Source organism: Mixophyes fleayi, chromosome 3 (genome assembly GCF_038048845.1).
Source record: "Mixophyes fleayi isolate aMixFle1 chromosome 3, aMixFle1.hap1, whole genome shotgun sequence".
NCBI lineage: Eukaryota > Metazoa > Chordata > Amphibia > Anura > Limnodynastidae > Mixophyes > Mixophyes fleayi.
Genome location: NC_134404.1, coordinates 61,014,591 through 61,158,769, shown reverse-complemented (window position 1 = coordinate 61,158,769; position 144,179 = coordinate 61,014,591). Strand labels below are relative to the sequence as shown.

Below are 144,179 nucleotides of genomic sequence, written 5' to 3'. Positions count from 1 at the left end.
GCATTCATTTTAATCACCAGATTAGGCAATCTTGCCAATAATTAAACAGATCTGATACCCGTTCTGTGTTTGTGCCATAGTGGGGAACCTGCAACTACTTGAACGGCAAACTTGTTTATATATAAATATATATATATATATATATATATATATATATATATATATATTTATATAAGAGATGCTCCTGTGTTTTGGTTTTGGTTTTGGATCTATATTTTTTTTAAAGAAAAATAGCTAAAATATGCTAAAATCAAATAATTGTGCTCTTGTTTTGATCCTACATTATTATTAACCTCACTATCACTAATTTCAAGTCATTTGCAGTCAATTTTGACCACCTCACAGGTCACAATATTATTTTAATACACTTTCAAACAAAGATTGCAGCAGTTCTTGCCAGTGATAAGAAAAAGGCCATTGTCATGCCTGGGCATAAGACCAAAAATCCACCTCTTATGTGTGTAATTATTTTTACACAACTCCTAACAACAGTTGTCTAGCAATTTGTAGTGGTGGTAAACCCACACTCAGTAAAGGTAGGGACCTTAACAATCTAGGATCCTCATCCATGTTATGGCATTTGAAGCCAGTTCATGACAATCTGTTGGGAAATTCAGAAACTTATGTTAAAAAAATAACAGCAAGCAGTCCAGTATCATCTACTTCCCTTCTCTCATCTAGATCCCAGCAGCTGCAATCTACACTCCCAACACCTTCATCATTAATATCCTCACAAGTGATGGGAGGTAGTACTGCATCCAAGTTGCTAAGGCTAGATGACTCCTCCACTAACCATGACTCCTCTGAAGAATTATTGAGCATTAGTCCCACTGCTGCTGCTGCTGCTGTGGGTGGATCTTTAAACCAGAAGAAGACTACTAGTAGTTTAGAGGAAGAAAGTAAGAAAGCTGTCAACCAGTCGCAAAGCGGATCACAGACGCCATTGGGACTATGCTAGTATTAGATCTGCATACAATATCCGTTATTAATGCAGCTGGTGTTAGACAATTACATGAGGACTTGTGTCCCCATTACCAAATTCCATTACGACACCATTTTACTGGAAAAGCCATTCCTCACCTCTACCAGAAGGTTCGTAAAAATGTAATTATTGGGATACAAAATGCCATTCTACCCACTGTACACTTAGCCACAGATATGGGGACAAGCACAACTGGGCAAACTAAAGATTATATGACTGTGACAGCTCACTGGGTCAGTGATTCGCCTTCGCTAGCAGGTACAGCAGCAGCATGTACTCAAGTATGTCACATTTTTCTGAGGCAGGCTACTCTGTGTGTCATCTGCTTCACTAAAAGGGATTTTATTGCTTATATATTTATATTATTATTAGTGGCAATAGTGTTATCGAAGATAAGGTCACCTCTAAAAAAGAGATGGGTTTGCAAAGAGCATCTAAAGATTTGAAGGCTGTGGGAAAGTTGGATTGAGCATGGTAGGGAATTCCCTAAGTGGGGAGCAGCACGGGAGAAGTTTTGAAGGTGGGAGTGAGAGGTGGTTATCAGACATGAGACAAGGCGCAGGTCAGAGGTAATACCGCTGACAACATGTTTTAAAAACTAAGGGATGTCATTGCAATATGGCTTATCCTGCTTGGACTCTCCTGAGGATATGTGATTTCTGATAATGCCACCAGTATTGTTAGAGCATTACAGCGGGGGAAATTCCATCACATTTTTTTGTTTTGCTCACGCAATCAACTTGGTGGTACAGAACTTTTTAAAAATTGCAAATGACATGCAGGAGATGCTGTCTGTGTCCCGAAAATTTTTGGGTCATTTTTGGAATTGTGCAACAGCATGTAGGAGAATGCAGCAGCTGCAAGAAGCCTAAAATTTGAGGGGGAATGTACTTTAGTCCAGCGAAGTAGTCACCTGTGAAGAGAGTACAGACACGGTTAGCTTGAGTCAAGTGATTGCCTTAATTATACTTTTTGAGAGAGCAGCTAGAGAAATTGAAGGAGGAAATTAAACTTAAAAAATCCGCTAACTATATTGTAATTGTAGCTAAAGTACTTAATTTACTTTGCCAGGATAAAAGAGCTATCAACATCTTGTAATGACGTGACCTCCTTCAGTTTCTCTGGCAGCTGCTTCTAGGAAAAAACTTAGCTTTCCCAAGACACCTAGTCGTGATGCAGATGAGTCAGCACAACATTTTGACATTTAGTCTGCTCTAAAAGAATTGTCCAAAAATTGTGACAGCTCTGTCAGAAAATGAACTACGAATTACATGAGGAACGCCATTATTGGCAATTACATCAAAGTACACAGACTTCTGTTATGGTGGATTCCAGCGGGGATGAATTAGTATTGTTTCAGTAAGATGTACACAATGATGATGGTTAAAATGATGACAGTGTAAATTGCAGGTGCTGAAATCTAGCTGAGAGAAGGGAGCTAGCTGATGCTGGCATGCTTGGTAATATTTTGGGGAGAATGGCATGTTGGCAATTTTATGTTTTTCTACAGTAAACTTTCACCTTTTTTAGAGAGGTTTTTTTTTTAAAAGGTACAAGATTTTTATAAAAAATTTTGTTTCCCTGACTTAAAAACACTATGCACTTGAACATAGGCTTTAGCAAATGGGGTAGAGGGATTCGTTTCATTATGACTGAGACTGGAGAGTGACAACAACAATGTCACCCCTTCTGCCTTATAAAGAGGCAGTGACCAATAGCAGCCAAACAGTAATCAGCCCTAGAGGCTGTCATAACCAGGTTCAGGTGTGTGGCTGTAGGTTTAGTGCGTGCGCCCAGCTGTTGTCCATGCTGAGACGCGTCGCACTGAGACTGTAGCGTCGACCGTTGCCTAGGCAACGGCCGGGACAACCCCCGTAAGTGACTCCCGGTCGCCATAGCGATGGCCGGGGCGCGGGTGAGTGAGTCGCGGCGGCCGGGGACCGCCGCGGCTCGTAACATTAACACAGTAGAATTTGACTGCAGAATTACACCAACCATGAAAGCACTAGTATTTGTATTGTTCTGCAATGAGAATTAGCAATAGAGCTCTCCTGAATGTTACTGTAAGCTTTTTTGAACTCTGCTACGCCCTCCTCTTTCATTTCTATTTACTTGGCTGACCAACTGCTCGACACAGTGTGTTACCCCTTCTGTGTCTCTCTTTCAAATGGCGCTTGATCGCCGTGGAGGGCGCTATTTATTGATTAAAAACTCGTGAGATCCGAGATCCGACGATGTAATGATGACATTTTGCCTCGTTTTTGATTGCAAAAAAGCGCGAAAGACTCGCCACTTGGATCCTCTATGATCCGGTGTGTTCGGTTCCCAAGGAACCGAGCCTGAGCATCTCTAATATATATATATATATATATATATATATATATATATATATATATATATATATATATATATATAATATGTATTGGACATTATATGGTTAAAAGTTAGTTTTTAACAGCCACTAAGTCTGTGAATATCAGTCAGCTGGCTCTGCAGGTAGATAAATATTGTATGTATTTTCATTGCTGTGTCCATACATCCTATCTTTATTTGCTGCACTTGACAACTCTGTCACATTGATTCCTGAATATACTTTAAGCTCCCAGATCTCCCAGTAGCTGAGATGTGGAACACAGTGTGATGAATAGGGAAGGTCAAACATCGCAACATTGCTGGTACCTGTATTGTCATATTTTATGAGTTTAGAATGAACGTTGTGCAGCTTTGAAAAACACTAAAAATAGATTTTGCCGCCAGATATACTGTGCGTTGTAATATTGAGGCACCAGAATTGCTGTTGACAATAATGAGAATAGAATACATTACTGCCTGCTTTTTAGTTGTGATGAATTGAAAGATTTGGAGAGATTTGTGTAAACTTGCAGATTTATCATAATCATGGCCTGAGACATCTTTACTAGTGTTCCGAATAAATTGCAATAAACTACAAAATTAAAACATGTTATATAAGCATAGTGCTGGTAATAGTGAAATTCGGGAGACCCACATATTTTGTCCCCCCGATTGTGCTAGCACCAGCCTAGGTTAAGTTGTTTGGGTGGGGGCACGCTTTTTTTTTTCATGTATTGACATTTAAATGTCGACTTTAGAACCCTGTCCACATTTAACAGGTAGACATTTTAACTGTGTTGACCTTATAAACATGTACACATTATGACTGTTGATTTGATAACTGTGTAGACATTATGACTGTTAACATTATGGTCTCGACATTAGACTCTCGACTTTTCATATCCAAACCTTGCTATCTGTGGTGGATTGGCCATAAAACCTATCAGGACTTTTCCGTGAAGGCCGGTGGCTCAGGAGAATGCCCAATATCTTTTTTTTTTTTTTTTTTGGGGGGGGGGGGGGGGGTGAAACAGGGCACATTTTACATTACCCCGACACTGGGTACACAACCTTCTGGGTATAATGTTACAGACACTGGGAACACAGACACTGGTACAGACACTGGGAACACATTTACAGGTGCAGACACTCTGGGCACACATTTATAAATACAGACACTGGCCACACATAAACTGGTACAGACATTTGCACACATTTTCAGGCACATATACTGGGCACACATTTGCAGGTACAGTCACTTGGCGCGCATATACTGGTGCAGACACTGGGCACACATATACAGGTATAGACACTGAGCACATAAACTGGTACAGACATTTGGCACACAATTGCAGGTACAGATACTGGGCATACATTTGCAGGTACAGACACTGGGCGCGCATATACTTGTGCATACAGATGCAGACTCTGGGCACATATTTACTGGTACAGATACTGAGCACACATTCACTGGTACAGATATTTGTCACACAATTTATTGTACAGACACTGGGCATACATTTTCAATTAGACACTGGCCACGCACATACTTGTACAGACACTGTGGGCACACATTTACAGGAACAGACACTGGACACACATATAAAGGGATAGACACTCTGGGAACACATTTACAGGGACATACACACTAGGCACACATATTCAGCAACAGATACACTGAATACACATATACAGGCAGGGTCGCTAAGATGGGGGGGGGGGGGTTAATAATTATCCGGGCCTGGGCATGACGACTGTTTTTTTTGTTGTTTTTTTGTTTAAAAACATTTTTTTCTTTCCATTTCTTTTTTCTCCAGGGCGCATGGGGGTTTGGGTGGCTCCACCCCCTTCATTGATGCGGGAGCAGGATGGCACAGTGATGAAGGAGAGGGGGGAGCAGCATGGCACAGTGGTGAAGGATGGGGGGCAGGATGGCACTGTTTAATGAATGGGGGCCAGATGAAGGGGGGAAAGCAGCATGGAGGGCAAAGTGTAATCATAAGGGGGCACATCGTGCTGATGATGACGGGGCACAGTAATGTGTGTGATGGCACAGGAGGCTTGTAGTGCGAGATAGATAGTGGCTAAATAATAGGTGCAATTTTGTTTGTGGGGTGATGGTGGGGTAATTTAATAGTGGGGACTATTAATTTAAGATGGGGTGGTTTGGGGCTATTGAATGTGGGGGTGAGTTTGGGGAAAATGAGGTCTCTTTATTAAATGTGCCTATGAATTATTTAATGGCAGTGGTGGTTGCGGGTAATAGGTATATTTATGAAATGTAAACACTATTAATTTATTGCTGGGGCTGTTTGGAGGCAGGGAAATAGGTTTATTTATTACATTTTTTTATTAATGTTGGGGCTGGAGGAAGGCCTAATTATTAATTGTGGGTGCTATTGATTTAACGCCGGGGCTGTTTGGAATTTTCTAAATGTGACCATTTTTTTCTCCAAATAGGGCCCCCACCATTCCAAGATCCAGACAAGAAACCTGCTGCCACAGATGGTGAAAGTGGCAAGAACAAGTAGGAGAGAGCAGGACAGTCTGTGAAATGTTGTGATTCTAGTAGGACAATCCCAATTTTTGGTCAGTGTTCTACCCAATGTAAGTAGCAGGCCAAGACTGTGAACTCTTTATGTACACACTACATTCTTTATATACTACCCTATGGTGCTAGATGTCCTGAAAGTCAGGAGTGCTGGGACATATGTCACGCTGCGGCGAGCGGGCACTGCACCATTGTGCCAATGGTGTACACAACATTGCAGGTTTTTTCTGTAGGAGGGTGGCCTAGGGCTTTTCATCTGCAAGTCACGCCCCAATGATGTATAGCCACACCCTCAAATGTATGAACACACCCACTACCACTTTTGTGCCTGCTCAATTATAAGGGGGGCCCTATGAAGTTGCAGGACCGGGTCCCTGAATTCCTTTTGGCAGCCCTGTATAGACAGACAGACTCTTTGGGCACACATAACATTCTTTTGATGAGACTCCATGAGGTAATGAGGGGGTTAATGATTGTGAATGGAATTAATTCATAACGTGTGGAATTAGCATTTAACTGGATGAGGGAGTTAATGATTATAAAAGGGTTAATGATGAAGGGGCTGTTATTTTGAAGCTAATGAGTAAATGATTTTGAAGAGGGCTTAATTCATGATAAAGCGGGTGGTATTGTACTGCAGTCACAAAAATGCTATTTTTATTATATGGGGTCGCTTGGATGCTGCAGTGATAGTAATCCTCTCTGTATTTTATGGTATTCATAAGAATGTTCGCTGTATTGCATGGCAGACATAAGAATGCTCTCTGCATCGTATGGCGGACACTAGGATGCTCTCTGTATTGATGATAGTCACTAGGATGCACTTTGTATTGTATATGTATCATTAATACTGCCCAAAATATCATGCAGAACAGTATAAATCTTGCAATACATTTTGGATAGCGCATCTATGAGAGTATTTTCGTTTAATTCGAAAATATATTTTTTTTAATTGTTCCTAATAGTATGTTTACAAGTATTCACAGTTTTATTTAAAAGTAAGTGTTTTTTTTCTTTGATATTCCACCACTAAACCCAAGAAGAGGTACAGAGGGCATTGGGAGGAATAGAGGGCATTGGGAGGGTGGAACCTGTTTTTTTTGGGGTAAGGGCACACCACGCCATAAGGGTACATTTTTACCATTAGGGAGACTTTGACCCTGTAAAGACCCAACTACTATTAAATTAATGCTAACCATGGGAACTCTCTTCTGCTGGATTAAGCTGCTCCACTCACATAAACAATGTGTGTACTACACCCACTGGTGTGCTGACTCTGCATATTTGTGTTTGCTCTGCCTACCAGTACAATGCTTTGCCTACTCATGTGTTACTGTAAGAACAGCGGCTGTCAGCTCCCACCGGTGATGTGGGTGTCCGCGTCATTAGTGGGGGCTTGGACAATGACCAATGGGGGCATTGCCAAATGCACACAACCGCCGGTGACGGGAGATTAAGGTGGAAGTAAGAGTCTTTAAAAGACTCTGGCTTCCCGCCTTGGGAGGAGGCAGCCATGACTAGCTGGAACACAGGCAAGTGGTGGGTGGTCCAGGGTCCCTGGCAAGTGAAGGCGGGGCGTGGCAGGTGCCACGAGCCACAAGTAAATTAAGAACCCTTGTAAGAGGACAGTGATCCCAGCAAAAATAGCCTAGGAATTTGGGCATTGTCAGTGATGCAGGGCAACATTTAAGAGCCAAGAAGGCAAGTAAAGAGCTCCCACGTTAGAAAGAGCACCATAGAGAGGGGCCATGCCAGAGGGTGGATCCCTACCCTCAGGGATACCCCAGGAGTGGCACCAGTGCAGGTGAGAACATAAGGGGGTGCAGCCCTACAATAGAATGACCCCTGGATGAGAGTGGACAAGAGGGGGAGAGTCTCCTATTGCAAAGACCTTAAGAAAGGTAGAGCCTTTGGATGAGAAGCTGCTGGAACAGTGTACCAGAAAGGGAAAGAAATGGATGGATGAAAGCCAGAGACCCTGGCTAGGGGTGAGCGAGTGGCAGCGGCCACAGAAAAACATTTGTGTGACAACAGGGAGTGAAGAGAGCCCCTGGATATATTCCAGAGGAGTGTCATGCCCTGTGAGACTGAATTATGTGTCTCTAAACAGGATGGAGAGTGCTATGTGTAGCAGTATGGCTGGACTCTGCAGACAGTGGAGTATTGTGATTCTATGCATGACTACAAGCATGTGAAGCAGAAATCCCTGATGATTGGGATGTGTGACATCTGTAAAATATTCCGAATGTGTTCCCCCAAATAGTTCAACGCAGCTGCAGCAGAGGGATGAAGGGAGCTCCTTAGACAGTGGGATTTAGTCCATACAGTAGCAGTAGGAGCACCTTGGAAAGTACCCCCATACCTTGAGTGGGGGTTGCTGCGTGACAGCTAAAAGTTGGAAAAGAGGGTCCCTCAGGGAGGGATGGTGTGCACAAGCATAGTGCAAGAACTTCTGGACCATGCCTACTGTCTGACTGTGAAAATGATTGGCTCTACTGATGCTGTGTAATGACTGTCCCTACAACATCGGGTGCGTGACCTTTTAGAAATATTCTATTGATGCAAAGTGGGTGCTGGAGGAGTTGAAGTGGAGTTCTCAGTATATTGAGAAGGCCTATTTATTAAGAACCCCATAAGCAAATTTTCTAACACTGCATATCGCAGCAATTTAAAATCATTTATCAGGCAATTTATTAAGAAAATTTCACAGGGACAACCGAGTGATGTTCAGCTCCATAGTGATAATGTCAAGCCAGTCCTGGGACCTTCTATGCATGCTTGAGCTGATATGCAAGCTAGAACATGCAAACTGGAATTGGAAGCCTGACTTGGACTGGAGGTTAAAAGAGAAACTATAAAGTAATAGAATGTTTTATTTAAATAATAAATATTTTTTTCATGTGAGCAACCCATGTTAATGTCATCCTAAGATGGCCTCAGCAATCAGAGGACAGCAGCAGTAAATATTCTACCCGATGCTTCATTGGGGAAATATTGCAGGATGTCTGCTATAGCCTTTACCGTCTTGGGGCTGTGGTAAATAGAGAAAAGCACTAAATCCTTTTCACAGGATTTAGGGTTTATCTCCCTTTAATGAATAGAGCCTTTTACTTGTTCTGTCATTGTTATGAGGTCATTTTATTTAAACCTTGACTATATAACAATCTAGTACTCCAACCTTGAGGAAAGAGGAATCGGTAAGGGGGGAGGAGGTAGCTAAATAGATTAAATAGCTAGTATGGATTGTTGGGGAATGTCCTGATTGGAGCAATAATTGTTTTAATTTGTATATGGGGCAATTTGTCATTTTTTTTCCTGCAGCTGCAATGACAGAGCATTTGCTCCTGCAAATTGGGAAAACATCATTTCAGAGCCATACACAAACATTAAAGTATTTTAAAAAATATCACACTGTTTTTTTTATTTAATAATATTTGTTAAAGGTGAAATAAACTTTGTGTTTTGAAAAGAGGAAAAGGACATTTCAAAACACAGAAATACTTCCCTAACAGTTACAATAAATAAGTTAAAGGGTAGATAGCATATGATTGGCTAGCTATGGCTTTGGTCCAATCATGTGCCACCAACCCTTAAAGCCTGTTGCCCAATTGCTGCAATTAGTCGCTTGGATGTTTGAGAAAAATATTACATTGTGTTACTGAAATAATGTGTCCCTATTAAAAAAACGAAAACAAACATGAATAGGACAAGAAGATATATGTCTTCACAGTCCTTCAATCCCCACTGCCTTTTTGCCACACTTCAGCTCCTTTTCGGTTTTTACCTCTGGTTCCTACTCCTGTGTCCATCCTGTAGGAGTCTCACGGGGTTATGTCCTTGGCCCTCTGCTCTCTTCTTTGTATACCCCCTCCCTGGGTGAACTCACCAGTTACTTCAGCATCTCGTACCACATCTATACTGACAACATCCAACTCTACCTCACATCTCTTGATCCCTCCCCTTCCCTCCTCTCTCAGGTGTCCAGTTTCCTCTCCAACTGGATATCTTTATGTTTTCTCAATCTTAATTTGACTAAAACTAGAGATGTTCACTGACTCCCGTGTTCTGGCTTTGATTTTGGTTTTGGATCTGGATTAACTTCATGTTTTGGTTTTGGCAAAACCGCCATTGTATGTTTTGGTTTTGGTTCTGTATTTTTTTAGAAAAATAGCTAAAATATGCTAAAATCACATAATTTTTCTTGTCTTTTGTTCCTACATTATCATTAACCTCAATAACACAAATTTCAAGTCATTTGCAGACAATTTTGACACCTCACAGGTCACAATATTATTTTCATACACTTGAAAAAAAAAGACTGCAGCAGTTCTTTCCAATGATAAGAAGGCCATTGCCATGCCTGGGCATTAGACTAAAAAATCCACCTCTTATGTGTGGAATTATTTTTACACAAATTCTGACAACAGTTGTCTAGCCAATTGTAGCATTGTAAAGCCACAGTCAGTAGAGGTAGGGACCTTAACCATCTAGGATCCTCATCCATGTTATGCCATTTTAAGTGAGTTCATGGAAAGCTCTTGGGAAAATCAGAAACTTATGCTAAAAAAATAACAGCAAGCAGTCCAGCATCAGCTACCTCCCTTCTCTCATCTAGATCCCAGCATCTGCAATCTACACTCCCAACACCTTCATCATCATCAATATCCTTACAAATGATCAGAGTCAGTCCTGCATCCAAGTTGATAATGCGAGATGACTCCTCCCCTATCCAGGACTCCTCAGAAGAATCCTTGAGAGTTAGGCCCACTGCTGCTGGGGGTGGATCAATCATCAACCCAGAAGCAGACCAAGAAGAAGACTACTAGTAGTTTACATCAATTGACTGTTAAACAATCCTTAGCAAGTATGCTGTCACCCAGTCGCAAAGCGGATCACAGACGCCATGGCGACTATGCTAATATTAGATCTGCGTCCAATATCCACTATTAATGCAGCTGGTGTTAGACAATTACTTGAGGTCTTGTGTCCCCAGTACCAAATTCCATCATGACACCATTTTCCTAGAAAAACTATTCCTCACCTCTACCAGAAGGTTTGCAAATATGTAATTATTGAGCTACAAAATGCCATTCTACCCACTGTACACTTAACCACAGATATGTGGGCAAGCGGAACTGAGTAAACTAAAGATTATATGACTGTGACAGCCCACTGGGTTGATGATTCGCCTTCACCAGCAGGAACAGCAGCTGCATGTACCCAAGTACGTAACATTTTTCAGAGGCAGGCAACTCTATGTATCATCTGCTTCACTAAGAATCATATTAATATTATTATTATCGTAGATTTGTAAGACTCCACAGTGCCGTACAGTAGGGAAAACAAGGACATACATAAAACAAGACATACATAAAACAAGAACAGACAAGGCAGACAAAATGAATGAAGACATGAAAACAAAGGGTATGGAGGACCCTACTCATTAGAGAGCTTACATTCTAACGAAAAGAGGACCCAGCTGAAACAAGAAAATCGAGTGTGTCTCAGAGTGGAGATTGGGATAGTTGTGAGGGTGCATTAGTGTGAATAGTGTTATTGAGGATAAGGTCACCTCTAAAAAATAGATGGGTTTTCAAAGAGCATCTAAAGATTTGAAAGCTGTGGGAAAGTCTGATTGAGCATGGTAGGGAATTCCATAAGTGGGGAACAGCACGGGAGAAGTCTTGAAGGCGGGAGTGAGAGGTGGTTATCAGAGACGAAGCAAAGTGCAGGTCAGAAGTAATACTGATGATGATGATGATACTGCTGACAACCTCTTTGAAAAACTAAGGGATGTCATTGCAACATGGCTTATCCTGCTTGAACTCTCCTGAGGATATGTGATTTCTGATAATGCCACCAATATTGTTAGAGCATTACAGCTGTGGGAATTCCATTACATTCCCTGTTTTGCTCACACAAGCAACTTGGTGGTACAGAACTTTTTTAAAAATGACAATGACATGCAGGCGATGCTGTCTATGTCCCGAAATATTTAGGGTAATTTTCGGAATTCTGCAACAGCATGTAGGAGAATGCAGCGGCTGCAAGAAGAATATAATTTAGGGGGAATGTACTTTAGTCCAGCGCAGTGGAAATTTTTTTTCGTGTTGTGCAAGGGGCTGAAACCACTCAAAGTATTTACTTATGAAGAGAGTACAGAAACTGTTAGCTTGAGTAAAGTGATTCCCCTAATTAGACTTTTTGAAAAGCAGTAAGAGAAATTGAAGGAGGAAAAGGAACAAAGCAATCCTGCTAATTATGTTGGACTTGTAGATTAAGTACCTTCTTTGCTTCACCTGGATCCAAGAGTTATCAACATCTTGAAATCGGATCATTTCATTTTGGTAACTGTGCTTGATCCTAGGTTTAAGAGCTAAGACTTTTCTTTCTTTCCAACTGATCCAGATCTCAAGAGATGCAATGATCTCCTGGTCAGCAAGCTGACAGCTGAAGTGGTACATGACACAATCACTTCTCGCCCTTCAATTTCTCTGGAAATTGGTGCTAGGAAATAACTTAGCTTTCCCAAGACACCCAGTGGTGATGCAGATGACTCATACATTTAGATATTTGGTCTGGTCTAAAAGAATTGCCCAAAAATTGTGACAGCTCTGCCATAAAATGAACTACAAATTCCATGAGGAAGGCCATTACCGGCAATTACATCAAAGTACACAGACTTCTGTAATGGTTTATTCCACTGGGGATGAATTGGTATTGTTTGAGGATGATGTGCACACTGATGAGGGTGAATATGATGACAGTGTAGATTGCAGGTGCTGAGATGTAGCTGAGAGTAAGGAGCTAGCTGATGCTGGTATGCTTGGGAATTTTTTGGTTAGAATGGCATGTTGTCAATTTTATGTTTTTCTACAGTAAACTTTATTAGAGAGGTGTTTTTTTCTTTACCAAGGTACAAGCCTTTTTTTTACATTTTTGTTTCCCTGACTTAAAACCACCATGCACTTAAACATAGACTTTAGCACATGAGGTAGAGGGATTAGTATCATCATTAATGAGACTGGAGAGTGACAAGAACTCCTGTTTCTGTATGAGTTATGACACAGTAGTATGTCACTGGAGACTTTAGAACACTAACAGCCCTATTATTACAATTTATGTTTCAGCACTAAACCCTGCCACATCTCCTGTTTCTGAGTGGGCTATGATACAGCAAAATGTAACTGCAGATTTAGATCAAGACTGCCAGCCCTATTATTTCTATTTCAGCAGTGGAGCAATGGAGCTCTCCTCTTTGTATTTAACCTATATAACACTGTACAATTTGACTGTAAATTCAGAAGACCAAGCCTGCCAGCCCTAGTTTTTTTATTTCAGCAATGACAATTAGCAATGGAGCAACGGAGCTCCCCGCTTTGTGTGTTACCTATAACACTGTACATTATGGGAATGCAGATTTAGAAGACCAAGCCTGCCAGACCTATTAATTATTTCTATTTCAGCAAAGACAATTAGCAATGAAGCAATGGAGCTCTCTTGAATGTCTACCCCCTCCTATTTCTATTCTACCTATGACGCTGCCCAACTGCTCTACCGACTGCCAAGAACTGTGCTACCCCTTCTGTGTCCCTCTGTGAAATGGCGCTGGATTGCCGTGGAGGGCAGTACTTATAGAATCCAAATCTCGTGAGATTCGAGATCCGACAATGTAACGATGACGTTTTGCCTTGTTTTAAATTCCAAGGGCGCTCGAAAGTACAGAGCCGGCTCTGCTTGGTACTCCGATCTGCTAAGTTCGGGTGTGTTCAGTTCTTGGGGAACAGAGCCTGGGCATCTCTAGCTGAAACTGTCATTGTCTTCCCTCCATGAAGAGTCTCCTCTCATTCCAAACTCTGTATCACTGTTGACAAAGCGTTATCTCCTTTGTTCCCCTTCTCTGCTGCCTGATGTCATTCTTGACTCCTCCCTCTCATTCAATCTCTTACCCAATCCTGGTAATTCCAGCTCCGCAACATCAACTGTAACAGACCCTTTCTCTGACAGGATGCCACCAAACTATTATCCACCCACTGAACATTTCTCACCTCGACTACTGCAACCTTCTCCTTACTGGCCTCCATCGCTCCTCTTCGATCTATACTTATTGCTGCAGCCGGAATTATCTTCCTCTCTTGCCACTCTACATCTGCCCCCCCTACCCCTACAGAATCCTCTTCAAACTCCTTAACCTCACATACAAGATCCTCTCCAACTCCACTGAATGTTACAGCTGATTCACCATATGCTTCAATGGAACACATTAGATGCACATTCTTTTTTTTCATATAGATGTGCATTATAGTCTGTTATCTCTTATATTCCTCTACATATAAATTATTTTGTATAAAATGGTCAGAAATATAATGAAAATGTTATACTACATAGGAAGCAAATGTAGGATTTGACTGTTAATTAATAATCCAGTCTCTCAGCAAATTATGTTTTACTTTATTCTGGAAGTTTATTCTTTATTCATGTTCTGCATTATCATGAAAGGATATGCAACGTTGTATTTCCATGACACATGTTGCAGTATACACTACATGCCTCTAAGTACCACTGCTCCACAAACACTTGTTTTTGTGTGTCTCCATACAACACCTGCATACCTCCCTTCACAGGTGCTCAATGTTTCACACAAGATTTCACACTTTATGTTATACCTTCCAGTGAACCAAAATAGGATGAACAGTTTACCTTCATTGCTTTAAACCCCCAATGGTTTTTGCAGGTGCAAATTTCATGATATTTGTCACTTTTTTTTCTAGTTTACTAGCAAATTTGTTCATCCCAAGTGTAGAGGATAGATGATGAAAAGTGATAGAGAGAAAAAAAGAAAGGAAAGATTAGATTCTACTGCCACCCACTGTCCAATAAGTGCACATACATTGTTCCTCAGGGCTGGAAAGTTCTGTTTTACCAGTTCTGTTTTTTACATGTCGTCTATGCTTACCCTAACTTTTAAATCCCTTAAGTCTGGAATACACCAATATAGTGAAATATAAATTTTAGTTTGTATAAGGCTGATTCTCAAATTTCCCAGGGAATATATGAAGCAAACTGTTTAGCTATTCTGCTGCCGCACCTTATTTATATTTTTGTGTAAACATTGGGGAATTTGTTAAGCACTCTTAATTGGCTGGTAAGCAATTTGTCTAGCTTAGAGCTTATAATAGGCCAGCCTGCACCTTTAATTACTGTGAAACTTTCCCTTCCAAAAATAACTGCAATATCTGTGGATTCCAAAGACCATCAGTGAGCGTTGCTTTCCTCCTATTGGCTCATTATTACAGAACGAAAAGCACCCTAGAGTGAGAGTGAGAAATACTGGGTTATTAGCAGTATATTTTAGTATTGCTCTGTGGCTCATGAAATCAATAAAGTTTATGCAGCACCTGTTGAAATGAACCACAACAGGAAGAGATCGAGCCCATTAGTATAATGAGTTTGCCTTTTTATTTAACCCTTCTGCTGCTAATGGCGCACAAAGAAAAAGAGCAATAACAAAATTACACTTCTGATGGCAGTGACCACTAAGCTGTTAGTTACTGTATCTCAAGGTCATCCCTGAGATAATGATCTTTCAAACAATGACATGCTAAAAGAAAGGCACGTTGGATGAAAGAATTTTGTTTTATACAAAGCCTTGCATGAAACATATAGGAGAAACCCTAAGAACATTTGTTTCTCCAATGGTCTGCTGGCAATAATGCAAATATATTGTGACAGCAATTAAAGAATGAAATGATTATACCTAGATACATTAATGCTTTACTGCAAACAACCCATACTTGCCAACCTTATGTTGGCCGGGTCTGGGAGACCCCAAACAAGCATTACATCACTGGGGGCAGGGCCAAAATGATGCAAATTGCAAAGCCCCACCCCCTCCGCCCGTACATAACATGTATAATTTTATTTAAGTGGGCAGATGAGCCAGATACGGGAGAATCACCAACAGCTCTCCCAGCAGTCCGTGAGAGTGAGACTGACCTGAATTCCTGGAGTCTCCCGGACATTCCGGGAGAGTTGGCAAGTATGAAATAACCCTGATATGCAGTTAAAGTCAAATGCATGCACCACTCAAACATGCAGATTGTAGTACAACAATGGTTGGCTTGTTATAATTGTTTTTCGACTTTAGCACAATATATCCTACTAAGGGGTCTATTTACTAAGCTGCTATGAGCCAAAAATCCAGAAAGAAAGCTGTTTGGAGAATGGCCCTTGGTCTCTTGCCTTAACCTACTTAACACTGCAAATCCCAAGGAATTCAATGGGGACTGCGATGTGGCCCAATTTAAGAAGCTTTGCTTTTCACAGCCAGCTTTAAAAACATAGGATGATGTTAACATAATGGGGGGATAAGAAGTGCAATATTGGTTGCGTGATGGCAGAAAAACATAAAACATAATGTTATTTTTTTTTCTGCAATAACTGTGCAGGCGTCAGAAACAACTTGACCACCACTACCACACCAGTGACTCAGATCATCCTAAATACAAACTGCAAAACCTTCAAGATAAAAGACCAGATCAATTGTGACACTGAAGGATTCATCTACATGCTGAAGTGCCCATGTGGTCTCTAGTATGTAGGACATACGAAGCGAAAGTTGAAAGTTAGGATTGCAGAGCACATCTGAACCGTCAAGATAGGGTTGACTATGCATAGCATACCCAACCGTTTCTTAAAAATTATCAAAATATCCAAAGGGCTTACAGTTTGTGGCCATTTAACATGTTAGAAAAAGATTGGAGGAGAGGAGATTTTCTGAAAACAAATTCCACAACCGAAGCCAAATGGATTTGTGATTTAAAAACACTTTCCCCTTTAGGTCTCTGACCTTAAATGTTTTCTGGCACAATAAATATGATATATAACCCCGTCCCCTCATGGTTTGCATGCCTCTACAATAACCATTGTCGTTATATCTTATATTTTTCATATAAACTTACACATATAATTTAACCATCTATCCTTATACAGCAGACCACATACTATATTCCTTTATATATTTTGTATCATTTTTTACAAAAGAATAATCCCTAACCAGGTTTGTCCCAAAGCATTCTTTTATCAATTTGTTTGATTGAATACAGAGTACCATATTTTTTTACTTGAGGATGTTATATAAAGCCCTCTAATCAATGAATCCTTGACAATGGTCTGCTTTATCAGATGAAAGTTAAAATTTTAGTCTGCTAAGGCTTCCGTACCTTTCTCAACTTCCAAGTTCCATGTGCGGTTCAATAGCACTCCTAGTAACTGCAAAGACCCCACTCGGAGCTGGCAACCAACACTAGGAACACAGCAAGACACAATAGGGAGAGTTTTTAGGGTAAGATCACTCTCTGTAGCCATGCATGTTACAGTTTATAATCCCACCACAATGCTAATTATATCCCCAAAAGAGTTATAACCACTATCTGCCCGTCTTTTCCTTACATTCAAATTACTCTCATACATCAAACACACACACACACAAACACACACATATATATATATATATATATATATATATATATATATATATATATATATATATATATATATATATGTGCCATTTGAGAGTGACAAGAACACTGCTACCCATGTTTCTGTGTGAGCAATGTCACTGAGCAATGTCACTGTAGAATGTAGAGTGACAAGATCACTGCTACCCCTCCTGTTTCTGTATGAGCAATGGCACTGGAGAATGGAGAGTGACAAGAACACTGCTACCCCTCCTATTTCTGTATGAGCAATGGCACTGATCAATGTAATTTTAGAATGGAGAGCGACAGGAACACTGCTACCCATGTCTCTGTGTGAGCAATGGCGCTGGATCTCCTGGGGAGGGAGGTACTTATGGAGATCCGACAATGCAACTATAATGTTTTGCCTTGATTCAGATCCGAGGACACACAAAAGTACCGAGCCGGCTCGTGAGCCTACTCGGATCCCCTAAGTTTAGGTGGGTCTGGTTCTCAGAAAACTGAGCCCGAACAACATATATATCATTTTTTAGTTTTTTCCCCAGAAAAATCATTCCACAGCCATTATTGCACCTGCATATACTATTCCTAAGGGAGCTCTGACTATATTACCAATTGTTTCAAGATAACGTTAGCTTACCTTTGTAATAGAGCCCTATGGACTCCTATGACATTAGCTTACCTTTGTAATGGAGATCTATGGACGCTAGAAAAGTCTCTCTGCGTCCAGAGCCAGGGTCCATTTACAATGCCATGTGCAACCTTAGCTTTTTTTGTGGGCCTGACACCCCTAATAAATTTAGCCATATGCTGACCTAGGGCTGGTTGGTAATATTGCAGGGGGACCCCACACTGTGGGTTTACCTTCTATAATGCCTCCAGTCGAGACTGGCAGAGCTAGTTTGACTTTGGAGGGGGGAATTTTTTTATCAAATTATTCACTTTAATGCCAGTGCAAGATCTGTCTTGGATCAGGGAAAAACATGTGCAAAAGATACGCCTCTTAAGAGGCCTATCTATGTCTGCTTCAATCTCAATATACTAATTAAGGTTCACCTTTCCTCCCCCTTCCACCTGTCTAAACATAGAAAGGTGCAATGAGCAGATAAGTCTAATTCTGCATATAGACCTAGAAATGAACCATTTTACTGAGCATGCGCAGTACTGAAAATGCATTTTGCGACCTCAATGTTGGACTCTGGATGTAGAACTCTACATGAGCCCCATAGTAATCTTATCATGAAACAGTGCAGTGCACATTGAAATGTGTTTGACAAGCAGGTGCTTGTGCACATAAAAAGGACTGTAGGTCTAAAGGTTTTGCAGACCTTAATGTGCCATAAATCCAGACTCACAACAACATGAAGCAGCAGTACATCAAAGAATATGAGTGAGCAGAATGCAGAGAAGAGACGCTGACGTTAGTATCTTGCTATCACAACATTTTATCATGACTGTAATGCAGGCTCAGTTAGTAACTCTACACAGAGCTTCCACAGGTGCATTCAAACATGCAGAAGGACATCCTCTTACTAAAGATCTATTGTACATTGCAGTCAGTGTTGGTTAATTGTATTCCTTAATGCAGGGGTAGGTTCTAAACAACTGACATCCCTGTAGAACATGGCAATGAGCAGAAATCAGCAGCATGTTTAATCCTGGCAGTATTCAGCGTTAAGCAGGGAGCAATGATAAGGAACAGTGATTATAAACTGTCCTTCTGAAGTGAAAACGTAAATGTAAATACATGAACTGGTAATTAAAAATAATATCACTTAACTTGCGTTAGGAGCAATAAACCCAGGTTCTACAAATGCAATAGGGGCATGGGGGAATGCTTTACTGCCCCACCAACCTCTTTACCATGGCCCAGGGTAATTGTTCACAGTCTAGTGCTTGATGTATTTTCCCTGCCCACATCTGGAATGGTTGTTAACTTGGTTGACAGTAAGTGCCCCTTTCTTTGGGTGCCATTGTAATAATAAACCCCTTCATTGCTCAAAGATGATATATTTATACTTGCTGAATAACACATCAAAGGGGGCAGTTACCCATTATCATATGTCACACACCTCGTTGCTGTCTTTCCAAGTTGTCCCTGCAGTTCTCTGAGGCTCTGCTGGTTTCAAACCTCTCTGTAAGATGCTGTCCAGTCTGTCTCCACTCCAGAGATCCCTTCAGAATCAGAGTATTGGTGTGCTCATCTTGAATTCAGTTATATAAAATAATTCATGGGAGCTGCCATCTTGGATTTAGTCATCTGATCCAACTCAGCAACTCAGAGTGCTGCTTCTGCCCAGCTGACAGCAGTCTCCAATCAGGAATCAATAACAACTATAAAAAGACTTCCTGGAGCCTTTACCTGTTGCCAGTGCAATGTTGTATTCCAGACACCAATCTGGTTCCCAGCAGTTTGCAGTCTCACTATCTTGCTATAGTCTTGCTACTAACCCAGCTCTGACAGTGTAGTCTGCATTCTGGTACCTCCCAGCATTCCGGTTACAGCAATCTTCTTTCAGTATTCTAGTTACAGCATTCCATTTACCGTCCGGTCTAGCATTCCGGTTCGGTTCTGTCCAGCAATTCTGTTCCTGCTTGCTCCCCCCTGCTAGTGTAACCACCATCTGCACCTGTCCATTCACTACATGCAGAGGTACATTATCAGGCCACCCAGCTTTGTCTATGTAGTCACCAGTCCAGCACCAGAGACACAACCCAGTCTGGGTACAGACAGATCCTCAGGCGTGACACTGTATGCACCTAAGACAGGATGGGGACAAGGTAGAGTTCCTAGTGCTGGTTCTCGGGGATTTTGCATAATGTCACCACTCCAAACTTTTTGGATCACACTGCATCAGGGACATCAGGAGCACCAGGTTAGAGGCCCCAGATCTAAGATGAGCACTGTTATATATTTTCACACCTCGATATACTATGAGTGCAGTTACATTTTTCTTAAAAATCACTCCATCCCCCACTTAAATGGTATATATTGGGGTGGAATATATCACTTGTTGACAGGCTAAAGTAAGATAAGAGTGCTATCCCAGTAGTGCAAGAACTTTCATATAAAGTAATAGAGCTCACCATTTATTCCAGTTTCATCAGCAGTGTCCCAACAATTCTCACTGGGAGCTGCAGCTTAGTCAACAAAGGAAAACACATAGGGGCGTATTCAATTGTCGGCGGAAACGACGAAAATCACGCGGTCCACGCACTATTACCGTTATTATGGTAATAGTGTGGGGAAAAACGTTAATACAGTAATTTTCTCGCTGGATTTCAGCTCGCAGCTCCCTGAGCCGCGAGCTGAAATCCAGCTAAGTACTACCTTAATAACGGTAGTAGTTTTTACGCTGCGGGATTTTTGGACAATTGAATATGCCCCATAGAAACAGAGTGGTATAAATGTTCTGTAAAGAAAATCACACTTAAGTAGTAAGTGTGACAAACAGTATTTTCTGCAACACAGTGGTGATCCACTGTATGACAGAGCTATAAAAAATATGCTGGAGCTTGTGCTGCCATTTAGTTTACCTGCAAAGTAATCCATTTTCCTCCAAGTGACTATTTTTAGCAATCTATTAATAGGGAGGGGGTAAAAATAAGGACTATATGTATAGATAAAACAGACGTTCAATTGTATGCAAATTATTGCTGATGTTCAAAGTTTTTAATTCTGCTGCATAATTATTTTTCCTTCTCCTTTGATTTAAATGAAGAAAGTTCCTTTTGAACTGCAGGAATCTTTCTTTTTTCACATTAGACTCAACAGCGTCCCACAGCCTGGTTAGAATGGCTTTGAATTTGTAACTGTGATTAAAGTACTGTTATCACATATTTCCCTTCAAACACATTGCAAAAAACAGCAAGGATCTCAGCATTTGGTCCACTGCCACTAAACAGTCATCTAATTATAAGACACCTTACAGCTATAGCACATATATATATATATATATATATATATATATATATATATATATATATATATATACAGAAATCCCTGGCATTCTGGCTTTTATTTGCATGCATACAATTTAACTGGGTATGATCTGCCACCAGTTTAAACTGTATGTCCAATAGGTAGTATGTTGGAGTGTCTAAAGCTTACTAAATGGCCAATGCTTCCTCTTCCATAATGGTGTACTCGTGTTCATTGAGTATTTTACTCTAATAAATTATAGAGTGCTCCTCGCCATCTCTGTTTAGGGACAATACAGCACCTACCCCTGCATCTGAGGCATCCATCTGTACGACAAACTTTTCCAATGTTTTTGTCACAGTTGTCATAAGATTGTATAGGGTTACCATCTTTTGGGGTAGACCGCTGCACTTCAGACAGATCAGCACTAGTCAATTGTTTTAGTTTAACTAGCCACAGTTAGTTTTATTCACCATATGCAAACAAAAAAACATAAACAAAGGTTCCTAGCCTGTCTGGCTTGTTACTTATGCACAGGAATACCCTCTGTTAAGTGAAGGCCCCTGTGTCCCGGACACACAAAACATCAGCACTTACTGGTCACCAATTCCAGCTTTTGCCCAAAAGCATATGGCCTGCTCCCCAGATACTGAGAGAGTGACTGAGCTGCCTTTCAGCCTTTTACCAGCACCACGCAGATGCAAATCCTGATTGCCTGCAGAGTGTCTTGGTAATTTGAAAGACCAGGAATGTGCCTTATGAATGGAGCCCACTCTTCTCTCTGCATTCATACCCCAAGGAAGCTTTTCCCAAACATGCACAATCTCCTGGGGTTTTATAAGCATTTAAGAAAGACAGCCTGAGATATATATATATATATATATATATATATATATATATATATATATATATATATATATACCTGCAATTTCCCACTTTCCTTCTATACACAAAGTTGTCCATAACTGTAGAAACACTTTTTTAATACCAAAATGAGTAAGTAAATATTAATCTAGTGTCTACACATATGATTATGGGTTTGGTGGTAAACTCTTTAGGGTATATGACCAGTATAGCAGCCATCATATGTTTAGACACTGGATTAATATTTCCTTACTCACTTCCATTTTAAAAGGGTGTTCCCGCACTTATGAACCAATATATATATTATAATTTGTATCAAAGATGGCTATTTGGCACACCTCTCCTGCATAGGGACAGGTGAGGTCCCGGGAAGCCTGCAGGCTTAATGGTGTCATCCTGACAAGACTGCATGCTGTTATTGTGATGCAAACAATAAAGAACCATTTAATTTGAAGCAAAAAGTTGTTTGCATAGGAATCACCAAAGAGTGTGTTGGGGTATTGGGGTTCACTGATACTTCTATCAGTCACCTTCAATGTCAGTCAGATCTTCATTGATTTCCAGTCGACTGGTGAACAGAAAAACACTCAACACCTGTATGATATAAAGCTGGATAATTCTGATTCTTCAGGATCTTTATTTATACATAAAGATTAGGGGTATAGATGCTTAACAACCAATTATAAGACAGTAGATTATGAAAACAACATGAAAACAACAAGCTAACTATAAGTTTGAAAGTTAAAACAAATCTTTGTTATTTATGCTTTTATCTTCTCAGGCATTCTGCCACCAGTCTTGTTGTTACTTTACATAGAACGTTCAGCTGTGCGTCTTTTAGTTGATCATGTTCTCTTAGAACATCTTGCTGTAACATTTTTTAAGGCTTCAATCTTTTTCTCTTCTCATTCTGAGTAAAATATCTGCTAATTTATTTTAAGGCTATATTATATTATTTTCTAAAGCTTAGCACATGTTATATTAAATCAATAATCATACAATTTTACTACTTTCAACTTCTACCTATCAGTCATGGTGATAATCAGCAGAAGACAGTTAGCACTTAACTTTACACTATATGGTATCTTAAGGACCCCACATAGGTAGAATAATGATTCATTCAGCACATATCCCTGGTATCTTTATCACCATAACTCTTTTTTCCCTATTTAATGTTTTATCTAGGTGTATATAGGAGAAAATTTTCCTGATATCTATTTAGAATTTTCCTTGTATTACATGTTAGGTAACAGTTCCACATAATCATTATAGTTAACGCAAGAAGGATTAGTAACAATGGATGAACCAAGATATGCATTGCTTTCTTCATAGAATAAGATCCATTAACAAATATGTCCCACTAAGGATGTGACAATCCATTTTTAAATTCAAACCCACAATTGTCTGCCCATTCTGCTCATAGGTTTTTTTAACCGACCTAGTATCTGCCTGAGGATTCTCATCAATCCTATCACAAAAAGGATATAAATTTTCATTCTGGTTTCTCGATGGTCATTGTCAGTCTCTTGTTGCAGATTGTGCAGTTTTTTGGTTAGATTGCTGACCATTGTTCATAATGTTCACTGTTTGTATCAGGCATTACATTTCTGTGATCATTACTGGTTCAGGAAGCTCATTATATTTCCTGCAGGAACAACAATCAAGTGTCAGTAATTTCTTAATCAGCTATATAACAATATTCACTACCACTTATACGATCAACAGGATTGCCAAACCCTTTGCTACTAATGCCAATATTCCCAATATCCAAAATGAATCATTACTGACAACTTTGCCAATGAGATTATGCATCTACACAAAGGCATTTTCAGAGTTTACTCTCCTATGAGTGCAAATTGTTGACACAGTGGCATAGAAAATTTGTCACTTATCTGTCAGTTTCACACTGGGTTAAGAAGGCCTTGATCCCTACTTCAGTCACAAATATTCTGGCAAGACATATCAATACCATAAGACAGTACATTTCTATTTATCAGAGCAAGACTCCCCTGATTTGAAGAGTTTGCAGTGTGATGCGTGAATCCAGGTGTCTTTTTCCCTGTACTTTCACTGCCATGGGAGTTGTCAACAGGAGTTGATAAGGACCCTTGTATCTGGGTTCAAGACTTCTCCTGACGTGCTTTCTCACGACCACACAGTCCCCAGGTTGCAGTCTGTCGGTAACTGTATTAAAATTAGGGTCTGGAATGGAAGAGAATACTTGACCATGTATTTCAGTTGTTGTTTCTGTAATAAGGCAACATAGTTCAAGAAATCACCTTGTACATGCCCTAGTTGCTGTGGAAAATAACAGCCTGTTCTGTGCCAAACAGAATCTCATATGGTATTAAATCTGTGTCTTTCCTAGGAGTGTTTCTTACTGAGTGCAGCACCATAGGTAAACATGAGATCCATGGTAGGCCTGTTTCAGCCATTATTTTCTGCATGCCCACATCTCCACCCAGCGACTGAAAAGGTCCATACACACAAGTACATTTTCATACCCTGAGCATTTGGGAAGCTAAATAAATATTTATCTGAATCCTTTGAAAAGGATACAGTCTCTGAGGGGTGTTTTTCTGTGAAGTTGAGACAGACTTTCCCAGGTTGTTTTGTGCACAGATTAGGCAACCAACCACTAATGCCTGTGCTGACTGGGCAAATCCTGGTGCTATCCAGTATTTATTTCTTAGTGCTCCCATAGCATCTTTCCCCAGGTCACTTTCCTATGTACTATATTGGACATAATCGGGTAAACTGCTTTTGGCAGACATAATTGCTGACCTTTACACCATTCTCCTTGCACTTCTAGTGCACCTAATCTAGCTTAAGCTCTTTTCTCATTCTCTGTTGCTTGCTTTTGCATAGCTTGGAGTATGGTTCGATCAAACTTGGGGTCTGGGGCTACCACATAGGCAACTTTCCTTTCTGGGATTGATGTTACAGCAGCTTCTCAAGCAGCTTGGTCTACCAGTCTATTTTCCTCTGCCTTGGGCATTGTTTCCTTGGTGTGTGCTTTCACCTTAATCACTGACAGTTTGGCAGGCATCTGAAAGGCAGTAAACAATTCTCTTATGTGATTTGCATGTTTTATGGGTCTGCCCGATGACCCTATAATGTTTCTGCTTTTCCATATTGGGCCATAGTCATAAGCTATACCATAGGCATAGTGTGAGTCTGTGTAAATGTTGACTATTTGTCTTTCAGCATATATACAGGCCAACGTCAATGCTTTTAACTCAGCTTTCTGTGCTAACATATGGTTTGGGAGTGATTACTGAATCAATATCTATGACTGTGTAGTAGCAGCACAACCTGTATATGGTGTGCCGTTTATGTAGTAACGTGAGTCATCTACATATAGATCTATGTCAGCATTAGGGATTGGTTTAAAATGTATGTTTGTTAGGCCCAAAGCATCTAATTGCATGAGTTCAATACAATCATGATCAGAAAAAATGTTTTTTGTTTGTGTATTTCTTCAGTTTCTTCTTCAGATGCTCAACTCAAGACCTCATATCCCCTGTCTGATGATTCATCTTATTTGTGACTCCCCTTACTCCCTTCTTTTGAATCTTCAAATGGGAGCAGGGTTGCAGGATTGAGGACTGTGCATCTAGCAATTGTTACTTGTGAGGCGCTATGCAAGGCTACCTCATATTTAGTTAGTCTAGCTGCAGACAAATGTTTTGTCCTTGCTTAATTAAGAATTTCTCTGACTGCATGTGGCACCATTAGGGTTACTGGGTGTGTTAGCACAATATCTATACTCTTTTTCAAGCACTACAGCAGCTGGAGCTACTGCTTTTAAACTTGGTTTTAACTGTGTAGAGTAATATGCAAGTGACTTCTGTTGGCAATGTATTTGTGTCAGTACCCCTTGTGCATGTGCACTGACTTCATGACAAAATAATGTGAAAGGCTTGTCATACTCTGGCAAAGCCAGTGCTGGAGCTAAAGCTACTCAGCTTAAAATTGGTTAAACATTTGGTTCTGCTCAGAGGAGAGTGTAAATGGCTTGATATCATCCAGAAGTGCTAATGCAGGAGCACAGATAATAGCTCATAAAGTCTTCAGTCTTTTTCATTTATGTGCAAACATTGAATTCCCAACAATGCACTACCATACCTAAGATACAAAGAAGTATTTACAGTACATGACAATTACAGTACAGTAAATAAGGGCAGTGAATGTGTTGATTGACTCAAAACTATTATGAGGATAAAAATAAAAACATTTTGTTATCTACCATAATTTTACATTACATTGCATTACTTCCTTTCAAACCATCTAATATAAAATTTGGTAACAAAAAACAAACCAAAACATCATTTCATATTCAACTATGTTAGTCCATTTCTCCTTTTCTTTTCAAAAACATACCTTCTGCGACATACAGAAAAAACAGATAGTTCATGCATTTGTTATGCGAATAGCCCATAAAGTCTAATATCGGTTTCCAAAACACATTAGTCATTACTTAGCAGTCTACATTATTTAAATCCTTCTCTAGTTTTAACTTATGATTGTTGTAGCTGTGGACCAAAACATATTGCAAACTTCTATTCATTGGAAGTTGGATAAATTTGAGCTGGATTGCATAAAGGGTCTTTCTCTGTAGCTGGAGACCTTCTGTGAAGAAAACAACTTTTACATTTATTCATTAGAGATTACAGTAACTGTCATTAATTCAACTTTCCCAATCAGTGAGTTGCATGTAACATGATTGTCAATATCAATACACCATTATCAGGTAACCAGTAAACATTTTTGTGCAGTGAACAGCTGCTAATAGGACACTTTTTTACGTGTTTCTCTGTGTAGCTTTACTGTGATGCTATCCATTCCATGTTATGAAAAGATGATTTCCACAAAGAGGCATTCCCAGATATCACAAACAGGGAATGTCAAAGTGACGTGACCTGGGCGAGTGTTCAAAGCCACTCCTTTCTCATCATCACCTAGCACAGCCCCCTTGAATGACTCGGATGGGTTTTCTGGGTTTACAAACATTTAGTAACAAACAGCTCTCTCTAAAGGTTCCAGGCATTCAGCCAATTTGAAAGCAATACTTTTTCTCTCATAAATCAGAGTATTCTCGTTAGACACCTCGCATTGTGTCTGCAAATCACCCAACATTTTCTCAACAAAATCTCTCATCGCCAAATATTCACACATATTTTCAGATGCTCTGATTTCCATGTCGAAAGTACAAATATATTCACTTAAACACAGACGGCATTTTATCTCGTAACATTTCTTTATGGGCATAACAAATCCTCCTGATTTCTGAAAACATTAATCAGCGCCATTTTCACACAGATTAAAACCACTTGTAATATATAAATGCAAAAGCTCACTGCCACCTTTCTCTTTTAACTTAAAGTGAAAGCTATGTTTCCTCAAATTCACAGATAAAAACATTTTGTTCAACTACAGAGACAGCTCGTTGGACCCCAGCCAGCTGGAGGTCAGTGTTTTCTTCTGACACTATCTGTACATCATTTACAGTCTTGTCTGTCCACTGAATCGTTCAGTGACGGACCAAAGATTTTAAAATATCTTATGAATCTCTTCAAAAGCTTACAATTAGGCAATGCAGACATTACATTTACAAATATACAGCTTTCCCAACCTTGAAACATGTTGTTATGTTCTTGCCTTTAGATTTGCCCTCATTCAAGATGGCCGTGATTGTCTCATGAAGTTTCCATCTTGGATCTCTGATATGAACTTGCCCTCACAATAGCCCTTATCCAAGATGGCCAGAACTGTCTCAGGAAGATTCCATCTTGGATCTCATTTCCTTTTTGGGCCTAGAAAAGGCACTTCCTGTTATGCAGCCTTTGCTCGAGTATTGTGTTTGTGTCTGAACCAGATGCTTCCACAGAACCTTGCTCCCTTGTGATTTGGAATACAATTACTTGGTACCTCTACAGGAACTTTATCCTGTTGATACTTTGGACTTGCTTGCTGGACATTTAATATTTATTTCTGTATCAAAATAAATCCTGTTTACTACAGTACTACCTGGCTATTGGGTTCCGTTTGTAATACCAGAAGTGTGACACATGTATCTTTTAAAACAGTCAAGAGACAAACACGGATCTCCCTCACACGCAGTAAGACAGACACAAAACTCACATACAGGAAGAAAAATTAAGTGATATCTTCCAGCCTACTGCTGTGGAACTACAAGTCCCAGCATTAAACTAAATACAAGTCAAATTCAACATGTTATTACCACTCACCACTACGGACACATTTTAGTTACTCTTGAATTATTGAAGCATACTCAAAGCACCTTTTTTTTATCAATGTTACATACATTGCCAGATAACAAAATACAGAGTCCTTCTTATCTCAACACACTGAAATCTTTTACACAGAATAAGGGGGGGGGGCACATTTCACTCTTTCAGCTGTGCAGCATCAAACATACATTTATAGTACAGAACCTACTTGATGCATTATATCATTCAGCTTCTCATGCATTTAGCATATCCAAATATTGATCTGATCTTCTTTATTATTCAAATAAAACTGAGACCATTTCTCCCAGTCTAATCTTCTGGGGAAAATCCTGCTCTCTTGAGTACTTTATGAATCCCTGTAGGAGCTTTACTACCTTTTCTTAGGATACAATGTCTACCTAGGATACAATGTCCTGTAAGCTGAATAAAGTAATAGAATTTGTCCCTTTGTCTGGTGTCAGGTGTGGAGATATTGGGGCATCCTGGATGAGCCCCCAGAAATGTTGGGGTATCGAGGTTCACCGATATTTCTATCAATCACCTTCAATGTCAGTCAGATCTTCATTGATTTTCAGTCAACTGGTGAACAGAAAAACACTGAACACCTTTATGATATAATGCAGAGTAATTGTAATTCTGTTCCAACCAGAGCTTACTTCAGGATCTTTATTTATACATAAAGATTAGGGGTATAGATGCATAACAATAAATTATAAAACAGTAGATTATGTAAACAACATGAAAACAACAAGCTAATTATACATTTTATTACTCTGCAACTTATAAGTTTAACAAATCTTTCTTATTTATGTTTTATCTTCTCATTCTGCCACCAGTCTTGTTGTTACTTTACATTAGAGATGGGCGGGTCCGGTTCTCCGAGAACCGAACCCACCCGAACTTTGGGTATCCGAGTACCGAGCTGAGCAGCTCGGTACTCTCCCGCCCATTCCGAATTCAAATCGAGGCCGAACGTCATTGTGACGTCGTCGGATCTCGGGGCTCGGTTCTCGCGATACTTCAACTTTATAAATACACGCCTCCACAGCAATCCATCGCCATTTGACAGAGGAAGAGAGCAGGGTGTAGTCATAGGCTAATTAGAGCAGGGACAGAGAATACAATATTGTTCTTGCAATTGCTCTAACCAAAATCGCTAGTGCAGAGAGGAGGATAGAGGTTTATTATTTTTTCTTCATATTTGGCACTCCCCAGCGCTTTTGGGGTGTCCCCCATAATTGTGCATAAATATTTCTGGCTGTCAAAAGTCATATCTGTCAGCAGTATCTACTAAATAATTTTTAGCACTCCTCAGTGCTTTTGGGGTGTCCTCCCTAATTGTGCATTAATATTTCTGGCTGACAAAAGTCATATCTGTCAGCAGTATCTACTAAATAATTTTTAGCACTCCTCAGTGCTTTTGGGGTGTCCTCCCTAATTGTGCATTAATATTTCTGGCTGTCAAAAGTCATATCTGTCAGCAGTATCTACTAAATAATTTTTAGCACTCCTCAGTGCTTTTGGGGTGTCCTCCCTAATTGTGCATTAATATTTCTGGCTGTCAAAAGTCATATCTGTCAGCAGTATCTACTAAATAATTTTTAGCACTCCTCAGTGCTTTTGGGGTGTCCTCCCTAATTGTGCATTAATATTTCTGGCTGTCAAAAGTCATATCTGTCAGCAGTATCTACTAAATAATTTTTAGCACTCCTCAGTGCTTTTGGGGTGTCCTCCCTAATTGTGCATTAATATTTCTGGCTGTCAAAAGTCATATCTGTCAGCAGTATCTACTAAATAATTTTTAGCACTCCTCAGTGCTTTTGGGGTGTCCTCCCTAATTGTGCATTAATATTTCTGGCTGTCAAAAGTCATATCTGTCAGCAGTATCTACTAAATAATTTTTAGCACACCTCAGTGCTTTTGGGGTGTCCTCCCTAATTGTGCATTAATATTTCTGGCTGTCAAAAGTCATATCTGTCAGCAGTATCTACTAAATAATTTTTAGCACTCCTCAGTGCTTTTGGGGTGTCCTCCCTAATTGTGCATTAATATTTCTGGCTGTCAAAAGTCATATCTGTCAGCAGTATCTACTAAATAATTTTTAGCACTCCTCAGTGCTTTTGGGGTGTCCTCCCTAATTGTGCATTAATATTTCTGGCTGTCAAAAGTCATATCTGTCAGCAGTATCTACTAAATAATTTTTAGCACTCCTCAGTGCTTTTGGGGTGTCCTCCCTAATTGTGCATTAATATTTCTGGCTGTCAAAAGTCATATCTGTCAGCAGTATCTACTAAATAATTTTTAGCACTCCTCAGTGCTTTTGGGGTGTCCTCCCTAATTGTGCATTAATATTTCTGGCTGTCAAAAGTCATATCTGTCAGCAGTATCTACTAAACAATTTTTAGCACTCCTCAGTGCTTTTGGGGTGTCCTCCCTAATTGTGCATTAATATTTCTGGCTGTGAAAAGTCATATCTGTCAGCAGTATCTACTAAATAATTTTTAGCACTCCTCAGTGCTTTTGGGGTGTCCTCCCTAATTGTGCATTAATATTTCTGGCTGTGAAAAGTCATATCTGTCAGCAGTATCTACTAAATAATTTTTAGCACTCCTCAGTGCTTTTGGGGTGTCCTCCCTAATTGTGCATTAATATTTCTGGCTGTCAAAAGTCATATCTGTCAGCAGTATCTACTAAATAATTTTTAGCACTCCTCAGTGCTTTTGGGGTGTCCTCCCTAATTGTGCATTAATATTTCTGGCTGTCAAAAGTCATATCTGTCAGCAGTATCTACTAAATAATTTTTAGCACTCCTCAGTGCTTTTGGGGTGTCCTCCCTAATTGTGCATTAATATTTCTGGCTGTCAAAAGTCATATCTGACAGCAGTATCTACTAAATAATTTTTAGCACTCCTCAGTGCTTTTGGGGTGTCCTCCCTAATTGTGCACTAATATTTCTGGCTGTCAAAAGTCATATCTGTCACCAGTATCTACTAAATAATTTTTAGCACTCCTCAGTGCTTTTGGGGTGTCCTCCCTAATAGTGCATTAATATTTCTGGCTGTCAAAAGTCATATCTGTCAGCAGTATCTACTAAATAATTTTTAGCACTCCTCAGTGGTTTGCGCTCAGAATGGATTCAAAGCAGTCCACATATGATCTGAATGAGCAACCAGGTTCTGTCACCAGTCCTGATGTTAGTGTTCCCAGTACGTCATCTGGCCAAGGCGATGTCAAACAACAGAGTGTTTTCAAATTAGTGCAAAAAACAAAAACCAAAAAAAAATTTACTGTATTGAAGCGAAAAAGAAGTGTAACTGAGCAAAAGTTAAGTGACGATAAAAAAAAAATTGCAAGCATGCCATTCTACACACGCAGTGGCAAAGAGAGAATGAGGCCTTCACCTTTGGCTATTAGTGGCAGATCCCAAAAAGTTACCCAGCCTACAATTGGTGCACAACTACTGTTACGCGTCAAAGCCGAGCTGCAAGATAACAGTGAGGCATTACAGGAGAATATTTGCTCTGATTCACAAATGACAACAATCCCTGTGGAGAGTCCATCCAACAGTGGGATGTCTAATCGTGAGCATTCTGCTGATGTGTGCCTTAATAGCCCGAGTGTAGCCGGTGATACCCAAATTGAGGATGCCACTTTGGAATTAGAAGAGGATGAGGGGGAGATTTGTGTAGGCGACGAGGGCGCTAATGAGGATGTTGATGAGGATGAGGTTGTTTGTGTAAGTCCTGCACCAGTGGCAGCAGTTCTGGCACGTGACAAGAAAAAGGCCATTGTCATGCCTGGGCATAAAACAAAAAAATCCACTTCTTATGTGTGGAATTATTTCTACCCAAATCCAGACAACAATTGTATAGCCATTTGTAGTGTATGTGAAGCCACAGTCAGTCGAGGGAGGGACCTTAACCATCTTGGAACCTCGTCTATGTTACGCCATTTAACGAGAGTTTATGGCAAAGTGTTGGGAAAAGCTGAAAGTTCTTCCCAAAAGAATACAAGCACTCCCTCATCAGCTAAGACCCTCCGCTCACCGACATACCGACGGCTACAAAATACACCCACCACACCATCCTCATCAATATCCTCAGTAGCGCTCGGAGTTAGCCCGGCATCCCACTTAAGGCTGGATGACTCCGGCACTATTATTGATTCCTCTGAAGAAAGCGTTAGTCCTGCTGCTGCTGTTGCTGCTGCTGGGGGTGAATCGTCATCCCAGAGGCAGGTTAATAAAATGAGCAGTCCTACATTTCAGCAATTAACTGTGAAACAATCATTTGCGAGGGGAAGGAAATATGACAGCAGTCACCCAGGCGCCAAGCGAATCACAGACGCCATGGCTGCAATGTTAGTGTTAGATCTGCGTCCAATCTCCACAATAAACGCAGCTGGTTTTTCACAGTTAATTGAGGTTTTGTGTCCGCGTTACAGAATTCCATCGCGACACCATTTCTCCCGTAAAGCTATTCCACAACTATACCAAAAAGTGTGTAAAAATGTAGAGATTGCGCTGAAAAATGCCATTCTGCCCACTGTTCACTTAACCACAGATATGTGGACAAGTGGAAGTGGCCAAACCAAAGACTATATGACTGTGACAGCCCACTGGGTTGGTCATTCACCTTCACCAGCAGGAACAGCAGCAGCATGTACACCACTACGTAACATTTGTCACAGGCAGGCCACTCTTTGTATCACCGGCTTCACTAACAGGCATACGGCTGACAATTTGTTACGCAAACTGAGAGATGTGATTGATGCATGGCTTATACCACTCGGACTCTCCCCAGGGTATGTCATTTCAGATAACGCCAACAATATAGTGCGAGCATTACAGCTGGGTGATTTCCAACATATTCCCTGTTTTGCTCACACCATCAACTTGGTGGTGCAGAGCTTCCTACGAAATAACCGTGAGGTGCAGGAGATGCTTTCGGTGGCCCGTAAAATTTCAGGCCATTTCAGGCATTCAGCCACAGCATGTAGGAGATTACAGCAGCTCCAAGAGCAGTTTAACTTGCCCTGCCACCAACTTAAGCAAGAGGCGGTAACTCGGTGGAATTCCACCCTGTACATGCTTCAGAGGATGGAGGAACAGCGCAAAGCCATCCAAGCATATTGCACAAGTCATGACATTGGGAAAGGAGGGGGGATGTATTTCACTCTTGCACAGTGGGGAATCCTTTCAGTGCTGTGCAAGGTGCTGAAACCATTTGAAGTTGTGACATGTGAGGTCAGTGCAGACTCTGCTAGTTTGAGCCAAGTCATTCCTTTAATTAGACTATTGGAAAAGCAGCTTGAGAAAATGAAGGAGGAGCTGAAAGCAAGCAATTCAGCAAAGTATGTTGGCCTTGTCGATCAAGTACTTAATTTGCTTCACAATGATCCTCGAGTTATTAAGATCTTGAACTCGGATCAGTACGTTTTGGCCACTGTGCTTGATCCAAGGTTTAAAACCTACATTGAGTCTTTACTTGTAAATGAGCGAGATGTGAACTTTTGCAAGGAGCTATTGCTCAGCAAGTTGGCCGCTGAACTGGGCCTCGGCTTGACGACGTGTCCTCCTTCACTTTCTCAAGCTGTTGCTCGTAAAAAATTAAATTTCCAAAAAAGAAGCAGGGAAGACACAGGGGGCAGACCAGAACAATTTAACATCTGGGCTGGTTTGAAGGATTTTTCAAAAAAATGTGTCACTTTGCCCATAACTCCATCCAATATGAGTATAAACATGCAAAGGATGGTGGAGGATTACTTTCAAGAGGTAGTTGATATGGAAATGTCAGACAGTCCCTTTCCTTACTGGGAAGAAAAGCAGGCCATTTGGAAACCCATGTACAAACTTGCTTTGCAATACCTAAGCTGCCCACCCTCCAGTGTGTACTCTGAACGAGTGTTCAGCACAGCAGGGAACTTAGTCAGTGATCGCCGTAGAAGGTTACTTCCCAAAAATGTGGAGAAAATGATGTTTATAAAAATGAACTACATCTTCCACGAGGAAGGCCTTCACCATCCAAGACATCCAAGCACTGACTGTTCTCTAATGGCGGATTCAAGCGGCGATGAATTGATAGTCTGTGATGATGACGTACACACTGATGAGGGTGAGGATTAAGCTGAAGATGATGCCGATAACATCTTTTTAAAACTTTCTATGTAAGTGTAGGGTGCAATCTACCCCCAAAGAGGAAAGGGACTTGTGGCATTTCCATATCACATACCATCTTGAAAGGCTGCTGTTAGGGCAATTTATCCTTAAGGGTAGGGTGTCATAGACAGAGTGACCCTAAACTGGCTTTGTCCATTTTTCATAATATTGTACAGTCTATAATGGCTGAATTTTTGGGTATTTTATACAAGTGGAGGGGGGCCTAGAGAGACAGAAACCAAACTGGCTTTTTCCATGTCAATTAATATTGTACAGTCTATAATGGCTGAATTTTTTGGTATTTTATACAAGTGGAGGGGGGCCTAGAGAGACAGAGTGACCCCAAACTGTCTTTCTCCATGTCAATTAATATTGTACAGTCTATAATGGCTGAATTTTTTAGTATTTTATACAAGTGGAGGGGGGCCTAGAGAGACAGAAACCAAACTGTCTTTCTCCATGTCAATTAATATTGTACAGTCTATAATGGCTGAATTTTTTGGTATTTTATACAAGTGGAGGGGGGCCTTGAGAGACAGAAACCAAACTGGCTTTTTCCATTTCTTTACATATTTAACTATAAGTGTAGGGTGTAATATACATTCAAAGACGATGGCTGCATTGCCAATATGCATAGATGGAGAGGAAGACAATCTGTTTTGTGTGTAGAATAGGCCTACCAACGAAGAATTAAACTGTTTTTTTGGATGATTTATTACCTCAACAATTAGATTACTTGTCTCTAAAACAGTTGGAGCACTAAATTGGGTTAATTTAGGCCCAAAAACATGGATTTTCCAAAAAAATAGCAAAACAAAACCAAACAAAACCAAAACCAAAACCAAAACACGCAATGGCGGTTTTGCAAAACCAAAACCAAAACACGACGGTATTCCAGATCCAAAACCGAATCCAAAACCAAAACACGGGGGTCAGTGACCATCTCTACTTTACATAGAACATTCAGCTGCTGCGTCCTTGAGTTGTTCATGTTCTCTGTTGTAACATTTCTCTAAGCTTCAATCTTTTACTCCTCTCATTCTGAGTACAATATCTGCTAATTTCTTTTAAGGCTACAACATATTATTTTCTAAAGTTTAGCACATGATAGATATTAAATCAATAATCATACAATTTTACCCTCCTTGCAAGTGCCAGTGTTGCAAGGTGTCAGAAGTTCTACTATATATATATATATATATATATATATATATATATATATATATATATATATATATATATATACATATACATATATATATATATTGCTCGAAGTGGAGTGGTATGTGCCGGTGTTATATACTGCCTCTGAAGCATAAAATTAACAGACATTGCTGGCTCAGCGGCATTTAAAGGATAGGACTCTTTGTGTGGGAGCAGGAAGGGGCAAAGGACATGGGACAGCAGACTGGATAGAACAATATACCTAAGACGTTAACAAGCAGTGTCTGAGCCGATGTTAAGCTCATGAGTGGCTTAACCACTCTCATACATCACATTGTTTTAATCACTGAATGGACAGCAGAAACAGCCAATGAGAAATGAGCAAATGTGTGATGGTAGCCAACCACATGCAAGTTCCTTCCCAGATCCATCATTTATACAAAACAGAGTGAGCCAGTGTCGCTGATGCATTGGCCCAGTTTTGTGCAGCAAATGGATGAGACCACCTAGATCTCAGCTTGTAGGATTTCTGACTGTTGTGTAATTATATGTATATAAATAGCTGCTGATGATGATGCTGATAATGATGTAAGTGCCTGATAGTCGAAGTGGCAATGAGGGTGTCACTCTGTGAGTGGATGTACCTAGCAACGAGTGGTTTCATATTATGGAAATGTCCACTTGGGGGGGCTGTCGCAGTGTTGGTGTTCTGTGTGGGTAGTGTACAGATAAAGGAAGCAGATCAGATTAAGGAGAGAGGACTCATGGGTGGCATAAAGAAGAGATGAAGAAACACAGTGGAGACATTCTAGCAAGCTGAAGGGCTATAAGAGATATGAGAGACATATAAGATGCAGGACTTCAGGGCTGCGGGCAAGATCTTCACATATGAAGGTTCATTTATATAGCTGCATCATTGATGGTCCGCCACACAAACTATATTTTGCATTGTGTTTCACAACTTTTTGTGCAAATATGCGTTTTTATTTTTAAATACATGTGTTAGCACATTATGGTGTTTGAGGGGTATGTAGATTGTAGCACATTCTCAAATTAGGGCTGTATTTGCCGATTGCTAGTTTTTGAGACCCATATTATACCCTCATGCAAAAACTATTTTTTGTTTTCCAGAAAGCAGCATTTTGATTCAGATTCAAGGGGTGAATAAATAGTATTTGCGTGGTGGGACTGGGGTAACAGAGGTCAGACTTTCGCCTGAGCTTTCAATGGAGCAACTCCAGAACAAACTGCATATGCAATGCACATTTACCTACAAATTTATATCAATGCAATAAAAGCATTAAAAAGTATGACATGTAACAAAAACAGGCCAAATTCAGCAGTATTTTAGTGTTTCCGTCATGCAGGTATTGTAACTCTCCAATAATAATAAAAATAATAATAAGTAGTAATAATAATAAATAATAATATATTTTATTTATAAGATGCCAGTAGGCGTCCACTGCTCTGTACATAGAGGGGTTAGAATATACAACAAAATTACATACGTACATACAGAAAAGAGAAATGTGGAATACTCACTGCCATTCATTGTTTCTTCTAGACAAAGAATGATATGAGAAAAAAAAATCTATTTTTTTCACCAAGTAAATTCAACATAGGCCCTGAGGTATAGTGTGCCCAGAAAGTCATTTCATCCTTTTTAATGTCAGCGTTTCATCAAATTTTAATCCTTAACAAACCTACTCTGTCAGGCTGGTAGCAACAGATTTCTTTGCAGAAAATAAATAATTTAACCAAGATTGGACAAGTTTTGGACCTCACAAATGCCACTTTCAAGAAAAATGTCAATTCTGATTTATATTATTAGACATTGTTTGAAGAAAGGCTAGACAGACCCAGTAGCTGCAGTCTTTGTGAAGACACCCGTCTGAAGCAGAGCACTCCTTATGTACCGTCCAATCAATAGATAAAACTCATCAATAGATAACCTTATTCAGAAAATCCAGAGAGCCTAAATGATTCCAGCTAATTATAATGGATAACACTCTCCTGCCCAGAAAAGGACCAGAAAAATGGGCCAGGTCAATCACTACTGTTACCCAAGTGTATGAGTGATTGATCTCAAATAATGGCAGCAGGACTGGAGGACAGATGTAAGGTTGGTTAGATTGAGTATAGTATTCCTGTTTCTACTCTTTTCATGAAAAAAGATTGAAGTATGATATTGTTATAGCCAATGGTGGAAGTGGGGGTGTATACGGTGGTGTTCCATACCGCCATTTCTCCCACTGCATTAATTATAAATATATCAAACTCCACTTACATTCCCTTTATATTTTCATACCGACCACGTTTAAATTTCTATACCACAACTTCCAAATTTTAACTTATAGCTGGTTATAGCTATGCTGTAATATTGTATCACGTTTTGTTCATAAATGGGTATCTTTGGTAGCAATGATACAGTAGATATATGATCTAATAATACAGTAGGTTAATGTTAGTGTGTTTTTGTATGCTAGACAATGTATACTGTAAGTTTGTACTGTAGGAGCTACGTATTAAAATTGTGCAGTGATATTCCATATGCATTGCAGCAATTCGCAGTCATGCATAATGAAGCACCCTTGTAATTCACCATGCCGAGGTTGCTCTGGAGGCCCAGACGAAGTTCTCCCTCCAGCACAAACTATTTTACTATTTATCGGCAGTCTATGTGCACAGCACTTCCACGGTGAGGGATCCGGCGAAACGGAGAGGCTTCAGCTAAATTCCATAGAAAAGGGTTTCCCAAACCCAGTCCTCAGGGCTCCCCAACAGTGCAGGATTTCCATATCTCCTTGCTGGAGCACAGGTGCATTCATTACTGATTGACACATTGTAACAAATCCACAGGTGTTCCTAATAATGTCACATGTGATCCAGAAAACCTGCACTGTTGGGGAGCCCTGAGGACTGGGTTTGGGAAACCCTGCCATAGAAAATGACAGGTAATACCATCATGAGCAGAGCTGTTCAAGCTTTATGCATTGCAGACCTTTGCAGTCCCCATATTAATCTATGGGGACTGCGTTAAGAAACGTTAAATGGGTTATGGTAAGAGAAATCTTTAATTTCTCCTGCCATAAACCCTTATTAAATTGTGTTATGCACATTTTTACAGAGAAAACTGCTGTTGTATCCATTTTAATAGCTGATTGCACTTTAACATGTAGACTCATGTAATTTCCACTGTTTCAGGGACTGATTTGAATGACTAAATGATCTCTGTAAAGTGTTGTATGTTATGTTGATTCTATATAAACAATAGTACTAACTTTAAACATCAAATCCTGCGTATTCACATTCTAGACAGGAAAATTGACGAATTCACTTCATGTCATTTGGGCAAATTTAGTGATCTGGTTTCAAAGACCACTGGAGATAAAATACAAAAAAAACTTGGAAATGTTTTGATATAACAAAATTACAGACATTTAAAACCATATGAATTAAGCATCTTTAACAAATCTTGCAGTGTCTTTAAATAATATATTTTAAAAAAGACCATATATTTTTGAGAAGGCACAATTAATTTGCTTTTAGGGTTTGTAGTGTGTAATATTATTATATCCACAAAACAAATCACAAATAAACCATCCACTCAGATTTATATAGATATTAATGTCTATGCATTTTAAGGTCATATCAATGTTTAGCCATCATCTTTAACATTTTGTTAAAAAAAATTAATAGCAATTAAATACTTAGGGCTCGTCCACACAACCAAAATACTAGTAACTGCTGGCAAAGCCTCTTTTGAGTACATTACAGTGCCACATACAGTATGCTATCCACATAAAATACAATGAAATATGTGGAATAAAAGTGAAGTCTGAAACACCATACACAGCATTAAATAGCACAGGGGCAAAAAAACACTTGATGCAATAATAATAACATTATAAAAGTTCAATTAGGGATGTGCACCGGCGACTTTTGAGGTCTCGTGTTTTGTGTTTTGGATCCGGATTTTCGTTATTTTTGAGGTTCGGATTTGTCTCGCAAAACACTTGACGAAAGGTCTCGGTTCGGATTTAAGGTATTGGATTCGGATTTTTTTTGAAAAAAACATAAAAAGTTTAAAAATCAAGTTTTTGGGCTTATTTTCACTCCTAGGCTATTATTAACCTCAATAACATTCAATAACAAGCATTTCCACTAATTTACAGTGTATTCTGAACACCTCACAATATAGTTATTAGTCCAAAACGTTGCAACAAGGTATCTTTCTGGACTGCGTAGAGGAGTGGGTCACCACAATATATATTAAAAACCCTGAACTTTTATGATTCGCACCAATAATTGTACCTGGACTGCGTAGAGGAGTGGGTCACCACAATATATTAAAAACCCTGAACTTTTATGAATCGCACCAATAAATGTACCTGGACTGCGTAGAGGAGTGGGTCACCACAATATATTAAAAACCCTGAACTTTTATGAATCGCACCAATAAATGTACCTGGACTGCGTAGAGGAGTGGGTCACCACAATATATTAAAAACCCTGAACTTTTATGAATCGCACCAATAAATGTACCTGGACTGCGTAGAGGAGTGGGTCACCACAATATATATAATAAGAAAACCATCAACTTGTTTGATTCGCACCAATAAATGTACCTGGACTGCGTAGAGGAGTGGGTCACCACAATATATTAAAAACCCTGAACTTTTATGAATCGCACCAATAAATGTACCTGGACTGCGTAGAGGAGTGGGTCACCACAATATCTTAAAAACCCTGAACTTTTATGAATCGCACCAATAAATGTACCTGGACTGCGTAGAGGAGTGGGTCGCCACAATATATTAAAAACCCTGAACTTTTATGAATCGCACCAATAAATGTACCTGGACTGCGTAGAGGAGTGGGTCACCACAATATATTAAAAACCCTGAACTTTTATGAATCGCACCAATAAATGTACCTGGACTGCGTAGAGGAGTGGGCACTGGGCACCACAATAAAATATATAAAAAACCTTCAACAGGTCTGCATTACACTACACATACGGCTGCTCCTCCATCCTCTCCATCATATACATGTTGGAGTTTTAGCGTGTGACAACCTCTTGTTTTTGATAATGTCAGTGCATTTTGAATATTTTTCAATTTGCCCCACACCACTGAATGTACTTTATCTATGATACGCATCTATCTATCTTGACTGCGTAGTGTGGTGGCCCCGGTACACAATTTGGTACCGGGGCCACAATAAAATAAATACACCCTCCACGTGTCAGAATTCCACCAAACAAGTATCTGGACTGCGTAGTGGGGTGGCCCCGGTACCCAACTTGATACCGGGGCCACAATAAAATAAATACACCCTCCACGTGTCAGAATTCCACCAAACAAGTATCTGGACTGCGTAGTGGGGTGGCCCCGGTACCCAACTTGCTACCAACGGTACTTTTTGAACATGGCAAACGACTGTTGAATGGTCACATAATGCCAAAAAAAAAGGTGCAAGATGGAATTGTCCTTGGGCCCTCCCACCCACTCTTATGTTGTTGAAATAGGACATGCACACTTTAACAAACCAATCATTTCAGCGACAGGGCCTACCAAACAACTGTGGCTGAAATGATTGGTTTGTTTGGGCCCCCACACCAATAAAACAATTCATCTCTCCCTGTACAAACTAAACAGGCTCTACTGAGGAAAGATGTCGTCCTTATCCTCAACCTCTGATTCCTCTCCCCCTACAGTGTGTACTTCCTCCTCCTCACACATTATCAATTCGTCCCCGCTGGACTCCACAACCACAGTCCCTCTGTACTGTCTGGAGGGCAGTGCTGTACTTCATTGAGGAATTGATTATTCATTTTTATAAACATCATTTTTTCAACGTTGTGAGGAAGCAACCTCCTTCGCCGCTCACTGACCAGGTTCCCCGCTGCACTAAAAACTCTTTCCGAGTACACACTGGAGGGGGGACAACTCAGTTAAAAAATAGAGCCAGTTTGTACAGGGGCTTCCAAACTGCCTTTTGGAGTTCTACCACATCACTACCTCTAGTTAATTTAGATTGCAAGGCTTGTAAATATAAATACTTTGAAGATAAAAAAAAGCAGGCTGCACAGACTGTGGAGCTAGAAAGTGAAATTAAATGGACCACGTTACTTTGGTGGCTATCTATGCCCCCCCCCCCCGCCCTACACTTGTAGTTGAATATAAATAAAGCAGCCTGCATAGACTGTAGAACTAGCAATTCAAATATACAAAGAAATGGACAAAGGCAGTTTGGTATCTGTCTGCATCAGATCCCCTCTCCACTAGGAGTAAAACAGAAAACTTTTCAGCCGTTATATAATCTAGAATATAAATAGAAATTGAGAAATGCAATTTGGTATCTGTCTGCATCATAATCATCAACATCCTCCTCAGCGCCAGCTACATCAATATCCTCCTCCCAGTGCACAACATTCACACCTTCATTAGCCAAATCTGTAACTGGACTGTGGGTGATCCTTCCAGCATATGCAGAGGGCGTGCTGCAAATGCTGGATGGAGTCACCTCTTCCCGTACAGTGATGGGAAGGTCAGGGTTCACAACCAACAACACCCTTGGACTCGCCTTGGGGATTTGTGATGTCATCTGTTTAGAAGGCAGAGTTCTTTGCTGTTTTGTTGTTGTTGCTGACAGCATAACTCTCTTAAATTTTTTGTAGGGGGGGGGAGGAGGGCTTTGATCCTTGGGTGAAGTTGGACCACTAGTCATGAACACGGGACAGGGCCTAAGCCGTTCCTTGCCACTACTTGTCGTAATTGGCATATTGCCAACTTTACGTTTCTCCTCAGATGATTTTAAGTTTCTTTTTTTGCTGTTTTTTGAGAACTTGGGCTTTTTGGATTTTACATGCCCTGTACTAGGAGATTGGGCATCGTGCTTGCCAGACGACGTTGATGGCATTTCATCGTCTATGTCATGACTAGTGGCAGCAGCTTCAGCATTAGGAGGAAGTGGGTCTTGATCTTTCCCTACTTTATCCTCCAAATTTTTGCTCTCCATTATATGTAGCACAAGATACTGCAGAATGTGTGAACTTGGTAATATTGCAGTACCAATGGACTTATAATGCTGGATTGGTTTTGCAAATTTGGTTATAATTATTATATATTTTTTTTTTTTTTTAATTTTTTATTTTTTTTTACTTTTTTTTTATTTTTTACAAACTTGGGAATAATGGGGAAATAACTATGCCCTTAGAAGCACAGAGCACAGGACACAGCACCACTGGACTGAACAGGACACGGCACAGGACCCAGCAGCACTACGGAACTCAGCAGGACAGAGCACAGGACACAGCACCACTGGACTGATACTGCAGAATGTGTAAACTTTGTAATATTGCAGTACCACTGGACTTTTACTGCTGAATGTGTGAACTTGGTAATATTGCAGTACCAATGGACTTATAATGCTGGATTGGTTTTGCAAATTTGGTTATAATTATTATATTTTTTTTTTTTTTTTTAATTTTTTATTTTTTTTTACTTTTTTTTTATTTTTTACAAACTTGGGAATAATGGGGAAATAACTATGCCCTTAGAAGCACAGAGCACAGGACACAGCACCACTGGACTGAACAGGACACGGCACAGGACCCAGCAGCACTACGGAACTCAGCAGGACAGAGCACAGGACACAGCACCACTGGACTGATACTGCAGAATGTGTAAACTTTGTAATATTGCAGTACCACTGGACTTTTACTGCTGAATGTGTGAACTTGGTAATATTGCAGTACCAATGGGCTTATACTGCAGGATTGGTTGTGAAAATTTTGTGGTAATTAAAAAATATTAAAGTAGTTTTTGGTATTTTATAAAAAAAAATTTTTTTTATTTTTTTAAACACAGGGGAATATTGGGGAAATAACTATGCCCTTAGAAGCACAGAGCACAGGACACAGCACCACTGGACTGAACAGGACACAGCACAGGACCCAGCAGCACCACTGACCTCAGAAGGACAGAGCACAGCACACAGCACCACTGGACTGATACTGCAGAACACAGCACAGCACAGCACAGCACAGCACAGCACAGCACAGCACAGCACAGCACAGAACTAAACAGCACAGAACTAAACAGCACAGAACTAAACAGCACAGAGGACCACCTAACACACCCTCCCTCTACCCTGATCAATGCCCGAGTGAAGATGGCGGCGACTAGCGGGGAATTTATAGGATCCGAGTATCGCGAGATCCGACAACGGGATTATGAGTCAGAGCCTCAGTTTCACTTTTGAATTTGGCGCCAATACCCGGATCTGTCTCGGATCCGACTCGGATCCGCAACGTTCGGGTGGGCTCGGATTTCAGAAATCCGAGCGCGCTCATCCCTAAGTTCAATGTGCATAAAAGTAAAAATGTATGCCAAATGAGAAAATAATGAGGTATAAAGCAAGCTGTAAATTAAAAAAATACATTCATATTAACCTCCTCTAAGTTGCTATTGACCATAATAGTAAAATAATATAAATGAATGTCTTCTAAAGTGATACAACAAAATAAATACGAATCTCTCCCTCACATCCAATTAAATAAAAAAATGCAATTCTTGTTAAAGTTACTTAACTAGTACCTTGTATCTCTTGTAGCAGCCAAGAAACTGTAGAATATTACTAGGAAAATACATCTTCCTTTTCCCTAAAATCACAGAAACACTACAGCCAAAAGTGAGAGCAAACAAAAAGACCATTTTGTTGAAACCAAAGTTCATTAACACATATCCAGATCCCCACAAAAATGGGTCTTTAACTGAAAACGGTTATAGTTTTTTTAATGCTGACAGAAGGAAGAGGTTCATAGCTGTTTCATCCTTCTAAACCACAGAACTGTTGTGATTGAAATGTTGGGGGCTTTCTGGGCAATTGGTACACCCCCAAGGGCCCCTTATAGAGATCAATAGATCCCTGCAGGTGATATTTATTTGGCATTACACTCACTTTGGGCCTGATGCATTAAGGCCAGCAAAGCATAAAAAGGAGTAAATTTGCACCTTGCAGAACCATTATGCATTGGAGGAGGTGGTAAATTTAAAATATGGGGACAGTTTTATAGTTGGGGAGAGGCATGCCCTAGACCAACTTTAAATTTCTATGTAAAAAAAATATCAAGTATGAGCGTGCTACATGAAAATGCAGCCATATTCCTTACGTGCAAAATAATAAACTAATCTGCACCCCTTCCATTGTGACATGACTCGTCCTGGAGCAATTTATTCTTTTTTTTTGTTGCTTTAAATGCAACATGAGTATTCCACTCATGTGCATTATGACCTTATGGCTTTTCTAACAACCAAATATATGTATCAACATTTAAAAAAAATATAATTCATCTGAAGAGTGCAATTGTACGAAATACTGTATAATGGTTAATTAATGGACTTCCAGATTTCCCCTGAGCAACCACCTTAGCTGAGATCTCAGCCTTTTCTTCCTGATCCGTTTCTGGCTAGCATAGAGGGGAAAGAAGTCAAGTTTTAAAGGTTATTAATTTGTCTTCAGCTTTTCTGAACACTGAACAAATAGAAATCTTGACTCTACTTTCAACAGTTAATTTGGATAAGTTTTAATTATTGGAGGATTTAAGATTGTTTGCCTAGAAGGTAATTAACAAGAACAGTAAAAATATTCCCAGTTACTGATATTACTTCATTAAAAATAAAATAAAATACAGATACTTTAAATATCTAGCGGTATTGTGAAAATATAGACTGTTAATTTTTTAATCATGAGTACAATTTAATAATGTGAAACTGGCAATAAATTAGAGTAGATATTTTATAATTGTGTCTTAAAGTTAAATGCTAAATACCTCTTTATTATTTGCTTTGTTTGCTGCACACGCTCTAATCCTTTAAAATGGTTGACCTCTGACTTCACAAATAAGATGATGTCATACATCCCTGATCCAGAAACACATTTTTCATGCACGATTTTCTGAGGAATGCCCAATAATTGTGGTGCTGTGACTTAGATTGCTTATTTCTGGAATCCAGAGAAGACTGACTTCCATTACATGCCCTAAAATCTGCAGCTTACAAATTATTCCCTTACACATGTTTTGCCTGGTTGATGTCTGTTAGTTCAGAAGGCAGAAGGATAACTTGCCTTGCTCAATGGAGCTTACAATGTAAAGGGGAGGGGGAGAATGACAGGCGACACAGAGAGGGAATATCATCATCATCATCATCATTTATTTATATAGCGCCAACATATTCCGTAGCGCTTTACAATTGGGGACAAACGTAATAAACTAATAAACAAACTGGGTAAAACAGACAAAGAGGTGAGAAGGCCCTGCTCGCAAGCTTACAATCTATGGGACAATGGGAGATTGACACATGAGGTTAAGTATACATTTTGCATCTTGGCCCAGCCAGACTGCAAAGGTAAGGTGACTCATAAGCTAAATGATCCTGTCACACAACAATGTTGGTCCGGGGGTAGTCGTCTTGTGTGAAATTGTGTAACAGGCTAAAGGTAGTGAGGTTAAGATGGTGGTTGAGGAATATTATAAGCTTGTCTGAATAGGTAGGTTTTCAGAGAACGCTTGAAAGTTTGTAGAACAGAGGAGAGTCTTATTGTGCGAGGGAGAGAGTTCCATAGAGTGGGTGCAGCCCGAAAAAAGTCCTGTAACCGGGAATGGGAGGATGTAATGAGGGTGGATGAGAGACGCAGATCTTTTGCAGAACGGAGTTGCCGAGTTGGGAGATATTTTGAGACAAGAGAGGAGATGTATGTTGGTGCAGCTTTGTTGATGGCCTTGTAGGTTAGTAAAAGTATTTTATATTGGATTCGGTAGAAGACAGGCAGCCAGTGTAGAGACATACAGAGTGATTCAACAGAGGAATAGCTATTTGCAAGGAAAATCAGTCTTGCCGAAGCATGCAAAATAGATTTTAGGGGTTTGAGTCTGTTTTTGGGAAGACCAGTAAGGAGGGAATTGCAATAGCCAATGCGGGAGATGATTAGTGCATGAATTAAGGTTTTAGCAGTGTCTTGTGTGAGATATGTGCGGATTCTGGAAATGTTCTTTAGATGTATGTAACATGATTTAGATATAGAGTCAATGTGGGGAACAAAGGATAGGCGTGAATCAAGGATTACACCTAGGCAGCGAGCTTGTGGGGTGGGATTTATGGTCATGTTATCAACAGAGATAGAAATGTCAGGTATGCTCTTGTTGGCGGGTGGGAATATTATTAACTCTGTTTTAGAAAGATTAAGTTTGAGTTGACGAGAGGACATCCAAGATGAAATGGCAGAAAGACAGTCAGTTACACGGGACAACACAGATGTCGAGATATCAGGAGAGGATAGATAGATTTGGGTATCATCCGCATAGAGATGATACTGAAAGCCAAAGGAACTTATTAGATTTCCAAGAGAAGCGGTATAGATAGAGAACAGCAGAGGACCTAGCACCGAGCCTTGTGGTACTCCAACTGATAGGGGAAGCGGAGCAGAGGTGGCTCCAGAGAAATTAACAGTGAAAGAGCGATTAGAGAGGTAAGATGAGAACCAGGATAGGACTGTGTCTTGAAGACCTAGGGATTGCAGCGTTTGTATGAGAAGAGAGTGGTCAACGGTGTCAAATGCAGCCGAGAGATCAAGGAGAATTAGGAGAGAGTAATGGCGTTCAGTCTTAGCAGTGATCAGATCATTAACAACCTTGGTCAGCGCAGTCTCTGTGGAGTGTTGAGAACGAAAGCCAGACTGAAGAGGATCCAACAGGTTGTTTGCGGAAAGAAAGCGTGTGAGGCGAGTGTAGGCAAGTCTCTCTAGAAGCTTGGAGGGGCAAGGGAGCTGAGAGATGGGACGGTAATTTGAGAGAGAGTTTGGGTCGGAGTTTTGTTTTTTTAGAATAGGAGTAATCACTGCATGCTTGTATAGTGATGGAAAGATGCCAGTAGAGAGTGAGAGATTACAGATTTGAGTTAGAGGTGAAATGAGCACAGAAGACAGGGATCTACCAATTTGCGAGGGAATAGGATCAAGAGGACAGGAGGTAGAGTAGGAAGATAAGAAGAGCGTAGAAATTTCCTCTTCATTTGTGGGGTCAAATGAAGAAAGGGTGTCAGAGGGTAGTGGGAAGGAAATGAGCTGATGGCTTGTTGAGGAAGAGGATACCATTTCTAGTCTGATCTTGTCAATCTTGTCCTTGAAGTAGGAAGCAAGATCCTGAGCACTGATAGTAGATGGAGGGTTCGGGGTGGGAGGATTGAGAAGATGATTAAATGTATTGAAAAGGCGTTTGGGGTTAGAAGCCTGAGCATAGATAAGAGATTGAAAGTATGTTTGTTTTGCAGTGTCCAGAGCATTTCGATAGGAGTGGTAGACAGAAGTATATGTGAAGAAGTCATTAGAGGTGCGAGATTTACGCCAGTGACGTTCTGCTTTACGGGACAGTTTTTGAAGATTTCGTGTTGCTTTGGTGTGCCACGGTTGACATCGAAGTCGACGTGTAGTATGAAGTGTCGCTGGAGCCACTTGATCAAGGGCCGTTGCTAAGGTTAGGTGAAAATGAGGTACTGCCATCTCAGGGGATGAGAATGTAGAGATAGGGGAGAGAAGGTGTTGGAGAGAGGTGGAAAATTGTTGAAGATTAATAGAATTAAGATTTCTACGAGTATGAGGAGGCTTGGTTGAGTTAGACAGTAGAGAGGTTAGAGCAGTGGGGGTGAGAGTGTAGCTGATAAGGTGATGATCCAAGAGGGGGAAGGGTGTATTAATAAAATTAGAAACTGAGCATAGTCTAGAGAAAACAAGATCAAGGCAGTGGCCATCCTTATGAGTAGATGATTCAATCCACTGGGAGAGGTCAAGTGAGGATGTTAGAGAGAGTAGTTTGGAAGCAGCTTTGGAAGGTGGGTTATCAATGGGGATGTTGAAGTCACCCATGATGATGGTGGGGATGTCTGAAGATAAGAAGTGAGGGAGCCATGCAGAGAAATCCTCAATAAATTGTTGGTGTGCTCCAGGGGGACGATAGATCACCGCAACACGTAGGGAGAATGGATTAAAAATGCGAATAGCATGTACTTCAAAAGATGTGAACGTGAGTGATGGGACATTTGGTAGAACTGTGTATGTGCACTGTGGGGAGAGAAGTAGTCCAACCCCACCTCCTTGTCTGCCTTCAGGTCTGGAGGTGTGGGTGAGATGGAGGCCACCATGTGAAAGTGCTGCAGATGAGGCAGTGTCTGATTGCATGAGCCATGTTTCTGTTATTGCCAGAAGGTTGAGGTTTTTTGAGAGGAAGAGATCATGAACGGAGGTAAGTTTGTTACAAACAGAGCGTGCATTCCAAAGGGCACATTTAAAGGACTTGGGAAGAGAGGGGAGACAGGTGATGTGTTTGAGGTTTGCTATAGAACGGTAGTGTTCTGATGTATGTGTGTGTGAGGAGTGTGGGGGACCTGGATTAGGTGATATATCACCAGCTAATAGAAGCAGAGTGAGCGAAAGATAGGCAAGGGGATTGTAAGATGTGTGGCCTTTTATTTTCTGGCGACAGGTGGAGGCTGTACTTGTTAGAGATAATAAATAGGATAACAGTTCATGGGTGTTAAATAGAGGTGAGTGGAGTAATGCAGGTGCAATATGAACAAATTTGTGTGTTGGTGGAGGGGTGAAAGATGACACAGTCCTAAAGATCATACCATGAAATGAGACTAAGAAAAGCAATTTGTGAAACATTGTGATAAAAGGGGTAAAAGCAAAAAGCAAGGGTATTTTAAGAATTACCTCTTAGCAGTCTTCCATATAAATAGACAAGTAGTGCAGAAATAGGCTGTGGCAGATGCAGCTTATTGCTGGGAGTAAAATCAAGTCAAATGTAGTCCAATGTTTGGCCAACTGTGTTGTCTAACTGTGCATTTTCGTCCACTTTGTGAGAAAATCCCACTTAGTGTAGAAATCACACACGTCTAACCCCACATACGTCTCCCCATAGAATATAGGTGAGTGGGTGGAACTATGAGGTGGAGAAATGAACAAGGGTAGCAGTGGAGGAAGAATGAGGGTGAGTGTGACTGGATCACATATAAATAACTTATGGTATAAATTTATTTAAAGTAAATAGTGCAGGGTGCTTATTTATATAATTGCCAATGCACTTATTTTTGATATTGTGTATATTTTGGTATAGGAATTCCTTATGTCTGAGACCAGGGGAATAAATTGGTTTCCTGATTAACCTTGCTAGAGGAGATGCATTATTTCTGGAGGTATATATCTGATACAAAAAGCCTTTGTGGATGAAAGTATTTTGTGTATTGTGATGTGGGGAAATGGCTTGTTTATACCTTTCTCTGGGGAATGTGTATTCTGCAACTGTCTGAAGAAAGGATTCATGTTAATTAGACTCTTTGACTTGCTAGTAGATTTCCTGCCTCTGAAATAAGAGGCAGGAAATCACAGCAAGTTTATTTACTAACAGATATACCCAAAATATTGTGTGGAGATCCTGAAATTTATCATCTCTGAAGGAGCAGAAGGTGGGTACTCAACAAATGAGAGTTAGGGAGGGTGAGTGTAGGTTGTTGTAAGCATGAAACTTGTAAAGTTCTTTCCCTTACAAATGTGTTCTTTCAGTTCAAAAAGCTAAAGAAGCTACATAATTCAAACGTGTATGTATACATATATAGATTTCAAATACATTTGCTTGGTGAGTACATAGAAGTAAATACTAACAACTTGGTTGAGAACATTAAACAATATCTGTGTTTCATGTCTTTTTTTCTAGGGCAATCAGTTTTAACCCTTAAAAACAGTAGAACATATTCATCTAAATAAATAGATAAAAAAGAAAAAAGAGAGCGCTGATAGAGATGACTAATAAGATTGATAAACGATTATATACTTGAAAAAAATAGAAAATTGTTGCTCTTATTTGGATTAAGCCCCTAAGGCTGGTATACTCTACCACTGGGATCGGATTGTTCAAGCCTTGATAAATTGAAGCTGTATTCAGGTAGTAATCCATAGTGTAATAAATCAAAGGAAATATGCTCATATATGATGTATTTAAAAAAATTAAATTTCCACTGGATATGATTCCTCAATGGTGAACACCCACTATCTAGACTCTTATCAAGTCTTTATTGCTTTAATGATGAAGGACAAACTCAAGGACAAATATATGGTAAACCCAACTTCTAAAAACCAATGGACATACAAAACTCCCCAGGGCCACTCATGTTAGTGAATGTTAATTTATTTATGTATTAATGTTGAGTTATAGCAACATATTCAGACTTAATGTTGCATGAGAGATTACACTGGAGGGACCAAAGGTGGAGTTGTTCCTAAATATGTTATTGTAATGTCACTCTGTATTATTGCAATGTACTCTGATGTACATGGAATCTTCTAGTCTCATGCAATATGTGTAATATCTGTCTGTATGCTGATTAAACTGCACAGTTAAATATAAAGTTATTATTTCACAAAGAACTTCCCAGTCTGTGCCTACAGACAGTCTATGAAATAAACGCAATATGCAACATATATCAGATTTAAAAACCCTTACTTTAATAAAAAATAGATGAAGGCTTACCTGGAGATTCATGTAGATCATATAGTGTTGCTTGAGTATTTCTTTCTGCAGGTCAAGTGACAGCAATCCAGTGACTTCTGCCCACTTGTGATCATAATATTCAGGTACATTTCCTCATCAACTTCATTAGTGGTGTGGCCTCCCATTCCTGATGGCTGATATACACTATATGGACAAAAGTATTTGGACACACCTGTTAATTATTTAGTTGAGGTGTTTCAATCAGACCCGTTGCCAGAGTTGTATAAAATCAAGCACCTAGCCATGCAGTCTCAATTTGCACACATTTGTGATACAAAATGGGTTGTTCTGAAGAGCTCAGTGACTTCAACTGTGGTTCTGTGATAGGATGCCACCTTTACAATAAGGCGGTTTGTAAAATTTCATCCCTGCTGGATATTGCACGGTCAACTGTAAGCGATATTATTAGAAAGTGGAAACGTTTTGGAACAACAGCAACACAGCCATGAAGCATATGACCACGTAAAATCACAGAGCGGGGTCAACGACTGCTAAGACGCATTGTGTGCAAAAGTAGTTTATGCTCTGCAGATTTTCATAGCTGAAAAGTTCTGAACTTTCATTGGCATTAATGTAAGCACAAAAACAATGCGGTGGGAGATTAATGGAATGGGTTTCCATGGCAGAGCAGCTGCATGCTAGCCTAACATCGGTGTGTAAATAACACCAACACTGGACTGTGGAGCAGAGGAAACGTGTTCTGTGGAGTGATGAATCACACTTCTCTGTTTGGCAGTCAGATGGGCGACTGGGTCTGGGTTTGGTGGATGCTGTGAGAAGGTTACCTGCCTGACTGCATTAAGCCAACTGTGAAATTTGGTGGAGGAGGGATAATGCTATGGGGCTGTTTTTCAGAGATTGGGCTAGACCCCTTATCTACAGTGAAGGGCAATCTTAATGCTTCAGCATACCAATTCATTTTGGACAATGCTATGCTTCCAACTTTGTGGAAACAGTTTAGGGAAGGCCCTTTTCTATTCCAACATGACTGTGCTCCAGTGCACAAAGCAAGGGCACAAAGCAAGGACAACAAAGACATGGTTTGATGAGTTCAGTGTGAAAGAACTTGACTGGCCCGCACAGAGACCTGACCTTAACCCCATTGAACACTTTTCGGATGAACTGGAAAGGAGATTGCGAGCCAGGCCTTTTCAACATCAGTGCCGACCTCATAAATGCTCTACAGAATAAATAGACAGAAACACTCCAGCATCTTGTGGAAAGCCTTCTAAGAAGAGTGGAAGCTGTTATTGCTGCAAACGAGGGACCAACACCATATTAAAGTTGTCACGGGCACTAGGAGTCTTTACCCAGGTATCACCATATGATGGACTTACCAGAGCAGTATAGGTGGTAATATGGTACTCTGGTAGCGGGGTGATAACGGAACAGGAGACAGCAGATGGTAAGAGAATGCTCGTGGAAAGTCTACGACTAGCAGCACTGGTAATATATAGATAATTATACACGAGGGACTGGATGGACAAGGAAACGTGAGGGTAGTCAGTGGTCTGCGGATAGCAAGTTTTACCACTGCTATAGTGAGGAGGAATGTCCAGAAGTAACGAGGAGGTGATGAGAGTCAGCGGTCTGCGTATAGCAAGTGGTACCGCTGTCTAGGTGAGGGAATGGAATCCAGGTGAAGGTATTCGGGAAGTCAGTGGTCTGCGTTAGCAAGTTGTACCACTGCTATGTGAAAGGATACAGGAAACTGGTGACTCAGGAAACAGGGAACAGTGGTCTGCCTCTAGCAAGTTGTACCACTGAAATATATCTGTGAGGAGGAGCACGGGGAGGTAAATGCAATGCAGAGTATACACAGGCACACTGAACTTGATCCCACGATGATATGCACAAAATAGTAATAACTGAACAGCACTGCACAATTATACAAAGTCACAAGAACTATCCAGGCTAAAGGTAACAGTCAAATGATGGCAATAGTCTCAGCGGATAGGAAACTCCAGAGGAGAACAACTCAGTCCAGCAAGATATGCAATACACCAGCACAGTCAATGAGAAGTATGCATACCGTGGTTCAGGAGAGCAGGCTGTCAGACAGAAGTGCAGGGATACCTAAAGGGCTGGAGGCCGGCAGGATACGAAGTCCCAGGAGGGTGGAAGCGGTAATTAAGTAGGTGCAGCGCACAGGTAGGTAGACCAGCAGAGATGGAAACAATACTCAGGAAGCAGTAGTATATAGAACTGGACACCTGGAGAACACTGAAGAGTAGAGATGGTCTAGCCGAGATGAAAGCAGCGGAGCATTGATCCAAATGCAGACAGGCGAGTTGACACAAGCGGAGACACTGTAGAAGCACGGAGAGCGGATCAGCTGGCTGCAGACACGAGGAGTACAGGAGGGTTGCGATGAGCAGGGCACTGCAGATACACGGAGACAGCAGATAGGAATCAGCTGGTGCAGTCACGATGAAACACGGGAGAGTTGAGATGAGCAGGATACTGTAGATACATGGAGGCAGCGGATAGGAATCAGCTGGTGCGGTCACGATGAAACACGGGAGAGTTGAAGTGGTTTGGAAACTGTAGAAACACGGAGGCAGCGGATAGGAATCAGCTGGTGCAGTAACGATGAAACACGGGAGAGTTGAAATGGTCTGGAAACTGTAGAAGCACGGAGGCAGCGGATAGGAATCAGCTGGTGCAGTAACGATGAAACACGGGAGAGTTGAAGTGGTCTGGAAACTGTAGAAGCACGGAGGCAGCGGATAGGAATCAGCTGGTGCAGTAACGATGAAACACGGGAGAGTTGAAGTGGTCTGGAAACTGTAGAAGCACGGAGGCAGCGGATAGGAATCAGCTGGTGCAGTAACGATGAAACACAGGAGAGTTGAAGTGGTCTGGAAACTGTAGAAGCACGGAGGCAGCGGATAGGAATCAACTGGTGCAGTAACGATGAAACACAGGAGAGTTGAAGTGGTCTGGAAACCACAAACGAACAACAGGAATCAGCAGGAGCTGAACACGAGGAAACACAGGAACACCTTCAGAGGCTCATGGGGAATGAGACTCCAAGATCAGGCAACGAGGTATTGACCTCAGGTGCTTTAAATAGGGAGTGTTGCCTGATCAGCCAATTAACTAAAAGGAACATGTACTGAAGGTTTGAAAGGGCTGCACATGCGCAGACCCTCAGGATGGTGGACGGCCACGGTTCCTAAACACACGAGAAGTAGCACTCACAGTCCGGTGAGTGACAAAAGTATATATATTTGAATACAATACATTACAAGGACCTGTTTGTGTAGTGGTCAAGCATCAATTCATAGATAAACTTGCAGGTGTATAGTGAATATTCTGCTATAATTGCCACAAAATTTCCAATAAAAGCAAATTGTGCTATAGCGGAATAGATTATACAAAGACAAAAAAATTATTAAAGATGACTGCCATAATGTCATAGGCTAAATTATTTTGACTGGTAGTCACAATAATACTGAAGACCAGGAGATAATTATGGATGGACACCATATTGTCATAGGCATACTGAGACTGGAAAACATACCATAATACAAAGACTTAATTATTATAGATTAGCACCATTTTACAGGAGGCAAAATTGTGCTAATCTAATTTATCTATTTTATTACCTGCAATGTTTTATTTCAGGTAATAAAACTTGTCTTTATATGTTCTTTCTCCATTCCAACACTGGCTTGTTGGCTCTTCTATAAATAATCAGTGATTTCAATGGTAGTGATGGGCATAATAGTGGATCTTTTAATAATGTACTCCAGTGCTTATTTGGGACTGATTCAATATTTCTGGAATTGGCACTGATTTTTCTTATGAAAAGTTTGATGGTTTGAAAATTCCCTTCCATAACTTATGTAGCTGGGTTTTGTGTTGGATTAATTTTATACTATTTTTCTACATATTTTTTTATGTTTACCCTTTATAGAGAGCATCAGACTGTTGATATGTCTTTATTTCTGCAAACAATAAACCTGTGTTATGGGTTATTTATCAAATGTACTTTTCTGATAGTATTTCTTGAAATAAAGATGCATTATCCATTGCTGTTTTTGTTTAAGACTTTATAAGCAGTAAGTCCTAATATATATATATTTAGCTGAATTTTATCTCTCTGCACCTATCCTCTGCACCTATTTACAACAAGCTGTACCAGCCCATTTAGTGACATAACCAAAGCACATTGCAGGTATTGTCTACTGCTGATATAAATCCAACAACCAAACACCAACAGCCAGTGATGAAATATAGGCAAATTGGCCAAAGCAGCTCCTGTAAATATGCAAGAAGGTTCCCCATCTAAAAAGCCCAGGTTGAGCTAAAGAGGATGGTGGATTTCCAGCATTCAAACATGGCTGTTTGTGAATGTAAGATTCAACAAGTTACTGCTTAGCCTCATGTTTCATATTCTGAAATTCTAGGTGAACATTGGGCGTGTGCTCTATCTGAATGTGCAGCAACATAGTTTAACCCTGCTCACCAAAAGACATCCATAACACCAACAGATATGTCCTGTTACCTACCTGCCATGTTGCTAGAAAGGGAGATGAACATACACTAAGCATTAATTCCCCCACTGTTGTATTCTCATTCCAGGGTGTTGTTTGGGCACTTGTAGCAATCTACAAATGCCGGTGATTGGCCCTGAGGCTCCTTTTCTACTTCTAGGGGCTCCACTGCTACTGTTAGCACTATCACAGAGAATAGTAGTCATCCTTGTGCAGACAGGACCCTCTGGAGTAGTGCTGAGCTCATACCAAGGCCATGTCAACCTTGCCCCCAATCCTATGTATATTGGGTATTGCAAAGGTTGTATCCACACAACTGCATTGCACAGATTGCAGGACCTTAACAAAACCTTTTCTTGGAACTGTTAAATACTACTAAACCAGAAACAACCATGGTCTTGACTCTGGGCTTCCCACATCTTAAGCCAATGCTACTGGCACTGCAGCCTGAGCATGGCTACACTGGTTACTCTGACATCAGATAAATCCTGTAAAGTAAACCACAGAGGTATGTTTGTGGCTGGGTGCTACCACTAATGTACAGTGAGAGTGTAGCAGGTCAAATAGCAGGCATCAGTTAGACATTGTATCCATTATATACCAATACAATCAATTGAGTAAGCAGGACTGATGAAACTGCAATGTTTCTTATGCTGTTACTAACAAGTGGAATGAAATATATATCAACATCATGCTTAATTATCTGTGGCTGCACACACTCTAAGCACAGTCTTGTACATATTTGAACAGAGAAATAAAAAATAAAAATTACAAAACCACAAGTAAGCAACCATAAGCTGTACTACAGCAACGATTCAATGTATTTCTTAATTTCAGTATTCTTTCACTCTCTATATGCGCATATAAAATGTAATTCCAAGTAGTAAATAATATAGTTAATTTGCAAAATAGAATGCTCAGTGTTTTAATATTTAATGAATTAAATAAAAATCACATTATTCACTTTCAATTTATTTTATATAGCCATTTTACTTGTCTTACAGTTTCAAAAGTAATTTGGAGAAACAGCTTGATTCTCAAAAAACGATGGTGTAATTCATAAATGTTTTTTTAAATGACATCAAATTTCAATTTGGTTAATGGCTTCTAGACAAGAATTGGCTTTGGGACATTTTAAACAGACCAATTTTTCTGCAAATAGGACTTCTAAACTAGTCACGTTTCAATGTACTTCATGCTCAGAACCATCATAGAAAGCCAGCACATTATTTTCCAAACAAGAATATTTTACTATTGCTTATTGTACACTTTCATTAAGCAATTCTTGAATAAATCATCTGTGTATTTTAAAGAGTTAATAATTATTTAAATAGTGTGTCACCAAGAATACTCAGAAGCATCTGACTAATCTTTACTCCACAAAATGGATATATTTATTCTTGGTTGTAGTGGCTGCAGAGATTGGACCAATTATGAAATGATGTATAAATAATCTTCTTTGATATCAATTATTTAATAAAGGTTGCAGAAAGAGAATGCATTGCATTTGGTGTGGTGGTTACAGGCTAGATCTCATTAATTTGCCACCTGTTTAGGCCCTGAGTTCGATGAACTCCTCCACAGGATTGTGACCACACCTATCTGCAGCTCAGTAAAGATCTCATAGAGGAGCTGAAGAAAGTGCCCAGTGAGGCCATTGGGTGTCCTGAAGCGGTCTGAGAAGAGTCTCATTAAAGAACTGAGGACATGGCTCATGAGACAGCCAAGTCAGGGGCTTTGATGTAACCTTAAGGAGGAGACAGGCAAGAGAGTCTGCAGAGAGAGAAACTACAGCAACAGACTGAGTAGGGAACCCCAGAGATACAAGAGCTGTGTTCCTGCGAGCCACCACTAAATAGAGTTTTAAGTGGCCTAGCTGTCCACTGGCTAGAGATAGGCCAAGCAGTGAGGTACTACCCTGTATGGGGGCCAGAATGTTTGTTTTTAATGGTTTTTCTTTTCTGCTGACAATGAAATCATTTGTATGTGTAAACTTGGAGTTTGCTGAGTGAAGATCCTTTATTTCAAGGGGAAGTGGCTTAGATTGAAAGGTATATTGTACAAATAACTAAAATTAATGTAAATACACTTAAAATATGCACATACTGATTATGAGAAACGAGAAACTTTAGAAAATCAGAGTAGATGGGTAAATCCACTTAACCCTTACCTTGTTGCACATTCGCAAATATCCTTCTCTCGTTCTCCCCTCTCTCCACCAGCCCCGCCTTTCTCTCACTTACTTTAATGGCTCCCTCCTGTGCCTGTTTGTCCACCCTCCCGTAGGATGTGAGCTCGTATGAGCAGGGCCCCTCTCCCCTCCTGTCTCCATACCTGTTCTTCTACTCCATCTTCGCTCATATGTCTGCCCGGAGTTCTGAAGTATTGGTACTTTGTGTTTATTGCTCTGTACTATGTCACCCTGTATGGTCTCCTGTTTGTATTATGTACGGCGCTGCGGAAACCTTGTGGCGCCTAACAAATAAATGATAATAATAATAATAATAATAAACTTCCATTGGCCATAGTGTGCTCTCAATATTATGCTTTTATACTTGTATAGGAGAACAATACAGATCTGAACTGTTCAAAATCACTGTGTGCAGATCTGGATGATGGGCCTGGTAAATTTCTTACTGCATATGAAGCACGTATTCTGATTGATTTTCATTATAGCACTAGGACTTGCCTAAATCCGTGACTAAATGACTTAATGCTTGAGTTCACTGTCATGAGAAGAGTAAATGTCAACCTGTAAACAGTTGATAAAAAAGGTAATTCCAGTCAGGGAAGCTTTATTGAACTATTATACTTTTGTTTGTAGCTAAGAAATAATGTTTTGATCTCACAATCTTAATTATTTAAAAATACACAGAATAATAAAAAGGCTTTAAATCTAAGTTTAAATTTAAGTAAATCAATGATTACTTACTGTAAAATCTAAGTGGAATTTCTCCATACTCATTCTCCTGGACCTCTCTGTTGCTTTTGAAACTGTTGATCACTCTCTGCTTCTACACACCCTTCACTCCATTGGCCTTCATGACACAGTTATTTCCTAGTTCACTTCTAACCTATCGAACCGCTCCTTTAGTGTTTCTACCTCTGGCACATCCTCCCCTCCACTCCCACTATCTGTTGGGGTCACACAAGGCTCTGTTCTTGGCCCTTTACTTTTTTTACTGTACACCTCTTCTCTTTGGGCACTAATTCGCTCATTTGGCCTCCAATACCACCTCTACGTTGATGACACGCAAATCTATATCTCTTCCCCTGACATCTCTCATTCTATACTATCTTGTGTAACCAGCTGTCTTTCTGCTATCTACACATGGATGTCCCAACGCTACCTAAAGCTCAACATGTCCAAAACTGAGCTTATTTTCTTCCCTCCTGCTAGAGTCACCACCTGCTCTCAGATGTCCCTCACTGTCAACAACACCACACTGCTGCCTTGGTGTCACACTTGACACCACCCTCTGCTTTATTCCTCACATCCAGACTCTCTCCCAGTCCTGTCAATTCCACCTCAAAAACATTGCCAGAATACACACTTTTCTTACTCAACATGCTACCAAAACTTTTATCTATTCTCTCCTCATCTCCTGTCTTAACTATTGCAACCCCCTGCTATCTGGCATTCCTGACACCCATATATCCACACTGCAATCCATCTTAAATGCTGCTGCAAGACTGATCTTCCTTCTCTCATGGCTCCACATCTGCTGCACCACTTTGAAAATCCCTACACTGGCTCCCTGTGTCCTCCAGAATCAAATTCAAGTTACTCACCCTTACCTACAAAGCCCTCAACAACAGTACCCCTGCATACATCTCAAATCGCATATCAAAATACTCTCCCTCCCACCCTCTTAGATATACCTCTGATCTTCGCCCCATCTCATTTCTGGTAACCACCTCTCACTCCCGCCTGCAAGACTTCTCCCCACTTATGGAATTTCCTACCATGTTCAATCAGACTTTTCCACAGCCTTCAAATCTTTAGAAGCTCTTCTAAAACCCATCTCTTTTTAAGAGGTGACCTTATCCTCGATAACACAATTCACACTAATGCACCCTCACAACTATCCCAATCTCCACTCTAAGTCACTCTTGTGCCCTCTTTTATCTAGAATATATCCTCCATACCATTTGTTTTCATGTCTGCATTTATTTTGTCTACCTTGTATGTCCTTGTTTTCTGTATGTACTGTTTTCCCTACTGTATAGCGCCGCGGAGCTCTGTGATGCCTCTACGATAATAATAATAATAATAATAATAATAATAATAATAATAATAAGACTAAAGCTCACAAATACACATAGTTAAAGTTCAGTCAGTCTACTCAAAGGACCTAATAACAACAGTTCCAAATTAAGTGGTATATTTACTAAACTGCGGATTTGAAAAAATGAAGATGTTGTCTATAGCAACCAATCAGATTCTAGTGATCATTTATTTTGTACATTCTACAAAATGATATCTAACATTTGATTGGTTGCTTTAGGCAACATTTCCACTTTTTCCAACCTGCAGTTTAGTAAATATACCCCAAAATGCATTTTCCCTGGACTGAAGCTAAAGCCCTTCAAACCGACATCAAATCCAGACATTTAAACCCACTTATTGTAGAAGACTCTGCTGATCAGGCATAAAGGAATATGAGATTCCATTGAAGAAATATTGAATAAGCATTCAGACAGGAGTGATAAAAACCAGGAGAAGGCAGCATAATGAAATGGATAGAATGTGGGGCCAGGTGGTGGCTGGCAGTTTCAAAGAAAGGAAAAAGATCAGATAATAGTAGTAGGGAAAGATTACCCTAGGAATTGGGCACTTTTCTGAAGGCAGTTTCAGTAGAGTGCAGAGCAAAAGTAGGATTGAAGAGTGTATTGGAAGAAATTAGAGATTAGAAACAGAAGGGGTCATTTATGAACAATGTGGAAAACTTTTGCAACAATGCTCTTCCTTAGCATTATATGCACATTATTTTTACATTTCTACCTGTTATTTTTATTTTATTTATAGAGATGTGCATTAATTTTCAGGTATGGATGTCAGATCTGTGAGAATGCTAAAAGTTAAATTCCCCCAGACTGAAATAATATTAATTGTTCAACATTCATTTTTCTAGTTACAGCTCTGCTATAGCTGGTACAAGTGATACAACAGAAAAACATGTACCTTGAGATGCCCAAACCTTGAAACAGACATTGCTGTGTGCGCTCGAGCTTGGCACGCCCTTACTTTACATTGATTATGTGCATAAGCCCATTCCCCTGCCTGTTCTGCCCCTGAAATCGTAAGCTGTTGTAAGTGTCCTTTGTGCTCAAAGATTAATTGTAAGATGCTGTGTTCTGCGGCATATGATCTGGTTCTGGGCACGTGTAGAGTATTTGTGCACATTATACACAACATATCACCATTTGAGCTCCTTAATGCATCAGGCCCATAATGAGGCTAAACTGAGGAAAATCTGGGGGCATTTAAATGTTTAAATTAATGAAGTTGATGGTCGTGAAGTGTTAGTAAGTTGGACTGTCGAAGTCGTAAATTTGGATGAACGAAAGTATATTGGTAAATATTGTTTTATCGTGCGATTGCACTCAGTATGCCACGCTACACGTGGCATACTGCGATCGCACAGTAAAATACGCACACACACACTCGCATTACAACATTTAGTTATTTGTATAATTCATATTCATATTGGTTCCGTTATACAGTGATTTATGAGCAGATAGTATTTAGTTTATTATTAGTTTATATATTATGATTATATATATACACTTTAGTGTTATTTAAGGTTCAGGTTATAGGAAAGGTGTCATCTCTGGTATCATATTAATCCCCTATTCATCAGCAGTTATCCGGTTCATTCGCCGAAGAGATCGCACATTGCATACTCTAGTCAGTGATGTTAGGGAATAAATACTTAAAGTAATACTGACTATAAAATGCTAATAGACTAGTTGAAACTGGAGCCGTGGTGGGAAAAGTCAGAGCACAACCCCTGGAAAGATGACCCCCACCTTTGGATATTTTGGTTTGAGCTGGCCTATGACCTGCAGCACTCTGGACCTTCCTGATACCTGGACCAATAGAAGCAAGCCACACCATCTCCTCTCCATTGTTCTCACTGTAACACTGAGTGTATATAATAACAGCTCTCACTGGCACTACTCAGTCTCTTCTGACCACAGTATTCTGGAGTGAAAGCCTGTCCACAGGTGCCAGTGGGAGCGCAGTGCGAGCGCGGTATGTATGTATCTTTTGGTATTGGCTGTACTGTATTATAATCATGTATTGAATTCTTAAATTTTACATCTACTAAAAATAAATTACTTTGTGCTTCAGAAACACAATACAATCGCTTATGCAATGCTTATTTGAAAACAATAGAATTACTTTAATAGGACTTTGATTTTACTTTTTCCACCATTTTCACTTTGCAAAGTTAGATGATGATTGATTTTCTATGGGCAGTTCCAAGGTCCATAAAGTGGGAACACACCTTGAAACGTTCTAAGAAGAAAAGAAGGTACACTTACACATAAAACAGCTCTGCAGATCTTTAAGTTTATAATGATCCATTGTGTGAGTGTATTGTATGCAAGTTGCTAAAGTAGTTTAGGAGCAAATGAAAGTGCTGAGATCATTTGGTAGCTAGAATAATTATTGGTCATTTAAGAGATTCCTAAAGACAGGAAATTTAGCTTTCCTGTGAATCTAAAGGGAACAAATGAAATACCTGTAAAGAAGATCATTTTTAATATTTGTATGCAGTATACAAGGGTAGAGTTGGCAGTTTGTGAATTAAGAGGAAGAAAGAACAAAGGGCACATTGTTTTAATTTAAATGGCTGAAGGTCCTAAGTGTAGTGTTTAAATTGTATGTTTAATAAGGATGTTTCTGAGACAGTGCTGTGATGTCATGTTTGAATGTTTCAATCTTGTCTATACAATAATCAGCAATATATTCATCACTAAACACTGTAGTTGGGTAAGTGGAGCTGTGTTAAGCAAAAATTGGTGTGCCACAATTAATTTGTCTTGTTTGTCCATGGAAAAATCCACCATGGCAGGTGCTTCTATCACCCTATGCAAAAAATTGAGTACATGCGTGAGCATCTGGTCATTGGTCTTCAGATCCTTTGAAAAACGAGAATAATCCATTTAATCACCAACCCCCTGAGCCACAGACCGACCATTGCTGTAAGGCGAAAGTTCCCCAAATTCAGCCAAAGCTTAGCTTGGGGAAACAGATTTTTTAGCTGCCCTGAAAGACGGACGAATCCTCTGACAGTTTAGGAGAAGGTGACCCCTAAGGGTCCAACCCTTCATTCATGATAAAACCGTAGACAAAGCAAAAAAAAATATGAAAAAAGTTCTGTTAAGTGGTATTTGTTAATATATTAAATTAATCAGTGGCATACAGCACCAGCCTTACAGCAGGATATATAAAACTTGTTAGCATAAGGGCAAAGAAAAAAAGTATTGTTGAATCCTCCATTCTATTGTAAATGTCATCACCCTGCACATTTTAGAGCACCACCATCTCACGAGGCACCTGGGGGATGTAATATCTCACACTTCAAGCAACTGACCTTATGGCTAGGGGACCTATGTAGTTTGTTCATGCAAACACTGCACTGTTTCTTAGCCAAAAGGTCAAATAATGAGTTTGTAGCTGTTTTCCTTTTCAAGTGAAAATCCAGGAATAGTGATCTCCGTGCAATCCAGTGCCAAAAAAAGAATACCACCAGTGCATCAAAAAGTGCTCAAAAACACAAAAAGGTGCTCTGGTGCAATTTATTTTTTGCCCCTGGTACCATAAGGCCTCTCATGGGGTAAAGATCTTCAGAAACCCCTTTGTTGAAAGGCTGGGTTGGGTCACTTTACGCTGGGATCCACCAAGGCTTGACCAGGGGTAGGGCCTCAGAGGTGTCAGGCAGGTGGGAGCCACTGGGACCACACTACCTCCCCGTGATCTTTGGGAACAGAGCCTAAAAAGGCATACCACACCCCTTCAGTTCAAGTGAAAACAATAAAAAAAAAAAAATGAAAGTGAAAAGAAAAGAAATGAAAGTGACATACAGTGAGATAAATAAAGAAATTATCTAGTGACTGTGATATGGCCCCAGTCGTTTGGCTGTTTTTGTAAAAATTGTCCTGCTCAGCCAAAAGGCTAGGGCAAATATCTGTGCTTCGTGCTTTACTCTTACCGTATGGGGTCACCATCTTAACAACCCTCCTATGACAGAACTACACCTAATCAGCCAAAAGGCTGAGCTATTTGTGCATACAAGCAATCATATAGCTCTTCCTTAAACCTTGTTTTCTTTTGCAATAGTGACAAACTGATAAAATTAAGGAGACAGAGCATTTGAAAACAGACATTTATTTGTTCTGTTCTTAATAGTCCTCATTTGCATAAATCTGCATTCCATCTGATCGCATTTAAAGTTATTAGCAGGAAGGAGTAAATTGGACCAATTTACTTTGCATCTTAGCATTAGAATGTGAATTAAAAGGACATTTAATGCCATGTTAATTACCTGTTTTATGGGCAATAATTCTTATCATGGTATTTTTTTTCTCATAGTCTGAGTTTTCTTTTGGCACACAAGCCACTTAAAAAGCAAATCAATAATATATTTGCCTCCGAAGTCAAAGACACCTTTGAAATTAACTCATAGCATCTGCCTCAATGATTAATGACTTGGATTAGCATAATAATAACCCAAATAGATCTTAAATCCTGTTTATTTGACTGAATGTTCAGCCACTGTGTAGTGGAATGCTGGACATTACTAATTATGTATTCACAACTGAGTAAAATAAGCTAAAAGCTTAGCACCAGACCAGTTCATAATGATTTAATGAGCCAGTAAGATGTTGTACAACACAAAATCAAGATTCCAAACATATGTTACTGGAATTTTGTTCTCTCATGCAGCACTGTCGCAAATATCTCATATAATTAAAGACAAGAGTTCATATCTTGTCACACATGGAACAGATGTTGATACATGAGTCATGATGGATATGTGTAAATATACGACTTCAGCAACATTTTTGAGCAGTCAAAAATATATAATGACAAATTGTCTGGTATTGTCCTGGAAGGGTAAGACATTTGTCCTCAGTGTCTTCAAAGCATGTTCCTTAGTTGGCGGAAAAACAATTCAATAGAGTTGTGCTTGTGTAAGTCACGTATGATGTGCTTCATTTTATCTGGGTCTGTGTCACATACGCCAAGTGTGTCCCAGATACAGAAATCTGAACAGCTGGCCGTGACTGGTGTCACCATAGTCACTTACCAATGAATACACCTTTTTTGCCACCACAAAGGATTTATTATGGTGTCCTCATGTTCACCAAAACCACTTTTTAAAGTTTCACACTTAATCACATACACATGTAGCATGAGCCTCCCTGGACTTCGCAAGTTCACAAATAATCACAGAGAGTATGCTAGATAAGATATGTTTAATCTGAAAAATGTTTCCAAGGCTTATTTACATAAAGGTAATAAAGCGACATACAATAGGTTTGCACAGATGAGTTTCAGAAAATAAAATAGGAAATAAAACCAGAATCCCTACTTACAAGTTCAGAAATTGGCGTGTGAGCAGTACACATTGAGAAGAATGGCACATTTCAGTAGTGGTAGATCCTCCTCAAAGAAATGGACAATCTGATGTTTAAATCAAGGTATTTTTATACCATTTCTTGATGGGCTCTTCACTGCCCCAACCCCCCCCACCACCACCTTAGGAATTTTATTTTTCACCTAAGTTAGATGGAAGCCCAAAATGACACAGAGTTTTCCCCAAAGTAAATTATCTATCACTAAGATATATGTTTGGGCACCTCAGAGAATCTCTCACCTCTGATCTTTCTGACTTTCTAAGTCTAACTCCTCTGCATACACAAACTACTCAGAGATCTTTCTCTGGGCCTGGCTAGTTTCAAAAGACCATTGACACTTGCCTAGGTCAGACTCAGGTCAGTTAATAAAATACACTTTTAAAGGTTACATACAATATTCAGTGTGTTATACATAAATTAAACAGAAAATAATAATCAGTTATTAGATATACTACATAATCACCACAGTCTGCAACAAATGAAAATAGGAAGGGGTGATTGTTATATACAATTGAATCAACTGAAAAATAAAAACAGCTAGATTATTTCTTGTACGCTATGTGTTAGAGTCAAATTCAAAGTAACCCAATTAATGATTATGTTGCTTTATAATCCTCAAGTACTAGTTCAATTCTTTCATTTTACCAGAGAACAGTGATATTATTAGAAGGTCTGAACCATGGAGATATTATTCTCCCATTTTATGGTTGTTGGAGAGAGGGCAACTTATCCAGGAACTGATTCATTAAGGAACGTAATGCTGATACATGCCGTATTTATCCCAATATCGCTCTGGGCACGCCCTGAACCGGATCATAGACCAGTGAATGCAGCAACATCCAATTAATCTTCGACTGCAAAGGACACTAACTACAGCCTAAGATTTCATGGAAGGAATGGGGAGGGGACTGGGGGCGTAAGCACATAGTCACTGTACAATAAGGACGTGTCAAGCTAGAATGCATGCAGCAGCACCTGATTCAAGCTTTGAGCATCTGAAAGGTACACACTTTTCTGTCATATCACTTGCATCAGCTGCAGGTCAGTGTAAGGGTCGATTACTATTGATGACGGTCAAGTATGCTAGCTAGAAAATGTGTTTGCAATCGGCAGCAACTCTAAAAATGCATGTTATGTACAGTAGAAATTCATAACATCCTAATATATATATATTATGTGGTAAAAAAAACATGATTCTTTATTAATGTTTTGATATTAATAACTATGACCCTAATGCATGGCTGCTGACTGGCATGCTTTTTCGCAGGAACAGCAGACCGCAACCACCATGACCACTCAAAGTCCAACTAGAGCCAGCTCCTTCTCAAAACAAACTAACCATTCCACCATAAGGTGTACCCAATCTGACATATACAAGTGATCACAATCAAATTTAATCCTGTGGTGAATCACTACTAACTACTAACCCTGTCCCCAACAAAACTTAACCAATGACCAGGTTCACTGCATGAATGTGCCCTGTCGATGAAAGCATTATTAGTGCCCCTCCATATCTTCCTGGGAATAATATCTGACCAGACTAAGCAAATACCGGGCCAGCAAACCATGATCATATCAAGATCAGACTTAATGCTTGCTATAAGTTCCAATAACTTCTGCTTCCACAGATCATTGCTCCCCAAATGTATAACTAGCATCTTGGGAATTCCAAACTTGACTTCATTAATAATAAACACCAACGCATGCCCCAAAAGCCTAGCAACCTAATGTCCCCCAGCCACCATAAAGATGTTCAAATTATAAGTTGAAGCATTCCTACTGGCCCAGTACACAAAGCAATGCCCCACAATCCACACCATTAGGGGGTCCCAATGACAACCTGAAACATGGAGGAATGACACATTGAAATAAAGTCGCTCACCACCATTAACATCTATAAATATTGCAAATGGACAGAAGAGCAGCAGGCCTAGCTGGGGGAAAGTACTAACGGGGTAACCGATATAGAGGTAAATTGTAAAAAGCTTATAAGGGCCACAAGCCAATCAAGCCCTTACTTCTGAGGAAAAATTAGGCAAAGCCCTCCATGCCCCCTCAAAACAAGGCGAACAACACACATCATGCATTATGCCAGTAAGGGGAAGTGAACAGGTATCATAGCTTACCACACAGCGGTATATATTTCTTGTAGCAACTAGACTTCCATCCACCTAGCACCATAATATTTTTAACTTAACAACCCTCTTCAGCCGAAACCATTGCAACACCTGTCCTAAAAGATTGAAAGTCATAATCTTCCCAACTAAGCCCGGGCCTATATAAGGATCTTTTAAATATCATTTGGAACTGGCATTTAGTCAAAGGAGCCCCATTAAACTGGCTTAACCAGTTGCAATCAGCATCTGGCTTCTTTTACATATAAATGCAAGCCAAATGCACCCTACAAACCACTGTATTCTCTCTCCTCAGCAATGTAATCCAACGCCCTCTACCGGGTCACTTTACACTTTGCTAACCAGAAAATTCTTAGTGACATCAGTGCTGCCTTGTAATCAGAGAAAGAAAGAAATACCTGCCATTGCTATAACAATAGAGACCTTGCACCTCCCTGAAGAAAACCCATCCAAGACAAAGGATAAAATGAACTGTTCCTGTGTCTTACCTTGGTGGCAAATTAAATCACTGAACAACTCCTATTCTTACCAGCCCTTTATATATCTTTTCAAAGTAGCGGGGGCCAATGCTCTCGCAGCCAGACTTTCTATGCCAGCTTGATAATCTGTCAAAAATAATCAGGGCATTCAAGACTTTCCTAAATCTAACCCAGTCAAAGTGCAATAAAGTATCAGTTATAAAGTTATGCACCCCTGGAACATGTCAAGTTTTAAAGTCAATACTGAGACACAAACCAAGGACCAAGTATCTAATTAACCAAATAATAGGAGGGGAAGAATCTTTCTAGTTACTAATGGCCAGTACCATTCCAAGATCATCGCACCAAAACAATATGCTCCTGCCTCTCAAAAAATCCCACTATAAATCTACAACCACTCTTATTGGGAAATATTCTAAAAAGAGCAAGTTCTTTGTTTGCCCCATCTTATGTCAATCACAGGGCCAAAGACTGGCAAACCATTCGCCGTCAAATTAATCCCTGAAGCCGGCAGACTCAGCAGCATCTGCAAATAGCTGGAGATCGTGTTAATTGTGGGAGGAGGAACCCATAAACGAACCCCACTAAAGTGTTGAATGAAAACTCGCCATATTTTCAAATCTTCCTTTAGTTCCCCAGACAGACTGATAAAATGATGACCCTTGAAAACTCTCACCGCGGCCATATCCAGCTTCCGACAACATTTTCTGTCCATCGGTATAACACGACATGAAAAATTCAGCAGAATCAAGAGTGGCTGAACCTGCTTCTGGGTGACTTTGCTAGCCCGCTCAAATTCCTCCATAGGCCCTTCCGTTTTGACACCTTGTTAGATGGCAACCTGCAATAACCCACCTGCGTGTCTATTTTAATCCCCAAATCCGACAATTTGTCTATCGGACCCTTTGTTTTATCAATTGCTATGGGCACACCCTGCACTGTGAATATTGCCTTCATTGAAAATAAAAACGACCACACCTATTCAAACCGTCAGGGCCTACCAGAAAAAAAATCTTCCAGATTTTTCCAGTGCACTTTACCTGCCACTATGCACCAGTGAAGGAAAGAGCTGAAATATGCAAAACAGGTGCAGGAGACCGCATAGCCCATGAACAAATATTTATCAATATAAAAGCCATCATCAAATTTATAGCACATAAATTAAAATGTTGGGTTCAGAGGAAGTAAACAATAGGCTACTTCCACATCCAGATTGGCCATTAATGCTCCCTTTCCATATTCCATAACCATGTCTAATGTCTTCAAAGACCGATACACAACCCTACAGAAAGTCTCATCAATCTCTTCATTCACAGACTGCCCTGGGGGATGAGACAGGTGTTGAATCAGATAGAACGTACCCAGCTCCTTTTTGGTCACTAACCCCAGTGCGGACAAAACTAAACTTTGAATCAGGGGATCTTAAAAGGGTCATATATTCTGCCCAACTGAACTTTCAATGAGATTTTGGCTTTAACAACCTCCAGCATCTCCCAGGCTGACCTCAGATTATGGGGAGAACATTCCCAAATTGTCCCCTGAATAGGCAGCATGAAGTCATCCAAAAATCCGTCATACAAATACCATGCTGCACTTCAATGGGGATACCAGTCCAGCAACTTGGATACCAGCCCAGCCAATTGTTCCTCTCATTAAAAAGCTGTGTGCTTAGCTGGTACCTGTTGTATGTGTCTGGTACAATCTTTTCTTGGTTGGCCACCTCCCTACCAAACACAAGAATGCCTGAATCTACAGGCCAAGCCTCTGTTGCAATGCCCACAGTTAAAGGAAAAACACTTCCCTCTGGTGGTAAAAGACATGTCAGGCCTGACACTCTGCTCCTGGAAGCCCCGACATCTGCCACACCAGCTCTAGGCTAGTAACCTACAACCACACTTCAATAGGACCCATCCTGCTTCTTATGAAATGCCTTGTCATATTTCCATCACATAAACTGCCACATAATCCCTTTGGATCTCATGTACATCCCCTGGATCATATAAATGTACTTGATAATGTTCATGTGCTCCACATTTCTGGTCTCCAAATAACATGCGGTAAAGACTAACATACCGTCCAGCCAATTTACATAATTCCTATAGGCCTCGTCACCTATGTCCCCTCTCACCTTTGCTTCCAACAGGGCATCTTTGGCTTTCCCAGTGATGTTAAACATGTCCACAGATTATCCAGCATGAATCCTGTCCCTTTCTAATTTCCTAATTTCCTGCAGGACTGCTGTATTTGCACAGTGTACTGCCTGTTCACAGCAAGAATCACCTTGCACAACCATCTACTTTGTCCGCCACTATTGGGACCTCTGAGCTTCATCTAAAGAAGCTGGATCAACTTTACATTGTTAAACCTGGAACCCGCAGAAACCTCACACACAGATAATGACCTACCTTTCAGCCCAGTTACTGTAAATCGGGTTGTGCCATCTGCCGAAGCACCTGGGAGCTCGAGGAACTTGCCGAGTGGTTCTCTGATGCCTGCGATCTTTTGGCTGAAAGAAACAGAACACCTGCTCTGAACCCTAGGAGTCTCTTTCCAGCTAACCAAGGGCTGCTATAACAGTGAGTCATCAAAGCTGTAACACTGTGGGCAACAAGTGGAGCAGACACTAGATGACCAATTTTGGGGTGCGTCACACCCAGGAGGACAAGGGGAGACAGTAGCACCATCCACAGAGGGCACGGCCAACTGAGTGAATGCAAAAAGCATATCAGGAAGGGCACCAGTGGGGGCCAAGATCATGGCCGAAGGGACAGGGAGCATTGGGACAGATGCTGGCGGAGCAGCTGGGAGGAGTGAACATGTGGGATAGGGGAGGAGGATGGGGGGAAAGGGCAACAGTGGAGGAACGGGAGACCACAAGCAGGGCTTGGGAAGGCAGCTGCTGCGTCAATAGACCAGACTGGGAAAAGGATATGGGAGGAATGGGAAGTAAAAGTGACAAAGGTGGGATAGCATAGCTGACTGGGCTGTGCAAGTATTGCAGCAGGAAAAGCTGGATATGGTTTGGGAAAAATGTGACAAGGAAATGGTCAGGGCTGTGTGAAATGGCCAAAACCAAGACTGGAGGGGGAGCCTATAACCAATGGTGACAGGACTGGAGGCCATACGGTACCCAACCAGGCACCGCTCCCAGGGACTGGTGGATGTGAGAGGGGAAGATGGGAAAATTATAGCCTGGATGGCCTACATTTGGAAACCATGAGGGGGGGCTTGGTCTTCTGGCCAGGAGAGGCAGTCCGCTAACCACTAGGTGGAGGGTTAGCACCACAGACTGCCCACCAAATGGGGGATCACATGTTGAAAATCCAGTGGCATCAGGGACTGTAGCATGGTGGGAGGCAGCAGTCAGAGGGGTGGGACCACAGGGGCAGTTGGAGAGAGTGAACAAGTCATGGGGCAAGCACAAGGGTGGAGAAAGCAGCAGCAGGGGGAAGGAGAAAGGGTGCATGGGGACCAATATGACTGGGATGCTAGGGGTGTAGACTGGAAGGGAAACATGGAAGGGGTTGGTTGGGGGAAGGGCAAATCCTGATCCGTATGCAGCAATGAGGGGGCAGCGAGCATAATGGCAGAAAAAAGGGGGACAAGGGTGGTGTAGAAATAGAAGCAGGTGCAGCCACACTGGCAGCAACTGACTGCCTGGATCTGACAGGTAGCTGTCACTCTGCAGTGCAGCCTGCATGTAAATAGAGAGGCCCAGAGACGGCTCTTTGCCAGCGATGAAGTTGCTGAGGGAAGCATGCATCATGGTGGGTGGAGCAGTCATGCGCAGGAAGCGAGAGAATGACAGGGACACCAGGTGCTCAATAAAAGAGGGGAAGGGGCAGCAGACAGGGAAAAGAAGCCAGTGGTTTTGCCTGGGAGTGAGTGCACATTAGCAATTGGTTTCATTTGCTACTGAGCATGGACATTTGAGAGAAGGGGGTTGGGAGGTCGCAGAGCAGGGAGAATAAACAGGAGATAAAAGAAGTACAGAGAGGTAAGTAAAATATAAAGCATGCAAGGAAAGGCAGTCAAATGTAAAATAAATGAACAAGGAACAGCAAAATCAAAGAAAACAGCAGACAAATATAATCAAATTGCTTTGGAGAAGGGGGACTCACAACAGGAAACTCCACAGTAGCTTACTTTCAGGATATTTCCAGTGAAAGCATAAGTAACCAGACTATACTTGTGCTTATAAAGCCTCTCCAGCTCAGGCCATTCCCCCAAATTCTTTCTGTTAGCTGAAACTTTATAAATAGCAAACCATGTTTTATTAACTCTTGCAGTGCACCTAACTTCATTTTATTTTACCACAATTTGGGAGCTTATATACCTTTGGGCCAATACCTGCCCTCTGTTATCCATACAAATAAAATAGTGTAAGAGAAAAGAACAGTGAGAAAAATAAATCTATATTTATAAAAGAAGATGTTGATTTGTTTGCTTGTTTTTTGTAGGCGAATATCTTCAAAACCCCTGCACTGATTGGGAAGAAACCAACGAATGGTGGTCCAGTTGGATCCTGGACAGAGTTTAAGGAGGTTAGGGTCCCGGTCGGACCCTAACTCCCTGGGCAGAGCTTTGAACCAGGGAGCCTGTTCAGAGCCTTCCACTGGATGGATTTGGACAAAAACGTTACAGACTGGTAACATTGGATCCCAGAAGACATACTAGGGGGCTGAGGTCCCGGTCGGACCTCCCATTGGTGTGCGCTGGCCAGAACTTTGACCCAGAGATCGTGTTCTTGGCCTTCCACTGTATGGATTTGGATAACATTTAATATAAAAACAAAAACAGCACTGGGCAGCCACCTCATGGTTGTGTTGAAAGAGCTGTTAAGCTGCTAATTATTTTTTAAATGTTAACAGTTACATCCAATTTAAGAACTTGAAGTTTTAAACCAGGGCAACGCTAGGTACTTTAGCTAATAAATAAATATATTGCATAAGTTCCATAATGATTAGTCCCAGCTTTGTAGATGCAGTATGCTGTGAATCTAAAACATTTTCACCCAACCACACCCACTTAAATGACAGTTGTTTATGCTATTGTGCTAATAAGATTTTTTTATTTGAAATGAGTCACAGCAAGGTGGAAAATCACACCTCCGCTATTCCTTTTTTTGAAGCTTTAGTAAATGTACCTCTATAAATCAATATTCCACTGACTGTTGGATATGCTGAAAAGGAGCATTTAAATGTAGACACCCAACTGCAGACCTCCAGTTTTAGCTTCAGCAAGCTTCCTCAGTGCATAGCTGATTCCTCTGGTAAGAATATGAAGAATTATAGAGAGAGACTAACCAGAATTATGGTGTTCCTACAACTATTTGCCTGCACTTGAGAGAGGAAACAAACCCAGAAGCAGCTGTATTTGGGAAAATGTCCTACATCAGCCCAAGCCAGTGTCATGCTCTAAAAATCAAGCGTGTGAAGCACAGAATAAAAGGTTTCCATTACAAATGGTAGCGCTCAGGATTATTTTCTTCTTTTGGAGGGGATTAGTTACTTTCAAATGGCAGTAATCAAAAACCTATATATAGATATATAGATAAATAGATAAATATAGATTGTCTTCCTTTTTGTCTGCTTTTATTCTGCCATTTGTTTTTCAAAGTAAAAATTAGACAGAGGTATTAGAATATAGAGGGCTAGCATTCAGACTTCAACTGCTGATTGCTGGCTCAACACAGAAAAGCAGCTAAAATGGTGCATGGCCTACACCACAAAATTTACCTGGAAAGACTAAAATAACATAATATATATAGTTTGGAGCAGAGAAGGGAACATGGGGCATCATAGAAATGTTCAAATATATCAAAGGTTTTAAGAAGGAACAGGAAGGATACTTTCTTGAAAGGAAGAGAAATATTCAAACACGAGGACATGCACTGAAGCTGGATAGAACGAGGTTCAGAGGAGATTTGAAGAAAAGCTATTCACTGAAAGGGTAATGGATAGAGATGAGCGCACTCGGATTTCCTGAATCCGAGCCCACCCGAACGTTTCCGATCCGAGTCGGATCCGAGACAGATCAGGGTATTGGCGCCAAATGAAAACCTGAAACCAAGGCTCGGAGTCATAATCCCGCTGTCGGATCTTGCGATACTCGGATCCTATAAATTCCCCGCTAGTCGCCGCCATCTTCACTCGGGCATTGATCAGGGTAGAGGGAGGGTGTGTTAGGTGGTCCTCTGTTCTGGTAGATCTCGTGCTGTGCTGTTTAGTTTTGTGCTGTGCTGTGCTGTGCTGTGCTGTGTTCTGCAGTATCAGTCCAGTGGTGCTGTGTGCTGTGCTCTGTCAATTTTGAGTTCAGTGGTGCTGCTGGGTCCTGTGCTGTGTTCTGTTCAGTCCAGTGGTGCTGTGTCCTGTGCTCTGTGCTTCTAAGGGCATAGTTCTTTATTTCCCCATTATTCCCAAGTGTTTAAAAAATTTAAAAAAAGTTATAAAAAAAATACAAAAAAATAATTTAAAAAAAAATTAATTACAACAAAATTTGCAAAACCAATCCTGCAGTATAAGCCCATTGGTACTGCAATATTACCAAGTTCACACATTCTGCAGTATCTTGTGCTACATATAATGGAGAGCAAAAATTTGGAGGATAAAGTAGGGAAAGATCAAGACCCACTTCCTCCTAATGCTGAAGCTGCTGCCACTAGTCATGACATAGACGATGAAATGTCATCAACGTCGTCTTCCAAGCCCGATGCCCAATCTCCTAGTACAGGGCATGTAAAATCCAAAAAGCCCAAGTTAAGTAAAAGTAGCAAAAAGAGAAACTTAAAATCATCTGAGGAGAAACGTAAAGTTGGCAATATGCCATTTACGACATTTAGTGGCAAGGAACGGCTTAGGCCCTGGCCCGTGTTCATGACTAGTGGTCCAGCTTCACCCAAGGATCTAAGCCCTCCTCCCCCCCCTACAAAAAATTTAAGAGAGTTATGCTGTCAGCAACAACAACAAAACAGCAAAGAACTCTGCCTTCTAAACAGATGACATCACAAATCCCCAAGGCGAGTCCAAGGGTGTTGGTGGTTGTGAAGCCTGACCTTCCTATCACTGTACGGGAAGAGGTGACTCCATCCAGCATTTGCAGCACGCCCTCTGCATATGCTGGAAGTATCACCCACAGTCCAGTTACAGATTTGGCTAATGAAGGTGTGAATGTTGTTCACTGGGAGGAGGATATTGATGTAGCTGGCGCTGAGGAGGATGTTGATGATTATGATGCAGACAGATACCAAATTGCCTTTCTCAATTTCTATTTATATTCTAGATTATATAACGGCTGAATAGTTTTCTATTTTACTCCTAGTGGAGAGGGGATCTGATGCAGACAGATACCAAACTGCCTTTGTCCATTTCTTTGTATATTTGAATTTCTAGTTCTACAGTCTATGCAGGCTGCATTTTTTATATTCAACTACAAGTGTAGGGCGGGGGGGCATAGATAGCCACCAAAGTAACGTGGTCCATTTAATTTCACTTTCTAGCTCCACAGTCTGTGCAGCCTGCTTTTTTTTATCTTCAAAGTATTTACAAGCCTTGCAATCTAAATTAACTAGAGGTAGTGACGTGCTAGAACTCCATCCTCTATATGCTGCAGAGGATGGAGGAGCATCAAAAGGCCATTCAAGCCTACACAGCCACCTACGACATAGGAAAAGGAGTGGGGATGCGCCTGAGTCAAGCGCACTGGAGAATGATTTCCGTGTTGTGCAAGGTTCTGCAGCCATTTGAACTTGCCACACGAGAAGTCAGTTCCGACACTGCCAGCTTGAGTCAGGTCATTCCCCTGATCAGGCTGTTGCAGAAGCAGCTGGAGAAAGTGAGGGAGGAGCTGGTACACCATTGCGATTCCACAAAGCATGTAGCTCTTGTGGATGAAGCCCTTTGTACGCTTTGCCAGGATCCGAGGGTGGTCAGTCTTTTAAAGTCAGAGGAATACATTCTGCCCACCATTCTCGATCCTCGGTTTAAAGCGTATGTTGTGTCTCTGTTTCCGGCGGACACAAGTCTACAGCGGTGCAAAGACCTGCTGGTCAGGAGATTGTCCTCTGAAGAGGACCATAACATGCCAACAGCTCCACCCTAATTTTCTTCCACATCTATGGCTGCGAGGAAAAAGCTCAGTTTTCCTAAAAGAGCCGCTGGCGGGGATGCTGATAACATCTGGTCCGGACTGAAGGACCTGCCAACCATTGCATACATGTCTACTCTCGCTGCATTGGATGCTGTCACAATTGAAAAAATGGTGCAGGATTATTTTGCTGACACCATCCATCCAAATAGACATGTCAGACAGTCCATATTGTTACTGGCAGGAAAAAAAGGCAGTTTGGAAGCCCCTGTACAAACTGGCTCTATTTTACCTGAGTTGTCCCCCCTCCAGTGTGTACTCGGAAAGAGTTTTTAGTGCAGCGGGGAACCTGGTCAGTGAGCGGCGAAGGAAGTTGCTTCCTCACAACGTTGAAAAAATGATGTTTATAAAAATGAATAATCAATTCCTCAATGAAGTACAGCACTGCCCTCCAGATAGTACAGAGGGACCTGTGGTTGTGGAGTCCAGCGGGGACGAATTGGTAATGTGTGAGGAGGAGGAAGTACACACTGTAGGGGGAGAGGAATCAGAGGTTGCGGATGAGGACGACATCTTGCCTCAGTAGAGCCTGTTTATTTTGTGCAGGGAGAGATGAATAGCTTTTTTGGTGTGGGGGCCCAAACAAACCAATCATTTCAGCCACAGTTGTTTGGTAGGCCCTGTCGCTGAAATGATTGGTTTGTTAAAGTGTGCATGTCCTATTTCAACAACATAAGGGTGGGTGGGAGGGCCCAAGGACAATTCCATCTTGCAACTCTTTTTTTGGCATTATGTGACCATTCAACAGTCGTTTGCCATGTTCAAAAAGTAAAACCCCTTAGGATGTAAGCTCGTATGAGCAGGGCCCCTCTCCCCTCCTGTCTTCATACCGACTCTTCTGCTCCGCCCTCACTCCATATGTCTGCCCTAAGTTTCCGAAGCATTGGTACTTAGTTTTTATTGTTCTGTGATGTTTTACCCTGTATGGTCTACTGTTCGTATTATGTAAGGCGCTGCGAAAACCCTGTGGCGCCCAACAAAATAAATGATAATAATAATAATAATAATAAAACAAAATGTCAACAAATTCAAAAAATTAAACCAAAAGTAAAATGCTCTGTCATTATTTAAAACAAGAGGTATTGACGTGCTAGAATTACTGTAGTGTTATATGTTATAAACACTACACTTGGAAGTTGGAGGAGGTATTGTGGCCCCGTTACCAAATTTAGTACCGGGGCCACTCCACTATGCAGTCCAGATAGAGGTGTATGAGATATTAAACAACGTTGACTGTTGCTGCAAAATTTTTAAATAATATTGTGGGGAACACTACACTATGCAGTCCATAAACTTTTTTGGTAGAATTGAGACCCGTGGAGGGTTTTTTAATTATATTTTGGCCCGGTAAAAGGTTGTGTACCGGGGCCACCCCACTACGCAGTCAAGAAACTTTTTTTTTGGAATTCAGACCCGTGGAGGGTTTTTTAATTATATTGTAGGGACCACTCCTCTGCGCAGTCCAGGTACATTTTTTGGTGCGATTAAGACCAGTTCAGGGTTTTTAAATTATATTGTGGTGACCACTCCTCTACGCAGTCCAGGTACATTTTTTGGTGCGATTCAGACCAGTTGATGGTTTTCTTATTATATTGTGGTGACCACTCCTCTACGCAGTCCAGATACATTTTTTGGTGCGATTAAGACCAGTTCAGGGTTTTTAAATTATATTGTGGTGACCACTCCTCTACGCAGTCCAGATACATTTTTTGGTGCGATTAAGACCAGTTCAGGGTTTTTAAATTATATTGTGGTGACCACTCCTCTACGCAGTCCAGATACATTTTTTGGTGCGATTAAGACCAGTTCAGGGTTTTTAAATTATATTGTGGTGACCACTCCTCTACGCAGTCCAGGTACATTTTTTGGTGCAATTCAGACCAGTTGATGGTTTTCTTATTATATTGTGGTGACCACTCCTCTACGCAGTCCAGGTACATTTTTTGGTGCGATTCAGACCAGTTAATGGTTTTCTTATTATATTGTGGTGACCACTCCTCTACGCAGTCCAGATACATTTTTTGGTGCGATTAAGACTAGTTCAGGGTTTTTAAATTATATTGTGGTGACCACTCCTCTACGCAGTCCAGAAAGATACCTCGTTGCAACGCTTTGGACTAATAACAATATTGTGAGGTGTTCAGAATACACTGTAAATTAGTGGAAATGATTGTTATTGAATGTTATTGAGGTTAATAATAGCGTAGGAGTGAAAATAAGCCCAAAAACTTGATTTTTGAACTTTTTATACTTTTTTCAAAAAAAATCCGAATCCAAAACCTTAAATCCGAACCAAAACCTTTTGGCAGGTGTTTTGCGAAACAAATCCGAACCCAAAACCTCAAGAAAATCCGAATCCAAAACACAAAACACGAGACACCAAAAGTCGCCGGTGCACATCCCTAGTAATGGATAAGTGGAATGGCCTCCCATCAGAGGTGGTTGAAGCTAACATAATAGAGCAATTTAAACATGCTTGTGATAGACATAAGAATATCCTTACAAAGAATATAGGATCCAATAGGGTTTGAAGTTAACATAGTTTGAAAATTGGACAGACTAGATGGGCCAATTGGTTCTTACCTGCTGTCATATTCTATGTTTTTATGTTTTTATCTAACATGGGGAATCAGGAAATGTAGTTCCTAAACTTCTGGTGTGATTTTAGTTGCTTCTTTCTCACCTGGAACAGGTCCCTACCTTTTTCCCACAGCTCCTCTTAAACATATTGCTTCTCTATACTGGCTGGACATGCTGCATATTACAGATCATACTGCTGGAAATGACCAATCAATCAAGCATCAGTTGATTTGTCTGATACAGAAACTGTCAAGTCTGTATTTCCACTTTCAATGACAAGCTCAGGCTGCTGCCAGTCATATAAGCGCATTCAAGGGGACTCTCATCTCCTTCTATAATAACACACTATCCACAGAAGAGCCGAGCATCTGGTTTTTACATCACTTGGCTTAACAAATACAGTTGGCTGTTGGTAAAAAGAAAACAATGGCATGTTGTGTGCATTTTGCATGAAGTAAACAGATGCCCAAATAATGAACAATTTAGGTAATAACTGTAAGAGTCACTGGTTCATGTCACTTGAAAGCTAAACTGACAAATTATGACTGAAAGGGTGGATGGCAGAAAGGAATTCAGACTCTGACCTTGGATGGGATATCTGTGGGTGGCATTTGTGCCAAGTAATGAGAAAATAATTATATGTTGCTGCAATATAACGCAGTGATAAATATTCAACATACTACATTCATATGGAACATTTTATACATTAACAAAGCAACAATATTTCAGTTTTATTCTTGCACATATTTTTATTTATTGGACTTGGGGAATATCCTACTGTTTTCTATTTATTTACATTGTTAAGGGCTCTAAGGGCTCTTTTCTTAATATATTATTTCTGTAATGCAGTGTAATGTTGTTCTATCAAGATCTAACACTAAGGGGGACATTCAATTCCCTGCATTGTTCTTAAGAACAATGCGAGGCGCGAATCATTACCATTAGTACGGTAATTGATGCGCATTATTACCGCTAGTACGGTAATTTCAGCGTTGATTTTTGTTCGCAGCTCCCTGAGCCGCGGACAGAAATCAGTGTTAGAATTGCCATACTACCGGCAATGATGCGCTCCCCGCGTTGTTCTAATAAACAATGCAGGGAATTGGGAAATTAACGTCCCCCTTAATGTGAGATTTTGACAGTAAAATTAAGGGTTTTTGCCAATGATCGGCCTTGTTTTCTTTTATCCATAAAACTAATGAAACATCTGCATTAACCTTGTTTGCTCTGTCGATAAATCTTATTTTCGCTGGCAATTGCTGCCACCATTGAGCTTTAGGGGAGGCGGTAAACATATACTACATCAAACGACAAACAGATTTTCTTATTGCCAAGATAGATTTTGCCAAGATGGAATACTATCTCAATGATTATTCATTAATTTTGTTTTTCTCAGTGTCTTTCTCTTAAACTGTATAATGTTGATATCTCCCTTTCATTGCACAAAAACCCCTTCACATGTTCAGACTTACTAACTATTATTGAGCAAATAACCACATGGCGACCGATGTAAAATCGGCAAACAGTCACAATTTTTAATTTAAAAAAACGGTGACGGAGAGTGTGAAGCATGTCAGCTAACAAGTAATAGCAAAACCAAACAGTGGAAGGTCAAATTGCCACACCACCACTGGTCCCATAATATAATCCTTTATGATTGGTCGGTGATAAATCTGGCCTCAAAGTGACTACACCCCTTCTGGACTCACTTTGATGTGCCCACACAAAGCAGGTCAAGGGGTCCTCCACACAAAAGTACCAAGAGTCAGGTCATTTCAAAGGGGTCAGTGTTCTGCAGCCAATCAGTGTTAGAACCAGGGCTGCCAAGAGGAATTCAGGGCCCCGGTACAACAAATTCATGGGGCCCCCCTCATAGTTGAGTATGGTAAAAAAAAAATCGAGGGTGTGGTCATGCATTTGGGGGCGTGGCAAATGCGCCATTGGGGAGTGGCTAACACATCAAAATCACTATGCTCTCAATTCGCCCGAGCGTCACATATATCCAAGCACTCCTGACTTTCATGACATCTAGCACCAAAGTGTAGTATAGAAAAAATGCAGTGTGTACACAAAGAGTTCAGTCTTGTCCTGCACCTTACATTGGGCACAACACTCACCAAAAATTTAAATTGTCCCTACTAGAATCACAACATTTCACATACTGTGCTGCTCTCTCCTACCTGTTCTTCTCACTTTCACCACCTGTTGCTGCATGTTTCTTTAGTTGCGGCTTGCTTGGATCCTGGAATGCTGGGGGCCCTATTTGGAAAAAAATAGCTACATTTAGATAATTCCAAACAACCCTGGCGTTAAATTAATACCATCCACGATTAATAATTAGGCCTTCCTCCAGCTCCAATATTACAATAATGTGCCCCTTCATCATCGCCATGCCTTATGATCACACTGCGCCCTCCATGCTGCTTTTGCCCCTTCATCTGGCTCCCCTTCATCACACTATACTATGCTGCTCCCCCCCCTTTTTCAATCCCACTGTGCCATGCCTCCCCCCCTTTTTAACCCCACTTTGCCATGCTGACCCCTGTTTTTTAACCCCACTGTGCCATGCTGCCTCGGTTTTTAACCCCTCTGTTCCCCCCCTCATTTTTTAACCCATCTGACATGCTGCCCCCGTTTTTAACCCCTCTGTGCCCCCCTCATTTTTTAACCCCTCAGTCATGCTGCCCCCACCCATTTTTAACCCCTCTGTCATGCTGCCTCCCCGTTTTTTAACCCCTCTGTGCCCACCCTCATTTTTTAACCCCTCTGTCATGCTGCCCCCCCATTTATAAGCCCTCTGTGCCCCCCACTGTTTTTTAACACCTCTGTCATGCTGCCCTCCCCTCCCCGTTTTTTACCCCTCTGTGCCCCCCCTCATTTTTTTAACCCCTCTGTCATGCTGCCCTCCCGTTTTTAACCCCTCTATGCCCCCCCTTGTTTTTTAACCCCTCTTCCATGCTGTTTCCCCGTTTTTTTACCCCGCTGTGCCACCCCTCATCTTTGAACCCCTCTGTCATGCTGCCCCCCCTTGTTAACCCCTCTGTCATGCTGCCTCCCCCCATTTTTAAACCCCTCTGTGCCCCCCCTCATTTTCCTTCCTTCACTTACCTTTTCTCCTTTCTTGGTCTTCTCTGCTGCTCTGTGCTCCATTGCTCCAGACTGACTGAATGCCGGGCATGACATGATGACATCACACCCGGCATTCAGACAGTCTGAATGGAGCACAGAGCAGCAGAGAGGAGGGATGCCGGCTCCGCGATCAGGTGAGTATGTTTTTTGTTTTTTTTTAAACTAGCCTGCTCCCCCCACCAATGACCGAGGCCCCCACCGCCGCAAAAAAAAAAGAAGAAAGAAAAAAAACGTTTTGAAAAAAAAATTTAAAAAATCAGCAGCGCAAGGGACCGGGCCGGGCCCCCTGACATGCCCGGGCCCGGGTAATTAGTACCTGCCCCCCCTCTCTGCGGCCCTGGTTAGAACTAGGGATGGTCACTGACCCTGTGTTTTGGTTTTGAATTCGGTTTTGGATCTGGATTACCATCGTGTTTTGGTTTTGGTTTTGCAAAACTGCCATTGCGTGTTTTGGTTTTGGTTTTGTTTGGTTTTGTTTTGCTATATTGTTGTAAAATCAATGTTTTTGGGCATAAAATAACCCAATTTAGTGCTCCAACCGTTTCATAGATAAGTAATCTAATTGTAGAGGTAATAAATCATCCAAAAAACAGTTTAATTCCTGGTAAGTAGGCCTTCATTTATTCTACACACAAAACAGATTGTCTTCCTCTCCATCTATGCATATTGGCAATGCAGCCATTGTCTTTGGATGTATATTACACCCTACACTTATAGTTAAATATGTAAAGAAATGGAAAAAGGCGGTTTGCTTTCTGTCTCTATAGGCCCCCTCCACTTGTTGAAAAAACCCAAAAATTCAGCCGTTATAGACTGTACAATATTAATTGAAATGTACAAAGCCAGTTTGGTTTCTGGCTCTCTAGGCCCCCCTCCACTTGTCGAAAAAAACCAAAAAATTCAGCCGTTATAGACTGTACATTATTAATTAAAATGGACAAAGCCAGTAGTTTGGGGTCACTCTGTCTATGACATCCTACCCTTAAGGAGAAATTGCCCAAACAGCAGCCTTTCAAGACGGTACGTGATATGGAAATGGCACAAGTCCCTTTCCTCTTTGGGGGTAGATTGCACCCTACACTTACATAGAAAGTTTTAAAAAGATGTTATTGTCATCATCTTCAGCTTCATCCTCACCCTCATCAGTGTGTACGTCATCATCAATTCATCGCCGCTTGAATCCGCCATTAGAGAACAGTCAGTGCTTGGATGTCTTGGATGGTGAAGGCCTTCCTCGTGGAAGATGTAGTTCATTTTTATAAACATCATTTTCTCCACATTTTTGGGAAGTAACCTTCTACGGCGATCACTGACTAAGTTCCCTGCTGTGCTGAACACTCGTTCAGAGTACACAATGGAGGGTGGGCAGCTTAAGTATTGCAAAGCAAGTTTGTACATGGGTTTCCAAATGGACTGCTTTTCTTCCCAGTAAGGAAAGGGACTGTCTGACATTTCCATATCAACTACCTCTTGAAAGTAATCCTCCACCATCCTTTGCATGTTTATACTCGTATTGGATGGAGTTATAGGCAAAGTGACAAATTTTTTTGAACAATCCTTCAAACCAGCCCAGATATTATATTGTTCTGGTCTGCCCTCTGCGTCCTCCCTGCTTCTTTTTGGGAAATTTAATTTTTTACGGGCAGCAGCAGCTTGAGAAAGTGAAGGAGGACATGTCGTCAAGCCGAGGCCCAGTACAGCGGCCAACTTGCTGAGCAATAGCTCCTTGCAAAAGTTCACATCTCGCTCATTTACAAGTAAAGACTCCTCACTGGCCTCCCCCACTCTCATCTCGATCCCCTTCGATCTGCTCTTGACGCTGCCGCTAGGCTTATTTTCCTTTCTCACCGCTCCTCTTCTGTCTCCCCCCTCTACCTAGCCCTTCACTGGCTCCCATTCCCCTTCAGAATCCTCTTTAAGCTTCTCACACTCACCTACAAGGCCCTCGCCAACTCCACTGCGCCCTATATCTCCACCCTCCTCTCTATTCATGCTCCATCCCGCTCTCTCCGTTCTGCCTCTGACTGTCGCCTCTCTTCCCCCCTTATAACCTCCTCCCATGCGCATATCCAAGACGTCGCCCGCGCTGCCCTTCTCCACTGGAACAAGCTCCCTCCCTCCATCAGAACTTCCCCTAATCTGTCCAGTTTCAAACGGGCCCTAAAAACCCACCTTTTTCTTAAAGCCTTTCTGTCTCCCACTTAACTTCCTACCTTATCTTCTGCCTCCATCCCCCTACTCTCCGTCGTTTGCGGATCTTCCCTCCCCCTTCCCCGCCCTCTTTAGCTGTGCATTGAGCTTACTGAGTTACTGTGCTTACTGTTTACTATACTGTGCTGTCTCCCATTGTATTGTAATTTGTTTGTCCCTGTACTGCGCTGCGGACACCTTGTGGCGCCTTATAAATAAAAATTAATAATAATAATAATAATAATAATAATAATAATAACAATAATAATAATGTAGGTCTTAATCCTTGGATCAAGCACAGTGGCCAAAACGTACTGATTCGAGTTCAAGATCTTAATAACTCGAGGATCATTGTGAAGCGAATTGAGTACACAATATGATGGAAAAATTCATAGAAAGGAAATACAATAAGAATCTTGTACAAGAGGCTTTTGAATATATGAAAGAAGCTGATAGGGATACACTAATGCTATATAAGGAAAAACAAAAACAAGAAGAACTGAAGAACTTTGACACTGTGTTCATCACCAAATTCAGTAGTCAGTTTTATGTCATAAAAAGCATTATAGAAAAATATTGGCATATTCTTCTTCATGATGAAGCTTTAAGTCAAATTATCCCTACAAAACCAACTATTATATACAGAAAAGCAGATAATTTGAGGAATATGATAACAAAAAGCTATTTGTCAATAGAAAAGGAAAAACCTACCAATAACACAGCTGGTTTTTTCTACTGTAACAACTGTTTATGCTGTAAAAGCTGCAAGATTAACTCCACAACTTCAATATTATCATACACATCTGCAACTACGAAAGAGATATACCCAAATAAAGAAAATATTAGTTGCAATTCTGAAGGAACTATCTACTTATTGGAATGCCCATGTGGCCTCCAATATGTGGGTAGGACAAAAAGAAAATTAAAAATTCGGATTATGGAACACATAAGAAATATTAAAAAGGGTATTACTACTCACTCTGTACCCCAACATTTCTTAACACACCATAACAAAGATCCTGGAGGATTGAAGTTTAAAGGTATCAAATTAGTACCAAGAAATTGGAGAGGAGGAAATTATATAGCATTTATGTCTAAAATTGAAACCGAATTAATTTATAAATTAAAAACCTTATCTCCTCTAGGCCTAAATCAGGAATTTGATTTATGGCCATTTCTTATTTAATAATCATTTCATATTGGTACTTTATTACCATATGTTTTTTTTATTAGATATCTTTCATATGCAGAACTTGTACCTTTCTGCCTACAATATACAGACATTTTACTGTTCTCATGATTTTATTTTTATATATAAAACATTCTTATGAGTGTTTACTCACAATTTTATCAATAAAGCTGGTCGAAATTTGACTATAAAAGTAAGCAGAAACAAACACAAGTATCCTTGAGAAAGGACGAAACGCGTCGGTTTACAGCATTACCAGTGTTTTACATCTTTTTTACACATCTCTATTCTTGAACCTGTTGAGCATCCGTACATACAGGAAGTAGCAAAGGAGATCACGTGGTCCATCTGCGTTCCACTGCGGACGGCAATCCGGATTTCTAGCTGGATAGTGTCGGCATCAACTTCTTCTACCCTTTTGGAAACATTGTTTATTAAAGAACTATCGCTACAGTGAGGGAACCATCGCCATTATACCAGCGTGGGAAGGACATTCACCCTCGTAGGGAAAGAGCAGGGTAAGATCGCTAACTTTTTTCTGCCACTATCTCTCAAAAGAGCTGTAACATTTTTCTATGTGTCATATTGTTTGTTTTGAGTCCTTCGTGCGCTGAATCACCTTTTGAAATTTACACACAATATATTCATTCAGCAGCAGGAAGTTCTTACATTAGAGAAGCGCCGATAATTTTTATTGCACGAATTGAGTACTTGATCGACAAGGCCAACATACTTTGCTGAATTGCTTGCTTTCAGCTCCTCCTTCATTTCCTCAAGCTGCTTTTCCAATAGTCTAATTAAAGGAATGACTTGGCTCAAACTAGCAGAGTATACACTCACCTCACACGTCACAACTTCAAATGGTTTCAGCACCTTGCACAGCACTGAAAGGATTCCCCACTGTGCAAGAGTGAAATACATCCCCCCTCCTTTCCCAATGTCATGGCTTGTGCACTATGCTTGGATGGCTTTTGCGCTGTTCCTCCATCCTCTGAAGCATGTACAGGGTGGAATTTCACCTAGTTACCACCTCTTGCTTAAGTTGGTGGCAGGGCAAGTTAAACTGCTCTTGTAGCTGCTGCAATCTCCTACATGCTGTGGCAGAATGCCTGAATTATCCTGAAATTTTACAGGCCACCGAAAGCATCTCCTGCACCTCACAGTTATTTCATAGGAAGCTCTGCACCACCAAGTTGATGGTGTGAGCAAAACAGGGAATGTGTTGGAAATCACCCAGCTGTAATGCTTGCACTATATTGTTGGCATTATCAGAAATGACATACCCTGGGGAGAGACCAAGTGGTATAAGCCATGCATCAATCACATCTCTCAGTTTGCGTAACAAATTATCAGCTGTATGCCTGTTAGTGAAGCCGGTGATACAAAGAGTGGCCTGCCTGTGACAAATGTTACGTAGTGGTGTACATGCTGCTGCTGTAACTGCTGGTGAAGGTGAATGACCAACCCAGTGGGCTGTCACAGTCTTTGGTTTGGCCACTTCCACTTGTCCACATATCTGTGGTTAAGTGGACAGTGGGCAGAATGGCATTTTTCAGCGCAATCTCTACATTTTTACACACTTTTTGGTATAGTTGTGGAATTGCTTTACGGGAGAAATGGTGTCGCGATGGAATTCTGTAACGCGGACACAAAACCTCAATTAACTGTGAAAAACCAGCTGCGTTTATTGTGGAGATTAAACGCAGATCTAACACTAACATTGCAGCCATGACGTCTGTGATTCGTTTAGCGACTGGGTGACTGCTGTCATATTTGCTTCCCCTCGCAAATGATTGTTTCACAGTTAATTGCTGAAATGTAGGACTGCTCATTTTATTAACCTGCCTCTGGGATGACGATTCACCCACAGCAGCAGCAACAGCAGCAGCAGGACTAACGCTTTCTTCAGAGGAATCAATAATAGTGCAGGAGTCATCCAGCCTTAAGTGGGATGCCGGGCTAACTCAGAGCGCTGCTGAGGATATTGATGAAGATGGTGTGGTGGGTGTATTTTGTAGCCGTCGGGATGTCGGTGACCGGAGGGTCTTAGCTGATGATGGAGTGCTTATAATTTTTTGGGAAGAGCTTTCAGCTTTTCCCAACACTTTGCCATGAACTCTCGTTCAATGGCGTAATATAGACGAGGTTCCAAGATGGTTAAGGTCCCTCCCTCGACTGACTGTGGCTTGACATACACTACAAATGGCTATAAAATTGTTGTCTGGATTTGGGTAGATATAATTTCACACAGAAGAAGTAGATTTTTTTGTTTTATGTCCAGGCAAGACAATGGCCTTTTTCTTGTCAAGTGCCAGAACTGCTGCCACTGGTGCAGGACTTACACAAACAACCTCATCCTCATCAACATCCTCATTAGCTCCCTCGTCGTCTACACAAATCTCCCCCTCATCCTCTTCTAATTCCATAGTGGCATCCTCAATTTGTGTATCACCGGCTACACTCGGGCTATTAAGGCACATATCAGCAGAATGCTCACAATTAGACATCCCACTGTTGGATTGACTCTCCACAGGGATTGATGTCATTTTTGAATCAGAGCAAACATTATCCTCTAATGCCTTACAGTTATCTTGCAGCTCGGTTTTGACGCGTAACATTAGTTGTGCACCAATTGTAGGCTCGGTAACTTTTTGCGATCTGCCACTAATAGCCAAAGGTGAAGGCCTCATTCTCTCTTTGCCACTGCGTGTGTAGAATGGCATGTTGGCAATTTTTTTTTTATCAGCACTTAACTTTTGCTCAGTAACACTTCTTTTTCGCTTGTTTTTTGGACTGATTTAGAAACACTGTGTAGTTTGACATCGCCTTGCCCAGATGAAGTACTGGGAACACTAACATCAGGACTGGTGACAAAACCTGGTTGCTCATATGTGGACTGCTTTGAATCCATTCTCAGCCCAAAGCACTTGTAGTGCTAAAAATTATTTGGTAAGATACTGCTGACAGATAGTAATTTTGTCAGCCAGAAATATTTATGCACAATTATGGGGGACACCCCAAAAGCACTGTGGAGTGCTAAAAATTATTTGGTAAGATACTGCTGACAGATAGTAATTTTGACAGCCAGAAATATTTATGCACAATTATGGGGGACACCCCAAAAGCATTGTGGAGTGCTAAAAATTATTTGGTAAGATACTGCTGACAGATAGTAATTTTGACAGCAAGAAATATTTATGCACAATTATAGGGGACACCCCAAAAGCACTGTGGAGTGCTATAAATTATTTGGTAAGATACTGCTGACAGATAGTAATTTTGACAGCCAGAAATGTTTATGCACAATTATGGGGGATACCCCAAAAGCACTGGGGAGTGCTAAAAATTATTTGGTAGATACTGCTAACAGATAGTAATTTTGACAGCCAGAAATATTTATGCACAATTATGGGGGACACCCCAAAAGCACTGGGGAGTGCTAAAAAATATTTGATAGATACTGCTGACAGATAGTAAATTTGACAGCCAGAAATATTTATGCACAATTATGGGGGACACCCCAAAAGCACTGGGGAGTGCTAAAAAGTATTTGGTAGATACTGCTGACAGATATTAATTTTGACAGCCAGAAAGATTTATGCACAATTAGGGGGGACACCCCAAAAGCACTGGGGAGTGCCAAATATTGAAAAAAAAACCTCTATCCTCCTCTCTTCTCTAGCGATTTTTGATAGCTCAATTGGAATAAGAATATTGTATTCTCTGTCCCTGCTCTAATCAGCCTGTGACTACACCCTGCTCTCTTCCTCTGTCAAATGGAGATGGATTGCTGTGGAAGCGTGTATTTATAATCTTCAAGTATCGCAAGAACCGAGCCCTGAGATCCGATGACGTCACAATGACGTTCGGCCTCGATTTGGATTTTGGATTTAGATTCCTACTCGGCTCGGTACTCAGATACCCAAAGTTCGGGTGGGTTTGGTTCTCGGGAAACCGGACCCGCCCATCTCTAGTTAGAACAGTATGATATAGTCGCTGATTGCAATGCCAAAGCTGTGATCGTTTAACTGACCCACAGATCGTCACCAAGTGACCAAACTAACACCCCCAGTCTCCGATATATTTACTCCATAAAAAGCCATAAAAATTCATCAATGGCTGCTCGCTCCAGAGCACTGGCTAGTTGACTGCCCAGCAACGCAAATGAGGGCAACTACCCGACCATGTTACAAGAAGCCACGGCAGGGAAGCTGGGCTGGAAGGGGTGGGAAGAAAGATAGCAACGACGGCAAGGTAATTGACTCAGGACTCAAGTCAATCACACAAATGCCTGACAGAAAGGGTGAGGCGAGGTGGTAAGAAGTGACTGCTGGACAGGAAGGGTGAGGGAGGAGGTGGGACATGGCTGCAGGGGGGATAATTGTGGGAATGGAAGTGGTGGGGAGTGGACACAGGGGAAAGATAGCTGGATATATATGGAAGCTGGGGAAGGGGGCAATGGATAGATGGGTATGGAGGATGAAGACCGAGGGAAAAATGGAGGGGGAGATAAGAACAGAAGGGAAAAAGAAGGAAAGGAGATAAGAGAGGGAAAGCAAGAAACTAAGAAAGAGGAAGGCTAAAAGAACAGGGGAGGATAAAGGTAAGAATAAGAATAAGATAAGATGAATAAATAGGGGGCAAAATTAGATGCTAAGCTGCTAATACTGCCCTGTCTTGTTTTACATGGCCCCCATATTCACTGCAGCAAGCAAAGAGATCCAGCATTCACTGGGGGGAACTACATAGAGAAAAATAAGACCTTCCTTGTGGATATTAACTGGGAAATGCAGGAGAAGTAACTCCAAGTTGGTAAGTAAATGACACTTGCAATGAACACATGAATTTAAGTGTTTTCAGCCTATGGCCTCTCTTGTCATTAAAATGAATAAGGCTTTTGCCCTGAGTCCAGACAATTAATGATAATTATTATTACTATTGATTTGTAAAGTTTCACAGTACTTTATAGTACAGTGGAACTCTATAGTACAGTATAGACAGTGGAGAACACAGAGCACACATACAACAGGGACATACAAGGTAGACAAAATAAATGAAAATTAGGGGCCTGATTCATTAAGGAACTTAAATTAAGAAACTTCTTATTTAAGTCTCCTAGACAAAACCCTCTTACAATGCAAGGAGTGAAAATTAGTTTTCTGTTTTCACATAAGTTAAATACTGACTGTTTTTTCATGTAGCACACAAATATCAACTTTAAATTTCAGTGTACAAATAGGCTATCAAGTATTTGTGTGCTACATGAAAAAACAGTCAGTATTTATCTTATGTGCAAAACAGAAAACTAATTTTCACCCCTTGCATTGTAACATGGTTTTGTCCAGGAGACTTAAATAAGAAGTTTCTTAATTTAAGTTCCTTAATGAATCAGGCCCTAGAAAACAAAGGGTATATTCTTGAGAGAGCTTACAATCTTTTGGGAAAAGTGTAAAGTTGAAATATGAAGAGCGAGTGTGGCTCAGAGTGGAGATTGGGACTGTAAAAGATCCTGTGCTATGCCTTAATTGCACACGCTATCTATGTATTCTGTTCCTAGATATGTTTGCTACATAACCACACACTTTTACACTTTCCCTTTTATGACACACCTACTTCAGGGCTTAAACCCTAATTTACTGAGATCTATATATAATATCTCCTGTATTAAGACATTATAAAGTCATATACACAACAAAGATATATTGTATATTTATGAAATAGGATCTTTGCTTGTACAAGAATATAGTAATATAATTTCAATGACATAATCTTAAACATGGTACGTATAACAGATGAAAATCTTTGTGTAGGTACAGTAACTTATTACTTTCTTGCTAATTGTGTATATCTTAATCATGTGGGTGTGTGTAAATATATATGTATGTGGATGTAGCTCAGAACTCATTACCACTCCCAAGTTGGCTGCATTATCGCCTCCTTACATATAGTAATCATAATTGCACTCTATCTGTCTATCTGTGTCTGTCTATCTATCTATCTATCTATCTATCTATCATACTTGCTAACTCTTCCGGAATGTCCGGGAAACGCCCTATAATCCTGGTAGGAACTCCCGGGAGAGTATAGCAGCCTCCCGCATCTGGACACTTCCTAGTGAAGAATTAGATCCAAATGCAGCGATTCCCAGGAAATCACAGCACTATGTCCCCCGCTGCAAAATGACGTGTTTGCGTCATTATGTCGTGGGTGACGGAGCCAAAAGGACGCTATTTGCTCAGCTCCGAACCCGCATGCCCACCTCCCTCCGGCAGCTCCCGGGAGGAGGTGGGCATGTAGGTGCCCACCACCTTGCATTTTTAATATGCACCTGCTTAGCACAATAAAAGGATTTTGTGCCATTTGGCACGGCCATTGCCAGGACATAAATGCACAAAGATGTCTGGACTAGTAAAGATTTTTAATTCTGTGTTTTATTTCCAGCAATACAGTTTGTGAAGAAAGTTCTGAATTTTATTATAAACTGGAAAGAAAAAAAGTTTTAAGAGTTAGTATGAAAAAGAAATTCTATTTAAAAGTCACAAATATTTGTAATTCAAATATTTGAAAATAGAATTACTGGACCAATTTCACAAACTGGCTTTTGAACCAAACCACAAGAGATTTGCTCATCTCTAGTTGTTAGCAATTTCCAATGAGGATAGTACAGAATTGATCAAGTTCTGTGAGCAGAGCTGGATTTAGGGGGGCATCGGGGGCATGTTCCCCTGGCCCACCTCTGTCAGCTTTTCCCCTGACTAGGTGCCAGTGGGGGGGTACAGTGCAATATTTGGGGGCTGGCCCCTCCTATGGGATAAGCCACTTTAATTTAATGTTAGGGTTGTTTGAGGCCATTAATTGAATGTGGGGCTGAGTTTAGTGATGATAACTATTCAATGTGAATATGAATTCTTTAACGTCCTGGATGGTTGTGAGAAATGGTAATATTTATTAGACATAAATGCTACTAATGTATTACTGGGACTGTTTGGAGGGAGGGAAATAGGTGTATTTATTAAATAGGAATGCTATTATTTTAATGTTGTGGCTGGTTGGAGGAAAATAGGTCAAGTTATTAAATGTGTTTGCTATTATTTTAATATCAGAGCTGGTTGGAGGGATATATGCCTATTTATCAAATGTGAATACTATTATTTTAATGATGAGGCTGGTGGGAGGTCTAATTATTAAACATGTGTTCTATTAATTTAATTCCTGGTTGGAGTTTTCTAGATTTCATGTACACTATTTTTTCACAAATAGGGCCCTCAACATTCCAGGAATTAGACTCTTTTCGTCTCCACCATGCAACACTACTGTGCTGAGAGCTGTAAATGACAGCTATGGAGTCCGGTGTATGGTGAAGCATAATAATATTTATGAGTAGATATGATCCAGATAGTGCAGAAAAGGTACAAACCGAATATTGCAGACACTGAACTATGGATCTCTGGGTGAGGCTGAAAGCAGATAATAACAGAGAATATGACTGGTGCAGGTGAACGGGCTGAGTGAAAAGAACCAGGAACAGGGATGTCAGCTAGCAGCTTGCAGTAGTTCCAGAGAACAGGAGAAGAAACAGGAGAAACAAATGAGAACCACAACCTCAGGAACAGCAACATAAATGATGAGCAAAGATAAACTGAGGGAGGCAGGCATAAATAGGGAGAGAACAGATGCAGTAATTAGCTGGTGCAGCAGGTTAACCCCTGCTAGTGAGAGACAAAGCAATGGAACAGTAGCAGAACCTCTGGTTAGTCAGAGGTACTGCAAGGCCAATACAACTAATATCAAGTCCAATGTAGTCTAGGAGGCATGAGCTGGCAAGACAAAGCAGAATCCAGAGGCAATGCTGCAGCACAAGCAAAGGCAGATCCTGACACTCCAATAGCATTACTTCTTCTTCACCCCCCTCTTCCCCTCCATCACTTCTTTCACCTGTTCATTCACCGTCATATCACATACTGCTGGATACAGACTGGCTCCTCTATAATTTTATAAATGCAGACATGGGCGTTCACAGTTCGTATGGACCAATCATGGCAGCTGTAGCAGCAGAGTGGAGCAATGTGGGTGCCCGTTTATTCATTCATCTACAGCCCTTGTGTTAGCAGTTGTGTCAGAAGAATTTTGGCTGAAGTTTCTGTAGCATATAAACGTATACAACAAATTATTTAGCTTATTTAATCACTACTATAGTAAGGTAAGTTTTTTTATAACATTAGAGTTTGTGTATATTTTTTAGGATGTTATGTAAATATGACAAGATGTGTTATATTTTTTGTAGGAAAACATTAAAGATGGCATTGAACAAAACTGTAGAGCTCATGAAGGTCTTCATTGAGGCCTACAGGTTCCATCCCTGCCTATGAAAAACCAAATCCAAAGAGTATTCCAACAGACAGAAGAGGGACTTGGCTTTGGATGAAATGGTGAAAGTGAGCATTCCCCATTATCCAGGAGCAACTGTAAAGTGAAAAGATCCAAAAGATGAGAACTGTCTTTAAAAAGGAACTTAATAAGGTGGAAGCCTCCAGAAGCTCAGGGGCTGAAGATGTCTATGTGCCCCAGTTGTGGTACTTTGACCTCCTGCATTTCACCTATGATAAAGAACTTGCAAGCCAGTCTACCTGCAACATGGAGATGGAAAGCTGTTCCCCACCAGACATTCAATTCTGATGAAATTCTGGCAAGGTGCATAGTAAGTAAACATAAACGCGTAAAACATTTATTTTTCATATCGCTGACAATGAAAGTTATTTAATATAACATACAATACGAATGTACATACATTACAAAATGTCAGTCTGTCATGACTCAGCACTCTTACCATTAAAATATTCTAAATAATCCTCCCTGTTTAACTTTGCCATGTGGGTGGCATTTCTCATCTGTGAAGACTACAATGGTGTCAACACTACTACTTCTTCTACTTCTATATTATTTTTAATAACCCTAGGTACACTGCAAACACTGGGGCTTTTACAGCTAAGAAAGTTGTGAAGGACACAACAAGCCATCACATCTCTTTTATCTAGGCACAGCTTTATGGCAGAATGGAAAACCCTAAACAATGACAATTGACAATAGATAATTAAAGATCCTCCTTTCTGGTGTATGACTTTTTTGGGGATAAGGTTTTAATATATTGTTGTGCAGCGCAATGGCTTCATCAGCAACAAAAACAAAACTGGTCCCAAATTGTGTTTCGGTGTGTCGTGGAAAGTTTACTGAATTGTTTTTTAGTTTGTCATGGAAGGGAGTCTTCTCCAATGCCCCACCATCTGACACTTTTCCATTTTTACCAAAGTCCATGGATAGAAATTGATAGTTAACATCCACTATGGCCATCAGAATAATGCTGAAGAATCCTTTGTAGTTGTAATATGATCCACTTTTTGAGGGTGGCATAATTCTCACTTGTTTGCCGTCTATAGCACCACCACAATTTGGGAAATTCCAAAATGTTTCAAAATCTTGTGTAATAAGTTGCCATTCTTCAACCGTTGTAGGAAACTGCAAGAGATAGATTATTGTAATGTTAAATCAATATAAACATGTATTATCCAACTCACGAGTTTACATTCTGATTTTATGACACAGCCAAGCCAGATTCTGTGATGTAGCAGAGTAATTTGGGACAACGCCGCATGTCACCCAGCTGAGAGAAGACAGTCAGGAAAGCAGAGACTCTCCCACACAGCTTTCCACATATAGACCCACACAGGACACTGTTAAAGCCAGCTAGTCACAATGGAGTCAAACAGACAGAAGGGGAAAAAAAGGGGACCTGACCATGAACAAAGCGACATGCTTACTAGAAGAATGATAGAGTCTGCAACCCAGTTAATGACAAAGGAATCAGACAAATGTGACCTGCTTGGGACAACACTGCAAAAAAAAAATAGAAGACTGTTGAAATGCGAATGTAGATGGAACGCTTTGTAAGCAATATGATTTACAGAACACAGAGGAATCTTTCACAAACATTATTTTGACACAATCACTCCACACACAGGAGCATGGGCATTTATGGGTAATCTCAATCAGTCCATCCGCTACCACTCCACAGGCAACATCCCATCATGGAAAGCCAGACAAGTACCCCTTCTATCTACAGGACTTCATCACCAATGAGAAGCACAAGTATGGCACAATACACAGAAAGTCCATCATACTTGAAAAATAGTGAACATTACTATTATGAACAGCTGTAACAACTGAGATTGTTTTTTTTTATACATTTTTCATATGTTTTATGTGTGCCCCATTTTACTTAAAATATTTGTTTTGTTTTTCTGTCATCAGCCCATCTCTGGTCTGCACACCAGGGATTGGTCTCATACCCCTCCCACCTATAGGACCAAATCAACGCTTCCACTGTATGTTGCCATACAGTGAAAGTGCATGTTTACCGTCAATTCTCATAAAGATTCATTGCCCTATCCCATCTTCAATTCATCTCTAGTGGGCAGAGAATTTGTTCCATACCCCAGCCGCCTATAAACCCAAATCAGCACTTCTACACTTCTACTGTATGCTGGCAATGTATATCATTTGTTTGTGTGGTTTTCAATATGTTGAGTTGTTTATTATCTATCTTAATAAAAAAAAGGTTTGTTCGATAGCCTCACAGGTCTCAGGTATGATCAAACTCAGAGCTTGTGAAATTGCTGTGCTGTATTTGCGATCAGCCAGTGTCCCTCCTGTGGAGAAAAATCATAGTGTAGCAACCAGTCTCTGCTCTGCAGAAATGGATCTCCGTAAATGGGTGTCCTCCTTCTGGATGAGTGGGGTGACAAGCTGGAACAGCTCCTGGAATATGGGATCAATCATCTACAGAAAATTCCTGAAGTCACCTGGGTTGTTTTCCCATATCTCCTGTACCAGGGGCATATGTGAAACAGAGTCTCTCCTCTGGAACCACTCCTTGATACAACAAGTCTGATTCTTTCTTCTTCATTCCCTTCCGGTCTGTGTTTGCAGTGTTCTTGCCGTAGTGAGAAGCAACAAACCACAAGCTTTCTGTTGATTTATTGTGCCCATTATATTAGTATAAATCAGACTTATTGCGTGGTTGTAAACAGAGTATATACATAAAGATGTCCAATAGAATGAATGGTGATGATGTATTTCCTTTGTGGGTGTTGTGTGCGCAGAGGTTCAGCTTTTTATTTTAATTTATTTAGAATATTGCTGCTGGGAGGTCATATATCTGCACAGTGTGTACGGAACAACGATCGTGTCAGATGATGGTTATTACAGACAAAAATCACAGCTCCGACGTTAAATCGGGTAAAAATAGATTAAAACGTCTATAGTGTATACACAAGAATTGGCATGCTGATCAGAACTTCAGTTGATGATAAAATCGCTAATGATATCATATCGTTATAATTTTTCAGTAGTGTGTACCCAGTCTAATTTGCAAAAGGACCTCCCAGGATTGTAAGGTAGACATGCACCTTGATGTGTGCTGGGCGGATGATCCAAGCAAGTGATTTGCCTCCAGTTGGCTTTGAAAATGACCATCACAGTTCTTGTGAGTTCTCGAGGCAGCAATACGCATAAAACAATGCTCTGCTAGTTAGAGAGAGGGAGGGGATGTTTAGGATAGAAAATAAGGTTGTTTTTATATCAATCATTGAAATGATTGACATTATAAACTATACCAGTGGTTCCCAAACTTTTGCAGTTCGCGGCACCCTTAGAGTCTCCATAATTTTTTCAAGGCACCCCTCCAAAATAATTACTGAGCAGTCCTGTTTTAGAAGTAGTTGGGTCAAAAAAGTGTAATAAGTATTTAAGTCAGGACAGAAATACTTATTTAGTTGTATGCAAATATGCTCCCTCTGCATCCAGACACGCTGCCCCCTCTGCGTCCAGACACGCTGTCCCCCTCCTCTGCCCTGTCACGCTGTTCCCCTCCTCTGCCCTGTCACGCTGTTCCCCTCCTCTAGCCTGCTACCTGTCACGCTGTTCCCCTCCTCCAGCCTGCCACCTGTCACGCTGTTCCCCTCCTCTAGCCTGCCACCTGTCACCCTCCTCTAGCCTGCCACCTGTTACGCTGTTCCCCTCCTCCAGCCTGCCACCTGTCACGCTGTTCCCCTCCTCCAGCCTGCCACCTGTCACGCTGTTCCCCTCCTCCAGCCTGCCACCTGTCACCCTGTTCCCCTCCTCCAGCCTGCCACCTGTCACCCTGTTCCCCTCCTCCAGCCTGCCACCTGTCACAATGTTCCCCTCCTCCAGCCTGCCACCTGTCACCCTGTTCCCCTCCTCCAGCCTGCCACCTGTCACCCTGTTTCCCTCCTCCAGCCTGCCACCTGTCACCCTGTTCCCCTCCTCCAGCCTGCCACCTGTCACCCTGTTCCCCTCCTCCAGCCTGCCACCTGTCACGATGTTCCCCTCCTCCAGCCTGCCACCTGTCACCCTGTTCCCCTCCTCCAGCCTGCCACCCTGTTCCCCTCCTCTAGCCTGCCACCTGTCACCATGTTCCCCTCCTCTAGTCTGCCATCTGTCACCCTGTTCCCCTCCTCTAGCCTGCCACCTGTCATCCTTTTACCCTCCTTTTGCATGCCACCTGTCACCCTGTTCCCCTCCTCCAGCCTGCCACCTGTCACCCTGTTCCCCTCCTCCAGCCTGCCACCTGTCACCCTGTTCCCCTCCTCTAGCCTGCCACCTGTCACCCTGTTCCCCTCCTCTAGCCTCCCACCTGTCACCCTGTTCCCCTCCTCTAGCCTGCCACCTGTCACCCTGTTCCCCTCCTCTAGCCTGCCACCTGTCACCCTGTTCCCCTCCTCTAGCCTGCCACCTGTCACCCTCTTCCCCTCCTCTAGCCTGCCACCTGTCACCCTGTTCCCCTCCTCTAGCCTGCCACCTGTCACCCTGTTCCCCTCCTCTAGCCTGCCACCTGTCACCCTGTTCCCCTCCTCTAGCCTGCCACCTGTCACCCTGTTTCCCTCCTCTAGCACACTCCCTCTCACTCTGCCGCGAGCCAGCCAGAAAAAATAGAAACAAAAAAAAAAACAACTTACCAATCCGTGCGGAGCCGGGACCCTGCATCCTTCTCTCTCACGCAGCTTGTCACTGAATGTCGAGATGCGTGAGAGAGGAGGATGCTGGGTCCCGGCGCCGCGCGGATTGGTAAGTTTTTTTTTTGTTTCTATTTTTTCTGGCTTGCTCGCGGCACTCCTGTGACAGCGCCGCGGCACCCCTGGGAGCCGCGGCGCTCACTTTGGGAACCGCCGGACTATACACAGGGCTAAATTTAGAGATAGACAAACTATAACATGAATTAACAAGATTACTCATCAAGAACTAAGCTACATAGGGAGACAGTTTATTTCAGAGAGCAAGGCAATCTTTCTCTTGTCTAGTTGACCAAATGAGTCCGGTCATAAACACAATGCACCAGATTATAAGTACCAAAGTGAGTGGCATAGTTAAAGGTTGGAGAGACGGTCCCTGGCTGGCTATTGTGCTGCTAGCCTTAAATAAAGCATCTCCATCTGTACTGTGTTTAACCTACAGTGCCAATTCATGTGTATGTGTGCTTGTGTATATACATCTGTATATACATCCACAGATGGATAGATAGACATATATATATATATATATATATATATATATATATATATATATATATGTATATATATATATATATATATATATATATATATATATATATATATAAAATGCAGACAATTTTTTTTGACTTACATCAAAACTTTCGGATCACGAGCATGACACAGTGTATGTTATAGAGCAAGTAAATAGAAACATGCATCAACAAGTTGTCCACATTTAGCACAACTAACAGATTCACACTCTTAGCATCTTGGTCATAAAATGGGATTATTTAAACACAAAGGCGTCTCTGGGACTTATTGTCCTGTGGTTTATAGAAGCATGAACTTTCTGATGTTTAATATGAAAGTGAAAAGATCTCATTACTACTGCTGTGTTCTCATTTTAATAAGAAATGGAAATGTTACCACGCTTTTATTCTTTTCTTTTCATCCTTTGATTTCAAAGCGCTATAGAAAATTCCAATATCAGAACATTTATTATAACCCATATATAATTCCTACTCATGTAATGTTCTTAAGTATGACAAAAGGGGGTGATGTGTCCGCAAATTGAACTTGTAAATCTGAAACCCCAAGATGGCAATACAGCAGGAAAATCAGTCTTAAAGTTCACATATGTCCAAAATGGCAATCTAACTTCCAGCACTATTTGATATTGAACACTTGATTTTCTCCTGAGTAATGCCTAAATAATTCATGAGATTAAGGGGAAAATAGACTGACTTTATTTCAAGCATCACAACTATGCATTGTAGTCTTTTATTTAACATTTATTTGAAGATGTAGGGGCTGATGCAGAGATAGATGCAAAATGGGTATAAATTATTCTTTAAAAATAAGAGTATAGAAAAGAGTGTATCTTTAAATGCTCCCACTTCTGCACCAGCAACATATGTACCATATATCCGTAAATATTAGAGATGCTCAGGCTCGATTTTCTGAAAACCGAGCCCACCCGAACTTAGAGGATCCTAGTAGGCATCCTCGGATCTGAATCGAGACAAAATGTCATTGTTACATTGTCGGATCTCGCGGGTTTCCATAAGTACCTCCCTCCCCAAGAGATCCAGTGCCATTGCTCACACAGAAACGGGTGTAGCAGTGTTCTTATCACTCTCCATTCTTCAGTGACATTGCTCAGTGACATTGCTCACACAGAAACAGGGGTAGCAGTGTTCTTGTCACTCTGCAGTCTCCAGTGCCATTGCTCATACAGAAACAGGAGGGGTAGCAGTGTTCTTGTCACTTGACAAAAATTGTCTGGAATTGACTGGAAATTAATGTTATTGAGGTCAATAATAATGTAGGAACAAAAAAAGAGCCAAATTATGTGATTTTAGAAAAAAATAGGGATCCAAAAACAAAGCCAAAACCAAACACACTAGAGAGGTTTTGCCAAAACCAAAACACAAAGTTAATCCAGATCCAAAACCAAAGCACAGGGGTACTAATAATAATTATATCAAAATTATGATTTCCTTCAAATACGTAATTGATCTTCCAAATATCAGTTATCATAACTACCAAATTCTTAATATATTAGAAATGTTACAAATATCTAACATTTTAACCACTTATAGTTGAAGGAATTGGTAGATGCTATTGTAAGTACTAAGCATATTAGCATATTTTCTTTTAAAGTTTTTTGCAACTAAATCTATTTTGCCCCTTATTTACCCCTCTGACCCACCTCTTTGGATTATCATCTGCTATCCCCCCTCTCACTCACCTCCTGTTGCTTACTTATTTATCTTATTCTTTTCTGTCCTTTATTGCTCATCTCCTCCTCTCATTTGTCCTGCAGCGGCTGCCGCTCAGTTCTCTTTGATTCTTATGAGGAGACTGGCTGACTGGGTGGGAATTATTTATTATTATTCCTACAGAAGAGATATTATTATTATTATAAAAAATGAGGCCATATATACTATTATTTTAATAAAAGGGGCTCTATTGCAATTTTAAAATAAAGGGGGCACCTTTATTATTTGAATTAATAAATTGGCCAGCATTAGCATTTTTATTCATATAGGGGGCACATACATGATATTTTTTTTCAGCACAGAAAAAAGTTTTATTTATTTAAGGGACACACATTTTTTTTTATCCTGGTACCCAGCTGACAGGGGTACCAGGATAAGGCTAATGCTACTAGGCATTGGCCCAGGCATCCCTAGATGTGCCCATCTCTCCCCTAGAAGTTTGGGAACAATTCTAAGTAGCATGACCCGGTCAGAAAGAGCAAGATAGATTTTTGGGTGATAGGGAAGATAGGTTTTGGTTGTTTTTTTCAGCGGGTTAATATGTGGTTTGGTATTGATAAATGCAGTGGTTGTAAAATTGCCCAAAATCACACCAAAAAACAGCTATTTGCAGAAATTGACGCTTGGTAAATTATTATTATTATTATTATTATTATTATAATTTATTTGTTAGGCGCCACAAGGTGTCCGCAGCGCCGTACATAGTACAAACAGTAAACCATACAGGGTTAAACAGTACAGAACAGTAAACACAAAGTACCAGTGCTTCATAAACTCCGGGACAGACAAATGGAGTAAGGACGGAGCAGAAGAACAGGTGTGGAGACACGAGGGAAGAAGTGCCCTGCTCAAATGAGCTTACATCCTAAGGGAGGGTGGACGAAACAGACACAAGAGGGAGCGGTGATACCAGGGGAGAGAGGGAAGAGCGAGCAGAGTAGGTGAGGGGTTAGGTGGATGATTGTTAGGCTTTAAGGAACAGGTGAGTTTTAAGTGCTCGTTTGAAGGAGCACAGCTTGGGAGCGAGACGGATGGAGCGAGGGAGGTCATTCCAGTGTAGGGGGGCAGCTCGGGAGAAGTCTTGGATTCTGGATTGGGAAGTGGTAATGAGAGTGGAAGAGAGGCGACGGTCAGTGGCAGAGTGCAGGGATCGGGCAGGAGTGTGAATGGTGAGGAGGTCGGAGATGTAGGGGGCAGTAGACTGGGAGAGAGCTTTGTAAGTGGTGGTAAGGAGTTTAAAGAGGATTCTGTAGGGGATGGGGAGCCAGTGTAGGGCAAGGCAGAGAGGGGAAGCAGAAAAGGAGCGGCGTGAGAGAAAGATGAGTCGAGCAGCCGCATTGAGTACAGAGCGGAGGGGGGCGAGATGAGAGAGGGGGAGGCCAGTGAGAAGGTTGCAGTAGTCGAGGCGGGAGATAATGAGTGCATGGATGATGGTTTTGGTGGCGTCTTGTGAGAGGAAGGGTCGGATGCGGGCTATGTTGCGAAGTTGGAGCCTACAGGCTTGGGCAAGGGATTGGACATGGGGGGCAAAAGAGAGAGAGGAGTCAAGGGTGACACTCAGGCAACGGAGCTGGGTAACAGAGGAGATGGTGGTGTTGTTAACAACGATAGAGAGGTTGTGGTGGGAGGGGAGTTTGGGGGGAGGAAAGACAATGAATTCAGTTTTGGAGATGTTAATTTTGAGAAAGCGGGAGGATATCCAGGAGGAGATGGCAGAGAGGCAGTCAGATACGCGAGAGATAAGGGAGGAAGAGAGATCAGGAGAAGAGATGTAGAGTCAAATGTCGTCAGCATACAGGTGATACTGAAGACCAAAGGAGGAGATGAGCGCACCAAGGGAGGAAGTGTATAGCGAAATGAGTAAAGGGCCGAGGACAGAGCCCTGGGGGACGCCTACTGGGAGTGGGGAGGGGGTGGAGGAAGAGCCAGACATGGAGACAGAGAAGGTGCGGTTAGCGAGGTAGGAGCAGAACCAGGCATGGACGGAACCGGAGAGGCCTAGAGAGAGAAGAGTTTGCAGAAGGAGGGGATGGTCCACAGTGTCAAAGGCCGCGGAGAGGACAAGGAGGATGAGTAAGGAGAAGTGACCCTTAGATTTGGCTGAAAGGAGGTCGTTGGTAACTTTGGCCAGGGCAGTTTCAGTGGAGTGGAGGGAACGGTATCCAGATTGGAGAGGGTCAAGGAGGGAATTGTCCGAGAGATATCTGGTAAGGCGACAGCAGACTATCCGCTCAAGAAGTTTGGAGGCGTAGGGGAGAAGTGAGATGGGGCGGTAGTTGGCGATAAATTGATACCTGGGGGTAAATGTATGAATCTCCGGATTCTTCATCTCCGGCGTGTTCAGCCTCTTCAGCGCTTAAATTTAAAGCGGCGCTGCCTTGCAAAGGGAAACTTCCCTTTACAAGGCAGCGCCGCTTTAAATTTAAGCGCTGAAGAGGCTGAACACGCCGGAGATGAAGAATCCGGAGATTCATACATTTACTCCCTGGTGGCCATTGAGTTAATACAACCTTTATATTTACCGTATATACTCGAGTATAAGTCGACCCGAATATAAGCCGAGGTACCTAATTTTACCACAAAAAAATGGTAAAACTTATTGACTCGAGTATAAGCCTAGGGTGGGAAATGCAGCAGCTACTGGTAATTTTTTTAGATTTATTCATTGTTATGTTTTTAATTTACATCTCTATATGCATTTTTATATCATGTGTGTTGTTTGCTTGTCGTCTAAGTAATGGATTGGTAACCAATTTATGACTTTCCAAAATGTATTTAGCGCACCTATACACTGTGGTGAAAAGGCTTTAACATGTTTAAATGGTTGAAAGATGTTACAATTACCTTGGTGGTGTAAGGGGGTTCAGGGTGCATTGAGTGGCGTTAGGCCACCGCTCCAGTATGTGGTGTGCCACGGAAATCCTCTATCCTTATGGTTCAGTCTGGATTCCGTGGGACTTGGGGGTGTTGCCTGCCTTCCATGCTCCAGAGTTCCACGAAAAAGGAAGGCAGCGATGGGAACAGCTACAGTAAATCTCAAGCAGGCACTGCGCTGCGCCCTAGAGTCTCTAGGAAGCAAAGCTCCACAGCCGAGTTTCTGGCTACAGCCTTTTCCTTCCCCCGCAGTGGAACGCATGTGCGTTCCACCAACAGGAAGTTCGGCATTTGGAACGCAAGTTTGCGTTCCAAATGCCGAACTTCCTGTCGGTGGAACGCACATGCGTTCTACTGCGGAACTTAACAACTGAGGGACGGGACACCAGGTAAGTTCACCCGTGTATAAGCCGAGGGGGCCTTTTTCAGCATACAAAAATGTGCTGAAAAACTCGGCTTATACACGGGTATATACGGTAATTTAGATTTTACTCATTCTTGTTCAGTTTTACTATATACAACTTCTATAGTATACCACAATCGTTAATCTATTTGTAGCTAACACTGTTATTACTGCTACATAAAGAAACTTTAATTTTGACATTTAATGCATCACATGCCAGTCATTTAAATGGCGTGTGATGTGTTAAATGTCAATTTCAATTTTTTTGCTACAATTGTATATGTGCATATTAATGCAGCATTAAGTATTGCAAAGGGCATCCCATTGAAAGTAGAGCCAGAACCCCTTTTACCGCCAACTCACTGCTATAGAAATATATCCATTTTGCATAAATAAAAAGGCTCAGCAGACACCTACTAAAATGGGAACACCTCCAATAATGCCACTCTACACCCAATCTAGTTTATCACAAAATCTCATCCCAATACATTCATTTGTGTGTTTTTATTTTTTCTCAGAAGCAAACAGATTACTGCGGCTAGTTTGCATTCTCAGTGGAATCATGACAGCTCTATGGTACTTATAAGGTTTTACATCTCAAGATGGTTTAAAGCATTCTTTTCATTTTCTGAGTAAATTGTGATTAATAACAGCAGGCATCAAACAGATTAATGGGTGATAAATTAGTCATCGTATGTCAGTGTTATTACATTGGGCTCACGTCAGTCTGTCTATTTGTGATATCATTGAGACGCTTTTATTGATTAATGGCATGCTAATCCATCTAGCCACGTTCCTCTGGACAGTAGAGAAGTAGAGCTCAGCAGTGAATGCATATCAATTATCATCCTCTCTCTTGTACTGTTATGTAGTGATTTCCCAGTTTGTGTATAGTCCTCTTTTTAGTGTTTAGTATTGAACCAAAAACACAGTGACATGTCCTATATTTCATTATGGCTTTATGAAAATATATCGTTGCAAGTTTGCCACTGTGAGATTCAGAGACAAATTTGGGCAAATATCTTACATTTAAAGACATCATTGTTTTAGTTTTTGTTTTGAAAAATCAAAGTAATTATGTTATGTGGATTTTTCCCCTTAAGCACAGCTGTGGGACTGGGTGTAAAAGGTGCAAAGACTCACAAGAATACTTCCCTTTCAGCCTGCTATTATATATTGTAATATTGTGTATGTATTATATTGTATTTTATTATTGTATTTATGGGCAGCACGGTGGCTAAGTGTTTAGCACTTCTGTCTCACAGCGCTGGGGTAATGAGTTCAATTCCTGACCATGGCCTTATCTGTGTTCTCCCTGTGCTTGCGTGGATTTCCTCCGGGAGCTCCGGTTTCCTCCCACACTCCAAAAACATACTATTAGGTTAATTGGCTGCTATAAAAAATTGACCCTAGTCTGTCTCTGTCTGTGTGTATATGTTCGGGAATTTAGACTGCAAGCTCCAGTGGGACAAGGACTGATGTGAATGAGTTCTCTGTACAGCGCTGCGGAATCAGTGGCGCTATATAAATAGATGATGATGTATTGTGCACTCCTTATTGTAAATTTTAGAGATATTAGAAGTCACAGAGGAGTTCTGTGATTGTGTAAAGCACTTCTGTATTGATGTTAATACAACTAAGCACTCAGCATCAGCCCAACCCATTCACATAGTCTTCTTTTTCAGTGCGGCACAGCCAAAGGCACCCTAAAGTACAATAGGTATCCAATCAACCTAGCTGAACACAGAAAAACATGCAAATCCTATGTTCTGCAGAACAATATAAAACCAGCAATACATACATTTGGCGCTGCCTTCACACACACTGGGAAAGATGATAAATGCACATATGAAGTCTATGTTCAGGTTTCAGGTCTCTGAGCTAGGAGGATATATAACACAAGAAAAAACTAATGGTGCAGTACATAAGCACAATTGTCCAATCTGTAATATTCCACTAGAATCAAAGCCCGTGTATAGATGAAACTACTGCACACAACACCTGTGTTTCCACTCCAAAATGAATCCCCCTTATGGTATGCGCTTACTTCACGATGGAAGTATTCAAGCCCTCAGAGGTAATGCTGATATCGGATTCTTTCCAAGATTATCCCGATGGTCTCTTGCACTCATAAAAACAGTAAAAATAAAAGCAATCTGGTGCATTAACCTTTGTAATTTAAAAACAGATTCAAAACAATTGCATTGCTCATACCGGAAAGCAGTGATATCACGCATGGAACAAGATGGTATAAATATGAACGATCCCTCTCCACAATCAGTCTCATATGTCCATGTGTGGTCCCCGCAATTCCGATCTGCACAACGATTAAAACCAACGCGTTTCGACCTGGAACGGTCTTTTTCAAGGTGTAATATTTAATGTTTCAGCGTCCTTTTTATTCCCTTCCAAGTCCGCCCCTTTTCCAAAACGAGGCTTGGTTCTATGGTGTGAGAGGAAGTTCCAGTGTCGTGATGTACAGCCCCATGTGCGTAACCATAGTAACTTGTTCCGCTTTGCTCTAATTGGATATTCTGTATTGTTCACATAGCGTGTGTGCCAGAGGATGATTCTAGGACTCACAAAATAAACAGGCATGTATAAATAAATGGAAATAAGGACTATAACAGCGTCCCACATTTGTACTTTTTCTATATCCTATTTTCTCCATATCCTGACATACTGATGATACCCATGGAAAACAATGATAACAATTAAAAACATGTGTTCATGCATACATCCCAAAAGATACTATGGCCATAATCATAAAAACCACTTTAATTCAAATTCAGAGTTAAGGCCTTTGGGGATCAATGTATCTATATTAAAGAACTGCAGAACAACCCTCCCTTCAGTAGAATCGCTATTTGTCAGAACCAGCAAAGTTTGGAAGATACTTATGTGACTGGTTCTTCAGCACACACGATTTCCAGGATTAGCAATTAGTAACAAATAGTATCTAAACATCAAATGTTGCTATGCCAATGCAGTGCAGTCTATGCTGAGTTTAAAAGAACGGCTGGTCTGTCATGTTCCCATTGGCTCCCCTCAGCCCCTTCCTCCATGAGTCAAGTACTCATTGTTTGGTGTTTTTATAGAAAAAACATTTTGAAAAAGAATTGTTTGCTAAACTGCTTTTGAGGGAAAAAAAAAATCGAAAAATACTTTAGGCAACTTGTGACACGTCAGCTGTTGAGGTAAGTACAAGCCACAGCACACCCTGATAAACTGCATAGTGTTAATTAACTTTCTCACTGTGTAACATTTGGGGGGAACAGAACAGATGCACATAGATGACTTACCATGTTCACAATGGACCACCTAACGTCTGTTTCAGACCCACCACAGCTGCTCTTCACCTTTGCACTGTGTTCAATAAGGATCTAACTCCTGGATCCTGCAGAAATACACTGAAGCAGACAGGTGGCATAGAGAACATCATACAGTACATTATGGGCCTACCTTCACTCACCTTTAAACTGACCACTCTCGCTTCTGCTGACCTGCTCTGGGTCACACGTTTCTGCCGGTACTCACCCGCTCTGCAGGCCTCCACCTGCCGCCTGAACCCCAGCCTTTAAGCTCACCTCTCTTGGGGCACAGGATTGTGAGTGCCCTTCCGAACCGGATAGAGGACAAAGTGTCTCCTTTACTACAAAGGGCCTAGTGCTCTGCTAAACCAAGAGTCTACTGCCCCGCTAACACAGGGGACCTAATGTCCCTCTAACCACAAGGGCCTAATGACATTCTACCCTAATAGGGGCTTAGCACCTCTAACAACCAGGGCCTAATGGTCTCCTAACAAACTAAAGGATCTTACGCCCTATTAGAGACTAAGGGCCTTGCGCTCTCTACTAACTATAAGGCCTTGTGCCCAGTCTGAACTTCAATGGCCTTGTGCTCTCCCTAAGCTATCTATGGGCCTTGCGCCCAAGTGCCACCTATGGGCCTTGCGCTCAAAGACTAATGGGCCTTGCGCCCAAAGACTAATGGGCCTTGTACCCACTCACTAATCTAACTATAGGTCTATGTGTCCTGCTACACTAATGGGCCTTGTGCCCAAATACTAAACTAACTATAGGGCCGTGTGTCCTTTTAGCTACCTATGGACTAGTGCCTAGCTAACCTAACTGGCCCGGCGCCTTGTGCCCCCGTTACTTGCCAATGGGACTAGTGCCCGACTTGATCCCATGAGCCTTGTGTCAGACCTACAGGAGTATTTATACTTAACTGCTCCTCACAGGATAATAAACTTTCCCCGGGCGTCTTTGGGTCTTCCAGACCATCTAGTCGGTGGCACCTATTCTCCGGCGAGTGAATCCCTAACGTATTCTTGGTAGAGTAGCTCCTGGCCTTTACAAGGGCCCTCTGCCACGGCTGTGTTTTTTTCTTCTTCTGGCATTTTCTTATCTTGATACTGCGCCTCTCTCGTCATCATCTCATGGCAGGGTAGCTCTTAGTCCCGACAAGGGCTCCCTGCCACTTCTGCCAGCATCTTCTTTTCTTCTGGATATCCCATGACATCTGCTCTGTTGGGCTCCACCACTGCGCTAAACTTAAGATTGAAAGGGCCAGCAACTTATACAGCCATGGGCGCTTCGACGCGCTGCTGCGTGGTGATGCGGCGAGCCCTTATTGGCTCAACACGGCGCCAACACAGCGCCATGTTCAAATGGCTGGGAGGTGAGCCCTGATTGGCTCACTAATTCAGCCAATAGGAGGACAATCCGCCTCGACAACTGGAGGGAGCCCATCGGTCGCCGAAACGACAGGTGAGCCACTCACATTTTGCACTCTAAACCTTATATAACAACACTGACAACTCGGATTTCGTCAAAAAACAGGTCACAGTGGCGAGAGCAATTGCAAGTCAGCTAATGGCTTATAGCAAAACTAAACAGTGTATGTCCACAGGCACTAACCACTAAGCATCGTCCTTTATGATTAGTCAGTGCTAAATCTGTTGTCATCATGACTTCTCCCTCTCTGGGCTCACAAAGACGTGCCTACACAAAGCTGGTCCAGGGTCCCCCACACAAAGGGACCAAGAGCCAGGGTGCTTCAAAGTGGGTAGGGACTTGCGGCCAATAAGCAATAGCACCGTGTGAATTAGCCACTGATTGCAAGTGCTTTCTTGCCAACAGTGCCTCCTCTGTCAATGGATAAAGAACATATGGTTAAATAAAATTTACAATTGCAGAGAGGGCGGGAAGGGATTCAAGCAGCAAAGAAAACCAGCAACCACTGGGGGAAGAATTTATGGGCCATGTCGGGCCCCTTCTCTGTGTATCATATAGGCTGGAGGGTATCAGGAGACTTGACCCATACATAGGTAAGTGCATGACTCATGACAGACAGTCAGATGTGTTTACGGTGTTTGACTTAAGGCCTCACTTGTCATAACCTGTAGAAATCAGTGCATGCTGTGAGTTATTGGTTCACAATGGCTGACAAATCACAGGCTGTCTGTCTCTACTTTAGTCCAATCTAAATGTAAAGTTTTTACTGAAACCCCCCCTTCAACCGTTCTCAATTACAGCCTATTTAATTCCACCTTAGCCAGACTGCACATTACAGATAACAGCAGGAGATAGTTTTTTAATGATGTGAAAATGCTTTGAGTAATGAATTGTTTTGTGTGTGTGTGTGTGTGTTGTTTTGTTTGCTCACACATGCAAGTGTGTTTTGAATGAATATTTCATGAATAATAGATTTACTTGTTTACATAGCTAGAGTCTTAATTAGGAAGCATCAGCTACTTATGCTAATTAATGCATTTTTTATTTGGTGGAGTAAAGAAAAATAATGTTGCAATTTAAGATAAATGGGCATAGTGTTTCATATATGCAAATTAGAGGGAAGGGGATTATGGGAAATACATAATGGTGTTTTTAACAATGATGAGAATTCAAAGTCATCTGTATAAGAAGACAAGAAAGTTTGCTGGCAAATTAGGGCATAAATTGATTGTAGGGCTAGTGACTTCAACTCACTTGTTAATATCTCATAGAGACAAGCAGCCCTCACATAACAAACAAACAAACACCTTTGTGGAAACCAACTTGGTGAGGAAACACATCAGGGGGTAAATTTACAATTTAAAGCGGCGATGGCTTGTAAAGGCAAGTTTGCCTTTACAAGCCATCACCGCTTTAAATTTTCACTGCAAAGTCGCAGATTTCCAGAGAGTTGAAAAAATCGGACGTTCATACATTTACCCCCAGGAGTGAGAGGAGAGAGTTTGTGATTATGAAGAATTCTTTTATCAACTGATATTGCAAATCTTCAGATTGTCAGCATGGCTCAGGATCTTCAGTGAGACTTATAATGGGAGGGTCTACCTAAGGCATTGGTGGGCTCACACAGCCATTTTGTCTGGATTGCTACTTAACCACATCTCTCCAGAATTTTTTCTTGCCCTTTGTGGATTACAAGATCACTTTCTAAGTAGGAATTTCATATACTTATCCTCTTTATTTGACTGCTAAACCATATTATTCCCGATGGAGGACGCTTTTCAATGATGTTTGGTAGTTATTGTTTCCTAATTTGGGGGTTAATGTTATATATTATCCTCTGTATCTTAAATTATTTACTTGGCAGTTACTAATCTACTACAAGTATTTGCTTCAGATTATCTCCAATCTCATTGAATATCATTATTTTAACTGATACAAGTTTATATTATTTGCATATGTGAAAATAAATATAATTTGAATCAAGTTCCATGATTTATTGCATATTAATTGTACCACAATAAAAATGAGGATTTAAAGTTACAAGATTACATTAAGTTATGTTTTCCTCTTTATATTTAATGTTAAGAGCAAGGACTGGAATATTAATAATGTGGTCCCTTCACCCAAATTCAAGTTTATACATCCTATGTCCTCAAATATTTCAAATTAGTTATCATTTTTACCACTGTAAATCTTTAGCTCTGAATCTTTGTTTTCATAGGCTCCAGATGCCCGATGACCCAGTTTTCACATTAGAAATGAGCAAAGTTTAATTAATAATTGTTCAATAATTGTTAAGAAAATGTCTATTTTAGATTTATGATCAGGCAAATGCTTTTGTAGATATTAGGAACTAGTGAGCTCAAAGAGACATTAAGCATGTCAACTTATCAACTGAATAATAGTTTAGCCAAGCAGTTCCGAAAGTGTGTGCCATGGCTCCCAAGGGTAAAAATACAGAAGAGAAGACAGAAGAAATAGAAGAAAGAAGGCCAAGTATGGTAAGTAATGAAACGGATGGGAAATGGTGATAGGAAACAGCAATGAAGGGGCAAAAGAATGAAGGAGGGGGCAGAGTGAGGATGAAGAGGGGAGGAGTGAGGGTGAAGAGGGGCAGACTGAGGATGAAGATTCACGGAGTAAGGAAGGAGGGCACAGAGTGTGGATGAAGGAGGGCACAGAGTGTGGATGAAGGAGGGCACAGATTGTGTGGTTGAAGGGGCACAGAGTGTGTAGATGAAGGGGCGCAGAGTGTGTAGATGAAGGGGCACATAGTGTGAGAATGAAGGGGCACAGAGTGTGAGAATGAAGGGGCACAGAGTGCGAGGATGAAAGGGCACAGAGTGAGGATGAAGGAGGGCACAGAGTGTGTGCATGAATGGGCACAGAGTGTGTGTATGAAGGGGCACAGAGTGTGTGTATGAAGGGGCACATAGTGTGAGGATAAAGGGGCACAGAGTGAGGATGAATGGGGCACAGAGTGAGAATGAAGGAGGGCACAGAGTGAGGATGAAGGAGGGCACAGAGTGTGAGGATGAAAGGGCACAGAGTGTGAGGATGAAGGGGCACAGAGTGAGGACGTGTATTATGTTTTCAAACAACTTACTAAGTATTTCTGCCCTGATCTAAATACTTATTATGTTATTTTGACCCAACTACTCATAAAACTGGACTGCTCAGTAATTATTTTGGAGAGGTGCCTTGAAAAAATTATTGAGACTCTAGGGTTGCCACGAACTGAAAAAGTTTGGGAACCACTGGTTTAGCCCAAAGAATGGTTGCCTCCATTGTGTGTAGGTGAGAAGAACACTTTCATTCGAAATTTATGGTTTCATTCAAAGAAAACAAAATTTTTCCCATGATACTACTGTGCCATCTACATTATAGAACACATTCTAGAGATGTTCACACTCGCCCCTCTTGAATCAATCTTCACAGTGACTGCTAATATTCCCAAACCAGGCTATGATGACACCCTAAATCTTTCCAATCTGTTACACCGTTTAATGTATTCTCAGTATCAAGCTTTTGCAAGACAACATATTTTCACCGAGCCTATTCAGAATGTCTTTCAGGTCAATAAGAAATTTGTTGAAATATATACGAGAAGAAAATAAAGCCATTTGAAGATAAAAATCAATATCTCATCCAGATATTTTTTTCTATTCAGTTAAGAAGTTCATGTTTATTTTTGGGCTGGTAAAGTATATGTTGTGTTAAACAACTGACATCTAAACAACATAATTAAGTGTTTCAGATTAAGACGTGTGTATGTGTATACACTCACACACACACACACACACACACACATATTGTGAAAAGCACCATGGTCAGAGCACAGCTATGCTGAACCACTTTGCTGTAGTTTATTCAGGGTTATCAGGATGGAAAAGAGAGCAACTCTTGTAGTTTCAGCAGTCACACCAAACAAAAGTATTTAGACAGCCATACAACCCTGCTGCCCGCTAGACATACAGTATCCTTACAAGAGAGAGAGAGAGAGAGAGAGAGAGAGAGAGAGACGTGTGTGTGTTTGTATGCATCCACTGAAAAAAATGTATCTTAGTGAATGTGTGCTAGGTGCAGAAGAGCATTTCACTCTGCACCACATTAAATAAGATTTTGTGCTCTGGAACAAGAGATATAACAGGGATTCCAAAGGGCGGAGATTTCACTCATATTTAGATGTCTGCATTTTAATCACACTTGCCAACTCTCCCGGAATATCCGGGAGACTCCCGGATTCCGGGTAGGTATCCCGGACTACTGGGAGAGTATGGCAGCCTCCCGCATCTGCCCACTTCCTAGTGAAGTCAATATCTTGTGAGCCCATATGAGCAATTTTTGATTCATTCTTGGTCTATGATCATATGTGTATTTTTTATAGATTTGGGGAATCAATGTTATTACATAGGTGCACCTAATGTATGGGTTTCCTCTGGTCAAAATTAAATATCTATCTGCATGTATTTATGATTATTCATATGCTTTTTATATTGTTATTAAAGTTTTAGAATATCCACATTGCATTCACTGGTTTATGAAGGACGAAGTAAATCTACTGCATTTTTTGTTTCCATTTCCTTCTTAAATGCCTCTACTGCAGAGACACTAGCTGTCTAAAATTCAGAAGTCTGAGAAAGTCTGAGAAAGTAGATAATGGGCTTTGATCTCCATAACCTCACATGCAGACCCGACCATATGTCTAGTTGATTTGGCACTGAGTATGTAGCCTTTAGACCACAGGGCGTATACACATTAATGTTCTCCCCCTACTAAACTGCAAGTGGAGCAACCTTTCCGCCATCCATCGATTTCTTCGGCTGAGCTCAAAGTAATATAGCACCCATTCAATTAAGATCAGGGCAGTTACCGCTGTGGCTTTGGAGGGATTTTTACATTTTTACATCGATTGCTGACATAATGCTATTATAGCAGCTGGAGGAAAGTCCAATAGCTATGAAGCCTCCTAGCCGACTCACATTGCTAGGCGGAGGTTGCTCGTTAGGCACATGTTACTCGGAGACAAACATACAATATGTTTGTAACATTTAGAGGTTCCTGACACACCATTTGGGTAACAGACATTGGAATTACATCCCTCCTCTGGCTCATCTAATTATATGTCCAGCAGTCTTCAGTACTCTATATAGCTGGCAGCCGGCAGGAGGCCGTCACATGTTTTTGTTTCAAGGGGGTGTTTCACCCTACCTAAATTTCGATTTGGCATAATTTGTCCAGTCTATTGCCATTATCAGCTTGAGCCTGAAACCCTAGAGCACCCCTTCATTTAGGTTTGTGTGCTTTTTGCGGGTCTTCCATTATTGCGTTAAAACAATTTTTACCTTCATATGGGTTACTGCACCCTCTGCCCCTAGCCGCCCCCCCTCCCTCTTTTTACTCAGCAACTCTTTGCTGTTGTATGTTGCTTATTTGTCCATCCGGACAACATTTGACTGGAAGGTATGTTGTTTGCTGGTGTGTCCATGGATGACACAGATGAGGGTGGGTATTCATTAATTTGTGTTCTGGGCATCTAGCACTAGAGGACCCATGTGTGGTCATCCTTTCCCCAAACTGTTGAGCTTTCTTGGTTGGTTAAAAACGGTGTTTGCTTGCTGGATCTTACGGTCTCAGAGGTTGAGTCTCAAGGCTCTCTTGGCATACTAATTGTACTTCCTGGAGGCAGTGATTTGATTACAGCAGATCCATTGAGTTGATTACTAAAGTCAAGCTGAATTTTAGAGGGATCAACCTAAGATGTCCAGTGGTAAGTTGTGCTGGTCAGATACTTCCTTAAGATATGCTGGTGGGGATGATTAGTGGTTCCAGCATGAGGCTATTTCTAAAAAGCTAAACGGGTCCACTGGCATATTGGTTAAGGAGCTCCATGGGAGTGGTAATGCAACACTTCTGTATTACAGTGGACCAAGTCAAGCTTTCAGGCACGATTGGGTTCACCTTCTTGGTGAGAGGGTAATATTTGTGCCCCCATTGAAAGGATCCTCCATGATAAAAAAATAAATAAATGTAATTAGGGCCAATGGCCAGGTTCATTAGGACTCTTGGAGGTGTTGAAAAGTAAATGTCCCTTGATTATGGTGAACAGGCCCCATGTTTAGACATGATGGTTTTCACCTTAATGAGAAGGTTTGTGGTTGCTCATAGAACAGATTTCTTGGAGGGTAAGGGGTTGGTTTAGGTCATTTGGTGGCGGGCTGTTTGTCCATTAAAGGACCATAGTGGTGGTAGGAAAGCACTGCAATACATACGTTGATATCTCTGATTAATCGGAGGTTAATCAGAGATCATGAAGTTTCAGGTCATGAAGTTTGGGCTCACATACACAAACACTTACCTATTAAGAGTGGAAAGGGAGTATCAACAATTTGCAGTTTAATCAAAATCAAATAGGAGCAGTTACTCAAAATGTAAAGCACTGCACATCTGCATGTTTTGCAACTAGTCAATGAGTGTATAGACATTATGTACAATAAATTTATATTTATTAATTTATATTTATTACATTTAATTTCATGTGTTTCATTATTCCATTTATTGTTACAGCCACTGCTTTGTATAGTAATAGTATAGAATACATTTTAGCTCAACAGAAGTATCTTGCATCACTATGATGGAGACGTTTGTGCTTGGTACCAGGTAATTTAAAGATAACCCTGCACAAAACAGTATTGCAGCTTTTAAATATGATCTGTCTATGCTTAGTGACAGTTCTCTTTAAAAGTTCACCATTCTCTATAGCAGATGAAGCACATCATACAGCAGCTGTATGCATTGCAATTCATGTTGAAATACTCAGCTTATTATCTTTTGCCCAATGAAATTTCTTGTCTGAGCAGATAAAAACAGTACAGTTTAGTTGGATGACAGGAGAATAATGAAGCTAGTCATTCAGAGACTCCTTAGCCCCATTCCAGTTATATCTCTGAGTTATTCTTCTTGTTTCCTGAATCTGCTGCATCTCTTAAGTAAGAAGAGTGAATAGACCACTGGATAAATACCTTAGGGGTTTGTGTTCTCTCTACCAAATTGCCTCAATGTTTTTCTGAAAACTTGACTAATCTGATTATATGGCAGGTTTGTAAAATGCATCTTGGCACAGTCTAATATCTTTTTTGTAATCTGAACATTACCCGAAAGGCCAGAAATGCATTTCCATAAAAATATAGTATTTGACTTTAATGATCAGAATAAATGGAGCACTTACTTTAAAGGGATATGGTCATTTTCTGGCAGAGAATATTGCTTAGTGTCTAATATTAATGAGAAATTATATCTGCAAAGTATGCTTTCATGCACAACATACCTTTATGGCTTCTAAATCTAATGCTGTTATATTTTTGCCAAATATCACTATGTTATCAGGGGCGGATTGGGAACATAAAGTGGCCCTGGGAAAATTTCTGAAAGTGGCCTCATGTAAACGGGACTAAAATTACTGCAGGTAGAGACAACACAAACTAGGCAGGGTTAGCACACTGTTAGACCTAGCCACAATGGTGGTATGCGGGGCCAATGCTTGAGATAGTGATAATAGAACTGTCACGGATCAATGTAGAAATACAGCTAAGGAGGCATGGATAAGGTGAAAAAACAAACAATGTTTATTGCTGGAGAGTATGAACAGGTGATGAAATCATAAGCTTGCAGAAATACCAGATATTCAGCAGTTGCAGGTAAATGGGAGGTGAGGAAAGATTCCAGGCAGCATATACAGTGACATGCACAGGTAAGTCCCAGGTTCACATATGAAACAGGTCAGCAGAATGTATCTTGAAATAGATCTCACCCAGCATTGATCCAGGAGCACCACAGGAGGAAGTGACCTCAGAGTATAACATCAGGATGACAACAATAACCAGCAATGACTTCTGGGAGAGACAGGTTTAAGAAGGGACACACCCAGGTGCAAGGAATAATTACAGGGCAGGTTAACCCCTGATACAAACAAGTAGGGCACAATAGCAGCACCTCTGGTGAATGAAGGTACTGCTGCAGCACATAAAAATAAACACAAATACAGCACAGTGCAAAACAAACAGGGGCTGCAGGATGCAAGCAGCATTCAAAAGGGAGATGTTGCAAAGCAGACGAAGGCAGACCATGACAAGAACAGGTATTCCACTGTACCAATGCAGTATTTGTGAAATAGGATTCCTCGTGCAAAGGAATTCTTTCTGCCAGCTGGGCTTACCATCAGCAATAGCAGCATTATCACCAGTGGAAACCCTTTGAAAAGCCCTATTGATTTATTAAAGGGCTAATCAGCCCCTTAGTGCATGCAAAAATCATTAATGAGCAAACCCTGACCAGCAGTGTCTGAAAATAACATCAGCACTTCCACTAATGGGGCTTTATGCAACATGAAGAAGGCCCATAATGTAACAAAAGTTACTATTCAGAAACTCTGCAAAAAATATTACAATCAAATGATTACCTGCTTTTCTTAGGTTCAATTGTGTGGCATTGGACATGTTTGTGCCTCTGCTCGTCCAGAGCTACCAGCACTCAGTTTGACTACCACATCAACTCCGGAAGATGAGGTGGAAGGGTAGGTGTAAAGAAGGGAGACATAGTGGAAGAGGAATATGTGTACGAGAACTATGGCTTTTGGGGCAGATGGGAGAAAAAGGAGTGGGAACAAATGGGATGGTGGGACCAAAGGAGACATACATACAAAATGGTAGAAAGGAAATGAAAGAGTCAGAAAACATTTGGAGCAGAGAGAAACACCCATGGGAAAACAGACAAATGGAGAGAAATTGGTATACTTACAGAATTGGAGACAGAGAGGCAGACAAACAATGGGGACAGAGATGGATACACACATGGGAGCTAAGTTTGGAGAGCATGGGTGCTTCTGGAAAAAAATCAGTTTGCTTAAATGCAGTTGGGGCAGAGGCAAATGCTGCATGTTCCTAAAATAGGGAACAAGAGAACACATGTCTCCCTTTTGGAGTATTATGAGCAAAGGAGAGTAGCATTGGGAGGCAGTATTGCTGCCTATTGTTCTGCTAGGAACCCAAAAATAGTCTATAAACTAAACAAAACAAATATGGCAACCTTTCCTAAGTACTACCTTCCCCTGCTACTGCTACAATAGCTATCTGTACTCTGTATGAAAAAAATGATTTGGTGGCTTCACTGACAACCTAGATAGACTCACTTTTACCAGTAGAAAGCAGCCAGCAAACGTGTATTAGCAGCACATTATTCTCCCATACATTTTAAAACAGTATAAATCATAAACAATAGCCCATACAAATGTATGTTGTATAATGAGGCTGGAAAAACATTTTACCAAGAGTATTTGAATTATATTAAATATTTCAATGAAAGAAAAACTAAAAATCATTGGGTACATCACTACTTAGCCTTGCATATAAAATATTTCAAAAGATTGCCATTAGCACTAATTAGCACCAATAAGTTTTACTTTTAATCTTGAATTTAGGGCATTACTTCAACCTCCCCTTCTTAACACAATAATATAAGGTCAGTTATATGTTCATTGTAAAATCCTATATATTACTCTTAACTTATATTAATTAGTTAATAATAAATTATGTATAAATAAACATGAATGAAACTATGGCCCACCTTCACTGCCTATAATTTTATGCTTTGCATATTTCTTGTTTACATATAATATTTTATTGAAACTATAATAGAAATCAAGCTCAATTTTGCAATTAAAAATGCATAATCACAATATAATGGTGCATGTGTGGTGGGATTTCAATTGTTCTGCCCTCTGCTTTACTGCATTAACAGACTTTGCTTAATGGAAAGTGTGATATATTTTTAATGTAGAAAGCTGTCATTAAAATGCTTCTGAGGGCCATGGATTATAAATTCTTAGTGTTACTTATATTATTTGATCTAAGGTACACACTTGGATATTTTTACAATGCATGTTTGATAAGAAGAGTAGATTTCAACAAAAGGGTTTAAAAGAAAACCCTATGGAGCTCATGCACAGTTGGATGCATTTGTGCCTAAAATATTATTTGGGTGTGGCTTACAAGCCAGCCGTTACTAGGTGTATGCCCCTATACCTGGGAGGTGAGTGCATCTGATTTTAACTGCATTTAATGGTGTTTAAAGCATATAGGTCAGTGTAGGACCTGTATATAATGAGGTGCCCTTGACGCTGGGATGCAGGTTTAAAAGTTTTGATCAAAATATGAACTAATACCTCATGTTTTTATATTGCTAGATACACATATATATGCAGTGTTAAGGATAAGCGCTGACAACTATTTGTTTTTTGTGTTGTGCCTAAAATATTAGCAAGAAAAGGTGCACACGTGAAAAAGTGCATTTGTTCGGTCATGTGCTAGTTACCTCAGGAGTAACAAGTGTGTATATTTACATGCCACAATAGCATAGAAAAAGCATAGAGATGTGTTCTAACATTATTAGCAGTAAATGAGCAAGTTACATTACCCTATTTGTATGCAATATACTAATGTAATAAACTGTATACACAGCGGAGAATATTGTCTTGACAATGTTATTAATAAATGTGAAAGTATAATTTGTCATGTAACATATAATTAATCATAAATGCAAATAAAAATAGAAAAACTGATCAATTAAAGTAAAATTAAATTAAATATAAGCATAGGTTATTTTTCCTTAAACAATTCAATGGGAATCTTCTTTTCTGCCACAGTCCAAATGGAAATATCAAGTAAGTAATGAGAATATAAGACAACGACTTCATGTAATATAGCTGCCACACTAAAGAATTAAATTAGCTGGAGAGGTCAATCCACTATCAGCTAAACAGAAAAGACTATAAAGTGCTGCTGATTGTCTTCATCATTGCATATTGTTGCACAAGCCCTCCAGCACCTGGAAGAGATACACCTCTTTACAAGTGCATCTACGTCCAGGTCTACCTAGTCACAATTATGTGGACACCGGCCTATACTCACCTGACCCTTCCCTCACCCATTCCTCTTTTCCAGTTGGTAGGAATTGCAAGTGTATGCAAGAAAATCTGCATATGGATGCATGCCTATACATTTTTGGTGTGCATGTCCAGTACAGAAATGTCTCTTTAAGGATAATGGAAATGTAACAACACAGTCTGTTTTGTAAACATTAATACTTGGAATAGAAGAGTATATTATTTGTATTGCATAGTCATGTATGCAAAAAAACTTATGAACACTATATACAATACGCTGTATTTGCTACTCATTTTCAATGAATCTTTTGAATTTTCTTCACTGCATTAATGGAATTTGACATTTTTTTTCTTTGCATTTATCTAATGTAATTTTTGTGGGATACATATATGAACAACTCCTGCTATAAGACTTTTTTTTTTTTTTATGATGGTGCTATTAAGTCTGCTTGCAGAGCTCACCTTTCAGTACTGTTATCATTGTCTCACTTCTCTTCCACACAATCCCTTAATCCCCTCTCTCCGCTCTCCTGTCAATCTTATTGAGATGTATTTATCCTGTTGCAAAACAATAGTAGGTGGTGGCTTTGTGGATAGGGATATGTGCAACATTGTTTGGGGCAGGGTGTACATCCCTGGGGTTGTGGTGAGTTCTACAAAGAGATAGCGGACCAAGGTTATTCATAGCCTGCACAAAGACAGAACATAGAACAAAGTCTATCATATACATTGCCTGTGCTAGACACAAAAAGCAAAGACATTTTGTGGTCCTTTATTTTTTTGTATAATATCCTGAAAGCCTTGGAATATTCATTTGTTCTGGTATCCCAAAAGTAATGACTTGTTCACATAAAGCAATAATTGTATATACGGCAGGTTTTTCCATTATCTTCTGCTAATGCACATACTGTCATTTGGAGCCAGATCTGCAATACACTTCACATAAAGTAATTAGCATCCTTAAATATGCCTAAAAGTGCTTTAACAGGTGTCTGACTACTCACAGTCTATGGAGATTACAGTAATTATTGGTAATTCTATATAGATAGGCTCAGAATTTAATTGCTCCCAGGCAAAGACTAGTCAGTTAGAAATAAAAATAAACAGCAATATTATACACTGGCCAGGCCCAGTAGTTGCAGCAAAATAGTGTTGGAAATCAGAGCACAAATAATGAAGAGATTTGTAATGTTTGGAGGATAGCTTATCACGGGGTGGAGGGGAGGGAAGAGAAAAGAAAGAAAAGAAAGAAAGAAATAAAGAAAGAAAGGAAGGACCTTCACCCCTTGCCCAGGTGTACAACTGAAATATATACCATTTGTCCCAGGTGACATACAGTACACTTATAGCCTTTTTGGTAGACTATTTACAGATCTAATCTACCGAAAATTTCTAGGACATAACATTTGGCCTCAGTGTGGTGTGATTCGTCAAATCAGATCTATAGTCAACAGAAATTTTTGAAGTTTAGATGGACTAAAAATTTTACCAAATTTGAACAGATTTATAGGGGGGTATTCAATTGTCAGCGTTAACGGGGAAAAACGAGCGCTCAAAAAATCTTAGCGTTAATACGGTAATTATTCGCTCAATTTCAGCTCGCGGCGAGCTGAAATTCCGCAAGTAAACTACCGTATTATGCTTTTCTCGCGCAATATTACCGTATAAACGGTAATATTTTTTGAGCGCTCGTTTTTTCCTGTTAACGCTAACAATTGAATACCCCCCATAGAATTGTTTATTTTTTTTAATTGGAGCAGAAACATTACTGTGGTTGAGGTTAAAAGTTCACCATTCATGTACAAGGTTCAACTTTCACAATAGACAAGGTAAAATGTATCTAAATGTGAATACTTATTTGAGAAAGTTTACATATATTCCCGCACATTCACAAATGGTTGAACTGTCTCAAACATGTTCAAGATGTTATAGTGTCATTTTCAATAGAATAATATGATTGTATCTTTAATTGTCACTTCATTGTATTTTACCATGATGCTATATTTGTCTTTGATAAGTAAGATAAATAAAACCTAAGGCTCCTATATTGAATAAAATACCTTTCTTTCACTAACTCATGTGAAACATGTGAAACTAAACTATATGTAAGTAATTAGATTTGCAATAATGATTTAGTATAAACACAAGTGTAGGATACAAATACAATTCTGAATAGATTTCCACATTCAGCTAACACCAAGAAGTGAGCAGTAAAGTTCAAAACAATGTTTACACTGATTATGGGAGGATCATATAAACATTCCCAGGTAGACTAGAATTTCTGTTCAATATCCTTATAATAAGATAAGCATTAAGTACAAGGTTTGTAGTCTTGGAAAATGTCACTATCGTTTATGTTCAATTCTTATTAATTTAAGACTGAAAATGACTTCACTAATTGTAATATTTCTATTTAAGATTTACCTGTTTTAATTAACCAAAAAGCCAGTTGTCAACATTGCCTGAGGGCTGAAAACAAAGACAACATTATATTCGCCCAGAGAGAGACAGAGCTTGCACATAATAATTAACGTCTTTTTGGAACTGTTGTCTAATATAATAATAATTTAAGTATATGTGTAAACTGATCCCATTGTTCAAATAGTATAAAATCTCCTCTTTTGCTGCTATTGTCTGAGATTTCAGTCCTGAAAACTCCAAGCTAACATGTTGGCTGAGCTGCATAATTCAATCTTAAACTAATGTTTTATTAAATATATCAATTTGCTTTTCTTTTAAGCAACTAGATCAGACAATCATTTTAGTTTAGTTTGATACATTTTAACAGTTTTCTAATGTGAGCAGTAAACGCCAAACCTTGAATGTAAATGGCAAAAGCCGAATATCAAACCTGAAACAAGAAATCAAATTTGTCGATTTAAAAAAATCTAAAAATACTTTAAACTTTTTAACACAAACAGAGTATGGCGAGCGCAAAAGGTTACCCTCAAACATGGCAAACCTCAGAAGTGTCATGTCCATTTGCTCCATTAAAAAAGTATATTGCAGCCTTTGCTCAGTATGAACTACAAATCCATAGCAGGGGCGGATCTAGACTTTATGTTTAGGGGGGGCGCTTTTGCATAATCACGCCCCTCCTTTGCTCTGATTGGCTGGCCTGCATTAACCCCGCCTTTCGCCCGTGATTGGCCCCGCCCCCTCCCGTTGTGGTCGCTGGCTGGGACCACTCTGATTGGCTGGCCCACATTTAGCCCCGCCCCCTGCTCGTGCTTAGCCCCGCCCCTCCCGTTTTAATCGGCAGCTGGGACCTAGCTTTTTGCTGCTAGGGGGGGCGAATGCCCCGATCGCCCCCCCCCCCCCCCTGGATCCGTCACTGATCCATAGTACAACCTTATTTCAAGAATATAGTGCACCCTAACATTCAGTACATAATACATTCCATTATACAGCATTTACAGTATACAGTCTCGTGACAATTACATAATATAGAAAATGCAAATAATGTAGCATAGACCCATATCTAGTCAGTAATACAGCCTAAAGCTTAGCATATAACACGTCTCATCCCAGCATATAAGGCGGTGCCATGGGTAATATAAAGAACAAACAAACATATGATCCAGCACAACACCCATAATACAGTATGTTCTCATACCAAGAATATAATAGAGCTGCTTTTTTTATAATATAACTATTTATGTAGCATACAGTGTAGACCCTTGTAGACCCAGTTCCATCATTACCTGTTCTCACCGTGAATATCTCAGTGAAGATTAGCAGTTGCATTTTGTCAGAGTCATCTTTAACTTCCTTTTAAAGTTGTTGTATTTTAGTTGTTGTAATTTGTTTGCATGATGACCCATCATTGTACAGCGCTAGGTAACATATCAGAGATCTATATATATAAGATAAAAATAACATTCAACTATTCACTTATTTTGCCTCTTTCTATGTCTGAGTTCAACATTACATTGCTGACTGTTTTTTCATGTAGCACACAAATATTAACTTTAAATTTCAGTGTACAAATATGCTATCAAGTATTTGTGTGCTACATGAAAAAACAGTCAGTATTTAACTTATGTGCAAAACAGAAAACTAATTTGCACCCATTGCATTGTAACATGGTTATGTCTGGGAGACTTAAATAAGAAACTTCTTAATTTAAGATCCTTAATGAATCAGGCCCTATATATTTAATAAAACTTGCAATTACTGTTTTATTTCAAAGTTAGTAAACCTTTTAATATTACACAATGGTTAATTAAAATAAAAAGGATAATAATCCGCAATGCAAATGAACTTTTCATGATTATTTTTCTGTATTTGTTCTGCATAATTTTGGACTAGTGTAAGGCCTGTGTCATTAAGAGAAGAAGTGAAAAAAAGGAGTAAATTTGATCCTGGATAAATCATGTTACAATGCAAGGGGAGTAAATTAGTTTATTGCTTTGCACATAAGTTAAATACTGGCTTTTTTGTCATGTAGCACACAAATACTTTATTTTTACACTGAAATTTAAAGTTGATCAAACACATGCCCTACCCCACTATAAATCTGTCCCCACAATATAAATTTACCTCCCCCTCCAATGCAACATGGTTTTCCCAAGGTGTAAATTTACTCCTATTATTGGCTTTGCTTTCCTTAAAGACTCAGGCTCCATGTGCAAAAGATGCTTGAGCTGTTTATAGGCTTGTATATAGGGAGTTAGTATTAGATGTTTAATGCTGACTTGCGAGATCTTTCTCCCGGTAGGGGAGACCTCACTGGCGATTTCTGGGGGTGTGGCCAAGCGTAGCACATCACTTGGCCCCACCCCTTAAACTGACACATCAATTCTAGCAGGGGCGGGGCCACAATGACACATGAATAATGTTGCTAAACCCCACCCCCTCCACTTAACTAACCAAACTGACCGGGCTTTAGGAAATTGCCCTGCTCTCCCTGGAGTCCAGGAGGATTCCCAAAAATTTGTGAGAGTAGGCAACTATGGTTTAATGTGTAGTAAAATATGTAATGGAAACAAAAGTAGAGGTACACATACACACTTTGGCACGCATTCGCTTTGCATAAGATTTCAGTATTGCCTACAGTTTTCATGAATGGTAACACTTAGCACAATATGATCAAATACAAGCATACATTAAGTTCTCAGTACCTTATGCTGCAGGGAGGTTTTAAGAACATGTTTTGAACACTCTGTTCATTGCAAGGACAAAGCAGAAGGATTGTCTATGCTTTCAACTTCGGTGTGTACGAAACCTTAAAAAGGAAAACATTTAAGCATTGTTAAAATGTTATATATTTTTAATGAAATGCTACTTATTTGTCTTAGCTTTGTCTCTTGGTATACACTTAGCGGAATAATTAAGGTATGTGAGTAAAATGAAGTCTAACATTTTATATTCAGAAAAATGCTGAACAGGAGCCCTACTTGTAAATGTCGGTCTTCAAATTCCCTTCTGAAATGTAAAACAAGTGAAAATATGCAAGCTGTGCATCATGGTCTAATGCAAGAAGTCTTTGCGTGGAATACTAAAACTGATTATAATTGATGCTTGCATTCAAAACATACTGGAAATCCTCAGATTATGATGTGGCATACTGCCATTATCATAATTCACATTACTGTGCCTGATAAAATAGCATTTTGTGATATTCTATATTTGTTATAAGCTATATCAGTATTCAAAAAAATTTAAGTAAAAGATCCAATACAATGAAATAATTTCAGATATATTAAATTATGTCATACCTCCAAACTGTCCAGATTTAGGCAGGAGACAGTACCGATGTGAGACTACAGTCAGTCTATTTCATCAGTTGGAACCTTTGTCCAGACTGCTGGGAAGTCTAGACAAAGTTATGTTGTCCTTTGTTGTTTCTCCAATAAGTGCTTTCTTATAGGAAGTCTAATGTAAATACAAATAATTAATCTACATTGTACATACAACATATCTGTTAAACTGACTCTTTTTCACAGTAAAATCATTTACTCGACTTCTGCTTTTCTCAGTTGTTTTTTAACTGCAATCCCCTGGGCTAAGTTCATTACTGGCATTAACAACACTTTTTTACACCTATTAACAAATGCAACCCTGTTTATTACAATTGGAAAAGTAAAAGAAGAAACATTATTGTGAAAAGGACTCAGGTTAGCAGCTATTAAACCTGGTATGTAAATTATCTTTAAAAAGTTATAATTTTAATTAAAGCTATTCAAATCAACAGTGATTTTGTGTTACGGAAAGGCAAACAAAAATACATATATACTATCCTTTAATTCTTAAAAAATGGACCAGAACTAGGTATGTGACTCAAGTGACTTATAATTATTATTATTATTATTATTATTATTATTCCATTAGAATTTTGGGCTTAGTTTACGTTTCAAATTCCGGCGCAGTCCCTGATACACCTCACAGGAATTCGCATCTGCTGAATATATATATTATCATCATCATCATCTTATTTTATAACAGAACAAATACAGAGAAGTAAGTGACAAGAAAAGCAAGAAAAGCAGTAAAAATAAACACAAGAGACAATCGAGAAAGTAACTACATAAGAAAACACAACTAGAACAGAGGAAACATTACAAAGAGTATCAGGAGAGGGCCAAATTTGTGAGAGTTAGCATTCAAAAAGATTAGGATAGCAGAGCAAAGGAGATGATACGGTGTAGTGAAAATGGACAGGTGGAGCATAAGGAGGGAGTTGTCTAAGGTTGGGACTGGGTAGGTAAATGAGAAAAAGTGAGTATTGAGGGAGCATTTAAAAGATTTGAGGTTGGAGATGAGTCTGGTTGGCGAGTTGATAGAAGTTGATAGAAGAAAAGAGACAACAGGAGTTGTTGGACTGGAAGTACATAATCGTTTTGAGATAGGACTGTTTGGCAAGAGAGACGTCAGCGTATTAGGATGACAGGATGAATTTGAAATAGATAAAGTATGTGCTGGAGAAGGGCATTCTTCATAGGTGCTCAGTGGAACTGAAGCATCTCTGAAGGTAGCAAGTGAGCTTGGAGTTCATAAAATGATGGCGGTGAAGTGTGGAGGCATATGCGGCTTCATCCAACAGCCTCAGCTGCTGGGACTGATGGGGAAGGAGCAGCCATCTTTCTCTTCTTTTTCAAGTAGGAAGGTAATATGATGACATGAGAGCATGTCCTTCAGTACAGTTACTGAACTTTGTTTGAGAATTACGGTATACAATATTACATTATATTTAACTTCCAACATAAGTATTAAAATAATATAAGTATCCTACAACCTCTCCATGCGTTTAATTGTCTATGGGGGATATTAGTTTCTATAAATCAAGCTTTGATTCTTGCTTGTGCAATTGTGTTTTCTTTGATTGCTAAGATGTAAGCTCTTATGAACAGGGCCCTGTTCCCTCTTGTTTCTCTGCCTATTCTTCTGCTCCTATGTCACTATGCAAGCTATGGTTGGAGTGTTTGAATTTCTGTTAGTATTTGTTTAAAGTTCCGTACTGTATCTACCCTGTATGGTCTTATGTCTGTCTTTGTTCAGCACTGTGGAAATGTTGTGGCGCCCTATAAATAAATGCTAATATTAATAATATTAATTATTATTAATTATAGTAGAATAGTGAACAGCTCTATAGAACATATAAGTATAGAGCTACCTGCAACACATGAAAACTGATAGACTAAAAACATAGTCTTGATGAATATCGATGGCATAGATGTTATAATAACAAGATGGTAAACTATGTTGAGCTGAGTAATGTTTCAAATAAATGTCCCTTTACCAAACATATTCCACATAGAAAATAAAAGGCAATAATAGAATGCAAAATTTTCACACTTAAAAAGGTGAGGCCAATAGATATACGTTCCCAGAGTTTACTGAGAAAATCCCAGAAATAGCTATTTAGCCTTCCACAATTGGTATTAGACTATTTGTCCGATATTGCTCCCATCTATAATGGAGAGTCAGTTTTAACAAATGAAATCAAATGCAGAAGTTCAATAAAGAGATTGAGAGTAATCCACAGCTTATACAAGTATTAAAGCTTCTTAAGAGATACAAATAGCTTTCAGTAATCAGCATGTGTCACCTGTTAGATGTAATGGCAGGAATAAGCTGATTGCAGCTCATAATTAAATGGTCTCAGCAATAGATATAAAAGCTCCAATGCATATGAATAAAAAGTGGATCGATGAAACCATCTGTCCAAGACCAAAGCGGAACTGTGGATCGTCGCCACAGCATCTTCTCCACACCGCAATCAGCTCACTGTCTGTGACAACAGAGGAATGATTCACAATTTGCAGGCTGAATGCTCCAACAATCGTGATACTGATTATCCAGATACACCTGGGCTGACGCGTTTCATCGTAGCACACAATTTCCTCAAAGGCAATGTCCAGGATAATGACATTGCCTCTGAGGGAATTAGTTTTATCATAGTAAGTACTTTAGATTCCAAACAAAGAGTAGTATGTTCTTGATTTACTTAATTTGATATCCAGGTATTACTTAAATGACCACATAGGTATGATGTGTGTACAATGACACCATGGACCAATTTATTATGGATGAAGGAGTCAGTGGCATAAGATCAGGGTTGCAGCCTTTGGAACCTAGGAGGCTTAGACTATATCCCCAAAGTGCCTGTTTGTCTGACCCACCTGTTTTGTCACACATCACACATTATACCACCAGTGCCAAAGCCCCAGACACATAGTACTATGATCAGAAGAGCTCTACACTCTCTAAGTGTATTTTATATAATGGGAAATAGGTGCCAGGAATAAGGGTTTTTGTTGGGGAGGGATTAAAAAACATCTGAAACGTATAACTCATAGTTAGTGTTACTTCAGTGATCTGATTAATAAAAGGATAACGTGTCTATTTTCCAAAATGATATGGCTCTCTTATTCAGGTCTGTGAGGTAAATGTATCAATCTGTGAGTTTCTGGCAGGGTTGAAAAGTGGAGATGTTGCCTATAGCAACCAATCAGATTCTAGTTATAATTTATTTAGTACATTCTACAAAATGACAGCTAGAATCTGATTTGTTGCTATAGGCAACATCTCCACTTTTCAAACCCGCCGGATACTCGCAGCTTGATACGTTTGCCCCCGTGTCTCTTAAATTGTTCAACAAGAGATAAAGGTTGGATCAAAGTATTAAATCATAAAAAGATTAATCCAAGTGCACACAATAAAGAGTTTTCTGGCTTTGTTCAGATTGGAGACAATGTGGAAAATCATCTGAACCAAATGTTTCCTATGGTCTCCGATTTAAATCGGACTGTGTAGAAATAGTCAAATAGACAGGTTAGCCATTATAACCTATGACGAGAGCATTGCAGGAGAGAGATCTTTGGATTCCTTCCCATCACACTTTGCGCTCCCCACTTCTCAAATTCAGCTATGCCATTAAGAACCTGTTAGTAAAGTGATTGCGACTGCGATCTCTTTACTTTAGATTATACGCTGGGAAATGCTCCTATGGGAGCCACTGTCCCAGCTAATCAATTTTTATAGATTGCCATGTTAAGTCATTGGTTATTATTGTGATAAGAAATAAAAATTTACATGACAAATTTGTGATTGTTCATAAATAGACCCCTCAGTGTAAGCCCCAATGGGGCAGGGACCAATGTGGGAGCGATGTGAATGACTTCCCAATCTCTGTACAGTGCGGCAAATATGATTGGCTAAATTACATTTTTTTTACTTAATTGCAACAGGGTTTGTGGAGTTCCTGGCTTAGATTGTGCACCTGACCCCATATATTTAGCTATATCACTTTATATTATCATATGCAGTGTATATAGGATGCCTTATGTGTATGCTAAGTAAAACCATGCTATATCCTTCTGTGCTGACTTTGCAAAATCCTATAATGTGTACTGCAATCCTTCTAAAATGCCTTTTAAATCTAATCTGTCACTGGCTTCTAGGACATAAGGTCAAAGAAACTCTGAGATTGTAAAAATGCTGAAATTGTTTCTCTGTGATTTATAGGAAAGCAATTGTTTAGGTGAAAATAAAATATCTGTAAAATGGTCATAGATCATCCAGAGTTTTTTCTTTAATACCTGAAATATAGGTATGGTAGATGTTACTAATAACTGGTAAGCTGTATTATTAAACATGCACTTGTATTAATAAAATATACAGATACACTAAATCACGTTTAGTGCAGCATCAATCATTTCTTGATTGCAGGCAATACATTAACATGGTAAAGATCACACTATAAAGCCTTTTTTTAATAACATGGTATTAATGGCTCAAATGTGCTGCAACTCATAGAAACCAGTGGAGTATAGTTGTACAGTAAAAGGCAACGCCACCTTCAGAGAAATTTGCTGTCCAGGCTGAGCAATAGCATTATTATCAACACACGCAGGTGGCAAAATTGAACAAAATCTGGGTGAGAGATATAAATGGGTTCCATTATTGTAGTTGAAAGATGGCAACACCCACATACCGATATCAGTCATCTCCTGACCAGATTTAACAACATAATATAGGACAAACAAGTGACTATGTCATTACAATGCCAACGTAGCCAACGTAGAAGCACAAAGAACAATTATTATTTTGACTAACCAGATAAATACAACATAGGTCTATATTTGGACGTGTGCATATTATAGCAGGTTAACCAATCTGAGTTTTACAATACATCCACTTGGGTATGTGGTCCACGTAGGGGAAGGCATTTAAATATTCTGGTAGATCATTAACACCATATATCCTGTATATTGAAAAGTTTATCTTGGCATTTCCAAGGTTTATATGAAGTCCTTTTATGTGATAATGTAATTTATCATAGGTTTCCATAATGGCAAATTAGGACAGGTCTGTGCCATTCACCTCAGAGCTAAAATCTTTAAGCAAAGATAACAGCGCAAAAAAAAAAAAAAAAAAGTTGTTTTATATATATATATATATATATATATATATATATATATACCGTATTTGCCGGCGTATAAGACGACTGGGCGTATAAGACGACCCCCAACATTTCCACTCAAAATATAGAGTTTGTTATATACTTGCCGTATAAGACTACCCCCTCTTCCGCACACCTTCCACACACCAAATAAAACGTAAAAGAACATCAGATTTGATTTCAACATGTTAATTTATATTCGAAGGCCTATGACATGCAGGAAAACTGTCACAAGGCTGTATGTTATCAAACATGTACAGTAAACATAAAACAGTGCAAGTTTATTAAACGTAATTCACTAGTCAATGATAGAAGGAAGATAACAAATAGAGGGAGAGAGCAAGTGCACACTTACCCCTTGGCATAATCTTTAATGCTTTTTCATTTGATTTCCAGTCCCGAACCATCTTTTCTGTTACTCCATATTGTCTTGCAGCAGCACAATTATTATGTTCCATGGCAAAGTTTACAACTTTAAGTTTAAAACTTGCATCATATTTCTTTCTTTTTGCTGGTGCTATGATAGGGTTGATAGGGGTTTGACTGCTGGACATTTTCTATGCTGTATTGTACTGTACAATGGTGCAGTACTGTGGTTGGCTGTTGGCTGTACACAAAACCTGATTGGATTGGTCCCTGCTCCCTGTCTGCCCTCCCTGTCAGCAGAACGGGCCGGTCACGCCAAAAAGGCTGGCTGGCACCCCTGTATCGCTGCTGGTGCTCACCGCAGCCACGCTGATGACCCGCCGCGGCCGCACTGGGTACCGCGCGATAGTGGACCCGGTGTATAAGACGACCCCCCCACTTGGAGGCATGTATTTTAGATTTTTAGATTGTTCCCTGTACTAAGTATGGTAAAACTAAAATCTTTGATGGTCCACAAATTCATAAACTTATCAAGGATCCTAATTTCACAAAGTTTATAAATGGTGATGAAGCTTCTGCAATTATGTCTTAGTTATCAAGAATTTCTTGGGTAAACACAAAACAGACAATTAGGAAAAACTGATGCAAAACATACTCACACACAATAAAAATCTGGTTACACTTTCTCCATAGCCACTTACACCATTCTCCGGTAAATCTTGGTGAATTTAATGAGGAACAAGGGGAGAGGTTTCATCAAGGTGATGGAGGAAAGGGATAAAGGCAGATGGGTCCTGATAACTCACATAAAAGAAAATTTGTGCAAACAGCAATTTTCTATGTATCAATTGTAATTCCAAATCAGCTTACTATGTTTTTATCACAAACTGTTGCTTGATGGAGGGCACTTACTGGTGTTTACAATGTTAAACTTTGAGGCGTGGAGTCTAACGCTCCCCTGGTATCCATCAGGGACCCCAGGAAGGAGGTTTGGTCTTATCTGAATGGTCGTGCTTATTTAAGCCAGTCACAGATGAAGTTCATGTGAACTTGAGAGTAGTCAGACAGACCAGGGTCAATAATTGCAAAATGGAGGAATGCCAAATCAGGATACAAAGAGTAGTCAGACAGTCCAAAGTCAGGAACCGAGAAGTGAGTAGTGACAGCAGCAAAATCCAGGTGGGAAGTTGAGAAGCCGGGTTAGAACCAAGTGTAACAAGCAGGACGGAATGCAAGGCAGAACACTGGAGTAGGAGGGTGACAGGCACGGAAGACACAGGAGACTCTGGAAGGCAAGGTGGGATGTTTCACAAAGACTGTAAAAACTTGCAAATGCATATGATTATTGTGAGTAAACTGTGCCCAGGGAAGGTAGTTGCACCGGGTGGATTGGTGTTCAGATACATAGCAGCTAACAAATGATTCCAGATCCTGATTCGCATGCTCAGTCTGTCCATTGGTCTGTGGGTGGTATCCAGAAGAAAATCTCAACTTGATTCAAAGATCTTTGCAAAAGCACCCGAAAGCAACTAAAAAAGTTGGAGACAAATTGAAAAGCTCTGTCAGAAATGAAATAATGTGGACAGCCATGGAGATGGAAAATATTCTTGATAAATAATTGAGTGAGTTTGGAGGCAGATGGTAATCCCTTGAGTGGAACGAAGTGAGTCATCTTGGAAAAGCGATCGACCACAACCCGCCTGGTATAATAACCCTGACTGACCGGTAGCTCAATAAGAGCATCCATGGAGATACTGTCTCAGGGAGTATCAGGAACAGGAAGAGGATGAAGTAACCCAGCAGGAACCCAAATAGGAATCTTGTGTTGAGCACAAACATTACAAGCCAGGACATCAGATGCAAGGGAAGGTCACCAGCAGTATCAGAACAACAAGGCTAAAGTTTTGTTAGTACCTGTATTACAAGAAAATTTGTAATCTTGGGCCCATCTCAGCCCATCTAAGGGCAAAAATGTGGGTCAACAAAGGAACAGCCAACTGGTGTAGTTTTGATGGTACATTTGGTGAGAGCCACAACACTTGCAGGATTAAAGATAAGTTTTGCCTTGGGTAAGACGGTAGAATCAAAATCCTCGAAAGGCCTGGAGAATGCATCAGCTCTGAAATTTGTGGTGCCTGGACGGTAGGTGAGATTCATCTGAAAATGTCAGAAGAATAGAAACTAATGGGCTTGGTGGGGGTTGAGACACTGTTTGTAAATAAGTGAAATTCTTATGGTCTGTAAAGAATATGATTGGGTGTATGGCTTCCTCCAGCAAATGGTGCCACTCTTCAAGAGACATTTTGATTGCCAGGAGATCCATATCTCCGATTCCGTAGTTTCTCTGACAGGGAGAGAATTTCTTAGACAAGAATCTACTCTATAGAAACAAACCCGAAGAAGATCTTGGAGACAGTACAACCCCAATGGACCTCCAAGAAGAAGGGTTTGTGTTGGTCGGATTGTCTAAGCATTGGAGCAGCAGAGAAAGCAGAGAGGTGATAATAGTGGAAACTTTTTTTATAAATTGGTGATACTAGTTAGTGAAGCCAATGAAATGTTGGGTAGCCTTCAATCCAGGGGGTTGTGGCCAGTTGAGGATTGCTTCTAACTTCTTATGGTCCATCTATTGATTGGAACCAGAAAGAAGATATCCGAGGAATGGTTCCTGGGGGACCTAGGAGAAAGATTTTTCTAATTTGCCAACAAAGAGATTTTGTCACAACCGAGAGAGGACCTCTATAACAAGTTCCCGATGGGAAAAGATGTCTTGTGAAAAAATAAGGATATTGTTAAGATAAACCATCAGGGAGCGGTAAAGCAAGTTTTGGAAGACTTTGTTGAAAAACTCCTGAAAGAAAGCTGGGGCATTGCAATCAGATATTCATAGTGCCCGTCCTGAGTCTTCCATTCGCTCCCCCCCCCCCCCCCCGCCCCTACCCGGCAGACACGGAAAAGATTGAGTCTAAAATCCAGTATGGAGAAGACCCAAGAACTACTGACATGGTTGAATAACTCAGAGATAAGGGGGATAGGAGATTGGTTCTTTAACATAATGGTGTTTAATTGGCGATAGTCAATGCACAGTCTCAGCGAACCATCTTTATTTTTTGACGAAGAAGAATCCTTCCCCCGCAGGAGAGGAGGATTTTTGAATGAACCCCATCAGAGTCTTTCTGTAATGTATTCAGACATAGCTTCAGTTTCAGGTATACCCTACCCTTGGGGATGTTCTTCCCTGGGACCAGATTAATTTTGCAATCCCAATGCCCAATGAGGAGGTAATTTTTTGGAAGCAGGTTTGCTGAAGACGTCATAGTAGGCAGAGTACTGCTTAAGTAATCCTGGAACTGAGGTAAGATTTAAGCAGGGTACATGAAACTTAGTATGAGAAACCCCAGAAAGGCAATGCTTGATACAGAAGGCACCCCTCAGGAGATGATTTGCGCACAGTGCCAATCGAATTGGGGAGAGTCTGCTCTCAACCAAAGTAGCCCTTGCCAGGGGTTAACAGACCGCTTGCTTCATTGTTCCTCTTAAGTTCCGAAGCAAGAGTCCGGAATTGCACCACATACTGTCCTGCGGTGAAGTTTGATGAAGGGCAAACAAACTGGAGGCTGCTGAGGATAAGCGACCAATCTGTGCCTTTAGATCTCTGTGATGAAAAATTCTCCGGAGCTGGTTCAAACTGAATGGAATATTGGTTGAGAAATCTGCTGCATTTCTTGGGGCCGCTATCATAAGTCTCAGGATTAGGAATGCGAAGTACTAACTGGAGCAGATGAGGTAGCCAGGGGGTTGTGGTTGTTGGAGTTCCCTGAGAAAAAAATGCCCCTTGAAGTTCAGTTGGGAGACAACACCCTGAGAGCACTGCAGCAACTGCGCTTAATTCTCCTGCTGATCGACTCACCAGGCCAGACGTAACAAAAGGTCATGAGCAGTAGCCTCACCATTCCCATCCATAGTAGGCTAAATTATACTGTCATAAACTGGTGTTGGATGGGGGCACTTGCCGGTGTTTACGCTACTGAACTTAGAGACGCAGAGTCTAACTCACCCCTGGTACTCACCAGGGACCCCCACAAGGGGGGGGAAGTCCCTGGTGAATACCTGCAGATTGCAGCTGGTCGTGGTTCTCCAGTTGCCAACAAAGGGCAGGTAAACTTGAGAGTAGTCAAACAGAAGAGGGTCAATACTAGCCAGACAGTGAAGTACAGAATCAGGATCCAAAGTGTAGTCAGGCACTTAGAAGTCAGGAACTGAAAAGTGAATCCAGTTGGAGATTCGAGAACAAGCCGGGTCAGAACCAAGTGTAAAAGCAGGAGGGAATGCAATGCAGATAGCTGAAGTAGGAGGATGATCTAATAGTCTGGCACCCTAATGGTGCCATAGTAGGTTTAAATAGAAGCAGCCTGCAACTGATTGGGTCCCCCCCAGCAGCTGATCAAAGCATCTCTGTCGCCTAGCAATGGGGATGCATGTTGTGTGCATGTGCACAGAAGGTCTGAGCTGGCTGGGGGAAGCTGCATCTCGTTGCTGGGCTCCCAGCTGGAAGAGACAGGTGGGAGTCCAGGAGCAGGGAGAAGACTACAGGGACAGTTCCTGACAGTGTATCTGTTATTATACGGAAGAAAATGCCATTTCATGTGTTTACTTTTGCATGATTTGAGACAATTTCAATGCGATTTGTAAGTAGACTCTGCAAGACCATTACATTTTTGCATTGTTATGTTTTTCAATGTGGTACCAAATATCTAAATAATTAGAGCGAATTTATCAAAACTAATGTCATATTTGGTATTAGCACCACAAAGTTACCCCAAAATAACTGATTGGCAATAAAATGACTGTTAACCAGTGTAATGTTTCTCTAAAAATATATATGTCTGTGGCTTGGCCATTCCTCCTTATCTAGCAGGACAAGATGATAAGCATCTTTCATTATTTCAGCAAAATTCCACATTGTGGGACTGATTCTTCAAGAAACGTAAAGTGAATGCAATTTATGCTTTTTAAAGTGGACAAATATTGCACACATGGAGCATTTCCATTCAATAAGGGTATTATTATTATCATTTATTTGTTAGGCACCACAAGATTTCCGCAGCGCCGTACACAGTACAAACAGTAGACTATACAGGGTGAAACAGTACAGAACAATAAACAAAAATACCAATACTTCAGAAACTCCAGGCAGGCTGCTGCAATAAGCACGGAGCAGAAGAACAGGTGAGGAGACAGGAAGGAAGAGGGCCCTGCTCATGTGAGCTTACATCCTAAAGGAGGGTAGACAGAATCAGGCACAAGGGGAGCCAGAAGAGAGAAGGGAGAGCGAGTAGCGGAGGTGAGGGGTTAAGAAGATAGTTGGTAGGCTATGCGGAAGAGGTGAGTTTTTATTGCACATTTGAAGCAGCACAAAGTAGGAGAGAGACGGATGGAACGAGGGAGGTCATTCCAGTGAAGGGGGGCTGCACGGGAAAAGTCTTGGATTCTGGAGTGGGAAGAAGTGATAAGAGTGGACGAGAGGCGGCGGTCATTGGCTGAGCGCAGGGAGCCGGCCGGAGTGTGTATGGAGAGGAGGTTAGAGATGTAGGGGGCAGTAGAGTGGGAGAGAGCCTTGTAAGTGGTGGTGAGGAGCTTGAAGAGGATTCTGTGGGGAAGGGTAGCCAGTGTAGGGCGAGGCAGAGAGGGGAGGCAGAGGAGGAGCGGCGTGAGAGGAAGATGAGTCTTGCAGCCGCGTTGAGTATAGAGCGGTGGGGAGAGAGGTGGGAGTGGGGGAGGCCAGTGAGAAGAAGGTTGCAATAATCCAGGCGGGAGATGACGAGTGCGTGGATGATAGTTTTGGTGGCATCCTGAGAGAGGAAGGGACGGATGCAGGCGATGTTGCATAGTTGGAAGCGATAGGACTGGGCAATGGAATGAATGTGGGGGGCAAAAGAGAGAGAGGAGTCAAGGGTGACATCTAGGCAGCGGAGTTGGGTGACAAAAGGGAAGGTGATGTTGTTGACGACAATAGAGAGGTCAGGATGGGATGGGAGTCTGGGCGGAGGAAAGACAATGAGTTCCATCTTGGAGATATTGATTTTAAGAAAACGCTCGGACATCCAGGAGGAGATGGTGGAGAGGCAGTCAGATACCCGAGAGAGGAGGGTGGAGGAAAGGTCAGGAGAAGAGATGTAGAGTTGAATGTCGTCAGCATAGAGGTGATACTGAAGACCAAAGGAGGGAGGAGATGAGAGCGCCAAGTGAGGAAGTATAGAGCGAGAAGAGTAAAGGACCGAGAACAGAGCCCTGCGGGACTCCAACAGGGAGAGGGTAGGGGGAGGAGGAGGAGCCAGACGTTGATACAGAGAAGGAGCGGTTAGCAAGGTATGAGGTAAACCAGGCAAGGACAGATCCAGAGAGGCCAAGAGAGAGAAGGGTTTGCAGCAGGAGGGGGTGGTCCACTGTGTCAAAGGCTGCGGAGAGGTCGAGGAGAATAAGTATAGAGAAGTATACTTTGGCTATATAGCAGTTGCAGAATGCAGACAACACAGAACACCATGCAGGACACAAACAATGCATATGTGCAATATAAAGTCCCATCAGAATGCATATAAATTACAAATAACACCTGGTAATGCTATAATCATTAAAAATGTTATTAATTCCTACTGTATATAATTTGCATTTTTACAGTTGCACTTAACTACATGTAACACCCCCTTTCTCACCGCCCCAAAGCAAGTAGGTGTTTTTTTTATGTGTGTGCCTGGCAGCGTAAGAATATCCTCTCACCTTGAATATCTATTAGCGCAGTGGCTCCCCCTTGGTCAAATTTAGTAGGCTTTCGGTAGGGTAATGGCCTTTGTCAATGACATGGTGGGTTTTGAAAGCCACGCCGGCACATTTATTATTTAGAGCTGACCTTTTGTGTCAAGTTTGACTTTTATTATAAAATTAAAGCTATATTAAAATTATCTACTATAATCTATTCCTAAGAGTTACTCTAACCAGCAGACTAGCATAAAATAAGTTTCACTATAAATACAATTTAAACTTCAGTGCAGATACTTATAATCTTTCTCTCCTTTCTAAGAAGTAGTTACCTTATAAATTAGCTTAATACTTTGATTACAGCTGCATCAATACACAGGATTTGGCTAATCTAAACTTCTCTAATTTACTTTTCAAAATCAGCTATATGAATAAACATTCCAACATCAGAAATATGCATAAACATTTCAACATATGAACATTAGATTATGCAAAATTAAACAATGGAGGGTCTTTTACTTAATTATAGAGTCCCACCAGCTTCTTGTTCAACTGTAAATCCAGCAGTAAAGTTCAGTTTGCCCAATATGACCTCACTCATATAAGCCATAGTTTGCAGCGGAGTGATATCAGGCACTTTAGCATTACTCTTCGTGCTCAATTTAGCAATATCTAGCCAAAATACTTTTTTCTTAACTCTGGTTCATTATTTGCTTTCTCTGAGATGCAATTTTACTCACATAAACTATTTTTGGTTCTTTCCAATACTATAATGTTATTGTCATGAAAGATCACTGACTGACAGTTGATACATCCCTTAGGTATGGCTCAGCATAGGTTCCAGATAGCAATATAGGGAACATTGGGTCCTATTTAATTAACACAGTCTATTCCCCTAATTCTACTTATCCCTACCTCTAGCCTTCGTCACAAACAAAGTCCAGAAAAATGTCTTACTCACTATTTTCGGGTCTCCCCACCTATTCCCTCACTAACTACTATAGTAATATATATTAAACTCAGTCCCGTACAATAAATAGGAAATTCAGGTTACTTATCAGTTCCAGGCTCTGTCATCGGCTTCAGGATGCTCTCCTCCTCAAGAATATTCTGGTTCTGTTCCCCACACAGACACTGGATCCACAAAATGGTTAAACTGTCATCACTCCCTCTCTGAACCTCAGCCAGGCTGTCTTCAGCAGGGGATGTTGCTTCCACCTCTGCCAAACATTGTAGCCAATTTTATGCCCTGACTCTCACAGCTGGAGTCATTTAGCATAATTTATATTCCTGTCAACTCTCTTCTTTCACTGCCACAGCCCTGTCCTGGCTCTCTCCACAGTCATATTTTTCTCCAACTCCATCCTCTTCTCTCTAGTGTTCTCTCGTTCTCCCAGTGCTTACTGGGACTTGTCTTTCTTGAATCCATTGCGCATGTGCGGACGCTCGCATCCGCCAGCGCTACTTACACACACATGTTCTTTCATCTATAAGTGCCTGCTATCACTATCAATTGGTACTTACACCTTCCCTGTAGCTGGTGTAAGTAATACAGCTAAAATACACGTACCTGAGAGTTGCCTTGAGCATGAATCAGACGGTTGTGTGTGCGATCAACCTTGGCACAACCTATGTCCCTTCCCTCCCCTGTTCCACCCTTTAAATCGTAGGCTGTTGAAAGTGTCATTTACATTCACAGATGGATTGCATGTACTTGCGTTCACTGGTGTAAAGTCAGCTTCAGAGCATGTGCAGAGCAATTTTATGCAAAATACGACACGTAAGGGAATTTACCAATACAGGGCCTGATTCAACTTCGGATGTAAGTTCTGCATTCTGTGAAATGAGTAGTTTGTAAGCAGAGCTGGAACGACAGTGGTGTCAATCCCATCCAAGCTCAGAAGGAACAAAAATGACAGGGGATTCTGTGCAAAACAAAAATGACAGGGAAATATTAAGTTTTGCTTTCAAGATTTCCTCAAATCTTTAGCCAAATATAGAGTGAAGTATAAATTTCACTGTTTTAAACTTTTTGCTTATATCGACTTCAAATCCAACAGTCAGTCCATGTGTCTAAACTGCAGGGAGCCCACATTCATCACTCAACTGTTCGAAGAATTTTCATTAATAATATATATATATCTTGCCAAAAGTAATAATAACATGTTTCTCCCATAAAATTGTTTCTGTCTGTAGGATAAAATGGGAGTATCTGGTATTTCTCTATAATGGTTGCCAGAAGGTATATAATATAATATCTATATATTAGCTGCCTACTAAACATTGACCTCCAGCATTACAAAACAGGATGGGAAGTTCCAAATACAAAAGTAAGGTACTATATGTTACACATTGAGCCAAAAAATAATTTAGTGGTTGAACAGGCTGCTAAGATATCATCTATTTTATAAGAATACATATGATCTGGCATTACTAAGTTACAGTGCACTTTGCACACAGCCTGACTTTGATGACCAGAGAGTGCAACTGACCACACCAGGCTTAAGGAGAGGTTGCAAAATTGATGTCAACCTTTTAAAAAGCAAAGTGGAAATGAGTTTACAAAACACCAGAACATACACATGTTTGGGGAGGGGGAGATAGAAAGAAGCCAGATTTTAAATTAAGGAGAGTTTGATTTTACTTACGAAGTATTAGCCTTGTGTGGAAGGCCAGGGCGCTCTACGAGCGTATTAGTCTAGGGCGGTTTTAACCATTAATTCTGCCCTGGGTCACATACACCATATATAAGTTTGAGAAAGACAATTAAAAAATTTATTATATGTGACTATATGCAAATGTATACTTATCACACTGTTAACAAACTTGTTAATAGATTAATAAGGAATTTTAATAAATATATACATAAACAAAATTAAAAATAAATTAACATTTGTTATATTTTGTATTTCAAAATAGCTTTACTGGCACTCATAACAAGTCGAAAGCACACACTTCAATTGATATAAAGATACAATTGACACCATATTCTTCCTGCATCAAACTTACAGAGTCTTCACTAGTCTGTACTGTCAGGGTTCGTACTGCTTCCACTATCTCAGTTTGTGACCTTCTACTTTTCTCCATCTGCTCATGATGACACTGCCCTGTTACTTATGGAACACATTTTACTTGAATATTCGAAAATATCTGATATACATCAAACTGTGGAGGACACTCCAGATCACTCTGCACTAACCCTGCCTACTGCATTGTCTGCCAATGGTAGTATGGTGTGGTTAGAGGTGAACGGCTTTGCTGACACACACTGAATCTTGCCCTTCATCTAATTAAATGTGCTCCATATTTACATGCAGCACTAACCACACTCACATAAGTGGATGGGTCACTGTCTCTCACAAGATCAGCATCATCGTCTTTTGAACAATTACTGCTGCTAATGACACCATTCTTATAGTAGTTCTATCTATGCCCACTTCAAAACAGGGACTGTAGTTTAAGAATAATACCAAAACGTATCATGATAAAAACATCTTAAAAATGCCCTGACAAAATCTATTTTTAAGAAACAATTTTTGTGTATCATGAAAAGTGTACAAATATTAATGTAAGGGGAAAGGAGTATTAAAAAGTGTCTGGGAATATGCAAATGACAGGAACCCAGCACTACTTACAACAAAGTGGTTGGTGTAGTTCATACTGTTACAGTACAGTGAGTACAGTAGTTTATTATATATGTCATCATTTTTAGAAAAGATGGCTTTAAGTGAACATCCTGCTTTTCATAAGGTAAACTAATTCAAGACAACCCATTTGTCTTCCGCCTTCTGTCTGCAAATACAAATACTATCCTATAGTTAAGCAGTGGTTAGATACACTTTCTGGTAGAATGTATCTAGAAAGTACCTTTTCCTGCAGATTATCAATATTCACAGGCTATGTATATGAAATGCATTGTCTATGCCCAATCTGCACAAGTACATTTTAGTTGTATCCAGTTTAACATGCTGATGTCAGGTACTGTATGTGATTGAGCTGGGAAAGGGGTGGGTAATCTGTGTCCATATTTAACCCACATTAATATACAATCTCAAAGAGTTATACAATTCCCTTAAAGACATTTTTCTTTCATAAAACACACCTTATTGAAAAAGGGGTCATAATAATAGTAGCTATATTTTGCATTTAAATCCACATTAAATATTAAATCTTTAGATATTTAGATTCCGTGAAAATATTTAATATACTGTAACAATTTTCTATTGACTAATAGGTAGTTTGTTGTGTTGAAAAAAACTCACCAAACAGAACCATGAATAACAATGCTCTTTAATTAGTTTCTTGTGCGATTTGTGGTATACAGCGACATCTATGTGTGAAAGCTAAGAACTACATGTTCTTAAAAATGTGAGAAGTTCATTTTCCAGTTTATAACTCATCAAATAAATTTGTAAGTCAACAAATAAGTAAAAGTATTGATGCTTCATTAGTTTATAAACATTTGTATTAATGTTATGAATCCAATTGTGTTGAGCATAGTGCAACTTGATGTAGTTCTACACCTTGAATATTGGGTGCTTTCCTGCTCCTTGCTGGACTTGAACTGGGCTTTCACTTTCCCAATGCAATGGTGGAGCTAAGGAATTTTGGTACATTTGTTATGAAGTGACCAGGGCCACCTGTAAAGCTTACCAGAGCAGCAATACGCAATCTGTGTTGCAGGACTGACATAAGGGCTTGTAAAGATGTGGCTCCAGGCACCTTTTAGAATTAGTCCCATAAAGCGAAAGGTGCTCTTAAATTTTTAAAAAATTATTTTTGTATTAAAAAAAAATAGAAGTCTGCAAGTTGTCTGAGATGTGTGAATTACATCTTCCATCATTATATTCTTCCCTTCTGATTTGAATACTAATATACAAAAAGTAGTATAATCCAGTGGTTGATACTATATGCTATTTTTTAAACATATTCCCCCAAAACAATGGCCATTCACACTCCTGTGGCATGGTATTGCTTACAATAGTCCCTTCATAATTTTTAGCTCTGGGTCCATTTAGCCCTTAGTCTTGCACTTGTTAGTATGGAGTGCTTAACTCCATCTCCTATACGTCGCTGAAGTAGCCTCATATAAGTGACCAGAGGCTCTGTGTATACAATACACACCACAATAATCCAACATGGACGTGCAGAGAGTGTCCCAAAGAGCTTACAATGCTTACAATCTGCATGCGTAAGACTGCATATATATGTACTGTATGTGAAGTAACCTGTATAAGACTGTATTACTGCCTGCTGCTGCAGCCATTACTTCTGTGAGTACCTGTATTGCTGATTTGTTTCAAGTTCAGCAAACGTACATCTTGGTTAAGTTTAATGCATGTGTGGCTTAACATTCTTACCCAACACCGCTGATACCTATCACAGACACCGGCCCATGTGTTCTGCTAATAGGGATAACCAATAGGTTATGGACCCAGCACTGTGTGTTGGAGAAAGGGTTTAAATGAAAAGCTGTGGTTGCAGAGATACACAGAAATAAAAGGAAGCTGATACTTCAGAAAAGTCCTTTATTTGGTACACAAAGAAAAATACACAGTACAGGGGGAAGTATTAGTTTTGCAAGGCTGAAAGGTTCAGGAATTTATGCACCATGGAAATTTGTGATGGAAAGTCAGCTTAAATGAAAAGTTACAATTGATTCCGGAGTGAGTCCAAACACTGATGAAGTGGATAGAGCCATAGGGACCATAGGATTAGCTGTAGAACAGCAGGTGTACTCCATCATCAACACTAAAGAGTCAGCATGAGACATGTGGACTGCCCTGAAACAGTGTATGAGGACAAAGGTCTAATGAGAAGGATAAACTTGATAAGTACACTGTACGAGACAAAGTTAAGTGTCTGTGAGAACAAGAAGTATATAAACAAAATGCTGTTGATAGTCCAGCAATTGGCATTTGTGGGAGCCCATGTGGATGATGAGGAAGTTGCGATGGCAATGCTGCATAATCTCATGCCAGAGTTCGATTTCCTGGTGGTGGCTTTGGAGTCCAATGAATCCAAGCTGATGACAGAAAGCGAAAAATCCAAGCTGCTGCAGTTCAAACAATGAAACTAATGCTGAGAGTTCTGCTCTATTCACAAAAGGTACAAAAAAGCCAAAGTATAAATTATTTGTATGTCACAAGATGGGACACAAGGCATCTGAATGTAGGCTGAAAGATAAAAGTGGTGCACAGATGAAGCGTGATAAACCAAACAACTCTGCATTCTGCATTGAATGTTGCAGACAGTCACTGCTGGTACATGGACTCGGGGGTCACTAGACACTTCAGCTGCAATCAAGAGTTTTTCAATTTGCATGTGAACCCAGATAGGTGAAAGGCATTGGAGATTGTTAGGAACCCCTCCAGCCAGTACAACAAAACCCGGAGTCTGCTCCGAAAATCTGGTGTTCACTGTTGCCCCTAGTGGTGGGGACAGACTTGGCTGCAGACAAACGGAGGGTCGTGAGATGTGCACCGGCTGCGGAGAACCCAGGAATAGAGAGTTA

General features: G+C 40.5%; 1 long non-coding RNA gene across 2 annotated transcripts; it reads right to left on the bottom strand.

Annotated features, from left to right (window-relative positions):
• Nucleotides 1–94,066: 94,066 nt before the first annotated feature.
• LOC142142652 (uncharacterized) lies at nucleotides 94,067–139,306 on the bottom strand. Of its 2 annotated transcripts, none has more exons than XR_012689260.1 (4): nucleotides 139,236–139,306; nucleotides 124,761–124,864; nucleotides 123,342–123,493; nucleotides 94,067–94,849 (listed from the first exon to the last, which is right to left on the bottom strand). It is a non-coding gene; the product is annotated as an uncharacterized LOC142142652 (long non-coding RNA). The 2 variants fall into 2 exon arrangements; XR_012689261.1 differs by lacking the exon at nucleotides 139,236–139,306 and adding an exon at nucleotides 138,720–139,018.
• Nucleotides 139,307–144,179: the final 4,873 nt, after the last annotated feature.